At 44.9% G+C, this 122,247-nt stretch overlaps 6 protein-coding genes across 8 annotated transcripts; 2 read left to right on the forward strand and 4 right to left on the reverse strand.

The window, feature by feature from the left end:
* Positions 1-585: 585 nt before the first annotated feature.
* On the reverse strand, positions 586-12,557 carry LOC310692694 (UPF0764 protein C16orf89 homolog). Its single transcript, XM_083473851.1, has 8 exons — positions 10,622-12,557; positions 9,584-9,733; positions 8,386-8,533; positions 7,747-7,861; positions 6,000-6,135; positions 4,447-4,551; positions 3,653-3,727; positions 586-1,967 (listed from the first exon to the last, which is right to left on the reverse strand). Exons 1-8 carry the CDS (start codon positions 10,791-10,793, stop codon positions 1,897-1,899), a joined length of 972 nt encoding a protein of 323 aa, XP_083329977.1. The 5' UTR covers positions 10,794-12,557; the 3' UTR covers positions 586-1,896.
* Positions 12,558-15,185: 2,628 nt separating this feature from the next.
* On the forward strand, positions 15,186-27,849 carry ALG1 (ALG1 chitobiosyldiphosphodolichol beta-mannosyltransferase). The gene is made up of 13 exons (XM_083473791.1): positions 15,186-15,545; positions 16,236-16,313; positions 16,556-16,659; positions 17,433-17,581; positions 19,027-19,116; positions 19,981-20,097; positions 21,087-21,211; positions 23,025-23,063; positions 24,071-24,130; positions 24,678-24,788; positions 25,693-25,807; positions 26,704-26,779; positions 27,581-27,849. Exons 1-13 carry the CDS (start codon positions 15,332-15,334, stop codon positions 27,710-27,712), a joined length of 1,410 nt encoding a protein of 469 aa, XP_083329917.1. The 5' UTR covers positions 15,186-15,331; the 3' UTR covers positions 27,713-27,849.
* Positions 27,850-27,982: 133 nt separating this feature from the next.
* LOC310692699 (olfactory receptor 10A7-like) lies at positions 27,983-29,941 on the reverse strand. Its single transcript, XM_083473869.1, has one exon. It carries the CDS (start codon positions 29,398-29,400, stop codon positions 28,468-28,470), a length of 933 nt encoding a protein of 310 aa, XP_083329995.1. The 5' UTR covers positions 29,401-29,941; the 3' UTR covers positions 27,983-28,467.
* Positions 29,942-43,635: 13,694 nt separating this feature from the next.
* On the forward strand, positions 43,636-44,665 carry LOC310692697 (olfactory receptor 2K2-like). Its single transcript, XM_083473865.1, has one exon. It carries the CDS (start codon positions 43,708-43,710, stop codon positions 44,641-44,643), a length of 936 nt encoding a protein of 311 aa, XP_083329991.1. The 5' UTR covers positions 43,636-43,707; the 3' UTR covers positions 44,644-44,665.
* A 924-nt stretch (positions 44,666-45,589) lies between these two features.
* Positions 45,590-56,426, reverse strand: EEF2KMT (eukaryotic elongation factor 2 lysine methyltransferase). 2 transcript variants are annotated; one of them, XM_083473849.1, is made up of 8 exons: positions 56,025-56,389; positions 52,041-52,103; positions 51,035-51,115; positions 50,373-50,474; positions 49,391-49,524; positions 47,755-48,065; positions 46,477-46,626; positions 45,590-46,248 (listed from the first exon to the last, which is right to left on the reverse strand). In XM_083473849.1, exons 1-8 carry the CDS (start codon positions 56,151-56,153, stop codon positions 46,148-46,150), a joined length of 1,071 nt encoding a protein of 356 aa, XP_083329975.1. In that variant the 5' UTR covers positions 56,154-56,389; the 3' UTR covers positions 45,590-46,147. The 2 variants fall into 2 exon arrangements, with proteins under 2 accessions (XP_083329975.1, XP_083329974.1); XM_083473848.1 differs by lacking the exon at positions 51,035-51,115 and having other exon boundaries at positions 56,025-56,426.
* Positions 56,427-57,257: 831 nt separating this feature from the next.
* On the reverse strand, positions 57,258-119,269 carry LOC310692672 (ectonucleotide pyrophosphatase/phosphodiesterase family member 7-like). Of its 2 annotated transcripts, XM_083473790.1 has the most exons (7): positions 119,164-119,269; positions 107,853-108,037; positions 83,856-84,039; positions 78,949-79,094; positions 67,820-68,446; positions 62,714-63,045; positions 57,258-58,295 (listed from the first exon to the last, which is right to left on the reverse strand). In XM_083473790.1, exons 3-7 carry the CDS (start codon positions 83,947-83,949, stop codon positions 58,235-58,237), a joined length of 1,260 nt encoding a protein of 419 aa, XP_083329916.1. In that variant the 5' UTR covers positions 83,950-84,039; positions 107,853-108,037; positions 119,164-119,269; the 3' UTR covers positions 57,258-58,234. The 2 variants fall into 2 exon arrangements, with proteins under 2 accessions (XP_083329916.1, XP_083329915.1); XM_083473789.1 differs by lacking the exons at positions 107,853-108,037; positions 119,164-119,269 and having other exon boundaries at positions 83,856-84,129.
* Positions 119,270-122,247: the final 2,978 nt, after the last annotated feature.

A 122,247-nucleotide genomic window follows, 5' to 3' on the forward strand; every position in this document is an offset into this window, starting at 1 on the left:
CTCGTAAGAGATGCAAACGACTTAACTTCTTGCAGTGTTTATTTTTTAGCCTGTTCCTGGAGGAACTGTCCCTCAGCTACTGCTATGTAAAGCATAATGTGGGGTATCATTAAAAGTTAGCTGTAGTTTTTTTCTAGTAAAGGACCTGTTTAACTTTCAGATGTGGTGCCTGGGGCCTTATTATTGTCTCCCAGCTTTCTTTAAAGTGCTTCAGGGGGGAATTCCTTATTAAGATACGTTTGAGACTGATTTTCTAGTCTCCGGTGCATTCCAAACTCAAAACCATCCCTCTGGCTTTTGGTTAGCTCAAAATCAAAATAACTATATACATGGGAGACTTTGCTTTGTTTTTGTTTTAGTGTCAAGAAAAGCAACATTATGTCTTCTAAACATACATTTTCCCTCTGTGTTCTGAATAGCTGGTGGGGGGTGGGGGGAATCACACATGCACACTTTAGCGGGGGTTGTTTCATATTGTCATAAAGGTTGCACCACCCCCAACATCTACTGAGTGCTGAGTGGTAGCAAGATTCCAGGGGGTTCTTCGTGTTTCCATTAGGAATCAAAGCACAGCAGAGACTGTCATGTCTTTAAGAAATATGGTTTATTAACACACTTTTACAACTTGAGTGTAGATGCAATGCAGACTTAAACAATGCCTGTTGGGGTCTTGAACCAAAAATCGTAATCAACCATGGCAGAAACCTGAGCATCCAGGTGGAGAGACGACAAGTCAGATCTTAGGGTACTTGAAAATGCAGTTTATTGCAAAAATAGATAGAGTAAGTACATGGGTGGCACATTCAGATGGAAATGGCAATTATTTGGTTAAAACTATAGAGAAGGCAGAAGATATGGAAGACTGGGAGAAGCAGGATAGCACACGGTGCCAAAGGAGGGAACAATGCAAATGGAGCCAGATAGACAAGCGAGGAGCCTAATTAGATTGGATAAAAGAGATTAAAAGGTAAGTGATGCCTAGGCTAGGTGTGGATGAAGCTGTCCGTCTGAGGCCACATCTGCACCAGACATTTAGAACACAAACCTCTGTGCAGAAGCTGGAAGCATGTGGCTAGAATGCAGCCTACTGTACAAAAGTTAAGAGTCACATCTGTTGTGGAACTCACTTTTTGCCTCTGGCCCCACCCACACTACTGGTATGTGGTCCTTGGGTTGAAGAAATTGACTTAAGTTGTGCACAACAGAACCTGCACACCACTCATTCCCTTAAAACTGCAGCAGCTTGTGTTTTCAGTGTCCCTAAATGCTTAGCTTTGGAGCATGCCGTGGCTAAACAGCTCCCCTTTCGTGCTCATTGGGCGATTTCTAGGACAATGGAGACAGAGACCCTGCTGCAGAAATTGTCTTTGGCGATCACTCATACCTGAGTAAGATTATCTTCCATAAACACGGTTTTAACAATGAGTCTGTAAGTGACTGTGGAGGCCAATTCTGGATCCACACATCCTTCCACAGTGGGGACATTGGTTTCCGGGCGGGAGTTGATCACGGTGTGGATTTGCCAAGCGTGCCTTCCTCTTAGCACGTTTCTCCCTTGCTTCCTGAGTTTGAGTGTTCTTACAAAAGTGTAAGAGGTCTTCAACCCCAAAGATCCTGGGCCAGCACATCACTGCCCCTGCCCCATGCTAGGGAGACAGTTCAAGAAGACAGTGAGTCTCCTCCCCGTCCTAACGAGGTACCAGTACAGCACCCCACAATATGAATATGATTTTTCCAGTGCTTTAGTTGACCGGGATGTTGAGAGCACAGTCATGTTGACTAGCACCTAAAATGTACCTAGAGAGAAGAGCAATTGGTTTTTGAACAGGTCCTGCATTGCATAATAAAGCCAGAAAGTTAAGCTCAGTTGCATAAGAAGAAAGAAGGACGAAAGCATCAGAACCCGTAGTGGAGAAATCCTCCAATTGCTCCTACAGCCACGGCGGTATTGTGAGAAGCGCATTCACCTGCAAGGAAATGAGACTTTTGGTTATCAAAGGGAAGAGAGGATCGTAATTTAAACTGGGGGTGAGGAACTTTTGGCCCTCCTGTTGTTGCTTAACTACAGCTCCCATCAGCACCGAGAAGCATGGCCAAGGCCAAAGGATGCTTGGAGTTCTAGTTTAGCAAATTCTGGGAAGGTTCCCACAAACTATATAGTCTCAACAATGGGCTCTGTAATTTACAGGTTTCTTACAAACATGGAACGAGTGTTATGTGGCACTTGTAATGGTGCCAGTTTTGCAGCTCAAAGCCGTCAAGCGGACACATACAGGGTGATACGGAAGGAGAAAGGGGAGGGGTACCCTTCCTCTCCACCACTTCCTGAAAGGGGCCCGAGGCAATGACCTCGACTGTGCCCAGCTCTGCCCGGAACCCTCAGCCCCCACACTGTTGCACAAGCACCACACTATACCCCTGCCTTATAAATAAAAGGCTCTCTTTCCTATCTTCGTATGGGCAGAATAAGCCCTGTCCTTTTCTATGTCTTTCTCTCGCCCTATTTCTAACGTGAGTAGACCGTGCCATATTGTATCTCCATTCACTGAAACGGGACGCGCCTTAGCCAATCACAGCCTTGCATTTGCCCTGCAGGAGCTAGCTCACGGACCTTGCACGCCTCATTTAACCTCCTGACAAGCTACTGACGGCCCCCCGCGGCGAGAACAATGGAACCGAAACCCCGGACCTCGTAAAACTGTCAAAGCCTGGATACAATGTATCCACTTCGCTTCCGCTTTTGATCCTCAGTGCATATTTGTCCGGCAAAGCGGGAAACTTTGAAAATCTCTATAAAATCAACCACAACTCTGATTTTTTCCATCTTAGTGCCATTCAACTCAGTTGCCTCTAGACTCCATGATGCTCTCCCTACTTCCATAATCCCTGAGACGACAAGTCACGTACACAGGAACTTTCTAATCCCTTCAGATCGCACCTCCGGGCAATGCCAGGTGTCAGACCATGCATATCTCTGGACTATTGTCTTGTTACCACCGGTACTCAGAAAGTGTTTATCTATGCATATCTCCCACTCTGCATATTTCCCCCTCCCTTATCTGAAATGTTAATTAGTGCAACCCCACCTTTCTTAGATATATTCATGACGTGTGTAATGTATTCATGATGTAACCCGTGAAACCCAACCTTCACATAATGTATTCATGACGTTTCTTGCACTGTATTCTGGGACTTGGAGGGAACTTTTAAAAGTTCATGTCACCCCTTTCTCTGGGTTCAATCTCGCCTTGAACCTGTTGCGCAATAAACTTTGGATCTCCGCATCTTGCTCCTGCGTCCGGCTGAGCTTATTTTTCTCCGCTAGGACCCGCGGACTTTGTCCGACGTGCTGAGTGACAGGGCAACCCCGCACCCGGGATTTTTCCGTAACAAGGGTAAGGCAATCTCACAGATAAACTGTTCCCAAGTTGTTATGGTCTTCATATACTAATAGGAACAGCTTGAACTTTGCCTGGTAGCAAATTGGTAGCCAATGCAGGTCTCTGAGCAAAGACGTACTTTGTGGCATATCCATTGAAATTAATGGATCCGATGGGTCTACTCTGTGGGTGACTCTGTACATTATTTTTAAAATGTGTGATAGGTTGGGAAACAATTTTTATGCACCCACACCAGTTGCCATTATCTTTACCTTCAAGAATCTTCTCCGTTCTCTTTACTCTTCGTGCTTCCTTATGATGGTCTTCAGAAACTGGGCTGGAGGATTCTAACAGGGCACCGAGAAAGAAAGAGTCATTTGCTTGAAGGCAGAGGATGTGCTTTAGAATGTGGGCCCTCATTCACTCACAAACTTACAAGGCAAACTGTGCATGTTACTCAGTGGGATTTCCCACTCAGCTTGATGGGACTTACAGAGTAATCATAGACACATCTACTCCGAAGTAAGTCTTGTTATCTTCCATAGAGTTTACTCCAAGGTAAGAGGGTATAGGATCGTAGCCTTATCCTTTACTAACAGTGCAATCCAAACTCAAGATCTGCCAAGATGAGAGTTTGGATCTGGCAGTTCTTGGACTTTCCCAGCTTGGGTACCTTACGCCGGTTGAGCCAGAGATACACCAGGGTAAGTCCCTCAGCCAGTGCGACTTAAACCAGAGTAAGTTAAAAAATGGGAGGTTTTCGGAGGGCGTGAACAAAGCTAGACTCGCCCAGTGGCAGAGCTGCATGCTCTGGGAGCGGAGAGCAGGCGGGGGTGTGGCTCACCATCCACAGGGGTGTGGCGCCCGGTTCGGTTGGAGGGTGCATGGTGAGCAGGCGGGGGAGTGGCCACGATGGTACCCCCTTCCCCGAAATTTGCCTAATCCTATTGAATTTGTAGCAACTCTACTCAAATTGCATTCATTTTCTCCATAGATTTTTAAAAAAACACAAATTATGTAATTTGTACTCTAGCACTGGATGAATCAAGCAGCAGTGCTCACTCACCGAACATCCAGAAACATCCTCTTTCCCTTTTTTGCCAGTTGAGAATGATGTCCAGCCACCGTGGTTTATAGAAATCAGAGAATCCAGCCAGGCCACAAAACAAAACTGAGAGACAGAATGCAAACATGTTAAATGACAACTATCGTCTTCCATCCACCCTTCCTTCTTTCCATCCATCCTAGAACCCAGCAGTCAGTCTCTGACCCAAACACCAAGCAGACTTGGACCAGCTTAACTTCAGCAAAGATGGTAGCCTCACATGTCTTCATGGGGCCCTGCCCTTCTTATTGTGCATTTGTGATGCTTTGTGCTCATGGTGCTATTTGGATGGCCCAACACAATCCTGCCTCCAACCTTATTCATGCCCGCAAAAGTTTTGGGGTGGACATACTGCTTCATTTCCGTTCAGTGCTTATCCTGCATTTTTGTTGTTGAAATCCTTTAACTTGTCATACCACAAATGTTCTGAGGGTTTTTTGGTCCCATTTTTATGCAGTGGTACCTGTTAGGATTGTCCTACTTTCGTGTAGGATCCCGGCAGAGACACATGCCCGACTGGCATGTCCTCTCCCTCCTGGTCAATCGTTCACAAGCTTCAAAAGCTTTCTTCAGCCTGAACATCACAGCGACTGATGCCAAAAGGCATTAGCATGCTTAGCGATCCTGCAGAGCATTGCAGTTCACGTAACAGAACTCAGTAGCACAGCATTTTGGCTAATCTACTTTATTTACATATAATACACTCGGAGCATTCTGACTTAGCTCCTTCCTCTTTCCCATCAGACAACAAAGAAAGAAAGAAAGAAAGAAAGAAAGAAAGAAAGAAAGAAAGAAAGAAAGGACAAAGGACAATAGTCCTACATTCTGGAACACAGTGGTACAAAACATCCTGTCTCCGTCACTTCCCACACTGCGGAATGAAAACATATACCGTCATGTGACAGACAACAATCTCATGACTGCAAACATGGAGCAAGCATCCTAACAGTACCTTGGTTCTCAAACGCCTTGGTGCTCAAAGAACTTAGAACCCAAACACTGCAAACCTGGAAGTAATTGTTACAGGTTGCGAACTTTTTTCGGAAGCCGAATGTGCTCCGTTTTGAGTGTTATGCTTCCGTTTTGAGAGCCATACTTCAGTTTTGAGTGTTATGCTGAAGTCTGTCTGTTTTTTGCTATTTATTTTGCGTTTTTGCAGCTCTTTTTGTTTTGTTTTTGTGACTGTGTGGAACCCAGTTCAGCTACTGATTGATTGTGTGACTGCAGTACATTGTTTAGTGCTTTCATTTTGTGGATCAGTGATCTCATTAGATAGTAAAATTCATGTTAAATTGCTTTTTTTAGGGGTTGTTTTTAAAAGTTTGGAACGGGTTAATCCATTTTGCACTACTTTCTATGGGGAAGCATGCCTTGGTTTTGGAACGCTTTGGTTTTGAAATGGACTTCCAGAACAGATTAAGTTTGAGAACCAAGGCACCGCTGTAAAGTGGTTCCCTGAGTGAAGAACACTGCCTTGAACAGTGACACTATAACATAGCAGTAAGGCCACTTACTGTTTTCCGTAAAAAGGTCTCCCATGGTCCGTAGGAGTGCTTGCTTTTCAGCTTCGACATTGATTTGCATCATTAAGTGACAGAACACACTCTTGTAATATTGCGCATTGTGGAAGAGGGGATCCGAGCATCCTTTCTAGATGTAAACAAGAATCAGGGGAAGAAAGACTGTTTTTCATATACCATCTTGTAGCACAGTTTTGCTTGTCGAGAAAGCGATGGTGAAGAATGAAAGTATTCAGCTAATCAGAGAAAATGGCAGTGCTCTCCCTCCCAAATCACCATTAAATTACCTAGAGAGAACCAGTGTGAATATTCACAAATATTCAAAACTCTGAAGATTTCCAGTTTCGCCAGGACACATTTGAGTGGGAAAATCTAGAATGAGACTTTTGAACCTTAAAATATTCAAAATGAGTGTGCTTTCAACCCAATGACATTTTGTGATTGTTTTCGTAGGCAAAAAAACCCTATTCCCCTCACAGAGCTACAATACCCAGAGTGATTTAACAACCAGTCATTTTCCTTAGCAATTCCCAGGGAATTGTCACTCTGGAATGGGAATAGGGGGGTCTCTTAAGAAGTCTCAGGACCTGTAACAAAGTATGGTTCCCAGGATTCCTTGTGGGAAGCCATGACTGTTTAAAGTGGTATAATACTTCTTTAGATTTTCTATTGATAACTGAAGCACTGGAAGGGCAATTTCCACCAAGATAGTGGCTGCATTGTGGTCCTGCAAGAAACCACCCCCACTCCTAGCAAGCATTCTTTAAAAAACAAACAAACCCAAAACCCAATAACCCATAACCCATAACCCAACTGCAATTTACACAATTATGTAACGTGCAGTTAGCTCTAAATATAAGTGCTTTCCACCTAACAGGTGCTCTCAAGTACTAAATACCATTACATGTCAACCATTAGATACAACCGAGTACTAAACCAATGCATGTCAACTATCAATGCTGTCAAATATTGACACTGAATGTTAAAACCACATCAAATACAGACAGTACAACTTATTCTATGAATATTTGACTAATCTGTTCAAGCACACACATTTATGTACAATGTGCCTTAGAAGTCATTCACAAACATTAACCTGTTTTAACTGTTTTTAATTCTGAATTAAATTGTCACTGGTCCTGGGTCCTGCGAGTGAAAGGTGGGTAATAAATTACTCTACCACCACCACCACTAGAGTACAGTGGTGCCTCGCAAGACGAAATTAATTTGTTCCGCGAGTTTTGTCGTCTTGCGATTTTTTTCGTCTTGCGAAGCACGGTGTCGGGAAAGTTTTGGGAAAGCTTCAAAAATCACCAAAGTCTTTAAAAACCTCAGAAAAGGCTACCACACCGCGTTCTATGAGTTGCTCCTCAAAGTCAAGTCGCAACTGTATTAACGGTGTTAAGAAAAAGGAAACAAACTTGCAAGACGTTTCCGTCTTGCAAAGCAAGCCCATAGGGAAAATCGTCTTGTGAAGCAGCTCAAAAAACAAAAAACCCTTTCGTCTAGCGAGTTTTTTGTCTTGTGAGGCATTCGTCTTGCAAGGTACCACTGTGGTACTAATCTAGTAGTAGTAGTAGCAGTAGTAGTAGTATTCATGGTACTTTTCGTCCAAGGTTCTTGATTCTGGATGAAAGGTGATATTCTGAACACAATGCTAGGCTCATTCCCATTCCCTACCCCTGCCCGCCCCCCATTAATGTTTCTGCCCTGTTAGCAAAGCACATGGCCAACTCCTTACCATCTCTGCAAACAGGAAGTAGAAAAGCTGATGGGACAGACCGTATCCCGAGCAGTGTGTTTTTATCATGATGCTTCTGCAGTTATCTGGAACAAGGCAAGGTGTGCCACCAGCCCTTTTGTAGAAAAGCATGGCATTAGGCAATTTCAAGAGCCAGACAGGTGAGAGATTTGTGTAACAGGCAACCCATGCTTCGGGGGTACCTGGACTGCACGAGACACACCAGTATTGTGGTGTTAAACCAAGATACTGTTGCATGCACCCCAGTCTCTAGGTGGCGAGAGACTCCTCTCCTCTCCAGCCATTACCTAGCATTTGGTTTTCTTAAAATGAATGTCAACAGACACTGTGGCGTCTTTAGGATTTATGGTTTCATTTACATATATAAATCTAGAGCAGGGGTCAGCAACCTGCGGCCCATGACCCACAAGTGGCCTACAGGGGGTCATTTAAACAGCCCACAGGCCATCCCCGAACCAAGCCGCCCACTTGGCAAGTCCCCCCATGCTGCGCTAAACCAGCGCAGTGCGGAGCGGGGACTCACTTCTGCGGCACTGGGTGAGGTAAACCTTGCTGACCCCTGATCTAGAGTCACAATATTAACACTAGGTATGACAGAGAGGTAAGCAAAATTCCTACCCTGATCCTAGCAGGATGGATATGCAGGAATCGCTTGTATCCAAGTCCAGACATGAGCCATTGGTTGGGGAGAAAGAAACAGGAGGATCATTCTGAGCCCACTGATGGGGAATCTTCCAAAACCCTGGGCTTAAAGCTTGATGAAATGCTGCAAAGGGGGAGTGGGTGGCAAGGGGCAGAGATAATAGTTTGTTATTATTTTGCAATGACTTAGTTTGTAGGTAATAATACTGAGCTAGAGAGACCATTGTTATGACTTGGAATAGGGGAGCTTCCTATGTCCCAATAGGACAGGGGTAGGAATGGATGACAACAGTGAATCTGTGAACAACCCTTACATGGCTAAGAGGCAGGTACATCCTGGCGGGCCTCATTGCCCTGACTACATTCAAACATATTTCATACACATGTCAATTTTGTGTGGATACCTATTTGAACTTAGGGAGGGCTGGCATTATATGTTTCATTTAAGATTCATACATTGACGATCACTGTAACTGCAATGTGAACTGATGGTAGCCTATTGTTTTATCATATTTTATTTTCTCTCTTTTTCTTCTTCTTTTTTCTCTTTTCTTCTTATTTAATTTGCAAATAAAAAGCAATCATAATAATAAGACAGGGGAATCGTTTTCTGCCCACGGGCCACATTCCCTTTTTGGCAACCTCCTGGGGGCCATATGCCAGCGGTGGGTGGGGCCAGAAGTGAAAGTGGGTGGAGCAATGCCATTGTTTTTTACCGTTTTACCATTTTTTACCATTGTTCAGGAGGCTAATTTCTGCACACACTTGCACACCCCTTTCTGTATTCCACAGGGGTGGCCCAACCCCTTTTGCCGCCTGAGGTCTACCTCATGGGCAGGCTGGCCCTGATATTCCAACCAGTCCAACGTGAGGGATGATCAGAGTTCAGGGACACATTCCAGCCAGGCAGAAACATTTCTGGGTGGGTGGAGCAGGGCCATTGAGGGTTGTGGCCTGGGGAGAGTTCCAGGGGCCAGAAAGAGAGGCCTGGAGGGTGACATTTCCCCCCTGGGGTTGAGCCTTGCCACCCCTGTGATAAGTCACCTTGAAACATGGGGATAGCAGATATTTGGGGAACGTCTTTGCCCTGAAGACAGATTCCTGCCTGCCTACTGTCCTCTCTAGCTGCAGCCCACCCCCACCCCCATTCCACTATGGTGAGGTTTGATGCTACCTCTGTAAGAATCCGGCTCGTTCTTCTCTAGAGCACGCTTTGCTTTTTCGATCAAAGCTGACACCTTCGCATCCAAGCGTCGCACTCGCACTTGCTCCGACTCTAATCCAGACACCGAGGCCCATTTCTCCAATGTTCCATTCAGATACGCTGGATATTTGAAGAAGGGAAAGAATATTTTTGAATCCTGCCTCTAAAGGATGGAGAGTTGGGGTGGGTCAATCCCCCCCCCCCGTTATATCCAGCTAAGTTCTATTCAGTGTAGACCTATAGGCATTGGTGAACCTAAGTGAGTCATGCCTGTTAACTTCAATGGGTCTACTCTGGGTAGGACTAGCATTGGACACAGCCCACAGTTCAGTTCTTCACATTTCTGCATTAGTGTTCTCTCTCTCTCCCTCCCCACCACCCTAAATAAATTTACACTTATTTCTTTACTTTCTGGCCCCTCCATTCAGTGTTAGAACAAAGACAAATTTGCCTTTGTCTAGAAGAACCTGAAGGAAAAGCTGCTTGGTTTTTAATGCTCAGTGGGATGGGAAGGACTCCTCACCCAAGGAAGACGTTTGGAAAACGACTGTACGAAATAGTCACACCCAGACTTGACGAGTGAAGCTGGCAATTTTTAAGGTGAGAGAAAAGAAAGGAAGGAAGGAAGGTGGTGTAACAGGAAGAATTAGTCTAAAACACACTTAGCTAGGGAGGGAGCCCCATTGAACATAATGGGACTTAGGGCTCAGCCACACTTACCTTTTGCCTTACTCTTCGCAGACAAAGGCCCACATTTTGTAGGCCCTGAGCTTTCCCTACAAAAACCTGCTCGGTCAGAGCAAATGTCATTTTAGGTTTTCTAGGAATTGCTTCAGTTCAGCTTCAAAGAGCGAGTTTTCATGGGGAAAGCTCCGGAGCTAAAAAACCAAAAGCACACGGACCATGCCTCGAAAGAGGGGAGGAAAGGTGAGTGTGGATAAACCATTATTCCTGAGTAAACATGCCTAAGGGTTGTGCTATATGTCTCCAAAGTAGCTGGAACTGTACCTTGCAACAGACGATATCCAAACACTCCATCTATGTTGAGTTCATTATATTGCTCTTCCAGGAACAAAGTTGCTTTCTCCAGTGCGGAGATGATCAAATTCCTCTTATCCTCACATCTGGATAAATTCAGGTTAAGGAGGAAAATCAACAGCTGGAAACGGAGGAACAGCATGCTTTGCTAGAAGGCTCTGCCACTGAGGAATGCCAGTTGCTTCTGAGCGGTGCCTGAGAAGTGTCCTGCTCCACTCTTCCAAAGCAAAATATTATCTGTGCAAATACTTGTCAAAGGGAGGGACAAAGCACCACACTATGACTCCGTGGACACCTTCGGGAAACATTTGCATGGTATGTGAATGCCCAGGTGCTGTTCTTCTGATGAATCATTTGCACACATCCTTTCTATGATGCTATGAATTTCATCTTCCTCTTGATCCTTTAGTCAATCCATGTATTCTGGTTCTTCTCAGTGGCTGTTTCTTCTAGAATTTCAGCATGAGAGATACCTGAATCCAATCCTCTTCAGGGGACAAATCAAATCTACTCCAGTCCCCCTGAGTTAACCATTCTGAGCTTTCAGGTTGAACAACTTCAGTTGACAAGTTTACCTCCTCTTCTTTAAGAATTTCTCTTTTTAAATTAGTGTTTCAGGCTTCTTCCATAAATGTTCCACAGTTCAGTATAAGGTGTTTGTGTATAGAGTGGATGTTTTTATTGTTCTCCTTTTCTTTTCTTTTTTAAATTATATTTTTATTAAAGTTTTCTTGGTTTACAAAGGTATAAGCAATGTCTCTTTTTTCAAGTTACATTTTCCATAGGTCAGTTTCATTTGTTGAGACATTAGGGTTACATTAGGAAGAAAAGAGGGGAAGAGGTGGAGGGGGGAAAGGCGAGTGGGGGTGAGGTCAGGAGGCGATGTTTCTATTTTGCTTAATGTATGTGTGGGGTTTTGTGTCAGCATTGTTTGTGCAGATTCTCTTTGCTATTCACTTGTGTTCCTTTGGTGGTGAGAGAAATTGGGGTTGGCCTAGGGTACGGTCACCGGTTGCTTGTTTGTGATTGGCTGTGGTGAACTTTGTTTTTGTGTGTGAGTTGGGGTGTGTGTGTGTTTTTGAATCAGGTTAGCCATGTTGATTTGTATGCTGTCTTGTTGGGCTGTGTATGTGATAAAGGGGAGCCTTTTCTAACAGATAAATGGGTGAACGTCTTGTCTGCCTATTTCTTTGTGGTGATTCGTGCTCTGTGAGATGGGAGATCCCCATGGACTTAAAGCTCCAGGTCCCAGTTTTACAATTTAATGAGCAGAGTTGAATCTCCTTTGGTTGTTTTCTCTCAGTCTAGCTTTCCTGCAGAGTTTAAAGGCTTATACACATTAACTTTTCCCCTGCTCTTTCCAGGCACAGTCCATACTTTAAACCTCTGTGTCTGAGTGTCCTTTTTTCTTCTTTTGCCCTGGATCTTTCCCCACAAAAACTCACTCTTTAAAGCTGATTCGGAGGAAATGGCAATCTGCAGAAAACCCGAATCAATGTTTGCTCTGATTGAGTGTTAAAAGAGCAGCTTTTCATGGGGAAAGATCTGGGGGGAAAGAAAAAGAAAAGGAAGAAAGAAAAGCACTTGGACATGGAGCTTTAAAGTGTGGAGATGTGCCTGGAAAGAGTGGATCAAAAGATAAGTGTGGATAAGCCCTAACTGGAAACACAGGCTGCAAACCAGAAATTTGTATACGATCTTGGATACCTGTAGATCTCAGGGCAGTTCACAACGTAAAATCACAATGTAAAAAACACAAAACACGTAATAAAAATATGAACCAAAACAAGCACACATTTAAAAGGGTATTGGATATCAATCAGCACAAGACCAAGGGAAAGTGTTCTAAAAACTCTTTATGGCATGGTTGTAAACTTTTACAAAGTTGTAAGTCTTATCCTGTTGCCTTGTATTTTTTTTTTAAGATATTTTTATTACTTTTCTCAAATACAAAAATCAAGTCAAGTAGACGGCATTAATAAGAAAAAAGAAAAAGAAAGAAAAGAAAAAGAATCCATCTTTTCAAAACATTTTTTCATCACCAACCGGACTTCCCCATATCCCCCTCACCCTGCATTCTTTATAATAAAAATATCAGCAAATTATTATCTTGTTTCATGTATTGCTTTGTACTTGTTTTTATTTTCATTTTATAATACACAAAAAGCAATAACAAAGCAAGTGAGTTAAAGAAAAGAAAGCAAGGCAGTGAGGAGAGAGTGCTGGTATTCAAAAAACAGCATTATAATTCCTAACAATTGTCCTTCACAAATACATTACTATTCAATAATGTTTGTGCACAGCAGCCCATGAGAGGTGGGTGGTTGCGAGTCATGGTCCTTTTATCTTAATGTACCGTATTTTTCGCCCCATAAGACGCACCGGCCCATAAGACGCACCTAGATTTTAGGGGGGGGAAATAAAGGAAAAAAAATTTATTTCCCCCCCAGGTGCGCTGCGCTACACCAGGAGCTTGGGGTGTGCGGAGCTCAGCGCGCCCCAAGCTTCTGCGTGCCGGCAAGGTCTCCGCTAGTGTGGGAGAGCCGGGCGCCTCTCCCAGGGCTAGCGGACCCCTGCGCTAATCCAGAAGCTTGGGGCAAGCTGAGGTCAGCGCGCCCCAAGCTTCTGCGTGCCGGCAAGCAGTCCACTGCCGCCCCAAGCCTCCCGCACCCGGCAGGAGGTCCCGCCGGGTGCGCGAGGCTTGGGGCGGCAGCGGACTGCTTGCGCGCACCTAGAAGCTTGGGGCGTGCTGAGCACAGCGCGCGCCAAGCTTCTGCATGCCGGCAAGCAGTCCGCTGCCGCCCCAAGCCTCCCGCACCTGGCAGGAGGTCCCGCTGGGTGCGCGAGGCTTGGGGCGGCAGCGGACTGCTTGCGTGCACCTAGAAGCTTGGGGCGTGCTGAGCTCAGCGCGCGCCAAGCTTCTGCATGCCGGCAAGCAGTCCGCTGCCGCCCCAAGCCTCCCGCACCCGGCAGGAGGTCCCGCTGGGTGCGCGAGGCTTGGGGCGGCAGCGGACTGCTTGCGCGCACCTAGAAGCTTGGGGCGTGCTGAGCTCAGCGCGCGCCAAGCTTCTGCATGCCGGCAAGCAGTCCGCTGCCGCCCCAAGCCTCCCGCACCCGGCAGGAGGTCCCGCCGGGTGCGCGAGGCTTGGGGCGGCAGCGGACTGCTTGTGCGCACCTAGAAGCTTGGGGCGTGCTGATCTCAAGCTTCTAGGTGCGCGCAAGCAGTCCGCTGCCGCCCCTAGCCTCGCGCACCCGGTGGGACCTCCTGCCAGGTGCGCGAGGCTTGCAGACACTCGCCCGAAGCAGGGGGAGCCCTCCAGAGGGCTCCCCGTGCTTCGGGCAACAGGCTGCCGCCCCAAGCCTCGCGCACCCGGTGGGACCTCCTGCCGGGCGCGCGAGGCTTGCAGGCATTCGCCCCATAAGACGCACCCCGATTTCCCCTTCATTTTTGGAGGGGAAAAAGTGCGTCTTATGGGGCGAAAAATACGGTATTCAGTAAATGAATGCAAAACATTTGAAAAGTTGTTGTTCCTTTTCGGATAGTGTCCTTCTCCTGGCATTTCAGCTGCAACCTGGGAACACACTCAGAGTATAACCTACCGCACAGGGTTGTTGTGAGAATTGCTTTTTTCTGGGGGGGGGGGGGAGACTGGACGCAGGGATATACATACCCCTAAACATTATGTTAATCTAAGTTTGGCCTCATTGAGGAACAGTATTTCATATGGGTAGGAAAATGAGAGTAAAAAGGTAAAGGACCCCTGACAGTTAAGTCCAGTCGCGAACTACTCTGGGGTTGCGGCGCTCATCTCACTTTACTTGCTGAGGGAGCAGGCGTTTGTCCGCAGACAGTTTTTCCGGGTCATGTGGCCTGCATGACTAAGCCGCTTCTGGAGAACCAGAGCAGTGCACGGAAACTGTGTTTACCTTCCCGCCAGAGTGGTATCTATTTATATACTTGCACTTGATGTGCTTTCGAATTGCTAGGTTGGTAGGAGCAGGGACCGAGCAACGGGAGCTCACTCCGTCGCGGGGATTCGGACCGCTGACCTTCCGATCGGCAAGCCCAAGATGCTCAGTGGTTTAGACCACAGCGCCACCTGTGTCCCTAAACATGAGAGTACGTACCCCTAAACATTTTTTTAAAGAAAAAAAAGCACTGGTTGTGAACGATATAAGCTACCTTGAGCTCCTTGTAGGAAAGGTTAGAAGTCTAATAAGTTCGTAAGCAATTATTGGTAGCAGTGGGCTTCCGTGGTGGTGTGGGGCAAGGACTAGCTCACTGGGCTCCACCACTCGCATCACCCACACTTTCCGTGAGAGAGGATCAACCGAGTCGCGAGTTGCAAATAGACAACTTCAAAACTGAACTTTGTGCTTCCCTTGTCATAACCTGCATGCATTACATATTACGTAGTTCTCTTGGTATATTTTGATTTCCTTGCATGGGTTGGCTAAATGACCCATGCGATCCCTTCGAATTCTACAATGCTATGATTCATCCGCACAGGGAAGCAGAGAAGAATCCCGCCCATCCAGCCTCGATTTGGATCCAAGATGGCGACCGATCTGAAAGCGGCCTATCTCGGCAATGATTCCCCACCTACATAATGCAGGCGATACTTCCTTGGTCAGATTCAGCGGAAGGCGCTCTAGCCCTCCCACTCTATCTCTCACAAGATGGCGACCCTCCTTTGGCTGACGCTTTGCGGGTCGGCGACGTTAACGCTGCTGCTGCTTCTCCTGTTACTATGGCAACGGCAGCGGCCTGCTGGTTCCGAGGACCGCGTGGCGGTGGTGGTGCTGGGCGACCTGGGCCGCAGCCCCCGCATGCAGTACCACGCCCTGTCGCTGGCCCGCCGCGGCCGCCGCGTCGACTTTATCGGGTACCCGGGTGAGTCCGAGGTGCTGAGGCTCTTTCGAGCCTGGAAGCCACGCCTCCTACTGCCTTGCTACAACCCCTCGTTCCAAAAGATGTCCGAGGGCTTTTGCGCTTGCCTTTGGTTCGATGAAAGGCACTCTGTATAAGCTTAGAGGCACTCTTGCACTGCATTGTTATTTTTAACAGAATACCGCTAAGGTATGCAGCCGGGGATCTTGCTTCCTTGCAAACCCTCATTGCAGAGATGTGAGGGAGTTTGAGCGTTGTGAAAGGTACTCTGCATATGCTCAGATGCACTCTTGCACAGCAGTGTTGTTGTTATTAACAGAATGCTATTAATGTAGCCAGCCATGCATATTATTATTATTATTATTATGCTAACCCATGTTCCAGGTATGTGAGAGAGTTTAAGTGCTTGGGGAAGAAGGGGCACTCTTCATATGCTCAGATGCAACCATTTAGAGCTGGTCATCTGAAGGCCTACAGGTTCCCCAATCCTTCAGCAGTGGGTGTCCTTTTAAACTGCCATAGGTATACACTGAGTTACCCTAATATGTGTATTGGTTTTTGCTCCAAGAACACCCACATTGCTGGCTTATATACTGAATTCATATTTGCTGTTCCCACTTAATTTGCTTTCACATTCTGTTCTGTTTATGTATGTGCTGGATGGATTTTCTTAATTGTTTACTTTTCTCTCAGGCACAAAGCCACATAGCGAGATTATACGTAATGGAAACATACAGATTGTTCATATCTCTGAGCTCAAAATTTGGCAAGGTATGGTGAACATTGCAGTATTTGGAGGTGTTTTTTTTTTTTTTAAAGGATGCACCAGTTTTTAAATCAAGGCTCCTTTGACAGAAAAAAAACTGCTTTTTTTGCTTTTTTATATTTTAAACATATTGTGTAACTTGTGTTTAATGTTTGTTATTGGTATTTATAATGAACTTATTGTAAACAGCTTTATGTGTTTTATTATGTGTGTTGCAACTCTGATGACTGTTTATTTCCTCTTGTAGTTGGGCCAAAGATGTTCCAGTATATCGCAAAAGTCATTTTACAGAGCATCCAACTATTGTATACAATGCTGAGGATAGCTAAACCAAACTATGTACTTCTCCAGGTACATATGCGCCATGAGAACTATATACAGTATTTGTGTCTCCTAGGTCTGTTTAAAACATACCACTTTTAAAGCAGTGGCAGTAGGGAAATGTTTTATTTAAAGTGTGTTTTATTTGAATGCTATATTTGGAATATCAATACACGTATGCTTTGTCTGCAGTAGTCCAAGGTTTGTTTTTAGAGCAGATTTTTATGTTTTTGCCTTAACTTTTTAATTTGGGTAGCTGTCTGTTATTATATAATCACAAGCAAACATCATTAGGTGATGGTGAATACTGTAAGAACAGGTTGCTGGTCTAGATGGGTCTTTTGGTCTTAGCCTGCCAGCAGAAGGATAACAGTGAAGCAGCCAGCCTAACCTTTCTTGGGAGGGAATTCCACAATATGCTTTTGATGTTTATGGGACTGAGAGAAGATGCTCACCTGAGACTCTTAGCAACCATCCTAAAGAATCTTGGGAACTGAAATTTGTTAAAGGGACTGGTAATTCAATCTCTGTGGGTGTTAAACTACAGTTCTCAAGATTCTTAGGGGGAAGCCATGTGCTTAAAATGTGTGGTGTTGATATGATCTATGGCACTGAGATAAAGGCTTTGGGGAGAATTAGACTTAATGAGGAAATATTTAAAGGGTAGGGGAAGAGAGATGTGGCATGCTGGGTATGAGTTAAAGGCCCAGTCAGAAGAAGAAAGCAAGAGCTCTTATTCTCTGGTATTGCACTGTCTCTTGCTCTCTGAAACAGGCTCTCTTTCTCTTCATTTTTATGGCCAGAATCCTCCAGGTCTGCCCAGCATAGCTGTTACCTGGGTGGCTTGTCTTCTAAGAAGCAGTAAGCTCATCATCGATTGGCACAACTACGGTTATACCATAATGAGCCTCACACATGGAACAAGGCACCCTATTGTCCAGATTGCTAAGTGGTTTGTACAACAGCTGTTTATAGTTTATTAGACACCATTGGCCAAGTCATCAGTGAACCATGGGGATTATTCATTTTTTTATATGTGTGTGTGCGTGTGCACACGCGCGTGTATTTATGTAGGTTTATCTGTATAACCACCCTGGGAGGCAGTTTAGGCTGAGATTTGGTGATTGGCACAAGGTGACTTCATGACAGTGGGCATTTGAACCATGGCAGAGTGAGATCTTCCTCGTCCGATAGTAGCCACTGCACCACACTCCCTCGTAATGCTCCTTTGTGAGTATTTCAGAAGTGCTAGAAACTTGATGAAATATTTGTACATCCATTAGCAACTGGCCTCATACAGTGCATTGCTGAATGTGACTACAGTACGATCACATCTTACATGCGGTTAACTGGCAGCCATATACGTGGTTGAAGGCAGACTGGTTGAAAATGCACAAGTTAAATCCAAGCAAGGCAGAGAGCTTAAAAGCTCTTTTTGTGCCAGATCCACTTGGCTTACCTGGCATGAAAAGAGCTTTGTAAGCTCTCCACCTTGCTTGCTGGGCAAGGCTAGCTCAGCATGCGAACTCTGGGAGTATTGGAGATTCGCTCTCTCCCATGCTAGCCACAGGGGTGGCTCCAAGAGTTTGGATATACACTGTTGTTGTGTATACGTAGAACCCTTTGAACCAAACCCCTGCTTAAGATGCAGTTGTCCTGTATTTAGGTAAACAGGACAGGTTTGCTATATTTGAACATGTTATCATATTGATTTTGATTTTATTAGTCACATACTAGAATAGTCGCTGGCTTACATAGCATGTGGATAAAATTGTTGGTGTGTTATCTCTTGTGATAACAAATGTGGGCCACGCTCCGGGTAAAGCTAGTCAAGCCTATGGCTGCCATCTTATATGCAGTGGGCTGCATCTGGACTAAGTTAATTGAACATGGGTTCCATTGAAATCAATGTGAAAACTTCAGGCCACAGCAAGACTTAAATCTCAATTATTTCAGTGGGAATTTCATGCAGTTAATATAGTCTGGATCCAGCTCTCTCAGTGGAGTTTACTTCTGAGTAGTTAGTTATACATAGGGTAATAGCATAAAAGTTGCTGAAAATGGTTATCCCTGTTTTGAGATGTAGTTGGGCCATGACGTTATGTGTTGGACAACTTTTTAGGTTTGAAGTTATTCTTAGGATTTTTTTTTTAGTGTGTGAGACCACTGAATTCCCAGGTTCTGAGGAATTGTGTATAGGAAATATATGAACATATATTGCATTTTTATGGTTTAAATGGATTTGAGAAATGAAGGAAAGCATATGATTTTGCTTTATTTTTTATTTTTTAAAAAAGGCATTGCAACCGGGGAAGAAACTTATATTCCCATGAAAGCATCTGAGATGGGTTAGTGGAACCAGTATTTAGTAACTGATGGACATTCAATTTATTTCAGGTATGAAGAATTCTTTGGGCGTCTGTCTGACTATAACATTTGTGTGACTAACTCAATGAAAGAGGATCTTCTGGTGAACTGTAACATCAGGTAAATGAGTGGCTCACAATCGGCTCTACCAAATGAGTTGTGTGTGTTGCAAGGACCTTTACTAGACCATATAGAAATATCCAGCAGAGCCAGTGGAATATTAACAATATTGTTAATATTAAAAATTAACTAAAATGTAACTTATATATAATATTAATATATTGTTAATATTGGTATTTTTTGTCTTTGCAAATTGCTTTCAACCTTATTGTATTGGAAAACAGCATATGAAAGTATGCATATCATAAGAACAAATGGGAGAGCAGGGTCACTTCCTCCAGCACTTGGAATGATAGGTTTACTGAGGGGCCTACAGAGGTTTAGCCCAAAGTGCTTTGCCTCAACCCCTGGGATCTTGCACCACAAAATCACAGTGTGCAGATTGGTCCTAGCTGCATTCACCTACTCAGATGTGATGCCCAGTGTGTGAATATCAAGCATGGATGAAGCCTCAAGTGCTCTCACCACATGTACCCTTTCTCTTCTCTAACATAACATCTGCCCATAGTTTTCCTGCCTTAATTTTGTGTAAAAATATTTCCAGGGCACTTCTATAGTACCTTTTTACATTCACTGATTTTTTTATATATAGTAATATTTTATTAAGATAATTTCAGTTGGAAGAAATAAAGTGAAGAGAAAAACGAAGAAAGAAAGAAAGAAAGAAAGAAAGAAAGAAAGAAAGCAAAACATAAAAAAGACAATAAGCAAAAAAGATAAAATATGCTAAATATAGCGCAGTTACATTTCCATACATTATTATATAGATATATAAGTAATATTATTGTCCTTTTGGCTAAGATCAAGTATAGTATCTGATTTTTATCTTTATTGTTTTGACTCCTGGGCCCCTTTGCGTTGCAGAGCGACAACCCTCTATGACAAGCCAGCTTCTTTCTTCAAGGAAACGCCATTGATCGATCAGCATAAGTTGTTCATGAAACTAGCCAAAGAATATGCTCCGTTTAAAGGCCAACTTGTGTAAGTTAAAATGTGCTGTTGTATACACTCCTACCTAGTTTGGAACTGGCATGCTTAAGAACACAGGTGGAGCCTTCTGGATCAGGCCAGTGGCTCATCTAGTCCAGCATCCTGTTCTCAGAGTGGCCAACTAGATGCTTGTGGGCAAACCTCAAACAGAACCTGAGCACAAGATCCCTCTGCCTTCCTGTGTTTCCAGCAACTGGTATACAAAAGCATTACTGCCACCAAACTATAGAGGCAGAGCATAGCCATTGTGGCTGGTAGCCATGGATTGCCTTTTCCTCCATTAATATGCCAAACTCCTCTTTTAAAGCCTTCTAAGTTGGCCATCAATGGGACGTGGGTGGCGCTGTGGTCTAAACCACAGAGCCTAGGGCCGGCTGAAATCCCTGCGACGGGGTGAGCTCCCGTTGTTCAATCCCAGCTCCTGCCCACCTATCAGTTTGAAAGCACGTTAAGTGCAAGTAGATAAATAGGTACCGCTCTGGCGGGAAGGTAAATGGCATTTCCGTGCACTGCTCTTGTTCACCAGAAGCAGCTTAGTCATGCTGGCCACATGACCCAGAAGCTGTCTGTGGACAAAAGCCAGCTCCCTCGGCCTATAGAGCGAGATGAGTGCTGCAACCCCAGAGTCGTCCGCGACTGGACCTAACGGTCAGGGGTACCTTTACCTTTACATTAGCCATCACTGCCTGCCGTGGGAATGAGTTCCATAATTTAACTATGCTCTGCATGAGTTAGTAACAATGCTTTGTGTTCATTTGGTACCAAGGCAGCTTGGTTAAATACTAATGGGTTGAGGAGCTTAGTAGGGAACTTTGAGAAGGGATAAATATTGACAACATCTCCTGCCTAAATATGGAGCTGACCTTTATGGCTTCCATTAATCTGATTTTGGGAGCTATAATGTTTGGTTTGGCGCGTGTGCTTTTGCTGATCACGCATGTTCTTTGAAGGTTAGTCTTCAGAATCCTGTTTCTCCTCAGAGCAGAGTCCAGCCTCCCAGGTGATGTTGAGAAAACTGCCTTTACACAACTAGACACCAGGAGCGGAAACGTGATGTACTGCATGGGCCGGCCAGCTCTCCTCATCAGCAGCACCAGCTGGACAGGTCTTGGCTCTATACCATTGTCTGTGTATCTTTCCATACAGTGTGCTTGAGATGCTTGTACATGAAGCTGTAAAATAGGGATGCAGAACCTCAGGTCCAGGGCCAAATGCAACCCTCCAGGTCTCTTTGCCTGGCCCTTGGGACTCTCCATAGGCCACACCCCCTCCTAAGCCACACCTCTCACCAGCCCTACTACATATGCTTAGGTGTTTTGGCCTGGCTGGAATGTGCCCTTGAACCTCTGATAATGCTTCTTGCTTGTCTGGATGGAGAGGGGTTTGTGAGTAGAAACTAGCCTATCGTAGACAGTTAAAATTCACATTTGCAGTTCCCATCGCTTTTGCCTCTGGCTCTGCCTACCACTGCAGTGTTTCCTCCAGAAGGGAATGCTGCCTTTGGGCTGGAAAGGTGCCCCACTCCCGTTGTAAGACTTTGCAGTAACTGTGTACCAAGAGAAGTGGCAAATACTTGAGCAGAGAATACTTCAAGATTGCTTGGAATTCTTTTTTAAAAAATTAGTGGAAGTACAGGTGACCAATTAACAAATTGGCAACATAATCATGGTTGCTAACTACTGTTGGTTGCCTCCCACTTCCAAGGAGAGGATGATTTTCATGTCCCTCTTTCCTTGGATTTCTGATCATGTATGGCTGTGTTGAAAAATATAATCTCATCATGTGGGCAAGAACTGTGAACATAAATCTCCACATGAAGAGTGTAACATAAGCATTGTCTTGATTTGTACTAGAATTTCTCCAAAAAGTGTCAGGCCACTAACTTTTCAACAGCCTTTCTCTTTCCCTTCATCCCCCAATCGATGATGTTGCTTGGTTTTCACAGTCTACTTGCAAATGTTTGGAAAACATTTGTTTCATTAGCAATTATTAATTGAGTTTTAATTAATGTTTGAAGGTTATGAAGTGTTTTGAAATTGACAGGATGAAATAAGTGACCTGGAGCACTTGGCAGCCTAATATAAACTGGGTTTATTTTTTTATTTATATCAGAGCTCCATTCTTTTCCCTAGTAAAAGTAACAGAGCTGACCCTAGGTCTAGGCAGGGTAAGATGGAATATTTTGTGGGAGTACAATTTATTTAGGATTACAGTATATAGTTGGGAGACTCTTTGAATCTTCTCCCTTAGGCACCAAAATATATTGGGATCATCTGTGTGTATAAAGTTTGTAGACAGTCATTTTATGTATTTAAAGCATTTTTACTCTCAGTCAAAATGGCTCCCAGAGCTGCTTATAGATCAACAAAAAGCAAATGAATCCCTGCCCTCAGGTTTCCACTCAAGAAGACAAGACACAAAAGCTAAAAGGGATGGGGAGGGAAGATGAAAATGAGCAACCTCAGGCAGTGGTTTCTTAAAGGTTACAAAGTTCTTCTAATGGCAAAACAGTTCAGTTAGCTTCTGTTGGGAGACAGTTGTGGAAGAGCCAAAGGTTCTCAGCAGAGCCAGTGGAATAGTCAAAATGCCTTAAGGAATCCAGCAAATGCACAAGGCATTTGGAGTTGATTTCAGAGTTGGTCTCAGTGGGCTTAAGCATGTCTAATGCCAACACAGAATACATTGCTATTTGAATGAATGTGACAAATACGGAAGAGATTACTTTAGCTGCATGTCTTCTAGCTGCTGTAAGCCCCTTTGGCTGTACAAGAGAGAAGCACTGTGTTGATTGCCTCATTTGCTCTATGTTATACAGTTGCTACAGAGACAGCACTCAAAAGCCGAATTGCTTTAGGTGAAACCAGAGTTATTGCTGTGATTCTTGTATATTAACTGCAAACTTTTTCTCCCTTTTCTAGAAGATGAAGATTTTTCCATCCTATTAAGAGCTTTAGAAGGTGGGTTATTAAGGGAGCATTCTGTCTTTCTTAACAAGCAAACCTGGATCCACTGCTGTCACTGGAGGCACAGGCGGCCTCAGCAGTCTGGACTGCCCATAATTTGATTTGTTCTGGCCCTCCTGCCGAAAGTGATTCCCCATCCCTGCATTAGCAGAATTGGCAACTGGATCAGAGAGCAGGAACTGTGGTCTATCCTCTTCCTTTCTTCACTTGCTGGGAACAGGTGGCTAAGACTGAGAAGGGTATTTTGAGCAGCGGGGGAAAGACGTTTGCATAGGCGAACACACCTCCTTGAATGCTAATAAGCAGAACTCAGCTGTGGTTACCCCCTACTGCAACCAAAGCTATTGTTGCCTCAGTCCTGTGAACCTCAATCTCCCACTTCTCCTGCCCACAGCTGCAAAAAGAAAAGGTGGGACTGGAGAGAAAAGCAGTGGCAGCTGCAGGCTCTTCTACCCTGGCAGAGCATCTTTCTCAGCAGAGGACAGGGACCAGTAGGTCCAACATGTCTATCAGAAAAAGCGAGAGCTGTGAGAGCACCAAGGAAAAGGCCCCCATCAGAGAACAGGGGTGTTCTCTGATGGGGAACAGTTCTGTTTGCATTGCCACATGTGTTCTGTGAATATCTGGGATTCAGATGTTGGCTACAAAGTCTCCTTTTGCGTCATTCTTGACTTAAAATACTCTTTTATCAAGGCATCCTGAAAACTTGGTTATAGGGTGGCATCTAGATGCCTAAACTAAAAAATAGGTAGCAACTACAAGGGTGCTCACTCCCCCCCCCCCAAAAAAAAAATTTCTCCTATTGGTGCAGATTCACTTTGGGATCTGTCTACAAACAACCTTGGCTGTAAGACTCTAGCTCTTCCCACCTCAGTCTTCCTGCTTGCTGTAGAAATCCCAAACTTGTTAAAAATAAAAAAGTTGCCTTTTGTAGCCTGTCACTTTCCCCCAATGATGGTTTTGGGAAAGTCACAACTCTTACTGTTTGTTTTGTCGCACAGAATATGAACGCTATCTCAGCGATGGAGCAAAGCTTCCTCCTCTTGTGTGTGTGATAACAGGTAGCAGCTTTTAAATCATTTGTCTTCTTTTCATCTTACGTATTCATACTGGGAAACCCATTTTCCCCACCACCACTGAAGAAGCAAGGAAGCTTCTGTTTGCTCCAGAGCTCTCTGTGTGTTGAGTGCATTAGTGAGGACCCTGCTTTCATTTTTGTATTTGGTTTGTGCCTTAAGCTGCTTGCCCCAAGTTGGCATGGTGTCAGCCCCCCCCCCCCGGAGAACTATATAAGTGTTACATTTACATCCTACCTTTCCTCCAAGGAACTCCAGGTGGCATGTTTCTCCTCCCTCTGTGCTTTATCTTGGCTACAGTCCTGTGCTAGACTGAGAGACTGCGACTGGCTCAAAGTCACCCAGTGTGCTCCAGGGCTGAGCAGCGATTTTGACTCTGTTCTCCCAGCTCATAGCCTGACATTCTATAACCATGGCACCACGCTGGTTCTGGGCATTCAAATGAAATCTTTCCCAGAGGGTGATAACTCTCACAATGCGCCCTTTTGGATCAACAGCAAACCGTTTTGTTCATTCTCTTTCATTTAAAAAGGCAAAGGGCCTCTGAAGGAGTATTACAACAAGCTGATTGCAGAGCTGCATTTCAAGCATATCCAGATCTGCACTCCCTGGCTGGAAGCAGAGGATTACCCCCTTCTGCTCGGTAAGGAAGATCTTCGAATTTACCAGTGTGCTTCAATGTGGCATTTTGAAAATTTACAGGAGCAGACTCATGAGATCTTCGGGATATAGGATAGTGGTCCATTGCAGGACTGTGATAGCAGAACCTTCTATTGAATAATAGAATTCTCGAGTTGTAAGGGACCCCAAGGGTCATCTAGTCCAACCCCTTGCACTGCAGGAATCCTGCCCACAGCCATCCCTGGGTGGGCTTGAACCACCAACCTTCTGGTTAACAGCCAGATGCCCCGACCCACTTGAAATGGGTCATTTGAAGCAGGAGAGGAACTTGCACCCTTTCCTCCCTTTTCTTCTCCACAAGGGTGCTGACTGGCAGGGCAGAGGGAAAACAAGATGGCGGTGATATATACAAATTGGCTAAGGTAAAGAACTGTCTCTTCAGCATACAATGGAAGCTACATAATGGAAGGCACCAGAATTAACTCTGCAGTGGGGGGAGGTATCCCACAGCTTGGAGGCTGCCAGTGAGAATGGCTTCCCCCAGGTCACCACTCCTAGAAGCTCCAAGGGCAGTGGAACTACAAAGAAGGCCCCTCTCTGCTGATCTTGGTACTTGAGAGGATCTGGGGGGGAAGAGGAGGTCAGTAGAGAGGGTCTTGTATTCTGGCTCAGGTTCCTAAATGACCTGGGCTTGGGAATGTTTGAGCGACAGTGAAACAGTTTCAAGTGAGTACTATTCAAGAGCTGGTACATGCCTCATTTTAACTGCCCCACAAACTCCTCCTTGGCAGGCCTCATTACCACCTGATTTGTATACCTCATTTTTTTTTCAGTGGCAACAAGCCATCCATTACTTGAGCAGCTACAAAAAAACAAACAAACTCATTTGCAGAATGTACTCAATGGGGGTTTGGTTTCTCTTACAGGCTCAGCTGACTTGGGCGTCTGTCTCCATATGTCCTCTAGTGGCTTGGACCTACCCATGAAGGTCGTGGACATGTTTGGCTGCTGCTTGCCTGTGTGTGCAGTGCACTTCCAGTGGTAAGAGCACGCCTGTGTGTTTCAGCATCTCAAAAGAACCTGGCGTTAGACCATTGGTCCATCTAGTGCAGTACAGTCATACCTCGGGTTGAATACACTTCTAGTTGAGCACGTTCGAGTTGTGTTCCACAGCAACCCGGAAGTAACGGAGCGCGTTACTTCCGGGTTTCGCCACATGCGCATGCACAGACGCTCAAAATGACGTCACACGCATAAGTGGCGAAAAGCGACGTGCGTGTGCGCAGACGTGCCGTCACTAGTTACATTTGCTTCTATATGTGAACGGGGCTCCGGAACGGATCCCGTTCGTATTTAGAGGTACCCCTGTAATGTTTACACTGGCAGGCAGCACCTCTCAGGGGTTTCAGGCAGGGAGTCTTTCCCAGCCCTGCCTGGGGATAATGGGATTTGAAGCTGAGACCTTCTGCATGCAAAGCAGATGCTCTACCGATGAGTTACAGCTCTTCCCCCATCTTGTGTATCCCCTGTTGGTTAACCCATCTCTCTATTCTTTGAGATCTCCATTTGTTTATTATTATTGGTGGTGGTTGTTACTACAAATGGGCCCTGCAACAAAAAGTTGCAGAATGCTCTTGTTCAGGCTGCAGCCAGTCTGGAGCTCCCTGCAGATTCCTCTGTTTTTTTATACTCCCTAGCAGCTCCCAGGTCCTTGTCAGCTCCTTTTAGTTAGAAATAATTGGGAAACTATTGTTTTTATTTTAATTTGGAAATCTTGCTGTGCTTTTCTGTGCTGTGTTTGGGTCTGATATGGTCCAAAATACCTGGAAGGCACCAGGCTGGTGCATTAATGTGGTATGTTAACTGTTAACCCGCTCCCACACTGAAGAAAACAACTTTGAGATTCTTTCTAGTGCTGTTTTGCTTATTTTTTGCAGTATACATGAACTTGTGAAGCATGAAGTAAATGGTTTGGTGTTCCGGGACTCAAGCGAACTTGCAGAGCAACTGAAGGTAACTTAGAAAAAGAGAATTTTGACTTGCTGATGGGGCTCATTGAGCATTCATTGCTCTGGAAACATCAAGGAAGCTGGATGTTTTGGTGGCAGGAGGGAAGTTTCATCTTTGAATGCTGCTTCATAGTTTAAAAACAAAAACTTCCTGAACATAGAAAATTAGGAGAAGTATATAAGCTAACATTCTCCCTGAAGCACTAGCTTTCTATGTGCAGGGAGTTGCTTTTAAATAAGTGGAAAGGGACATTCATTCTCTCTCTCTTTTTATCTCTCTCTCTCTCTCTCTCGTGCATATGTTGTCCTTTTAACAATATATAGCTTTATTTTTTTATTAAGGATTTTCCAGTATATGGAATGCTAAACATATAATCAATTTTCTTAAAGGAAAAAAAAAATCAAGCACAACCAATTTAGTTAGGATGCATAGAGTATAGAATTGCAACCCCCCAAGCCCTTCATTATTTTCTCAGTAGGTCAGCAAGATTTCATAATGATCTGGCATGGGTTAGGTTATTGAATCTTGGAATACATAGTTCTGACTATAATTTACGTGCGTAAACAGTTCTTTGATAATCCCAGGGACTTGTCACATTATTACTGTTCATGTGCCAATTTTGAAGGTGATACTTTTCTAGTGAGACATCAGTTTGTTTGTTGAGGAAGCAATTGATTCAATGTAGTTTTATCTGGGAAAAATACCTGCATCTTTCCATAATTGCAGGTATAGAAAGTAGAATATTTTTTCCATTTTCCTGTATACTGCATTAATCTGTTTCACTCACTCTTTCTAACCTTGCAGATGCTTTTCTTGGATTATTCTTCTGTAGAAGGCAAGCTCAATTTATTCCGAAGGAATCTTTGCACAACCAAGCAGCTGCGGTGGGATGAAAGTTGGGAGCAGACAGTGCTTCCTCTTTTTAGCAGCAGTTAAGCTGATACGACTTCAAAGTTAATTTATAACTTGCACATTCTCAAAAACTGGAACACCACAAGCGTGTTTGTATATCAAAAATTCTTTTTACAAAAGAAAAAGTGATTTTATATGGTGAATAAAAAGTTTTATCTGGAGCTTCGTTATAGGCTTATGCAATTTTTCCACTTTTTCCTCTTAATTTCTATGCTGTGGATAGAGCCAATGTTGTTTTGTATCTACTTACTGCTTCACTGTTGTTTTTTTAAATGCAGTTACGAAGTAGTTTGTGGTGCCTTTGGTTATTGTTGCCTAAGTTGCAAGCTGGTAATTCCCTATTTGAAGTGGAAACATGTTACTGTGACACTTGAAAAGTACCTTTATAACATCTTCACCTTCAAAGGAGATATCAAACTGCGATGTGTGTTATGTGTTTCCTACCTCACTTTATAACTGGTATTTGAACATGAAATGGAGAATTTTACCCAGAACATGCAGGGTCTGAAACCTTAAACTCCAAGGTCTATGTTGTGTTACAAGTACATTTAGCATTTTCCTCCTCCCTCTGAAAAGGGGTCATGCTGGTATTTGGATTTCATGTTTAAAACAATGCCTTGAGTCTTCAATCATATTTCATTTTGGGATCTCTTTGTTCAGGGTAAACATTTGTATTGCAAGCAAAAGGACCAAACAGGCTTGGCTGATGAAATAGTAGGACTTGGAGATCTTGGCTCAAGGTGGAAAGAAGCTTTGCCTCTGTTCAAGCTTTGCCTTGTTTAAACCTTGGCCATTTTGCTTCGTCCTAAGACTCTCATCAAGGCTTCTTTGACATCTTTATTGCGCAGGCTGTATATGATCGGGTTTATCATGGGGTTGATGATAGTATAGAAGACCGAGATGGCCTTGTCCTCTTCTGGCGTGCGCTGCCCCTTCGACCTCATATACATGAGCATGGCAGTCGTGTAGAAGATAGTCACCACTGTCAGGTGCGCTGAGCAGGTGGAGAAAGCTTTCTGCCTGCTGTCGGCAGAGGCGAGTCGCAGTATGGCAATAATGATGCGTATGTAAGAGAGTACGATCAAGAGAAAGGGGATGATCTCCGTTGCTATGCCCCCCATGTACATTGCACTCTCGCTCACAGAGGTGTCAGCGCACACCAGCTGAAGCATGGCTGGGACTTCGCAGAAATAGTGGTCAATGACATTGGAGCCACAGAGAGGGAGCTTGAGGACGAAGAGTGGAACCACTGACCCCAGGAAGGTGCTGAGCCAAGACCCAGCAGCCATGCCAATACAAACCGATTTGTTCATTAGAACAGAGTAGCGCAACGGGTGGCAGATGGCGACGTACCGGTCGATCGCCATCACGGCAAGGAAGATGCATTCTGCCGCCCCTAGGAACAGCGTGATATACATCTGAGCCTCACACAACTCGGCTGAGATGGACTTCCTTGTCACCAAGAAGTTCATGAGCATTTTGGGGACAACGGCCGAAGTGCAAATGATATTCAAGACTGCCAGGTTGCAGAGGAAGAAGTACATGGGCATTTGAAGGTGGGGATCCAGGCTGGTCAAAGTGATTACAGCAATATTTCCAATCAGCGTTACGGTGTAGATCACAAGGAATATGATGAAGAGGAAGACTTGGGCCAGTGGGGAGAAAGGGAACCCCAAGAGAACAAATTCTGTGATGACGGTTATGTTTTTCATTTCTATACTTTTCTGTAGGAAGAACAATAGTGATTTAGTGGTCAAAAGTGCAAGAACTCATCTTGACAGCCCCTATAAGCTATGCCTATGAAGAGAGTCTACACACACTTGCATCCCAAAGCAGCAATACATAATACCCAGTTGATTAGGATTGGCACATCTGCAGTCCAATGCAAAGATACCTAGTAGTCATTTCCGTCAATCTCATTTCTGACTTCTCAAAACGCATTGCGATCTTAACCCTGCTGAAATGCCATCTTCAGCTTTCAATTAGAAATGGAAACTACTGTTGCAACTAAGTGCCTGCATTTAAACTGCTGTCAATGGGAAAAAGAAATAGAGAACCATACCACTTTATTTTCCTCATTCTCTGACTACCTCTCTGAGTTAAATCTGTTGCCCTTCAGATGTTGCTGAATTACTGTTTCCATCATCCCTGACCACTGGCCAGGCTGGCTGGGACTGATGGGAGTCGGAGTCCAACAACACCTAGGGGGCCACAAGTTGCCACAACCTGCCCTACATGCTGTGACAGACCAGCCAACCCTCAGCCAGCAGGGGCGCCGATTTGCGCTCCTCAGGGGGACACCCTCCACTTTTCTGATGTCCGGGCTGTGATTGGTCCAGACTCCAGCCTGGACCTATCACAGTAGGACATCATCTTCCGACTTCCTTCCCGACTGAACACAGTGTGCGCAGCAGCGGAGAGAAGAAGACGTCACGACTCGAGTCACCAGGAGGACCGGAGAAGTTGTCATTTTATTTCTTTTCAGTCTCCACTGAATGCCTTGACTGGGTTAGGGACCCTTATAGCTCAGCATCAGTTGGTGGAAAGGACATGACTTTACAGGAGCAGGAGGAACTAACTGAACTGAGACAAAATCGTGGTTTGAAGCTAAGATTTGCTGATCTACCTTTGGACAGTTTTTGGTTGGATACTGCCAAGGAGTTCCCCCTTCTGGCAAACAAAGCTATTTTGACATTGCTCCCATTTTCCACTACATATCTGTGTGAGATGAGCTTTTCAAGCATGATTGCTATAAAAACTAAATACAGAGACAGACTGAGAGCTGTTGACGAAGAGCTACGTGTGTGTCTTTCTTCGATTCCAGCCAGAATATCAGCTTTTTGTTCAGCCAAACAGGTCCAGGTTGCGCACTGAATAAAGTATTTTATAATTTTTCATATTTCTGTTTACTTACTATTTCATAATAAAGTAATTATAAAATACTTTCTTTGTGTTTATTTGATTCCTATTCAAGAGAATTACTTTATATATAGTCAATATAGGCACAGAGTTAAATTTTTTAACATTTTCTAATGGTGGTGTGCCTCGTGATTTTTTTCATGAAACAAGTGTGCCTTTGCCCAGAAAAGGTTGAAAAACACTGGCTTACAGAACTGTTTTGTCCCCCAATTGCTCACCTTTTTAATTTGTTTTAAAATAAATGTGTTTCTTATATATTTTTTAAAAAAACCTCTTGTATCTGTGCTGCTTTGGGAAACTGAAGTCGGTGTAAGGTAGCTGATTGGGATGTGGGGACCACCACGTGCACAAATCTAACTAGAGGAGCCTTGGAGGCTTTTCAACACAAGTAAACGCCTTATGGCAAGCATGAGCCTTGGCCCACTGATGTGTAGCACCTCTCCACAATTTCACACTGGGCTATTCCTCAGCCCTTTTTGGAAGCACTAGAGATTGAATTTTCATGCAGAACATGTTCTCTACCACAGAGTTGCAGCCCTCTTGAGTGCTGCTTCCACCACCGTTACTAATATATCCTGCTTAATGCCAAAATAGGATTTTAAGTGGTTCATGAAGTAGAAAAACCAAGTTACACAATTAAAATGTACAATAAGACAGCACATATCAGTTAACAACAAGGCACTCTGTTTGAGAAATAAACATAATGCCTGTGTAAACAGGCAAGTTGTCAAAAGCCGGTGGGATGCCAGTAGAGATGGGGGTCTTTTGTATTGATAGCAGGGAGTGCTTTTCCTAACACTGGAGATATTAGTGAAAAAAAGCCTGCTACTATGTTGCCACAGGCCAATAAATGTCAAGCTATGGCAATGGAACCAGCTGAAGACCTCTTTCATTTGCCTCAGTCTGTCATGATATTTAGACTTATTAGATCCAAGGATGCAAGTTTTCTAGAAAATTTTAAATTAGAACACTTTCCCCCCAAAATTATTTCGCATAGGGTAATTTGCACTGAAAAATCTTCCACCTGCATCAGAAAATGTTCTTTTTTAAAAAAAAATAATCAATTTTATTAAAGGTTTTCAACCTAATATACCATAAATTTCCAACTAAACTAAAAAGAATAATAACAAATATATCAAACAGAAATAAAGGGGGGAAATTAAAGTACATTAATAAATCTCACATGATCCTCATAAGACACCCTGCCTCCATACAGGCCCCTTCCTTTTCTCTCAGCTCCCTGCATAAGAATATGTTCTGCCAACCTTGCCTACAAGTGTATTTGCAATTGGCATCTATTCAGTGCTACTAATGAACTTACAAAACACATAATTTTTAAAAGGAAGGGGGAAAAGCAATGGGGGTTTTCTTGCTGCAGTTCACTGCTTTGATCAGGGCTAATTAACTCCTAACAGCCCCAATGGGGTAAAGAATGATGGGAGTTGTAGTCCAATAACATGTGCAGGGCACTGTGTTGACTACCCCTGGCTTAAATAGTAGTCTTTTGTCTTTCATGCTGTGTGGAGTATTGTGTTTTAATTTGCCTGATTTTTATTTAAATATTGCTGTTATGGGCAGCTAACATGCAGTTCTCCAGATGTCTTCCACCTTCAGTCTTTTAACAGGATCCACTGGAAAGAAACAACCAAAGAAAGGTGGTTCCAGGTGGAAAAACATGATTAGCTCTTTCCTCCCATCCACTACTTCAGAACCAATCCTTGCTTCATAGGGAATGGACACACGCTCCCATGTTTGGTCCTGCCAGTGTTTTAGCTTGTTGCATCCGAGGAAGCTACTTTATACCTAGTTGGATCATTGGTCTATTTGACTCAGGATTGTCTGCCCTGAATGGCAGCAGTTCTCCTGGTTTTGAGATGGAGGCTTTCCCAGCTCTACCTTATTAGTAGCTGCACGTATGACTATTGCCACTTTGTGGAAGGATCTTAAAGAAGCTAATTTAACAGCATGGTCTAAAAGGGTTTAGCAGATGGCGGTAGCAGAGAAACTAGCATGTAAGCTAAGAATAGCTAGCTACATGCTTGGGAGAGTCGGCGGAGGCTTGATTGCTTATGCAAAAAATTCCAACAATAGAAGGAAAGTCATAGCATCATAGAGTTGGAAGAGACTCTGAGGTTCATCTAGTCCAACCCCTGGAATGCAGGAATCTCAACTAGATCATCCATGTCTACCACCTCTTATGGGAGATTTCCACGATCAAACAGCTCTCGCTGTCAGAAAGTTCTTTCTGATGTTTAGTTGGAACCTCCTTTCTTGGAACTTGAATTCATTGGTTCGAGTCCTACCCTCCAGAGCAAGTAAAAACAAGCTTGCCCCGTCCTCCATGTGACAGCCCTTGAGATATTTGAAGATGGCTATCGTATTTCATCTCAATCTTGTCTTTTCCAGGCTGAACATACCCAACTCCCTCAATCGTTCATCATAAGGCTTGGTTTCAATACCCTTGATCATCTTGGTTGTCCTCTGCACACGTTCCAGCTTGTCAGCATCCCTCTTAAATTGTGGCACCCAGACCTGGACACAGTACTTCAGGTGTAATTTGACCAAGGCAGAATAGAGTGGCACTATTACCTCCCTTGATCTGGACACTACCTCTGTTGATGCAGCCTAGAATAGCATTAGCTTTTTCTGCTGCTGCTGCATCACACAGTTAACTCATGTTAAGTTTGTGGTCTACTAAGACCCCTAGATCCTTTTCACATGTACTACTTACTAGCAACCCAGGTGCTCCTCATCTTATATATGTGCAACTGGTGCAGAACTTTACATTTGTCCCTTTTGAAATTCATTATGTTAGCTTGCGCCCAGTTCTCCAATCTGTTAAAGTCATTTTGAATCCTGATTCTGTCTTCAGTGGCATTGGCGACCCTCCCAGTTTGGTATCACCAGCAAATCTGATGAGCATCTCCTCAACACCTTCATCTAAGTCACTGATAAAGATGTTGAACAACAATGGGCCCAGGACAGAATCCTGTGGCAGAATCCTACTTTGTCACTTTTTTCCAGGATGATGAGGAACCATTAATAAGCACTTTGTGGGTTTGGTCAGCCAGCCAGCTACAAATTCATCTAACAGTTACCTCACCCAAACCACATTTTACCAGTTTCTCTGCAAGAATATCATGGGGGACTTTGTCAAAAACCATACTGAAATCAATATATACTATGTCAAAAGACTGGCCGATATATAAATTTGTTAAACGTTTTCTCTTTTTATTACTTTAAATCCTGCATCTATGCATTATTTACTTGAAAACTTTCTGTGGGGTCTGCACATAGAAACCTCTTGGTTTTGTTGTTTCTTTTTTTTGTACAGTTGGTCATGGTTTAGATTTTGTAATGTAGTTTTTCTCTTTTGTAAAATCTTTGATCGGTTATGCTTGTTAAGCAACTTTGTAAAAAATGAACTGAGAGTGAAAAGGCAAATAGCCTATGGCAATCAGTATCCTCAAGCTATTTCCCACCCCAGGCCTGACCCTTTTTAGCTACTGAGATTACGGTAGTTAACATGGGGCATCTTCAGGGTAGCATAGCTGTAGGTCATTCTACCGAACTGGATAACCCTGGGTTGTAGTATTTTGAAAGAAAGAGAGAAATGACTTGTTATCTGCTTTCTCCACAACCATGCATCATTTTATACACCTTGATCATACCCCTCCCTTAACTCAACTTTTTCCAAAGTGGAACATTGTATTGTAGAATAATTTATTGTAGAATAATTCTTCTAGTCCCCTGATCATTTTGGTTGCCCCTTTCAGCACCTTTTGAGGCTTTCTCTTTCTCTTCTTTTCTTTTCTCTTTTTTCCCCTTTTGCTGCAGTGACCACAACCGTGCACACAATTCCAGCTGAGATCTTGTGGTATTCATATAGACATTATTGCAATGTTACACTGACAATTGCAGTCAGCATAATGGAATAGGAATCAGGTTTTAATTTTTTGGGGTCTCCCCTTCTGTCCCGTCCCCCCCCCCCATTTACCTGAAGGGATGGCTTTTTATGTCATCATCACATTCTCAGTACGGAGTCTGTATGCAGAAGCGGTTTCTCTTTTTCCTCTTGTAGACCTCCCTAATTCTGAACTTCAGAATCACGGGGAAGTGTCAGCCATATAAGACTGATGAAGCAAAACTTCCCTCTTGCTTAAGATGCTGTTGGACTCTCATGGTGTTCTGAAAGAAACAGTGGATTCAAACCATTTCATCTCTCCAAATCTAATACCAATCATGGGGAGAACTTCTTGGTGTTTTTCACCAAGAGAGAGGGAGAGAGAGAGACTCTGGAGGAAACAAATTTTCTAAAGGACCTTTGAAATAGGCTAACTCTTTTGGGGATACAGGGCTCGCAAACTCAACTGTGCAATTAAACTAGATTAGCACATAGTTAGATACGCAGGTATTTTGCATGCCCATCCAGATGGATCTATCACAGTTAAGTAGAAAACTCAATGTTGTATCTAATTGCGTAGAATAATAGAATTGTGTTGGAAGGGATCCTGAGGATCACCTAGTTCAACCCCCTGAAATGCAGGACTTTGCAGTTCTCCCATACGGGGATCAAACCTGCCACCTTGGCATTATCAGCACTGTGCTCTAACCAACTGAGCTATCCAGGCTGTCCATACTGAAATGTAGTGCTCATCCACCCAGTTGTTTAACATGGATAGTAAGTTTCCTGCACCTCCATTAATTCTCTGTTGCCCATGTGATGTTCTCCACCAAATGTGAGAATCATAGATCTTCCCACTCTCTCCCTTCCCACAGTCTTGTTTTTCTCATACCAAGGATAGTCCAAAAAGAAGGGATGAGAAAATATGGGTTAAGGGAGGGGAAAGTATGGGGAGGCGGTGATTTGAATATCATAGGGACTATGGGGAACTAGTGGAGGCACAGAAAGCTTTCTATCAACATTAAACAACAGGATGGACGAGAGCCCTTCATTTAAGCACTTCTGGTGGTGTGGAGTTGCTTTGCTGTGGGCTTCAGCTGTGTCAACAGGGTTTAGTGTTTCAGTGTGAATCCACACCACACATTCAAAGCATATGGTTTCCCCAAAAGGATCTTGAGAGCTGTAGTTTACCCCTCACAGAGTTGCATTTCCCAGCACCCTTAAGTTCCCATTCCCAAGATTCTTTGGGGGAAGCTGTGTGCTTTAAATGTGTTGCCTTGATGTGCCTGTGGGGTTCACTAGGTTCAGGGAAGGGTGAGGGGCTCAGTAGTCCAGCGTAGGCTGCAAGAGGCAGAGGTTCAATTCTCAGCATGTCCAGGTGAAGTTGTGGGGCTGTGGTGGTGGAATCTGCCTGTCATTCTGGAGAGACGCTACCAGTCAGTGTGTGCATGTTTATGTTTATGTATTTAAAGCATTACATTGCAGGGGGTTGGACTGGATGACCCAACTCTGATTCTGTGACCCATGAAACCATGGAATTCATTCTCACAGGAGGCAGTGATGGCTACTAACTTAGACGGCTTTAAAAGAAGATTTCGGACAAATTCATGGATGGAAGGGTTATTGGTGGCTACTAGCTGTGATGCCTATCTCCACTGTTGGAAGTGTTGTGCCTATGAATTCCAGTTGCTAGGAATTGCTAGCAGGCTTCCCACAAGCATCTGGTTCTGCCTGGACACTGAGGTCCAGTTGCAAGAGCCTTCTGGCAGTTCCCTCAATGTGAGAAATGAAGCTACAGGGAACCAGGCAGAGGGCCTTATTGGTAGTGGCACCCGCCCTGTAGATCGCCCTCCCACCAGATGTCAAAGAAATAAACAACTATCTGCCTTTTAGAAGACACCTGAAGGCAACCCTGTTTAGGGAAGTTTTTAATGTTTGATCTTTTATCGTGTTTTTAATATTCTGTTGGGAGCCACCCAGAGTGGCTGGAGAAACACAGCCAGATAGGTGGGGCATAAATAATAAGTGATGATGATGATTACCCCATCCTTCCTCCCCAAAAAGCCCAGGGTGGCAAACAGATGCACAACTTTAAAAAAACCCTATCTCTAGATTAAAATATTCCAAAAGCAATTACAATTACAAAGGTTCTTCCCTCCAACGATCTTGAGGTTTCCAGAAACAGTATTCTTCATCCACCAAAAGCCAGTGTCAACAGGAATGCTTAGATTCCTCCTGTTAATAGTGGTTAAGGCAGGCACACCTCACTGGTTCCACAACCAGGGAGCTACCACTGAAAAGGCCCTGTCAAGTTGTAGGGTCCAAGGTAGTTGGTATTAGAGAAGGCATTCTTTTAGGTACTTTTCATACAATTCTCATCACCACAAGAAGCAGTGATGGGCACCGACTTGGTTGACTTTTAGAGGGTTAGAAAAGTTTGTGGAACATAAGGCTGTTAATGACTACAACCAGGATTAGGTGTGCAATATAAAAATAATCTTCTTATCCCTAGCTGTTGACCATACTGGCTGGGGGCTCATGGGATTTGGAGTCCACCAAATTGGCAAGCCCTTTTGAAGGACAATCCTGTACTTTTAGATCTTGCATTGAACTGAAAGTTAAAGAAGATGACCCCCAGGTTCCCTCCTCTCCCCACCTAAATTATATGATTCCCCAGGCACTAGTCAAACACATACTGCAAAGTTTATTGTCTGAGTGGGATTTTGGCTTGGTGAGCCAAACAGGGAGAATTTCCATAAATGAACTTTGCTGCAATTTCTCCTGGGGCAGCCTCTCTCCTTAAGGAGAATGTGTCACCCCATAGAGCTGATTGGTCCCTTAGCACCCATTACCCCTCTTCTTAAGGTACCACATGGGGTTCTGGATGAAGCTGGCTCACGTTTTTCTCTTTGCAGATTTTTGGCAACTCATGTATTCAGCTCAGTTCAAATCAAATAAGTTCTCACTCATTTCTAGTGCTTGTACATCAAAAGTGCAGATATTTACACAGGCACAGAGGCTAAAGTGGGAGAGGTATTACCTTAAAAATGCCTTAACTGAAGCAGTGCGGATGTTCCTGCTCAGGGGTTATAGACAGCCATACCCTCCTCTGCCTATTCCATTCCATTTCCCATCTCTTTGATTTTCTGGTTTTCCCCTTTCAATTTTCTATACTCACTGAGCATACTCAATCCTTATTGGCCTGCAAATACTTATGCAAATCTTAGCTCCATTCACCCTTAGGCTGCTGCTATCTCCCTTGTGTGTTTGGGTTATTTTGGCTACATAGTACAGTTGCTCAGAAAACAGAGGGCAGATCCATGCCATACATTCAAAACATGTGACCCCCCAGAGAGTCCTGGGAACTGTAGTTTTCCCCTTACTGAACTGCTATTCACAGCATCCCAAAACTACAATTCCCAGAATTCTTTGGTGGAAACCATATGCTATAAATGAGCATCAAATGTGCTTTCAACCCATGGTGCAGATCTGCCCTGGGTTTGCTGATAGGATGTTACTGTGTGTAGTATGCCTGTTCAGCATTCTAGACATTGCATTCCATACCACCCTCCCCAGGTTTCTGTACCCCCCCCCATTCTGTACCCCCAACCTTAGTATAAAGGTCAATCTGCAATAGGGTTTCCCAGTAAAATCTACTTCTAGCCGTTGTTTATAGTCTATGTCAACCATAGCAAAGTTTTGCCAAACTTTTTAATAGGGCCCATTTGGACTTATTACCATTCTTATTGCAAACTTTAGAGTGATTGCTGCATTTGAAAACATTCAGTTTTAATTGCACCCATTGCTACCGGATTGCCCATTGCTAATGAGCTCAGCGTCTCTGTGCGTCTCATTGCATTCCTAGAAGATGCTGGATCTTGTGGGACAATGAGTCTAAGGGCTGAGCCATGCACTGCCGCAGGGAGTAGGCAGCCCAGGGCCTTCCAGATATCGTTGGGCTACACTTTCCATCGTAACCTGGCCATTGGCCATGCCATACCCTCTAACATTTCTCCAATTTAAATAGGGACACCCTATTCCATCATGTTTTTAATTTTTTTATACCCCACCCATCTGACTGGGTTGCCCAAGGCACTCTGGGTGGCTTCCAACATATATAAAAACGTAACGAAACTTTAAACATTAAAAAAACTTTTGCATACAGGGCTGCCTTCAGATGTCTTCCAAAGGTTGAATAATTACTTATCTCCTTGGCTTGAGGGTTGCATAACTCAACACTCCCCCAACAGTTCTCTGATGAAAATAGGAATGTCCTACCATATCCTCCAACATTTTTCCAATGAAAATAGGGATGTCCTAAGGAAAAATGAGACATTCCAGAATCAAGTCTGCCATGCTGGCTTAGACTGATGGGAGTCCAATGACATGGAGGGCCAGAGACAGGCAATGCTTTCCCAGAGTCTTGGACTTGACAAGGGAGCATTAATAGGTTGGGATGTCCAACTGATGTGCCTTCTCTCGTTGGACGCTAATGGTTAGATCAGGAGTAAAACAAGATGCCTTTCATATATTCTGAACTACATATGGTGCAGTTTTTTAGCGTGTCTGACTTGAACCTGGGAGACCAGGGTTCAAATCCCCATTTGGCCATGACCCCACTCCACCCATGAAGCTCACTGGGTGGCCATGAGCCAGTCACTCACTCTCAGCCTAACCTACCTCTCAGGGTTTTTATGAGGATAAAATAGGGAGAGCAATGTACACCAACTTGAGCTCTCTAGAGGAAAGGTAGGGTATCAATCAATCAATCAATCAATCAATCAATCCATCAATCAGTTTGTGAGCCAAACTTTAGAGTAACCTTATTCCAGGCAGGTTTATATAGGCAAAGATGGTTGTTCAAGTAACTTGGCCCCAAACTTTAAAGAATGACACCAACACTTTAAGTCCATATCATGGGGTGTGGGGTGGAGGTGTAAGAGATAAAAGAGGACACAGAGCAGTTTTCAATGGAGGCAGAGACAGCTGAATTTGAGGACTCTGAAAGCTCAGGGGAAAAACTTACTTGGAGATCTGTCCCACCCTCTTTAGAATTCTCTGAAAGTGCAGTTTGTTTATTTACTGATCTCTTTAAAGCACCTATACCCTACTTTTTAGCCCAGAAACAGCCAATGTGGTTCCCTCCAGTTGTTGCTGGAACCTAACTCCTATCAGCCCCTGACAGTATAACGATTGGGCTTGATTTGAAATGTAGTCCAGTGAAATCTGGAGGGAACCACATTGGCCACCCCTGCTTTAGGTAAAAGATCTGCAACTTCCAAGAACTGGCACTGAGCTTGCTTTTTTTTTTACTCCTCTCTCCCCATCCCCTTTTCATGGTGTGTCTTTTATTATTATTCTTATTCTTTGCCTCAGGCATTTTAAACCTTTCTGCTTTTTTCCTGTAAGCCACTCTGAGAGTCTTTTTAGCTAAAGAGCAGGGTAACAGGAAGTACGTAGCAAGGCTTGCAGTGCCCCAGGCTTACCGTCTGAAAGACATAAGTTTAAAAGGAGCCAGTTCTTAAAGTTACAATTCCTATAATGATCAGTGGCTGCTGACAGTGACAGTTGGGGGAGAGCCCAAAGCAGCTTTTCTCTCCACAGAGGGGATGTCCCAATAATGAGAGGTCTGGGTGCCAGGGAGTGAAGTCACAGCATGAGGTATTGAGTCATAGAGTCGGAAAGGACGACAAGGAGTATGGTTGATATATGGCCTCCAAGGCCCTTTGAGTTCAAATACTCCAGGGGTAAAAGGCTTCCCTGGAAGACCAGAACCAGATCAGTTCCCTTCACCATAGCCTAACCCTCTGGGGGGTAAGTAACAAAAAGGCACTGATGAAAGAAGTACCGGTAATTCCAGAGATGAGAAGGCACTCTCCCTACATTGCCAGGATTGCTAGTTGGTTAGAAAAACTCAAGTAACAAAAATTACTTGGAACTCTCTCCTCATTCTAGGAACAATATCTTCTTGCCATTTTTTTTTAAGCCTTAATGACAGTGAGCCCAAACTAAACCCTACTTAAATGGCATCAGATGCTGAAGGAAGTCAGTGATGCAATGTTGAGGGATTTTGGATTTCTATAGTTCCCTTCCATGAGATGTACCTTTAACTCCCCCACCCCAAATCCGAAAATATACCAAATTGTCATGCAGAAGTAAATGAGGCTTCCATGAAAAGCATTCTGCATAAGGAAGGCACTGCTGAATATTTGGAACGGACACCTTGAGTTCAGTCACCTTGTTCTGTTACCAAGAGATGATGGAGAAGGAAACACAAAGAGAATTAAAGGCATCAAACATGTATGTAAGTGTTGTTTATCATTGTTGGTTGGCCAGAATGTATTCCTAGCTCAAAGTTTTATTTGTGAAATAATGATTGTTTGGGTGTATTTATCTGGGAGCAATGGTTTAAGAAAAATGTCTTCCTTCAAGGAGCCTTTTGTCCTGTTGATGTTGCCAATGAACCCCCAAAATCCTGCTAAGGAACCGCTGCACAATTCAGAGGACCCCGGAGAATATGTTTAAGGGCTGGAGAGGGCAAATATTATGCTTGTAGGAGCTTCCTATTTTTTCCCTTTTTGCTAGAAATTCACCAACTGGACCCAGGTTCAAAAGACATACACTTAGAATGAAATTTTGAGCACAGGGATTTGTTTGGGACATCAGAACAAGATTGAGCTCACAGCCCTTCCACACAGAAATCCACTCCTGATTATATTTTATACATTTCAGCGGTATGATTTGAAGGGAGCGAGGAGTTGCTACGTTACTGCCATTAAACAACTGAGATCCAGAAATCCTTGTTGAACTGCTTGAAGTCATGATAACAAAATTGGGATCAAAAAATTGTTACACACTAACATAAATACAGATGGTATACAGGTATAATGTTTTTGTGTGGAATTTAATAACAATTTGAAGCAAGCAACAAACACATTTTTATCTAAATCAAAATAATAAAAACATAGTGTTTGCTGACCCAACAGCAGCAATCTGAGCAGATCTAACTCACTAAATACCACAAACCTGTTTTGACCTATATGTAGATACATACTTTTTTGTTTTTTTTAATTTTTGTTTTTTTAATATACTGTATGCATTTATGTTAGTATGAAACAAAATTTTGATCTCGATTTCTTTTTCATCGTATCTTCAGTTTGTGGGGACTTGTTTCCTTTTTTGTACCTCGATCTGCTTCAAGTCACTCACAAATAAATACCTGCCTGGGAATCTACAGTGCATCTACATGGGAATAGCTGTAGCTCAGAGATAAGAGCATCTGCCTTGCATGCAAAAGTCTCAAGTTCAACCCCCAGCATCTCCGGGTAGAGCCTGGAATGTTTCCAGCATGAAATTCTGGAGAGACATTGCCCGTCAGTGTGGACAGTACAGACCTGATGGACCAGTAATTATAAGGCAGCATCCCATGTACCTTCTATCTGCTCAGCTGTTTTAGGGCATACGCTCATCTGACCTGGGGTACCACTGATGCTGTTCTTCACATGAACTGGGAAGGCATTCCTTCACAGATGTGGTTTTGGAAGAGGGTTGGTTGTGGATTTGCAAATGTGGATTAGAAACTAAGACAGCTAGCTGTGAGCAAGCCATCTTCAGGGGTGCTATTTCACCACTACTAATCTTCAGATTGTGAAGATCCATCAATTAGCTTCCAGTGTACCTCAAAATTTGCTGTTTGAAAACCACTGCCTTTAAGAAAATGTGTTTCAGGAGGGAATTACAGATGCTCTATAACACTACCGTTCCATTGTCTAAGTAGATGGATGATCAGGAAACAAGAGAAGACAGTTTAATTTTGTTCTCAATATGCCAGATATCACATTATGTACCAACAATTTACAACTGATCCCACCTTGCCGGGAGACCACCTATTCCCAATACTAGAGAGGCAGAGACCAAGTAAATATACTTGGGGACCAAGTAAATATATTTATTCCTGCCTGCAAATCTTTCCAATGATGGTATTCTTTCATCCCTGAACCCAACAAATGTGTGCCGATGTCATCGTTACAACATCTGAAAATTTTCATTTTCATCTCAGTTCAGGGGTACTGCGTGCTGTGAACCAAATAACTTACGATCAAATGAAATGTTATCTTAGCTGCATCTCTCTCTCTCTCTCTCTCTCTCTCTCTCTCTCTCTCTCTCTCTGTGTGTGTGTGTGTGTGTGCTGGCAAAAATGCCAGCAAAAAGATGGGTGATCCAGATCTGTGGAATTGTGGCTGTTTCACAATTTCCATTTGCTGGAAAAAACAACAACACACCAGTGCTTAGCACCTATCTGAGTGTATCTTTTCTTTTGTTTACGGTGGCAAAATATCTTTGCTGTTTTCTTCAGCCACTGACTTTGTTTTTATCTCCCTGGCTTAGGGTGTTGTTTGGGTTGCAGCCTTAACTGATCATTTAACACCCATCAGCACCATTACGAGATTCCTTTAGCGTACACCCTGAGTACAGATGCACACTCACTTCTGCTCTCAAAGGTCAAGCTAAAAATTATTATTTGTTTAGAGCATTTGTATCCCGTTACTCAACCAAAAAGGCTCCCAGACTGGCTTACAGACAGTCAATTCAGACAAGACAGTCTGTGCTTGCAGGCTTACTACAGTCACACAAGGGAAAAGGACAGGGAGGGACGAGCAGGTGGGGAAATCAAACTCAACACTAATTCTTAAAACAGTCTCCCTTGTAATGACCAGCTGGCACACTTCAGGCATAGGAAGTGTCTGATGTGTGAATGTTACAGAAAAGCGTGCACAATTTTTAAATAAATAAATAAAAAGCACCTCCAAGAGGCTGCTAGTTTGACTGGAGTGGTAATGATGAAGAAGTATGGGGTCTTCAAGAATTTTTCCAGGTAGTGGACTGAGTAAAACATTGAACATAGGAAGCTGTTTTATACTGAGTCAGGCTATTGGTCCACCTAGTATTGTCTTCCCTGACTGGCAGCATTTCTTCAGGTTTTCAGGCAGGGGGATCTCTCCCAGACTTACTTGGAGGTGCCAAGGATTGAACCGGGGTATCAGCTGCCAGTCAGTGTAGACGATGCAGAGCTAGATGGAGCAATGATAGGTCCAATGAAGCAGCTTCTTATGTTCTTCTGGAATATCTAAGCTTGGTCCTATGGGAAATGTGACTTCTCCCTTCTTGCTTTTTAAGGTAGGTACTTGTGACCAGAATGGAAAGTAGGAACCTCACTATTTTCACCGAGTTCATCCTCCTTGGATTTCTGGGCCACCCCCAACTGGAGATCTTCCTTTTTGTGCTTGTGTCTGTGATGTACACGGTGACCCTCTTTGGAAACATCTCCATATTGGCTCTGACTTGTTTGGATTCTCGCCTCCACACTCCAATGTACTTCTTCCTCAGCAACCTGGCCTTCTTGAACATCTGCTACACATCTGCAGTGGTCCCCAAGATGCTGGCCAACTTCTTAGTGGCCAGGAAGACCATCTCGTACCAGCTGTGTGCTGCGCAAGTGTATATCACTCTCTTCTTGGGGGCGGCTGAGTGCCTCCTCCTCCTGGTGATGGCATTTGACCGGTACGTTGCCATCTGCAACCCTCTGCATTACACGATGGCAATGAATAAGGGTGCCTGCCTCACTCTGGCCATTGGGGCCTGGCTTGGCAGCTTCCTCATGTCCGTGGTCCCTTCCTTGACCATGAAGCAGTCTCTGTGCAATTCCGTCATTGACCACCTGTTCTGTGAAGTTCCTGTCCTCCTCCAGCTGGCTTGTCCCAGCGACGACACATCCCTCAATGAGACCATGATGGTGGCAGGGAGCACGTTCACCTTGCTCATGCCGTTTGTCTTAATCCTGCTGTCCTATGTCCGCATCATCTTCGCCATCCTCCAGATCTCCTCCACAGATGGGAAGCGGAAGGCCTTCTCCACATGCTCGGCTCACATCACCGTGGTGACCATCTACTACGGGAGTGGGATGTTCATGTACATGAGACCCAAGGCCAGCTACTCAGCTGAGAAGGACAAGCTGATCTCTCTCTTCTACTCGGTCATCAACCCCATGCTGAATCCCATCATCTACAGCCTGAGGAACAATGACGTCAAGGAGGCCCTCCTGAAACTGCTGAGGATAAGCAAAGCACCTTGAGCAAGAAGATAGGGGTGGAGCATCTCAGAACCCAGGGGCCAAATGTGGCCCTCCAGCTCTATCTCTCCCTGTCCCCAGATCATACCCCTACTTCACACCCTCCTTGAGTATTTTAGCCTGGCTGGAAACGCATCCTTGAATTCTGATGGTGCCTCTTGCTTGCCCGGATGGAGGATAGAAAGAGGCATGTGTGTAGAAACTAGGCTGCTCCAGGGGCTAGGATTCGAACCAATGGCTTCAAGTTACAAGAAAGGAGAATCCGACTAAACATCAGGAAGAACTTTCTGACAGTAAGAGCTGTTCAACAGAGGAGCGGACTCCCTCAAGAGGTGGTGGACTCTCCTTCCTTGGAGGTTTTTAAGCAGAGGTTGGATGGCCATCTGTCTAGGATGCTTTAGTTGAGATTCCTGCATTGCAGGGGGTTGGACTAGATGACCCTTGGGTCCCTTTGAAATCTATGATTCTATGATGCGGTGGAAAACAGCTTCCCGTGTGCCTTTGGAGGATATGGAACTCTTGCGTGAAGCCTATTTTGTCATGCTGTTTTATTGTCTTAATTATTTTACTAATTAGCTAGCATCCCTGAAACATAACTTTAATAAGTAGCTACAGTAATTGGTAGCATGATTTTGGCCTTCCTTCCTTCCAGGCACTTTTACAACTTCTACTTGGCTTTCTTTTCTCATTGAGGAAGAGTGGTGGTCAATGTGACAGGACACAAAGGCTGCAATAATATCAGACACTCAACTGCTGGGAGTAACTCCTCTGGGTGATCTGGATGCTGAGGGTAAGGTGGTAGCAACTGGGGAGAAGGCCTACATTAGGAGAAAGGAACCTTTATTCAGGTGAGGGCCACATTGCCTTCTGGGGAACCTTCTGGGGGTGCACGGTGGTGGGCAGAGCAATAAATTTAACTTTGACCTTTGCACGAAAACAGTTGTTGGGATTTTTTTAAAAAATCATTTTTATTAATTTTCCAAATTATTACAAATCAAACCAAATTAATCTAATACAATTTCTAAAAATCAGGTTTCCCGCTCCTGTTTCAAACGTATCATCATCATCATCATTTCCTTCCATTGCGGCATCATTTTTTATTTAGAGTCCAGTTGATATCCTTCACTTGCTGTTAAACAATTATTCCAGCAGGCCGCTTTTTTCACCTTACAAACAGCACCTCCATTATGTACAGTCACAGTTGCTGGATTTTTCACTCTGTTGCAAAGCTTAGTAAACCACTTTGTGAGTTCAAAAGTGTTTGACTTCTTCTCCTCTTTTTCATTTTTTATAAAATGCACCATATTTTTTTGACTCATATTCTGGTAGAATTTGCTTTTTCCTTCCCCAACAGATTTTATTAAAGTTTGAAAGAAAATACAAAAGTTAGTATGAGATATCAAACAGTTCTGGTAGAAACTGTATGAAGATATTTAACAGGTCTGTGATGGCATAATAAAATTTGATGGATTAACGATAAAATGAGTGTTTTAGAGAAAACAGAAATTTAAACATGCAATCTTAGAATTGTTATATTAGCATGTTGGTCATAAGAGAAAAGATTCTTCTGAGGGCTGGGGACAACTTGCCATCTGATCCCAACTTTACCTGGAATGAGAGACAGGAAGAAAAGGGGTTACACTCAGCGAGGCTGCCAAAATGTTCCCCATCCCAATTTATCTGCAGAACTTAGAGATTCAGATTACTTGGACCACATGCGCTCCATACATTTAAAGTACTACAATGCCAACTTAAACAATCACGGCTCCGCCCCCACCCAAAAATATATTCTGGGAGCTATAGCTGGTTCAAGATTCTGAGAGTAAGGACACCTACCAAGCTCTGTTTGGAACCGGCAGTAAGTATCTGGGTTTCGAATTGTGCAGGCGATGTAGACCTCTGGGGCCTCCCCATCACCGTTGCAGCTGGAAAGCTTTTGCAGAATGCCAATAAGGGACTGTGTCAGCTCCGGATCATATACCACATCTGCTTGGAAAGGGTGCATTCGAAAAACAGACACACAAAGAAAATGAAGAAAGCAGGAAGTACATGGGGGAAATCTGGGAGAAAGCTATTGGATAGAGTCTTTACTGGCTGGCAGGCTAAATTTTTATTTCCTCCACCCCTGGGCCCCCCAACTTTGAGAGGTGGGCAGGGTCATGCACCTGTAAGTCTCCTCGTGTCATAGTGACACCAGAGGATTCTGCTGTCTGAAACCCCAAATGGTCAGACCCTGGAGTCCAGTTCTGGGCACCACCGTTTTTAAGAAATATATTGCCAATGTGTGTGGAGGAGGGCAACTGAGATGATTTAAGTGTTTGGAAACTAAGCCCTATGAGGAAGAGATGAGGTTGCTGAGTATGTTTAGCCAGGAGAAGAGAACACTGAGAAGGGATACAAAAGCCATCTTCAAATATCTAAAGGCTTGCTGCATGAATGATGGAGCAAGATTATTTTCTGTTGCTCCAGAGTGTAGGATCTGAACGTATATAAAGTAGAAGACAGGAGACCCAAAGTTGGAAAAGGCTGATCTGGAGTGGAATGCTGTTGATTATATAAAAAGTATGGAGATAAAAAAATGAACTGCCTGGTCTTGCTGGAGGCACCACACTGGGGCCACTCGTAAAAAAGCCCACCTCTGCTTTACCGCAAGGCGATAACCATTAAGCTGTGGCAAAAACAGCAGAGTTCCATATATAATGCCCTTAATGGATAGTGAATACAGTCTTTCAGGTAATATGCTCAGAGATCTTCAGGACTCTCAATATAAAAAACAAGATCCAGAGGTTAATGGGCAGCCAATGCAGATCCCTGAGGACTGGCGAGATTTGCACCCGATAAGGAGAACCAGTCACCACTGGGCAGTGGCATTTTGCACCAGCTACAGCCTCCAGACTAGTCATAAGGGAAGCCCCACCCACAGCACATTACGGTAGTCTAAACCAGGCATAGGCAAACTCGGCCCTCCAGAAGTTTTGGGACTACAACTCCCATCATCCCTAGCTAACAGGACCAGTGGTCAGGGATGGTGGGAGTTGTAGTCCCAAAACATCTGGAGGGCCAAGTTTGCCTATGCCTGGTCTAAACATAACATTTGCATTCAGCGCACTGTACCTGCAGCAATGACGACGTCAGGGCTCTGAAGTTCTGCCAGCCGTTCTTTTGTAACTAGGTTCCAGTCAAGCTCTGCTACGATTATTTCAGGGCCCTGGGATCCAGGAAGCTCAGCCTCACAGATCTCTTGTTTTGCCACGCCATGACCACGAGTTTCAGATGGCAGAAATAGGCCGTTCAAGCGGATATTCTCTGACAGCTGTTGAAGAACACACTCGTGGTGATCACTGAACGTGTATGTCCTGGGACGGCAAGCTTTGGAAATTGCAATGCCTGTCAGTCCGGTCCCACTTCCTAGTTCCAAAACACTCCTAAGAAAAGAGAACAGCAGCAAATCATGTTAAAGAAGATGAGGATATGAGCAAAAAATGTAGGAAGCTAAAGGTTTCAGGGAGGTAGCTAAGCTGAAAGCAGGTTTTCCATATATTCAGATCCCACATTTTCAAATCATTTTTGGGTTTCAACATCTTTGGATCAAAATATACAACATACACACACACATATACAATTTTCTTATACAGTGGTACCTCAGGTTAAGTACTTAATTCGTTTCGGAGGTCCGTACTTAACCTGAAACTGTTCTTAACCTGAAGCACCACTTTAGCTAATGGGGCCTCCTGCTGCTGCCGCGCTGCCAGAGCACGATTTCTGTTCTCATCCTGAAGCGAAGTTCTTAACCTGAAGCACTATTTCTGGGTTAGCAGAGTATGTAACCTGAAGCGTATGTAACCTGAGGTACCACTGTATATATATAAACCTTGGGACGTATCCAATGCACTTATGCAAGGACTTTTGTGTGCACAACAGAACTCCACTCTTTTTCACTCCCTGTTTTCCTCTTCACCCTCCCCGAATTTGCTTTGGGGGGTTAGGGGACTTGGGAAGCAGGTGATGAGGGAGGGAGAGGAAGCCCTGTTGCACAGCTGAAAGTCCTTGCACTGAAAGAACAAATGCATTGAATATTACACCTTTTTGGGTTGACCACGCCTATCCAGACATGTACATTTTTATGTGTATTTAAAATGTAATTTTATCTAATAACATCCATTTTTTAAAATGCCTTGATTTTGAAAAAAAAAAGTTAGGCTAGTTTGTTTTTAAAGACCAATTTCATCAGCCATTTTAATGGATATTTTATATTTTAGGTATTTATTACATTTATATCCCACCTTTCCTCTAAGAAGCTCAAGGTGGTTCTCTTTCTCCCGATTTTATCCTCACAGCAACCCTGTGAGGTAGGTTAGGCTGAGAAAATGGCTGGCCTAAGAAAATTCCTTAAAGGCTTTGACATTTTAATTGGCATATAAATCCTGTTAAATAAAAATAAATAAACATACCGCCCAATACTATTTATTTAAGTCTAATCATAAATCTATTGATTTATCAATCTATCTAGACATGCACACACCACCTTTCCTTATCAGTTCCAAGGTGGTTGACAAGATATTGTAAAACAGCATTAGAAACAACAATGACTCAGAATGTCAATACCACCATGGAAAACAAATACGCAAAACTAAACTGCTATCTGGTTTGCCTTCCAATAGCTCCTCACAAACCTCTGCAGGGATCCCAAGGCTAAGCCCTGACCAGCACTGGGGTCTGCCTATGACTGAGCACAACAAGAAATAGCTACCTGTTGCAAAAAACTGCAGAATTCTCCAGCGCCCATTCAGCCAGGTAAAGTCCAGCATCCCACGTGACAAGGCCTGTGGTTCCCCGTGAAATAATTGCGACGCTCTCACAAAGTGTAATGGCATCTCCAGAGGGCTACCAAAAAAGAAAAGAGAGCAATATACCATAATATTTTAAGAAAACACTTAAATACCTGAGCATTCCAAATCATTTCCCCATGTATAATGCATAGAAAACAGTAGATCTAGCAGAAAGGTAACACATATAGAGTCCTGCCCTGATGGTTGCGATTCATCCCCAGTTATTCTTATTGTATAATTATGCAACAGTCTTATAAGGTTGCATAATCTTAGAAGGGGGGTTGACTGTTACTATCATGAAGGAACCCTGCACCTCTGACTTTGCCACTACTCCAGTCCTGGTTTCAAATGCCCACTTAAGATGCTGAGCAAGGATAAATGATAGAGGGTAAGGGCTTGCTGAATTAAATATCTGAACTGGAATACAAAAAGGGAGGTGTGAGGAGGTCAGGAAACTAGTAAATGAAGTATAAGATATGAAAATATTGATTTTTTTTCCTTTTTTTTCCTTTTTGCTAACTGCTTTCTATTTTGCATTTTTCATGTGTTTGGTTTTTGTATCTTTGTAGTTCTTTTTTCTTCTATTAGGGTTATTTTTTGTTCTTATTTTTTATGTTTAAACTTTGAAACTTTTTTATTGTTTGTAAAATTTCAATAAATAAATATTACTTTTTTAAAAAAAACAAAAAACAAATGCCCACTTAGTCATGCAGCTCACGGGTTGATCTTGGGCCAATTGCTGTCTCTCACCCTAACCAACCTTGCAGGGTTGTTGTGAGGACCAAAAGGGGGAGGAACCACATATTTCACCCAGAGCACTTTGGAGGAAAAGAGGGATATCAATGCAAATCAATAAAGAAAGGTCACCCACAGTACACACAGAATAAAGACGTTCTTATTTACCAATAAATAGCTTTTATAACACTGTGTGGTTTCTTCAGTGTTTAAGACGTCCCCAATCGCTTCGTATAGCTGTTCCAGAGGCTCGGCACCCATGGACTCATGCTGCATGAAAAAAAGAAAGAACCAGAAGTCCAATGAATATCTCACAGGCAGTAAACACAGTCGTGGGTTCATGTTGCAATTGCAGAGTGCAGCCGTTCTGGTTTCCAGCTGTTCTGTTCCATCCTCCCTCCCACATCTGGGCACCAGCATTCCATGCATACTGAGCATGCTCAATCCTCATTGAGCTGTTTTGGGGAGGTTCCAAGCCTCCCACCCCCAGAGTGAGGGTTCTTTCCCAGAAGTCACATAACCCATCTAGTCCAGCATCTTGCCATCACACCGGCCAACCAGGTGCCTATGGGAAACTGACAGGCAGGAAGCATTTTGGGCTGAAGAGTGGGTACAAAATTCTGCAAACAAAATAAAAAATATAGGATCAACTAGTTCCAACCAGTAGTCCGGCAGCTGCATTTAAAACCAGCTGAAGTTTCTGTACTGTCTTCAAGGGGCAGTCCCACGAAGAGCGCCTTAGAGTGGTCTAATCTCCAGGTGATGACACCATGAAGGACTGAACTATCACAACTTCAGTGGTATAAGCCATATTACTATCATATTTTTACCTTCTTAATAAGCTCTGATAAGAAGCATCTTCTATACTTCACTGAGAGAGGGTACTTCAAGCACAGCGGGTGAAAAACAGTCTGAAACAAATAAACGCAACAGCCGATAAATGCAACACACTGAAATAACTGTGTGCGTCAGCTAGAAAACTCCCAGGCCAAAGTAGGAGTAGCCAACCCGCTGCCTCTCCTGATGTTGTTGGCTCCAACTCCTATCAGCCGCAGATAGCTAATGGTCAGGGGTGATGGGAGTTGCAGTCGTAGAGGAGTTGGCTACCCTCGGGCCAAAGTAACACACACAACTATATGTTACAAAACATGTTGGAAAAGTGATGATGTAATCATTGTAATTTAAAGCAACAGGGAAACCTCTTTGGACATATAATTGGCAGGATTTAGCTGGCCAGCTAACGCTATTATATTATCCAACCAGTTCAGCTTCTTCTTCTATTAGAGTCTAAACCTCATAGATGTAGGATAACAGGCCTGGAACAGACCCATGGATATAATCCAGGCAGCCCCCCTCCCTCACTAACCTACACTATTATAATACGTGGGAGTTTGGGTGACTGACTTCTGCCTCACAATATGGATTCACTGCTCACTGAAAGCAAGCGTTTCAGAAAAATGATAATTTTGGACCCCCCTTTTCCACCCAACATGCTTATTTCCCATGTTGTTTTACAGAGAAAAACCCTCAAACGTTAAATTCCCCACCTGTTTTCTGGTGGCCCAGTCTTTGAAAGGCTCTGCCGCATGCCTTTTTCTGAAGATGTAGATCAGTGGGAAGATGCACTGTTGCTTGCAATATGAAACTGGTCACCCCTCCTCCCAAAGCCCCCGAAACAAAACCCAAAGAGAAAAACTCATCACTAGAAAAAGTGGTAGAGTGTCTGTGAGGGGCCAGATTCACCCACAGCTGCCCCACCACCTCAGTTTCTTCACAGTATCTAATTGCATATGGAGCATGAAGTACCGGTATATGCAGTTATCCACAGATGTTTACCTTCTGTAAAATAGTCAGCAGTGGTGAGGAGTCTTCTGAGTTCTTTAGTATCTGTTCAAGATCCTAGATCACAAGAAACATAAATGATCAGGTAAGGTGGGGGGGGGGAGGAGCAAAAAAGTATTGTGGCACCCCAACCACGAATTTTATTATGGCATAAGCTTTTGCAGACTAGAAAGTGGGTTAAGACTTTGTATAAGTTATGGACACAGTTGGACAACTTTTGAGAACTGTCCCTCTGCAAATGCGTGTGTGTGTGAGAGAGAGAGAGACCCCCTCAAAAACACCTCTGGGCTAATGCTGCCTTTTGCATACGGTGAATCTAGCCACTAGAATCTGCTCCACTTCCATCTGCAAAGCCCCAATCTTTCATTTGCATAGCTCTGCCTTAGATACCACTTCTTGGTCACACTGCTTGGAATGTTTGGAAGTTGCTTCATGGAACATAGGACGTTGCCTTATAATGAGTCAGATCATTGGTCCATCTTACACTGACTGGCAACGGCCTTCTAGGGTTTCAGGCAGGGAATCGTTCTCAGCCCTACCTGGGATTGAACCTGGGACCTTCCACATGCAAAGCAGAGGCTCTGCCACCGAGCTATGGCCTCTTGGTACCCAAAGCAGCTAGGAAATAATGGAACGCAACAGAAAAGGCAAATGTAGCAATTAGCAGAGTGATATTTAATTCTATTTATTGTGTGCATTTGTAACAGCAGTTGCTGCAATGCTGCTTTTCTGATCTACGCTGGAAATATTCTCTGGTGGTTTCAGTTGCTGAAATTAAACTCTTTTGTTGTTGCTGCTGCTTTAAATTACCAAATGCTGTTAACAGATGAATGAAAGCATCAGGCAAAGAACTTTCTGGGAAAGAAGAAATCGCCCCTATTTAATTTTACTTTGAGGGGAGAAACAACTTTATTAAAAAACTAAATTAAAGCAACACTCTCTGCTACTAGCATAGCGCACAAGAAATCCAGAGCTCCGTGCAGGCATAAGGAGCTCCGTGCAGGCATAAGGGGAATTTCTCAGCTGATGCAACAGTGCATTTTGTTGGTTAAGGTGTTTTTTTTAAAAAAAGAGTGAGATTGCAGGTTCAATCTGCAGCATCTCCAGGTTTGGCTGGTAGAGACTCCTTGCCTGAACTCCTGGAGAGCCTCTGCCAGTAAGCGCAGACAATATTGAGCTAGATGGACCAATGGCAACTACCTCAGTTCCTAGGATGCAAATCTGTGTCATGGGCCTGTGGCTCAAGTCTTTTTAAGTACCAAGTAATGGCCGTGAACGGGACGCGGGTGGTCCTGTGGGTTAAACCACAGAGCCTAGGACTTGCTGATCAGAAGGTAGGCAGTTCGAATCCCTGCGACGGGGTGAGCTCCCGTTGCTCGGTCCCTGCTCCTGCCCACCTAGCAGTTTGAAAGCACGTCAAAGTGCAAGTAGATAAATAGTAGAAGGAAGGTAAATGGCATTTCCGTGCGCTGCTCTGGTTCACCAAAAGCGGCTTAGTCATGCTGGCCACATGACCTGGAAGGTGTACGCCGGCTCCCTGGGTCAATAAAGTGAGATGAGCGCCGCAACCCCAGAGTTGGCCACGACTGGACCTAATGGTCAGGGGTCCCTTTACCTTTTAATGGCCCTGAACAGCACAATCTCATGCATTTTTACTTAGAAGGAAGGCCCACCGTGTTCAATGGGACTTATCCTTAGAGATGGTAGGTCCTCCCTAACTGGAAGTCTTCAAGGAATGTCAATCTGCTAACTATTGGGGATGTGCCAGCTGTACATTTCCAGCATGGAGCAAGTGGGTGGATTGCATTCAATACCCCCTCCAACACCAGGCTTCTCAGTGCAGGGATCCCTGGAGCGTTTTAAAGAAGTAGCGGTTGTGTTCAAGGTGGTCAGGATCTACTTTTGGCAGCTATTTTCATATCCGCTTATTTAGTGATAAAATAATACAGTGGTAAGCTGTCACATTCAATATTGCTGAGATGAGCTTGTTGCAAATCATATGAACGCTTGAACGAAGAAAGAATTTTTAGACCGATCATTGATCAAAAGCGACAAGGATGCTTACAGAACATTCATCAGCCTTAAATACGAGTCTTTTTTGTTTGTTGCCTGGTTATCCTAAAGAGGTGGGAGAAACCAGCAGTCCTCCCCCACACGGGTCAAACGCAGGAGCAGCTCTAGCACCCTCTGCCTCCCACTTCTGAGGTTCTTATGTTTAGGATTCCAGCCTAAAGGAAGGTCTGAGAGTATCACGTACTGCTTCGCAGAGAATGAGCTGAGCAAGCTATAAGTGGCCGAACACCTGCTTTTCATGCAGAAGATCCCAGGTCCAAGCCACAGCATCTCTAGTTAGGGCTGGGAAAGGTTCCTGGTCTGAAGAATCATAGAATTGTGAAGTTGGAAGGGACCACGAGGGTCATCTAGCCCAACTCCCTGCAATGCAAGAATCTTTTGCCCAACACAGAGCTCAAACCCAAGACCCCTAGATTAAGAGTCTCATGCTCTACTGACTGAGCTACTCTCACCCCGGAGTCCCCAGAGAGCCACTGACACACAGGGTAGGCAAATACTGAGCTTGATGGACTAATGGTCTTAACTGCCTTATACATTAGTCCATCAAACTCAGTGCTGTCTACCCTGACTGGCAGCGGCTCTCCAGGAACTGTTCAGATCAGGAATCTTTCACACCACTAACTGGCGATGCTGGAGCTTGACCTGAGATTTTTCTAGCCCTTCCCTTGGAAGTTCAAAAGTTTTTGCATTGGATTTGGCTGCAACTCAACCACCGTTGAGTTCATGTCCAGGTTAATTAAACCCCTGGGTAGACGGTCCAATTATGGATTAAGAATAGCTTTTCCATTTTAAGCCTTTCTTCCAGGAGCGGATTAGGTAGTGTATCTCACAAAACGGGAGAGACGCCAAGGCAGGTCACGCTCAGGTTAACCTAGGATCGAACGGGCACATTATCTATTTGTCAAAAAATTTCCTGCCTGACCTTCAACTAAAGTTCCAGGTGGAGGGTAGACAATTTATAATAAAGTGCAAAATGAAACTATCTGCAAAGAAGGTGTAAAGCTACAGCTATGCAAAGGTCACCACCACCAGTAGCCACATAGCAGTACGGAGAGTCTTGTTGACAACTGCAGGTGGGGAGAGATCTGCTTGCAGGCGTCCCAACCAGGGGATCTGTTCGGCCACTGTAAGAATAGAATGCTGGACCAGGTAGGCCACAGAAGTACAGTGGTACCTCGGGTTAAGAACTTAATTCGTTCTGGAGGTCCATTTTTAACCTGAAGCTGTTCTTAACCTGAGGTACCACTTTAGCTAATGGGGTCTCCTGCTGCCACTGCACGATTTCTGTTCTCATCCTGAAGCAAAGTTCTTAACCCGAGGTACTATTTCTGGGTTAGCGGAGTCTGTAACCTGAAGTGTCTGTAACCTGAAGCGTCTGTAACCCGAGGTGGCTACTAGCCATGATGGCTGCAACTTCCCGTATCAGGGGCAGTATGTATCTGAATAGCAGTTGCTGGAGAGTGTGCTCTTGTATACAGGGATTCTGGGATTCTGGTTGGCCACTGTGAGAATAGGATGCTGAACTAAAGAGGCCTTTGGCTTGATTCAGCAGTCAGGCTCTTAGCAGCAGATGCTGGCTGGGATTAAACTGTGGCCGGGGAAAACTACTCTGTGCATGCTCTCAGCCGTTGCTCTTTTTCTTTTTTAAAAAAACCACTTCTGCCCACGCGGCCGAATTCTTATTTCAGCCAGTAGCAGACCAAAGGCTCCGTCTGAGGCTTTTCTCCTAATGCAAAGGACTGCTCCTCTGCCCCCCAACAAAGCCCCTCTGGCGCCCCGCGAACAGAACCAGACTCCCCCGGTCCCATCCTTAGCCGATGGGGCTAGCTCGCCCAGTCCCCTGCTTCCGCGCAAGGCACGCCCAGGCCAGCGCCCGGCAGCGCGTCCTTCGCTCCGCCTCCTCACCTCCCAGGGCAAATCGCGCAGCCGCTTCCCGGCGAGGAAGTCGCGCTGGAAGCGGAGCGCCACGCTCTCTTCGGGGGCTTCTCTCGGCTCGCACGCGGCGCGTTCCTGCCGGGGCTGTTGCTCCTCCATCGGCGGCGGCCGCTCCTCCTCCCGCTCCTCCTCCGTGCGCGCCGGCGGGCGGGCTTCGTAGCCGCGCCTCCTGGGCTCCGGAGCCCGGCCTTCCGGAACAGAGGGAGGATCGCCGGGCAACCCCGGTTTGTGGGCTGGCTGGGTGTCTAAAGCGGCGTGTAAAACTCCCCAGGTTTTTGTTTTAGTTCCAGGTTTTTTTCCCCTTTTGCGAGCGGCTAGTAAATAGGGAAGAGAGTGCTTCGGGGCATGCGCAGAGTGGCATTTCGTGAATAATAATAATAGTTATACTTGCGCGGTGCAGACTACCCATCTCCAAAGTGCCAAATGTTTATGCACGTGTAGTCTCGTGTTTATACACGTGTAGTCTCGGGTGTCAGACCTCTACCCCAAAAGGTGTGCCCTGGCCCTTCTATTGGGTAACCCTGGGGGCGGGAGACACGGGCCCTCTGTACATTATTTTGACAGGTATGTGAATTTATGCACACCCACCCAATATGCGCATATGGTTCGTTGGACAACTGCATTGCAAAAATCAAAGAAGTGAGAGTTCCGTAGGCTTGCCATGTTTTGGTTCGCTTATTGCATTGGGTAGTGCAGATTAGGCAGGTTTGATGTGAAATGTGAACTAATGAGAAATTCTCTCCCGTTGCTGGCTTGATGCAAATATTTGCTTTCACCGCTGCTGTCAAAGGGAGCAACCAGTTGATAGCGCTCAATTGGTGTGTTGAAACAACAGACGGTTTATGAGTTTGCTTTCTTCTTCTTCTTCTTCGCTTCCTGTCCCGTTTCCCCTTGTGTGTTGTGTGTTTTAGATTGTAAGCCTGCAAGCAGGGACTACTTTGTTTTAATGGGTTGTATGTAAGCCACTCTGGGGGCATTTTTGGCTGAAGAGCAGGGTGCAAACGCACTAAATGCAATGCATACATACATACACACTGACAGTGCTTTTCTTCTGGGGGGGACGCAGGGGTACGCATACCCCTAAACATTTTGTGAATCTAAGTTTGGCCTCATTGAGGGGCAGTATTTCAATAGGAGTAGGAAAATGAGAGTTCCCCTAAACATTTTTTTAAAGAAAAAAAAGCACTGCGTACTGATTTTCAAATCTCTTTTATTCCAAGAGGCAGCAAGACATCCCTTATTGTGCGGTGCACTTAAATGTTAATATAACAATGTGGGTGCAGATGACACCTCCCTGTGTTCCCTTGTTAAATCAGCCCTTTATATAGAAACACAAATTTTGGTCTTGGATTGAACCAAGGCAAAGCAGGTGCTCTCCCACTGAGCCAAAGCCCTTCCCCAGTGGCTGAGATCTCACTTCACCCAGCTGCTCAGTAAGCAAAAAATGTATGGCTACCAAAAAGGGGGGGGAGGGGAGGCAAGAGGTTCCAGGGGGCCAGTGCCAAAGATTTCTGGACCAGCCCCTAACGACACCCCTGGAGCTTGTGTAGATAACTTTGGGGGTGTTTGTAAGTGCACCCCTACTTTTTCAGCAGCAAAATGTTGGTGGGTGTGAGGTCAAGTCTCAAGCAAAAGAATATCACTTTGGAGCACTGAATCACTGAGATGGTGGTTCTGCTGCTCCTGTTTTTGGTCAAGCATGTGGAACCAGGGTGCTTCTCTGGGAAAATTGATGTTGCAATTCCCCCCGAAAGGCAAATGGGTGTTTCCTGCCACCCTGTCCACCTTGCCAGATCACCTGGAGCCAAAGCCAATGATAGGCAGAGTCAACTAGTGCTTGTTTTGTGCCCATTCTCCCCACCCCCCAACTAAGTCTACAAAGGCACCACTGAGGCTAAGGACGATGGAGATGACAGCCAGGGCCACAGCCCCCCATGAACTGGCTGTAAGTAAGAAGGCAGGGCGGGTGGGGACTGATGGAAAGGGAGGGTGGAGCAGTGCCCCATTCTCTCTAATGGACAGTCTCTGTTGCCCTGCTGTGGTTTGACATGATACAGTCCATCCAACCTCTCAGAGAACTCCTTTAACACCTCATGAGCATCTCATTCTGCAGGGTGTGCAACCTAAGCCTTGGACAACGTCATTCCAAGAGTGCCTTCTTTGAACATGAAAGTGAGTCATCATAAGCCAGTTGACGGCGGCACTGTCTTTTTCATTTCTTCGGGATGCTCATCTTTCTTCCTGTAATGGATGGGAGCATTTGGAGAGAGAAAGAGAGAGAGAGAAAATCATATATGATTTGGAGAGCGTTTTTGGTATTCAAATAGAATTTAAAATTAACTTGCCTTTGGAGGGGAGTGTTTCATTGCACACAGCAGGGTTTCTAAATTTGAGAACTGTCATTTTAAGGTGACGCAGAACCTCTTAACAGCTCAGAGCAGGTAAGATTCCTCTAGGGGCACAGCAAAGACAGAACTGCGAGTGGGACCTGAAACTTTTACTGCTTGCTGCAAGTTGGGAGCCCCATCCAGACATCTCTTTTTATTGTGCATTCATGATTATTTGTGCTCATGGTATCGGGGTAGTTATATGGACCCTGCTTTTAATACTATTTGCACCTGCAAAAGTTTTGGGGCAGACATACTGCTTGGTTTCCAATCAATGCCCCTTACCTTCCTGCTGAAATCCCACAGCCTTTTATACATCAAATGTTCTGGTTGTTGTTTTTTTGTCCAGCCTTTGTCGGACAATGATGATAATGAGGTGACATTGGGGAAGCAGCACAGAGCAACTAATAAAGCAGAATGAAGTATGGGTGGCGTTGTATCAATTCATGTGCTATTATGGCATCAGTGGCATGCTGCAGAGCACACTTTCTCTGGAAACCTCATGGGGAAGCAAGCTGTTGCAGTGTTAATGCTGTGAAGCCTCTCCATCCTATGTTCAGGTTGTTTATAGGTGTACATAAAGGCATATATCCCAAAGACATTGCAGTGTCTATTGACCGTCATCCTAAGGAAATCGAACCCTGGGTATATGCTGGGACCCCCAGAATCTCTCGCTGCTTGGATATTGGGGTAATGAGCAACAGTACTAGGTAATAGATTTTTATACCTGAGCTAGAAGCATAACAATTGACAAAATTGGTTTTTTGTTTTTTTAAAAAAGAGACTTTATATTCCTCTGCTCTGGCAAAGCTGTTCACAAAAAGCTGATTGCTTTCCCATTTCACAGCCCACAAAACCAGCAAAAAAACATATGTGCAATCTTTGAAAATGCGTTTTGAATGGACGCGTTTTGCCGCTGTTTACGTAGAGCGTTCTGGCTTCTAACAGATTGCCGGAGTCGTTTCTAGATGCTTTTTATCCAGAGATAGATGATATGCTTAATAAAACATCTGCTATGCTATTGTTAATTAGGGATTGGAAATGGTGTCTATGCAAAGGGAGAGAAAGAAAAAGAAAAGAACCCACAACTGGAGATATATTTCAAGTTAGGGAGTAGTGGAATATCATTATTTAATGAGATGGCAACTAGCTGTAGTCTTGGTCAGATCCTGGCACACTCAGGAAGGCAGGAAGTATTCCAGCTAAAAGCACATGCCTATTAATGTGGACTTGTTCAGGGCTGACCACAAGCATTTCTTTCTCAAGATCCAAAGGCTGTTCCTATGTTTCTTGTTGCACCATGACCTGGGAGACTTGGGTTCAAATCCCTACTCAGCTATGAAGCTTACTGGGTGATCTCGGGCCAGTCACTGTCTCTCTGCCTGGCTTACCTCACAGGGTTGTTGTGAGGATAAAAGGAGGAGGGCAGAACCATGTACACCACCTTGAACTCCTTGCCACTGGGGAGGGGAAGGTGGTGTATAATTGATAATAAATTCCTGGGCGGCAAAGAGGCAGGGGTGCCAACTTGAATAAAAAATTAGGGATGCCCAGGTAAGCCCTGCCCCCCATAATCGATCACATGACACGGTGCATGCATACCATTTGAATGGCAATGGCCATCAACTTTTGGGGGCCCCAGTCCCCCTCAAATATTTTATTGAGGGGCCCAAAACCCCCTTAAGGGACACAGGTGGTGTTGTGGGTTAAATCACTGAGCCTAGGGCTTGCCGATCAGAAGGTCGGCGGTTCGAATCCCTGCGACGGGGTGAGCTCCTGTTATTGAGTCCCTGCTCCTGCCAACCTAGCAGTTTGAAAGCACGTCAAAGTGCAAGTAGATAAATAGGTACTGCTCCGACGGGAAGGTAAACAGTGTTTCTGTGTGCTGCTCTGGTTACCAGAAGTGGCTTAGTTATGCTGGCCACATGACCCGGAAGCTGTATGCCGGATCCCTCGGCTAATAAAGCAAGATGAGCGCTGCAACCCCAGAGTTGTTCGCGACTGGACCTAATGGTCATGGGTCCCTTTACCTTTACTAAAGACCTTTTGGCCCCTAGGAGTTGGCTCCTATGCAAGGAGGTATGGGCTGCATGGAGGCACTAAGGGTGCCAGTCTGATGGTGCATCCATAGAATCCTGACTCCGCTGCCACCTTATTGCATCCAAATAAGGTCCGGTGATGCCAGAGCTGGCAGGGTGGCTCTGTTGTGCCACACTGGCTCCCACTCATCTGCACATCTCAAGACGAATGTATGGACTGGGACGTAGCTATCCAGCAGGCAAAGCTCTCAGTATAGTCTGAAGGCACACAAGGCTACCCCCTTGCTAAAGCCCAGTGGGTCCTGGTTTGATTGGTGCCTGGAACAGAGAGCTGCCTTACTCTGAATCAGACCACTGGTCTATCAGTGTTTGTCGCAGTGCTTTGCTGGATGGATGTGTGTAGAAAATAGCCTAGGAACATAAGAAGAGCCTTTGGATCAGAACCAGTAGCCCATCTAGTCCAGCATCCTGTTCTTACAGTGGCCAGGCAGATACTGGTGGGAAATCTTGAAGCAGGATCAAAGCACAAGAGCCGGTTTTCAGCAAGTGGTACTTAGACGTGTTGGCCCTGATCATGGAGGCAGAGTATAGCCATCCTTGCTAGTAGCCATGAATAGTCTTATCCTCTAAGAACCTTATCCTTGGCACTACTTCTGCACAAAGGCAAAATTAGCCTTTGTTGTTCCACTCACTTTTGCCCCTGGCCCTTCCCATCACTGGTGTCTGGCCCCCAGAAGGTTGCCTAAAAGGTAATGTGGCCCCCCCCAGCCTGAAGAAGGATCCCTACCCCTCCAGTTAGGCCCCTCTGCTCTTTTGTATTGTGTTTCTGTGCTGCATCTGTGCAAGCGGGGGGTGGGGGGGTAGGGTAACGAAGCAGGCAAATTGCTGTATTTTCTACTGCATTCTCTATGAATGCGGGTTGCATTTTGCGATGTGACAATTGAGGACCCGAATTTTACTGAGCCGTAGTTTGCAGTGCAGATGTCTCTTTACGGGCCCAGCAATTTAGAAGGCGAAATGAACATTGCATGAGAGATGTTTTATAGTGTCGCAAGCAAAAATAAATAAATAAATGAAATAAATGGCCCTCATAATTGCCGGCTGATTGAATCCACGTGGAAGTTTTATACAGATACATGTTGTTTACTAGGATGTTTTCATAGGGTGTAATAAGGCTTGCATTGATATTTCATTGCAGAATAATCAATGTGTGAGTGAAACATGACAAAATTATGACCTGGGAAAAAGCATGCTAGTGTTTTATTGTGGTTTCAAAGTGCGGATGTGATTTGTGAAGATGCAGATTTTTATATTTATTTCTTACAGGAGTGAATAAAACAGGATTTGCAGTGAACGGCTTGCTAGCTGGCATTTGCTGATCTGCCTCTCAGGAATAAGAACACTCTTGTCCTTTGCCTTATGTAGTACATTATGAGTGGAAAGACCCTTTTTCGGCCTGAGGGACACATTGCCTCAGTGGTGGGTGGGGCCAGAGCCAAAAGTGGGCAGGGCAATTTATGTGATTCTTGCCTTTGCACCTTTGACTGACAGAGGTTCTCCTGGATTTCAAGTAGGGGAATCTTTGTCACCCCAACTGGGAGATGCTGGGGACTTTCTTCATTTAAAGCACTGCTATACCACTGAACTACGGCCCTTCCCCAAAGGGCGGATGAAGAAGAAGAAGAAGAGTTTGGATTTGATATCCCGCCTTTCACTCCCCTTCAGGAGTCTCAAAGCGGCTAACATTCTCCTTTCCCTTCCTCCCCCACAACAAACACTCTGTGAGGTGAGTGAGGCTGAGAGACTTCATAGAAGTGTGACTGGCCCAAGGTCACCCAGCAGCTGCATGTGGAGGAGCGGAGACGCGAACCCGGTTACCCAGATTACGTGACTACCGCTCTTAACCACTACACCACACTGGCTCTCGGATGGCCATAGCTCAGTGGTAGATTGTCTGTTTTGTCTGCAGAAGGTCCTAGGTTCAATCCCTGGCATCTCCAGACAGAGCTGAGAATGTCCCTTGCCTGAACTCCCAAAGAGTTGCTGTCAGTCATTGTGGACAATAGTGGACCCCATGGTCTGACTCCAAATAATTTATTTTCCTGTGTTCCTATGTAGCAATGGATCCTGTCAACTGCCTGAGGGTGCCGGGTGCCAACACTGGCCTTCTTTACCCCTGCTTCCTCCTTCCACAACATGCCATTCCAGAACTAGAGAAGGAAACACGGCTTACCCCTTCTGACGTTGACTAGCCCTGTAGGACACTATGGAGATGGGTATCAGAAGAAGCAGGACTCCCAGGATGCCTCCTACAAGGATGGGAATAAGGATGTTCCTGGATGGTGCTGAATGGAGCATGTTGCGAGTGAATGCCAAAGAGCCATTGTTGGGTTCGGGATGGACTCCCAGGAGCTCACACATCAACGGGTAAATGTGGATGGTGTCAAAGGGTTCTGCCAAATAGCCCTTCTTGAAATCTGGACCAAAAGCTCTGAAGATGGTCTTCATATCCATGTCTTCATTGTCAAATCCATGGTCACCTTTGTTGACGTAGAGGATGAACCTCTGAAAAGAGAACGTAAGCACATTTCCAATGGTTTGTGCACTTATATTTATTGCGTGCCTGAAGTGCTCTTAGGTTTCTGGAGGAAAGTGCTTCCTTAACGATTCCATCTGGGTGCATAGCTAAGCAACACAGAATTAAATTATGGAATTTGTAACTGCAAGCTGTAGCGATGGGTAGCAGCATAGATGTGGGGTTTTTTTTTGGGGGGGGGAATATTACACAGCAATCATAAAGTGGGTGTGGGAAGTGGAGGGAGAAATGAAGGTGGACAATCCGCCTTTTCCTATGCCCTGCTGTGTTTGCGCAGAAGCTATTGGTGGTGGAGGAGACATTTTTCTTTCAGTTCTCCCAGACCCTTTCTCCAATTTTGTTGGGGGGGGGAGACTTTTTTCTTCCCATTGATTTCAAAGGGAGAGAAATAAACTAGATCAGCTCCAGGACTAGTATAATCCCCCCCCCCCCCCCCGTTCTCATTAGCAGAACCAAAGAATCATAGAGTTGGAAGGGATCATAAGGGTCAATCTAGCCGAACCCCGTGCAGTGCAGGAATCTTATGCCCAACGTGGGGCTTGAACCCACAACCCTAAGATTAAGAGCCTCATGCTCTGCTGACTAGATGAACAGTTTGTGGGGGATTACACAGGGTTTGTTTTTTTTTAAGCACAGCACTATCCAAGGTAGCTGCCAAAAGGAAGGTTACCCTTTGGATGGATTCTTTGGGGATCTGCAAAACAGCCCCAGAAAGTGTACAATAGCAGTAGTAGTAGTAGCAGCAGCAGCAGCAGCAGCAGCAGCAGCAGCAGCAGCAGCAGGGGCCTATGATTGTAATACAGTATTGAAAATATGCACTTTGAGTGTTTTATACTGTATTTTTATTGGTTTTCATTGTAAGCCCTTTGAATATTTTAACAGGAAAAATGTATTATTAAATCTAGATCTAAAAATGTGCCATGAGCATGCCATATGTAACCCTCTGCAAACATGTCAGATAGACAGAAGATAGATAGAGAGACAGACAGACAGACAGGTAAATAGCTGTGCAATGTCAAAATGATTCATACAAAGCATGACCTCTCATAACCTCTCAGTTCTCATCACTGCCTGCCAAATGTTGGAAGCCTTAGGACTTGGTGCATCAGCCACTACATGTCACTATTGCTCCACTGGAAACTGGGCACCAAGATCACATCCATAGTTTACAGTTCTAGCCTTATGCTTTGAAAACTTCAGACATACACCTAAAGAAAAAAGTATGATGTGTGAAGAGGTCTTTCATGCTTCAGGATGCATGAAATGTGTTAACTTGGTCTGAAGATCAGTCTACATGTTTAGAAATAGCTTGTGGAACTGCAGATTGCACTGCTTGAGAACGCAGGCGGGCAACTGTATGACCGAAAACTAGCTTGTTTGGGAAAATGGCTCTTTATTTTTATTGATACTATTTTCACCGTGCTCTTCAGCTGAGAAAAAAAGGCCTGCAGAGCACAATTAGAGCTTGCTGGATCAGGCCAATGGTCCGTCTAGCCCAGAATCTTGTTCTCGCAGTGACCACCCAGATGCCCCATTGAGGGCAAGCAGGACCAGAGCTCAAGAGCAGTCTCTCCTCTTATGGAGTCCAGCAACTGGAATTCAGAAGCATTTCTGCCTCCAAGCAGATTTACGAATATAAATAATGACTTGCACTCTGAAAGGTGCAACATAAATGGCAAAGGGATGGGGAGAGAGGAGGAAAAAAGCAAACTCAGGCACTAATTCTTAGTTACAGAGTTCTTGTAAGGACTAACCAGAATGTGGGTGGATTGGGGCATGGAAGGAGAGGAGAAAGCAAACATTGATGAGCTCTCTGCTCAGTGGGGAATGGACCTGCTTCCTTTCCCTTCCTCAGTCTGCTGCAGGCTCATGCAGGGTCTCCTGCCAGGTGACAGCTGAGGGAGGAGAGACCCTGGAGTCCCATCTCCTCCTCTGCTATAGGCTGGTCACTTCCTTGACATGCTAGCGGGGAGTTTTTAAAACAGAGGTGCATCCATTCTCACCCCTTCTCACCCCTTCCATACAAGGAGGGCCATACTATGTACCGTGTTTTTCACTCCATAAGACCATAAGACGCACCTAGTTTTTGGAAGAGGAAAACAAGAAAAAAAAAATATTCTGAATCCCAGAAGCCAGGACAGCAAGTGGGATCGCTGCTCAGCGATCCCGCTTGTTGTCCTGGCTTATGGGATAGCCGCACGCAGCCTCTCCCGGGCAAGGGGATGAAGGCTCCCCTTGCCCGGAAGAGGCTGCGCCAGAAGCCAGGACAGCCAGCAGGATCCCGCTGACTGTCCTGGCTTATGGGGCACAGCCTCTCCCGGGCAAGGGGCTCCCCTCCCCTTCATCCCCTGCCCAGGACAGGCTGTGTGCGACTAAGGCTCCCCCAAGAGCCACGCTCCCTTTAAAGAGTGTGTGCGCGGCTCTTGGGGGCTTTTCCCTGAGGAGGGAGAAGGGCAGCCCTTCTCCCTCCTTGGGGAAAAGCCCTGAAGAGCTGCACACATGCTCCACGCGGCTCTTTAAAGGAGTGCTGAGCAGAGCCTCCCGCCTGCATTCGCTCCATAAGATGCACACACATTTCCCCTTAATTTTTAGGAGGGGGAAAGTGCGTCTTATAGAGCGAAAAATATGGTACTTTTCCTGAATATGTTTTTAGGTTCTATGCACATTTTCATTTTGGATACAACAAGCTCAGTGGAGCACACCATTTTGCAATGGAAACATTTCCATAGGATGCACGCCCAGGTGGTGAGCTTTGCCATGTATTCCGCTTTGCAGATCTTTGGAATTTCTTGGCTCTCCAGGTTGCAGCATGCCTGAGCGTTTGCCACATGGGGGCGCAATCAGAAGAAAAAGATCCCAAGGCGAAATTGAGAGTAAAAAGCCATGCTGTGCACTTACTGTCATTTCCCCACAAAAATTGTACTAGTCTTTACGATGTTTTGAATTTTAACCACTATTCTGAATAACAAACATTTAAGATCACAGCCAGTGGAGTGTGTATTTTGCATAGGGAGAATTCCATCAGAAATTGAAATGGGAGCATAAATTGGCTACGATTTGCATATTCAGGAATGGAAATCGCACAGTCAAATATGAGCAGTGTTCACTATTGTTTTTTTCCCTTTTAGTCCATAGGCTTTATGTTAAATAATATATTATTTCTTTATGTTGCATCTGATGTTTCCCTTCTACTGAAATTGAAATCGTTTCGGCCACAGAGAATAGTGGGATGTAGGTTTTAGTGGAAGCCGAAGTGCAGCAGAAGGTTAACAGTGCTGAGTGCAATGAACACAAGACGGGATGGAAATCTCTGCCTCCTGACATGTCTAACAGTGCACCTCAACATTTAAAGCTTCTGTCCAGCATTACTTTGGGCTGCCTGCATGGGCCAGGTATGGTGGGTGCTGCCGTTTATTTCCTTATTTCCTTCCATTTATGAATCATTTCCTATGAAACATCATAGAGGGATAGAACAATAAAACATCAGGAACAAAAACATACAACAAACCAAGTTCATATATAAAAACAATTAGTTCCACAACACTTGGAGGACCACAGGTTCCCTTCCCCTGAATTATGGCGATTGCAGGATGGATGGCGGCTAACAGATTGAGGTTGAATCCTGACAAGACAGAAGTACTCTTTTTGGGGGACATGGTGGGCAGGTGTGAGGGACTCCCTGGTCCTGAATGGGGCAACTGTGCCCCTGAAGGAGCAGGTGCGCAGCCTGGGAGTCATTTTGGACTCACAGCTGTCCATGGAGGCACAGGCCAATTCTGTGTCCAGGGCAGCTGTTTACCAGCTCCATCTGGTACGCAGGCTGAGACCCTATCTGCCTGCGGACTGTCTCGCCAGAGTGGTGCATGCTTTAGTTATCTCTCACTTGGACTACTGCAATGCGCTATATGTGGGGCTACCTTTGAAGGTGACCTGGAAATGACAACTAATCCAGAATGTGGCAGCGAGACTGGTGATTGGGAGTGGCCAACAAAACCATATAACACCAGTCCTTAAAGACCTACACTGGCTCCCAGTACGTTTCCGAGCACAATTCAAAGTGTTGGTGCTGACCTTTAAAGCCCTAAATGGCCTCAGCCTAGTATACCTGAAGGAGCGTCTCCACACCCATCGTTCAGCCTGGACACTGAGGTTCAGCGCTGAGAGCCTTCTGGTGGTTCCCTCACTGTGAGATGTGAGGTTACAGGGAACCAGGCAGAGGGCCTTCTTGGTAGTGGTGCCTGCCCTGTGGAATGCCCTGTCATCAGATGCTAACGAAATAACTATCTGACTTTTAGAAGACATCTGAAGGCAGCCCTGTTTAGAGAAGTTTTTAATGTTTGATGTTTTATTGTATTTTTAATATTCTGTTGTGAGCCGCCCAGCATGGCTGGGCAAACTCAGCCAGATGGGCGGGGTAGTAGTAGTAATAGTAGTAGTAGTAGTACTACTACTACTACTACTACTACTAATAATAATAATAATAATAAGATGTGCATGTGTTAATATGGCATTTTACTTTGAAAAGATCCAAGTGTTATTGCATGGAGTGGAAACCACATAAGGAGACCCCTCTTGGATCAGACCAGGGACCCATCTAGTTCAGTATCCTGTTCTCAGAGTGGACATCTGGATGCCCCAGTGGGAAGCCCATAGCCAGGACCTGAGTGCAATAGCACCTCTCCTCTCTTAGGATCCCCAGCAGAAGTATGGTATGCAGAAGCCATGATTTCATAATGAACTTACCCCATTGACACTGTAACCCGAATCTCCATAAACCAGGATTGGCAAAACCCGTTCATGTTGAGCGTAATGGAAATGCTCAGGAAACTCTCCCTTTTTATACACTTTGAGATGAGGGTGGGCATTTTTCAATGCCTGATAGATTTCCTCTTCTTTACCCGGTTTGGGGAGGATCATGCCAAAGCCACCATAGTCTACGATGTCAAATTTCACCAGGTCGCTGAATTTAATGTAGTTGCTCAGCATGATCTCAGTAACTTCCGGTTTCTTTTTGACCGTGGTCATTCCGTGATCAGACGTGATGATGACATTGAGGGTCTCCTTCAAGCCGTGTTTTTCAATCGCTTCAAGGAGGTAACCGATGGTCCGGTCAATTTGTCGGATGATCGTTTTCCTGTCTTCAGTCTCTGGGCCAACCATGTGCCCCACCTTGTCAGGTTCCCCATAATAAAGTGTGACAAAATCAAAATCTTCCTCGGTGAACCATTTCATGACGATATCAATGTTTTCCCTCCACTCTGTCTCGTTGCTGTCGGGGTGAGTAAAGGACTCAACCAAACTCCTTTGGACTCCCTGGCCACTGTAATTGGCACCTCCACCGGGATAGTGAAATGAAGCTGTTTTCTTCCCCTAGTGGAGGAAAAATGAGGGTTTTTTAAAATTAAAAAACAGGGAGTTCAGGGAATATTCTTAACTGTGTGAAGGACAAGAAAAATCAAGCCAAAGGGTCTGTTACACCTAGCATCTCTCTTCGTTGTTGCAACCCGAATGCAAACATACTTCCAACACACTCTGAAGCTGCTTCCAGACACTCTGTTTATTGAACATTTCCCCTGGTTTGTTAGCGCAAATGCCACCTCCAGACTATCAGTGTTTTGTGGAAGGGATTCAGCTGTAATACTGTAAATTTAGATCCACATAATTATAGTGAATTAAAGTGCTCTGGTGTAACAGTTCCACTTATTGTTTTTTTTAATTGGACTCCTGCGGTTAGGACAGTGATGGACATTCGCGTAGGCCTCATTGAGTTCCATGGGACTTCTGCTTAAACACGTTTGGATTTAAAGGAACAAGACAGGGATGTCCGTTGTCGCCACTATTATTCATAGCTGTCCTGGAGGTCTTGACAAAAAACCTGTGGGAATCTACAACATTGAAAGGTATAAGAATCGGTGTAAAAAAGTATAAGCCAAAAGCCTTTGGTCCTAACATTAGCACTGGGGAAAATTGAAGAATTTGGGCAGTTGGCAGGTTTTAGGTTGAATAAAGGAAAGACAAAAATGCTGATGAAAAATATGAATAAAGGAAAATTAGAAGAGATGCAACAGGAATTTGGAATTACAGCGGTCAAAAAAGCTAAATATTTAGGAATTTGATTAACCCCCCAAAATATTAATTTGTTTAATGACAATTATGTTTCAACATGGAGAGAAATTAAAAGAGATTTAGAAATATGGAACAGATTAAATATGTGGGGCAGAATATCCGCTATAAAGATGAATGTTCTACCCAAGATGTTATTTCTTTTTCAAATGATTCCGATAATTAAAGGAACAGGACAATTTAAGGATTGGCAAAAGATTCTATCGAGATTCATCTGGCAATGTGAAAAAACAAGGATAAAGTTTAAATTATTAATAGACAACTCCTTGCCAGATTTGAAGCTCTACTATGAGACGTCCTGCTTGTGTTGGCTGAAAGAGTGGATAACATTGGACAATACAGATTTATTGGATTTAGAAGGTTATGATAACAGATTTGGGTGGCATTCGTATTTGTGGTATGATAAAGTAAAAGTGCTTAAAGGATTTCTAAACCACATGATAAGAAAACTGACTGAATGGGCTTTAAACTGACTAATGTGGGGGAGGGAGACAGTGCTCCTGAAGGTAGGAGTCTATCAATTAATGAAGATGATCATCCAAATGTCATAGACCAAATGGAGCAAGCAGCACACGGACCTAGTGGTGGGAGGAAAAAATCCTTAAATAAGAGACACGGGGGAATAATTAATGGACTTCAATGTCTGTACACTAATGCGCAAAGCATGGGAAATAAACAAGATGAGCTTGAGCTCTTGGTACAGCAAACTAAATATGACATAATAGGCATCACTGAAACCTGGTGGGATAAGTCCCACGATTGGAATGTAATAATGGGGGGATACAATCTATTTCAGAGAAACAGACCAGACAAGAAAGGAGGAGGAGTGGCGTTATATGTCAGGGATGTGTATACCTGTGAAGAGATCCAAGATTTAGAACCTCAAAGCCAAAGTGAGAGCATTTGGGTCAAAATTAAGGGAGAGAAGAATAACAGAGACCTCATTGTGGGAGTTTACTATAGATCCCCAAGCCAAACGGAGGACATAGATGATGCCTTCCTGGAACAGATGGCCAAGCATGCAAAAGGAAGGGAGATAGTAGTAATGGGGGACTTCAGTTACCCGGATATTTGTTGGACGTCAAACTCAGCCAAGAGCATAAGGTCAAACAGATTCCTCACTGGCCTTGCAGACAACTTCATTGTCCAGAAAGTGGGAGAAGCAACAAGAGGAACAGCCATTTTAGATCTGGTCCTAACCAATGTTGATGACCTGGTTAGTGGGGTAGAAGTGGAAGGATCATTAGGCGCGAGTGATCATGCTCTTCTGAAGTTTACTATACAGCGGAAAGGAGCAGCCAAGCATACTAGGACTCAATTTCTTGACTTTAAGAAAGCCGACTTCATAAAACTTAGGGAAGTGCTGGGTGAGATCCCATGGACAGCAATACTAAAAGGAAAGGGAGTTCATGATGGCTGGGAGTTTGTTAAGAGGGAGATAGTAAAAGCACAACATCAGGCAATACCAATGAGACGGAAACATGGAAGATGCCTAAAGAAGCCAGGGTGGCTATCTAAAGAACTTTTAAATGAATTAAGATTAAAAAAGGATGTGTACAAAAAATGGAAAAGGGGGGAAACCACCAAAGAGGAATTCAAACAAATAGCCAGCACGTGTAGACACAAAGTCAGAAAAGCTAAAGCACAGAATGAACTCAGGCTTGCTAGAGAGGTTAAAAGCAACAAAAAAGGCTTTTATGGGTATGTTCGTAGCAAAAGGAAGAACAAAGAAACAGTGGGGTCACTCAGAGGAGAAGATGGTGAAATGCAAACAGGGGACACAGAAAGGGCTGAACTCCTCAATGCCTTCTTTGCCTCAGTCTTCTCCGATAAAGAAAACAATGCCCAACCTGAAGAATTTGGAGCAAATGATTCAGCAAAGGAAACACAGCCCAGAATAACTAAGGAGATAGTACAAGAATATTTGGCTAGTTTAGATGTATTCAAGTCTCCAGGGCCAGATGAACTGCATCCAAGAGTATTAAAAGAACTGGCAGATGTGATCTCAGAACCACTGGCAGTCATCTTTGAGAATTCCTGGAGAACAGGCGAAGTCCCGGCAGACTGGAGGAGGGCAAATGTTGTCCCTATTTTCAAAAAGGGGAAAAGAGAGGACCCAAATAATTACCGCCCAGTCAGTCTGACATCAATAGCAGGGAAGATTCTGGAACAGATCATTAAGCAAACAGTCTGTGAGCACCTAGAAAGGAATGCTGTGATCACCAATAGTCAGCATGGATTTCTGAAAAATAAGTCATGTCAGACTAACCTGATCTCGTTTTTTGACAGAATTACAAGCCTGGTAGATGAAGGGAACGCAGTGGATGTAGCCTACCTTGATTTCAGCAAGGCATTTGACAAGGTGCCCCATGATATTCTTGTAAAGAAGCTGGTAAAATGCGGTCTTGACTATGCTACCACTCAGTGGATTTGTAACTGGCTGACTGACCGAACCCAAAGGGTGCTCATCAATGGTTCCTCTTCATCCTGGAGAAGAGTGACTAGTGGGGTGCCACAGGGTTCTGTCTTGGGCCCAGTCTTATTCAACATCTTTATCAACGACTTGGATGATGGACTCAAGGGCATCCTGATCAAATTTGCAGATGACACCAAACTGGGAGGGGTGGCTAACACCCCAGAGGACAGGATCACACTTCAAAACGACCTTGACAGATTAGAGAACTGGGCAAAAACAAACAAGATGAATTTTAACAGGGAGAAATGTAAAGTATTGCACTTGGGCAAAAAGAATGAGAGGCACAAATACAAGATGGGTGACACCTGGCTTGAGAGCAGTACATGTGAAAAGGATCTAGGAGTCTTGGTTGACCACAAATTTGACATGAGCCAACAGTGTGACGCGGCAGCTAAAAAAGCCAATGCAATACTGGGCTGCATCAATAGGAGTATAGCATCTAGATCAAGGGAAGTAATCGTGCCACTGTATTCTGCTCTGGTCAGACCACACCTGGAGTACTGTGTCCAGTTCTGGGCACCACAATTCAAGAAGGACACTGACAAACTGGAACGTGTCCAGAGGAGGGCAACCAAAATGGTCAAAGGCCTGGAAACGATGCCTTATGAGGAACGGCTAAGGGAGCTGGGCATGTTTAGCCTGGAGAAGAGGAGGTTAAGGGGTGATATGATAGCCATGTTCAAATATATAAAAGGATGTCACATAGAGGAGGGAGAAAGGTTGTTTTCTGCTGCTCCAGAGAAGCGGACACGGAGCAATGGATCCAAACTACAAGAAAGAAGATTCCACCTAAACATTCGGAAGAACTTCCTGACAGTAAGAGCTGTTCGACAGTGGAATTTGCTGCCAAGGAGTGTGGTGGAGTCTCCTACTTTGGAGGTCTTTAAGCAGAGGCTTGACAACCATATGTCAGGAGTGCTCTGATGGTGTTTCCTGCTTGGCAGGGGGTTGGACTCGATGGCCCTTGTGGTCTCTTCCAACTCTATGATTCTATGATTCTATGATTCTATGATTCTATGATTCTATGATTCTATGAAAATCAATTTATGAAGTATGGGATAGATATAAAAATCTGTTAGAATGGAAAACACCTTGTGGCTACCTCCAATAGAAGCACTGACTGTTAAAAAATTAAATATGGAAGAGAAATGGGCTAGCTATGGTGAAATGTTGATAGAAACAGAGAAAGGGTGGAAACTCAAACCATATGAACAGATAGGGGAAATGTTTACTGGTTGGCTGCAATGTTACCAAGTAAATGATATATTTAGTGCTGACAAAAGGAATTGCGGATTTGAAAGTAAGAAATCTAAATTTCAAACCGAACTGCTGGAGGGTAAAGTTAAACTGTTGTCAAAGATGTACAACTTTTTGTTAAAATGGCATACTAAAGACAAAGAGGTGAAATAAGTAATGACGAAATGGGCTATAGACTTTGGGCATAATATCCAGTATGAATCTTGGTCAAAATTATGGAATCAGAATTTAAAATTTACAGCATGTATGGTTCATTGAAAGAAAATGTAATGAAAATGATGTATTGGTGGTATTTGACCCCAGTAAAACTGGCCAAAATGTATAGGATGAAAAATAAATTATGTTGGAAATGCAATGAAAAGGATGGAGACTTTTACCATATGTGGTGGACTTGTGATAAGGTGAAAACTTTTTGGGAAGTGGTCTATAATGAACTAAAAAAGATGTTAAAATATACGTTCCCCAAAAATCGGAAGCGTTTTTACTTGGGTTGATGGGAGAAGAGATTGCAAAAGTAGACCAAAGACTGTTTATGTATGCCACCACTGCAGCAAGAATTTTGTTAGCCCAAAGGTGGAAATCACAAGAATTACCAATGATTGAGGAGTGGCAGATGAAGATGATGGACTATGCGGAGCTAGCCAAACTGACTGTGAGGATCTGGAACCAAGGTGACGAAAAATTCCAGAGAGATTGGAGTAAATTTATTGAGTACTTGAGAGACCTTTGCAAAAATGTGAAGACACTAGCAGGATTAACATAAATCCTTCTACACAATATAAAAATAGTATTTGAACATGGTAGAAGGATTTGATATGTATTGAAGGACAGAAACTGACAACAGAAATGCGTATACAATTTTTTAGGAAATTGGAAACCAGTTGAAGGGAGGGAGGGAAGTCACGAGTTTGGCGGAGTAAATGCTTTTGAATAGCTATCATAATGTTATATTTTATGTTTCTGTTTTACATTAAAAAAAATAAACACGTATAGCATTACGCCATAAGGTAGAAATTTCCTCCACATATGAAATGCCTGTCAAATCAGAGGTAACCTCTGCCATAAATTTTAGAGTAATTTTATTAATTCAATTAATTTCAGAGTAGCACCAGCCAGATTATTATTATTATCATTATTATGCTTATCATAATGTTCTTACTGACATTTAATATGCCATTTTGGGGCTGAGAAAAGGTCAAAGCTGATTTAAAACCTAACTTCACAAAAACAGGCAAATCCTGCCAAGGAATGGAAAGATCAATCTGAGTTCATAATACTGTCCAGGTACAGTGGACGCTTGGGTCGCGAACGTGATCCGTGTGGGAGGCACGTTCGCAACCTACAGCGTTCACAACCCACAGCGCCGCATCTGCACATGTGCGGGTCATGATTTGGTGCTTCTGCGCATGACGTGATTTAGTGTGCCTGCGCATGCGCGAGCGCCGAAACCCGGAAGTAACCCGTTCCAGTACTTCCGGGTTCAGTGTGGTGCACAACCTAAAAACGCGCAACCTGAAGCGTCTGTAACCTGAGGTATGATTGTACTAAGGACAGAGTCCAGCTTGTAACATCAGAATCTCCATTGTGATATTTGGCACACTTTGGGATACCAGTTCCATATTTTTGTAGTTTCACAGTGCAATCCTGAGTATGTTTACTCAGAAGCACAGTGCTACCTTGGGTTACATATGCTTCAGGTTACATACGCTTCAGGTTACAGACTCTGCTGACCCAGAAATAGTGCTTCAGGTTAAGAACTTTGCTTCAGGATGAGAACAGAAATTGTCCTCCCGCGGTGTGGCAGCAGCAGGAGGCCCAATTAACTAAAGTGGTGTTTCAGGTTAAGAACAGTTTCAGGTTAAGTACAGACCCCTGGAATGAATTAAGTACTTAACCCGAGGTACCACTGTAAGTCCCACTGTTCCAATGAAGGCTAATTCCAGCTGAATACAAACAGGATTGTCATCTCAAAATGCAGCCCTATACATTTCTACTCAGAAGTAAGTGCCATAGCATTCAAGGTTGTCCCTCTGGGTTGTGGGATTACATTGAACATTACAGAGTTACAGGACCGGGGTGGGGGTGGGGTGGGAATAGACAGATCCCCATCCCCAAAGAGCTTACAATCTATACTTTCCCTGTATAAATTAAAACATGGCAAAGTGAAGGCTCGGCTGATGTGCTAAATTTCCATGCACAAGGAGTTTTATCTGCAAACTTGCTACCCATGCACTACCAGAACTGGCGGAGTCCTGAGAAAAGTTTACCCCTTGATCCCAACTATCACTGCATAAAATGGCTTATGGATTTCAGGCACTGGGGTGTACATACATTTATATTAGCGTGGGGCACCCTTTTCTGCTAGAGGGCCACATTCCCATCTAGGGAAGCTTCTGGGGGCCACATGCAAAAGTGGGTGGAGCAACAAATGTTAATTTACTCATATATCTCTGTCCTCCATGCAGACAAGCCAGAAGCATCACCAGAGTTCAATGATGTTTTCCAGCCTGCCAAAAACTATCAAGAGGGTGCGAACCAGGGTTGGTGGGGGGTTTGACATGGGGAAATGGGTGTGGCTGGTGAGGGACCATCTCTGAGGGAGAGTTCTGCGTGTGAACTAGAGAAACCTGGAGTCTGAGGCTCATCTCCCTCCAACCTATATGCATAAACAGGCCCAATGGAGGGCAGTGACTATGCTCTCTTCCTCCCCCTCTTTATCCCCAGAATTGTACCTTGGAGAGCTTTGATGTCTGGCTCCAGATCTTTTTAACCCAAGTAGCTGAATTCACATTGAGTCAAAACCTGGCAGGGGAATTCCTCCTGTTCTTATTTCCAACAAAACAATTTAATAAAGCTCAATAAAAATATAATTATGTAGAAACAAGAGGGTATTTACTGTTCTTGCCTCCCCATTTTATTAACATAATCAACTTTACTAGCAGCTATAAAATTTGCGATTATTACCAGTTTTACTGGGAATGTTATTTTCTGTTAATATTGCTGCTTTCTTTTATTGCAGAGCGTCACAGACATTCTTATTATTCCTCAAAGTTGTGAATTGAGGCAGCTGGCAGGTTTGCGGGGCTGTTTCCACCCACCCCCTTTCCTGATCGTACCCTTTGCTTAAACTAAAGTGCTTTGTAATTTTGGTTTCTCCTGCTTTTCACTTTGAAGGCTGCTTTCAATTTGACATAAGCTAGATTTAACCTTTAGCTGCACAAGCTCTTTAAAATTCCTGTTCCATGTGTCATTCGAATTAGCATCACTCTTCCCCGCACCCCCCCCCCCATGCGAGGGCAAAGAAACTGTAGCTACATTTTCCTTCGCTAAGAGAAAGAGTGGAAGTAGTGGAAATACAGAAAAAGAAAAGAAAGGGAGTTATATTGTTTGGCTGGAGATTTACAAGGTCACTGTTTCTCTTGACATTCTATTTAGTCTTCTGCTAAACAGCGTAACATATCTTTAGAGAAATACTTCAAGGCTCTCATATATCAATGCATTTTCAAAAAAGAAGAAGAAAGAAATTAGATGTATTATGTTTAATCTCTGAGTTGCTAGAGTGACGTTTGCTGAGACCAAATTCCTTTGCCTTGAATTCAAGACACATTTTGTCTTTTCCAAAGCAATCAGTACATGGGCTTTCAACGGACTAAGGGATGTTCAGCCATTTCATTGTCTCCCTCTGAACTTATCAACCAACCAACCAGTCGATCAAGAGGTAAATAGTATGTGGTCAGGAAATTCTGGCAACCAAACCTGGGTTCTTGACTCTCTGTGTAGGTTTAGGTACAAAAGAACTACCTGCCTGGATCAGGCCAGTAACCCATCTAGTTCTGCATCTTGTTCTCAGAGTGATGAATCAGATCTCCACAACGATAAGGGCCCAGTACATTTTGGCACCTGAGGCAAACCGCAAAATAGCATCCTAATGGCAAGTGCTATTTGACAGTGGAAGGGGCCGCCTCTGGTGTGGCTGTGACTATTATGAAAGAACTCTGCACTTCTGATTTGGCCACTACATGACTAGTTGTCAGTTAAGAAAGAAGGTAGGAAGGTGAGGACTGGCTGAGGGCAGGCACATTTACCCTAACGGACCACCATCTTTGGGTTAACTTAGCCCTTCATTACATGAGTCTACACCAGCCTATTTCTTTTCCAGTGTTTCCCATGGAATCCTCGCAACATGGATTCTGTCAAAGAAAAACCGTTAGACTTGGCCAGAGGTTAACACATTTATCTCCACAGAAACACGCCCAAATTGGAGCAGAGTGGGAGGGACTGGTATCTTGATGATTAATAAACCCAGTTTTGTCCAAATCGCATGCGGAGTCAACATTTCTCTGAAAATGATGTAGGTGATGCCACATAAGGTGAATTGCTTTGCTGATCTTCAGCTATCAGCAGGCTGTAACCTCTTGGGATTCCTAAAATGGGCATTGCCTAGTCATTGTTAATGTGATTAAGAAGTACAGTGGTACCTCAGGTTACATATGCTTCAGGTTACATACGCTTCAGGTTACAGACTCCGCTAACCCAGAAATAGTGCTACAGGTTAAGAACTTTGCTTCAGGATGAAAACAGAAATGGTGCTCCGGCGGTGCGGCAGCAGCAGGAGGCCCCATTAGCTAAAGTGGTGCTTCAGGTTAAGAACAGTTTCAGGTTAAGAACAGACCTCCAGAACGAATTAAGTTCTTAACCCGAGGTACCACTGTAATGACAATCTTTTGGACTACTGAATGATGAGAGATGGTTCCAGAAAGCTGGATTTGCCCAGAATTAAGTGTGCTTTCTGTACAAGTGTTGACAAGCTCAGCAGTGAAGAACAGGAGGGATTCAGGTGGTAAGCAATAAAGGAAATATGAAGCTCAGCTGTGTCAGAGGCAAGGAATTGGCCAAAAACCTGAGAGCAGAGATGGGAGAGAAATTCAGTTCACAAGAACATAACATGCTGGATCTGGCCAGTGGCCTGCCTAGCCCAGGATCCTGTTCTCACAGTTGCCACCCTAATGCCTGAGCACACAATCACTCTCCTCTCCTGTGATTTCCAGCAACTGGAAGTGTTACTGCATCTGACCACATCCACATAAAGATTCTTTCAGGCCATCTGTATGTACAGGTTCTTCTTATAGGATAAGGAACACAAGAGTTTTTCATTAAAAAACAAAGACACGCCACAATGATGCTGATTCAGTCGTGCTGTTTGCAGATCCCTGGGTTTCTCTGTATAGAAAGGTGTGAACACCATCCACAGTGGTGGAGGAAGGGAGGCGGTCTGCCCCATGTGCCATCTCTGAGGGGGTGACAAGAAGGCACCCAGCGGGAGACTCGCCCTGCTGCCCTGGGAGCGCCGGTGCGAGCTGCCGCCACTGCACCACCACAGCCATGTGCAGAGGATCCCTTCGCCACCGCTACAGCCGCAAGCGGAGAACCCCTCCACCGCCACCGCAAGCAGAGGATCCCACCGCAGCGCTGTCGGCAAACCACCTGGCAGCGCATGTGCAGTGCTGCTACGTACGGCGCATGCACACGCACTGTATGTAGTGCAGCCGCACATGCGCTGTATGTATGGCGCATGCGCATGAGCTGCCGGGCGGTTTGCCCCGCCCCCAACACCCTGCCCCGGGTGCTGGTTACCCTTTGATCGCCCCTGACCATCCATCAGAGTAAACGGCTTTGCTGATTTAACCTTGATCATCCTTCAGTCTGCATCCACTTGTTCATCACGTGAACCTATGACGATCCTGCTGGATCAGGTCAAAAGCCTATCTGGTCCAAATTCTTGTTCAAACAGTCAGATGCCTGTGAGATACCCTCAAGCAGGACCTGAGCACAGGAGCCCTCTCCCCTCCAGCAGCTCATATTGAGAAGCATTAATGCCTCTGCTGGTGGAGGCAGAGCATAGCTAGTTGCTACTAATCGCCTTCCCCCTGAAAATGCAACCCTTGATCCAGAGAAACTCGAGGGTGCCCTCGGACAATTCATTATAGCAATATAATCCTTGCTCTGGATCCAGTACCTGGTTTTGAGCTGTGATCCACAGTGGCAGAACTCCATTGTCCCACCATTCGGTCTTGTTCTGTGTTTCTTTGTGGCCATACTTTCTCAGAGTCTCCGTGTTGAACATCATATTGTGGATGACACCATGGTCTTCGATCCAGCGGCCTAGGTTTGGAAAAGAAAAAAGGATGAAACGTGGTAAGAAAGGTGGGTGTTCTCTTGTGACTGTGGACTCACTGCCCCATAGGTGACTGGGGCTCCTGATAGTATCTCCCCCGCTTCTGCAGTAGTATGACACTTGACTCACTTACTTGAGTGTTCTAGACCTATCTGTTCTGCTGCCATCTTGAATATAGAACAATTTTTGATGCTGAGCCAGTGAGAGAGACTTCAGGCTCTGAACATTTCACCACTTCTGCACTTTATTAGTGCACACTATATAGCATCCTAGAATGAATTTCTGGCAAAGATAATCTTTTTTAACCAATCACATTCAGATACTAATTAAATCATTATCTGAGTAATGTATTTACTTTACGGGAAGTTCTTTTTAATGAGAAATATTAATTAAAACCTGTTGGATGGCTGGTAAGCATATAAGCATATCTGCCTGTCTGTTTTAATTAATTCCCAGTAAATAATGAGACCATATAAACATGTAATTGCATTACAGATTTTTAGAGCTGTGTTGAACATAGCAATATATATATATATATATGAGAGAAACCTTTCTGTTTCTGAGTTTTAAACCTCAAGGGTGGAACATCTGCCTTGCAGGCAGAAAGTCCCAGGTTCAGTTTCCAGCATCTTCAGATATGACAAGGGAAGACTCCTGCCTGAAACCCTGGAGAGCTGCTGCCAGTCAGTGTAGACAATACTGAGCCAGAGGGACCAATGACCTGACTTGGTATAAGGCAGCTTCCTGTGCTCTTCTGTTATCCCTGTGTAATCACTCTTCCATATCATAATCCTGGATGTTTCCTGGAAATATCAACATACATGTATAAGGCAGGTTGGCCATCACTTGGTCACACCGGACTTCTTTTATGACAATAGGATGGGTGCTTTCAGCCATGACTTCGTGGAGAAAGGCAACTTCCAAAGATACTCTCCCTGGAACCACAGCTGCCTGCCTGCCTGCCTTGAGTTCAGACCTGGGTGGTCATGCGATCTACTTTATAGACGGTAGTCCTCTATTGGAAGGTACCTCAGAGGACAGTCCCCCTGCTGGTAGGACTTTCAGGACCATGCCTTGTTTAATAATAAAGAACTATAAGGATAGAGACCGGAGAGCGCTCTCTCTCTCTCTCTCTCTCTCTCTCTCTCTCTCTCTCTGTGTGTGTGTAATTTCTGTGTCATGGTGGCCACCAATTTGGATGGCTTTAAAAGAGAATCAGAAAAATTCATGGAGGAAAAGCTATCAGTGGCTACCAGCCACTAAGGCTATGTTCTGCTTCCATGGTTGGAAGCAGCAATGCTTCTGAAGACCAGTTGCTGGAAGCCACAGGAGGGGAGAGTTGCTCTTGTGCTTGGGTCCTGCTTCTGGGTTTCTCACAGGGACATCTGGGTGGCCACTGTGAGAACAGGATGGTGGCCTTGATAGGCCATTTGCCAGATCTAGTAGGACTCTTATTGTGTTCTTACAAGTAGCAGCAAGGGGAGGGCTATTGCCTGTGGTCTTCCTGGAGGAATCTGATTGGCCACTGTGAGAAGAGGATGCTGGACTAGGTGGGCCTTTGGTCTGATCCAGCGGGGCTCCTCTTCTCTCACAGATTAGCATGCTCAACTCTATATGCCACTCTCTATCCCTAGCGATGGAGTCTATTTTGGGAGATGAATAAGTGGGCACCCTCGATTTGGGCTTTGAACAGGGTGAGAGAAGCTCTGTCTGAAATAACAGAAAAGGCTAAAAACAGAGAGAGAGAGGAGCATGAAGAAAGTGGTGGTGGCCTGGGACCAGCCTTGGCAGAAATCAGCAGAGGGAAGTGAGAGTTCAGATTCATTGTGGGCACAGGGCACTGCCTCTGCTAAATTAACTGCTGAGCGATAGACTTCTTAGCAAAAGGCCAAAGCTTATAGTATTCAGCTGCACTATAAATAATGATCTACCCAGAGAATGAGTCACAGGATCTGGCAGGGAAGAGAGAAAACAACAGCTTTGGTCTTGGAGAATAAAGTTCTAAGCAACAAATATTGAAGCTGGAAATAGACATCCCATGATATTGGGCCGTTGGCCAGCCAAACGGCACAGGCAATAGAGGCGAATGTTTGCCAGTTTTGAATCGAGAGCCAGAACAGTGGCAGTGTAGTGTAGTGGTTAGGGTGCTGTACAAGGTCCCAGGAGACCAGGGTTAAAATCCACACACAGTCATGCGTCTGGGCAGGGTTCTGAGCTTTGTAGGCACAGAGGAAATGCCTCATGGGCTCCATTGACTGCTCCCCACCCCACACATAAAGTTTTTAGCCTTGAATGCTTTCATTTAATTAGGATTGACTTCCAGCATATCTGTTTGCAATAAAAATTATCAATTTTCCTCAGCTTTCAAAGCTATTTGTTGGCAATGATTGATTAATTAATTAATCAAAGCACCCACCTTCCCGTCCTGGAAATGGACCTTATAAGGTGGCTGACTACTGTGATGGAACATCTAACAATAACGTAATATAAACACTAATTAAACAAGGTGACAACTTAAACTTCTTTCCCAAAGGATTTTTCAGAAAGACTATACAATTTCCCCATTGATAATTCTGTAAGATGTTCGACTGCAGCAAGGTCAGTCAAAGCTGATGCCAAAACAAAGTTGAATTGGGGGCCTCTGCAACGACTGCAACATCCCCCTTTGTAAGAGATGCCCCTTTTCTTAACATTTTTTTTTTCCTTTTTGCAAAGAGCAGAAGGATCATTACAAGGTAGTTGCTTAATTGGTCCCTGAACTTGAAGATAAGATTTTATCTTGAGTTATGTAAGGTTTATCTCTTGGTATCTGATAAGGGCTTTGATTAACATGCACACCTACACACACCCTTTACAGATTATTCTTTCCTGGGAGGCAGTCACAGGAGTCATATACCAGAAGCATTATTCCCCCCCATCCACTCTTGTTTTATTGGTGAAATCAGTTCATTATTGGCTCATTGGAATGGTGAAGCTATGTGAACAGATCTACTAGTAAATAAAAAATTGTCCAGTAGCACCTTAGAGACCAACTAAGTTTGTTCTGGGTATAAGCTTTTGTGTGCATGCACACTTCTTCAGAAAGCATGCAAGCTTTTGTGTGCATGCACATAAAAGCTTATACCCAGAACAAACTTAGTTGGTCTCTAAGGTGCTACTGGACAATTTTTTATTTATTTCGACTGCATCAGACCAACACGACTACCTACCTGAATCTAGATCTCCTAGTAGAAGAAGCAGTGTTTTGTCTACCTGCACCAAACCCCTGCTTCTATTACCTGTTCTGTTCACATAGCTTTACTCTAACAATGACTTCTCCCTGTTAGATAAGTTATGCTGGAGAACGGACAGCAGGATTGTGATCCTGTTAGCTCTTCTAGACCCCTTGGTTGTTTTTGATGCCATGTCATTGATTCTGGTATCCTTTTGGACCACTTGTCTAGCATTGATTATATGATGGTTCAGTTCTTCCTGGACGAGCATTTCCAGAAGATGGAGCTCTTGCTGAACCCCATAGCAATTGCCTATGTGGCCCCACAGCAGTTGATATAAATCTCTGATACCAGTATGCTGTAGTGCCTAGGGTGTCAGACTAGGACCTGGGAGACCAGGGTTCAAATCCCAAGTCAGCCATGAGCTCACTGAATGACCTTGAGCCAGTCACTGCCTCTCAGCCTAGCCTACCTCACAGGGTTGTTGTGAGGATGAAATGAATGTGGGAGGGAACAATTTACACCACCTTGAGCTCCTTTGAGGAAAGGTGAACTATAAATGCAAGAACAATGCTATTTTAGCATCTATGTCAGGGTTGGGGAACTCAAGCTGTTTTGGCCTGGCTGGAATGTGCCCTTGAACTCTGATAATGTCTCTCGCTTGCCTGGTCCCAGCAAATGGAATTCCTCAACTTGCAATTCCCAGCAATTGGCATTCAGAGGCATACTGCCAGGTGGCGGAGGAAACAACCCCCGCAGCAGGTTGCCAGGAACGGACGAGACAAGGAAAAGTCTGTTTTTATTCAATATTCACAGAGAGAGGCTTGGGAATGCAGCCTCTCAGAATAATGGCATTGTCCTGAGTGACTCTCCACCCCCCTTTCCTCCCAATTCCTCATTCATCATCTCTTCTAGGGGTGGTGTTAAGGACTCTTTGCTTCTGAGCCCTTTGCTCTACTACTTTCAAGGCTTGCCAGTTTCTAGGAGGGGTGGTGGTGTCTGGAATGATTTCTGAGGACACTGTGTCCATCAGTTGTTGTCCTCCTGGTGGTTCCTTTTCCTTTCCCATTATTTCCCAGCTTTCCCCCTCATCTGCCTCTGAGCTGTGACCTCTCTCAAACCCCTGTTGTAATTCTGAACTGTCTTCTTCTCCTCTGGAAGGGTCAGGCTGGGGAGGCGGTCTCCACCATTTCTCCTCTGCCCTTGTCTCTGACACATACTCAGTTAAAAACACAAGAAGAGCCTAATGGCTCTTCTATTCCAGCATCCTGTTCTCACAGTGGTCACCCAGATGTGAAGCACCCAGATGTGAAGCTACGGGAAGCAGACAAGCAAGATATGAGTGCAACAGCTTTCGACAGCCGAGAAAGAACATAGCCATTGTGGTTAGTAGCAACTGATAGCCTTTTGTCAGACCCTCTATGAAAGCCACCCAAGCTGGTTGCCATCACTACATAAATAAAACAATACATAAATGGAATAGACCTTTTACCAAGGATGAATGCCAGATAGCTGGGGAATATGGGATGGGCTTACCTGAGATGGTTGTGAAATGGGATGGTGAAGTCATGGTCACAAAGGGAGGAGTTACATATTCCGCTTTCACCCCTTCTTTGACCAAGTGGTCCATGTTTGGAGTGTCGACATCCTGGTCATAATTCCACCGGAATCCATCGAAGGAGATCAGGAGGAGTTTATGGGCATTTGCTTTGACCTTGCTCTGTGTAACAGGGTAACAAGCAGTGGCTGTCAAGAGGGCAAACACCAGAGCAAGGAAGTTTGTGATCTTCATCTTGAGATGTCCAGCAGTCAAAAGAAAGTTCTCTATCTTACTGTCTGCTTTTCTAGCATGGTTGAAAAACACATACCTATTTACATATATCTAGAGCTGATCAGAGTAAAGTTCAGCACAGATAAGACTATTCATAGCTGCATGCTCATCTTCTTACTATCACCAGTTTTTATGAAATGAAAACCACGCCAAATGCAAATGAGATAAAAAAGTATCTTTTGAAATCTGAAAAGATACTAGCAAGCTGCTAGTAAGGATGGATTCTTGACCATTGGCCATGCAGGGTGTGGCTGATAGTGAGGGCCACCAGCTTGGATGGCTTTAGAAGAGGATTGGGCAAATTAATGGAGGAGAAGGCTATATTGATACCTGCCATGATTTGCCTGCATAGTCAGAGGCAGTAATCCTTCTGAATACCAGTTGCTAGAAATCACAGTCTTCTCACCCCTTGCCTTTTCCTTTAAGACCTATTGCAGTTGTTAAGAGTCGTCAACAGGCTCATCTCAGCTATCTGCCAATCACCCATTCCCACCACCCTTCTGAGTAATACCCCTCCCCACCTTCTCACTATATAGAAGGATCTGGCAACTTCTGTTTCAGTGTATCTGAAGAAGTGTGCATGCACATGAAAGCTCATACCAAGAACTAACTTAGTTGGTCTTTAAGGTGCTACTGGAAGAAATTTTTTTTATTTTGACTATGGCAGACCAACACGGCTACTTATCTGTAACAGTGGGGGAGAGTACTCTTGTACCCGGGTCCTGCTTGCCAGTGTCCCACAGGCATCTGGGGGTGGAGCATTGTTGTACAAGATGAGTCACTGGTCTGATCCAGCAGGCTCTTCTGATGTTCTTAAGTGTTGCCCAACAGCTTCTGGAGGCCACCATGTTGGTGAAGGCTGGGTGACCTGATTAATTGGGCAGCATTTTTAAAAAGCTTTATTTCGTGCAATGCTCTCCCCAGGGAAGCTCGCCCTTCAGTGTATCTGAAGAAGTGTGCATGCACACGAAAGCTTATACCCAGAACAAACTTAGTTGGTCTCTAAGGTGCTACTGGACAATTTTTTAAATTTTTTAATTTATTTCGACTGCGTCAGACCAACACGGCTACCTACATGTATATTAAGTGCATTTAAAGCCCATGCCTTCCTCCAAAGAATCCCGGGGAGTATAGTTTAGTACCTTATACAGATTGAAGCTTCCAGGATTTTTAGGGGAACCCATTGGCTTCAAATGTATGGTGTGCACAGTATCTAGAAGACAGCAGGTTATTGAAGATTGGCATAAACCATTTGGGAGAAATTAGATTTGCAGTTGATTTTCAGTTATCCAAAATTAAGCTTGGCCTTTTGAGAATGCACACTCTTATTGCCATGACCTCTCTTAGCTCTCCAGATCTCTCTAGATTCTGGAACTCTGACCCTCCCAGGCTTTCATCTCTGATTCTTGATGCCTTAGCCAGTCACCACAGTCCATCACTGACTGGCTACACCAGTTGCATGCCAAATGGGCCTTCCAGGGGAGCAGGGGAGAGTCTCCCACGTTTGGAAGATGGGAAGGTCAGTAATTCAGGCAATCACTTGTTCTAGGGAAGGAGAGTGAAGAAAATTAAACTGCCAACAATGAATAATGAGAAATCTTTGATGGAATTAGTGATGCTGAACAGGGGCTTAATGCTTCCTTATTTCCTCTGAAGCCTAAAGTTTTAACAGAGAAAGAACAAGAGGAGAGAGAGAGAGAGAGAGAGAGAGAGAGAGAGAGAGAGAAGAACAAGTGTGCCAAGAATCCAGCTCTGAAGATGAAGAACCATGGGTTGGGCAGAGATACTTTTTGGGGAAGACAATATGGACAGTTGAATTGATAGGTTAGCCACTTTAGCATGGAAGAAGAAGAAGAAGAAGAAGAAGAAGAAGAAGAAGAAGAAGAAGAAGAAGAAGAAGAAGAAGACCAACAACAGGCAAATGAAGTCTGCTGTGGTCCATCTTTCCCAGCATCCTGCTCTAATACTGGCCACCAAGATGCCTCTGGTAAACTGGCAAGCAGGACCCTAGCATAAGAGCCCTCTCCCCTTCTGGGGTTTCCAGCAACTGCTATTCAGAAGCATTACAACTTCCAACCATGAAGACAGAGCATAGCCATCATCACTGGTAGCCATCGATAGCCTTGAAATAGTGGACAAAAGAGGACATAGGATTTGCACAAATTTGCACATACTAATGGATTTATGGATGCACATTTAGAAAGAATTACTATGCTCAGTGGGCCCCCATCTGCCATCTTCCTTACTTCCAATGGGCCCTGGGGGCTGGTGGCAGTGCCTGTCAGAATCCTCCTCTTAAGTCTCAGTGTTGCCCTTGTAGAAGTCAGCAGCGAGGAGGAAGACAATATTAGAATTAGTTGGCCCTGCCTGTCATTGGCTCTGGCTCCACCTACTGTTTTGGCTCTCTGTCTTACACCCATCACTGACCATACTTTCAAAAGAAATAGACTCCATTTCACCCTAGTGAGGAAGACTGCAGCCAGGTGACCTGAGAGCTTCTTTGTTCTGCTGTCCGGCTGCTCACTGTTGATAGGCAACTTCAAAGCCCTCTTGGTTTTCCGTTCTTAGCGTTCTTTATTTTTAAACTGGGCTTATACTAGGCAGTCCTTGAAAGAGATTACTCCTTCAGATAGATAGAAGGGCTGCTCCTCTGGCAGCCCTTCAAATACATCAACCTTGAATTCCCCAGATGTTGTTGGACTACTATCCCCATCATCCCCGGCCACCTTAGCCAGCAGAGTTGTGCTATGTATCCATCACTGTCAGACCAAACTGAAAACACACTATCGCTTTGCCAGTGGGAACAGGATGGAAGACCAAGATGAAGCATCCATGTAGATTATGGATTGCTTTTCCCAGATGCATTTGGTATGGGTTGCCAAAAGTGAATACGTACCATCCTTTGTAATCTGTGTAATGTTTTCCTTGGCTATATGTACCAAGAAGGCATGAGCATTTTGAATTAGCTTGCTGATCACAGTGAGAATATTAGGGGCTAATCAAATGACTTATCATATAGCATAACCCTGCCCTTCCAACCCATAAAGAAGGGTTGACTAAATGCCCAATAAGATGTGATGTTCATTGCATGAATACAATTAACATTGTGCTATGTAAATATCAGCTGCTGAGAAGCCTACCCATCCAAACAGGAGAAGCAAATCCCAATGATGTATTGCTAAAACCTGCTCTCGATGTGGAATTGAAGTCAGTCATCAAAGACAACATCTTACCGTAGCCTAGCTTTTAGCTAGCAAAAAGGTTCAGTTTGGGATTGTGGTTGGACTAGGACCAGGGAGACTAAGTTCTAACTTCCCACTGAGCCATGAAGGTCTAATCCAGAATGTGTCTTTGAATATCAGTTTCTGGGGTGCAAAAAGGGAGAGAGGGGCGTTGCACTCATGTCCTGCTTGTGAACTTCCCAGAGGCACCTCATGAGTGTTGAATTAGGGGTGTTGAATTAGGGCTTTGACCAGCAGGCTTCAAATCATCACACAGTCATTCATGAAGCTCTCTCAGTGACCAGCTACTGTCTCTCAGCCTAACCTACCTTCCTGGGTTGTTGTGAGAATAAAATGGAAGCAGGGTGAGAAAGAACCATGTGCACTGCCTTGAAGTATTTGGAGGAAAGCTGGGATATACATGTTACAAATAATATTTTTTTTGTGGTCTTTATCAATTGATCACATCAATAAGTCAGCACAGTTATTGCGGCCCCCATAACACATGTATCTCTATGGAGAGGACTAATTAATCAGTGAACCTATTATGCATGTTCCTTACTGTCACGTTTTGTAACTGACAATCCAATAACATGTACTCCATGTGTCGTCTTTGTTTTTATGTTATGTTTATGGTGTTACTGTTGAGAACCAATAAAACACACACAGAGATATGAAATAAAAAATAAAATATTAGTTTAACAGAATGCTGGGTGAGACAGGCTCTTTCGATGGCCATATATTCATATGAAAGCAGCTTCTACAGTAAAGTGTTTTGCAAACTGTCCTAAGTGGTCCACCAAGGATTCCTCCTTTCCTCCTTAGGGGCTGAGATGTAACCAGCCCCTCTGAACCCAGGGCTGCACCAGCAATGCCCAAATGGTCATCACTGGGATGTTGAAACTGACCTTAATTAAACTTAAAATACAGCCTGTTCTCTCTCTCAAGGTTCTCTTCAAGGAGCCTGCTAATTTACTTAGCGACGGGAAACAAATGCAGCTTTAACTTTACTTTGATGGTGCTTGGATTTTCCAGAGGCAAAAGTGTCACTTTTCAGAGATTATCGATCTGTTTCGAAATAGCCTTCCTCATGGTTAATCATTAATGAAAGGGTCACACTTTTGTCCCCTCCGGAAAGATATAGTAGGCAGACAGAGACTTCTCCCTGCCCCATCTCTATCCATGACAATAAGCCTGACATCAATAGAGATGGGCCTGTCCATCCCGATTGCATTTTGCATAGATCAAGGCATTTAACCTGTCACTCTTTGTTATGCCACCCCTGTTCCAGGGGAGGAGGAGAGCTACCTCTGTATTCAGTGCGTGCCCAGCTGAATTCAGAGGGAGTGGGGAGGTGAACGTGGGCCAGAGAGAACTTCCAAGCTGGATTGGGGAGTCTGAGGCCAACTCAAAGTTTCGTTGGTGAATTTGCAGGTATGCCTCTGGGAAGGAATGAAGAGTAACAGCTCGGTAGTGGAGCATCTGGGTGTCAGGTTCATTCTCTGGCATCTCCAGGTAGGGCTGGAAAAGACTCTGAAATCCTGGAGAGCTGCTTCAAATCAGTGTAGGCACTGCTGTCCCAGCATCCTTTCCCCCACTGAGTTTGAAAGAGACCAGAACATCCAGAAAAGGCAGAGACTCCTCTTCTTGCTATCCCAGTTGTGGGAATCGTTTCAGCCTGAGTGTTGCATACCTGAAGGAGAATCTCCACCCCCTTCATTCAGCTTAGACATGAGGTCCGAGGACCTTCTGGCGGTTCCCTCACTGCAAGAAGTGAAGTTACAGGGAACCAGGCAGCGGGCCTTCTTGGCAGTGGCACCCTCCCTGTGGAACGCCCTCCCATCAGATGTCAAGGAGAGAAAGAACTACCCAACCCAGCCAGATGGGACGAGTATAATAATAATAGTAATAATAATAGTAACAACAACAACAATCTCCTAGGCAAGCTTCTGTGTGCCATCTTCTATGAAGAGTAGGGTCAAAAGTCAAAGTGGGCAGGGCAATAAGTGCAAATTTTACCTTTGTACCGTAAGTTTGTTCAGAAGCAGGTTGCTGGGTGGGGCATAGCCACTACACCAGTTTCACGTCAGGCTTACTGGAAAGCAGAGAATCAAGGTGGAAGAGAAGCCAGCGCAGCCCCAAAACATCAGCAGAGCTAAGACAGTGTTCCTGCTAGTGTGTTTGCACCACGCTGAACTTACCTGCACCCTCCTCCTCTCGTATCCAGCAAGCAACTTGCTAGGAAGCTAGTACAGCATCCACTTCTAGGCTTGTTTCTACACGTGCTCCCACACTCCTCTCTATCCTCCATCCAGGCATGCAAGAAGCATCATCTGAGTTTAGGGACACAGGTCAGCCAGGTAAAAACACTCCAGGGGTTGGGAGGCTGGTAAAGGGCGTGGTCTGGGGAGAGCTCTGAGGGCCAGATGAAGAGGCCTGGGGGGGCTGCATTTGACCCCACCTAGGGCTGTGGTTCTCCATCCCAACACTATCCCCAAATCCCTTTGAGCTGACTCCTGGAAGATCACATCAGCTATTAACTTTGCAAAACATTTTGCACCCCTGCTTAAGATGACCGGTGCTGACAGCCACACATCCAGACAGCAGAAACAACACATTGCCTTTGATCTGTCCCCCCCACCCCCACCCCAAACCCCCTTTCTTTGCAAAGAACTGAAACAAGCTTTTGAAGATTTCTTGGAGATGCTTTCTCCAGTTGTCACGGGGATGAGGGGAACCAGCCTTTGCCGCTGCTTAAAGCCTACTGAAATTCCTGGATGTGGAAAAGGACCTTCAGAGCATATGCGCAGCCCTCCACCTTCTTCACCAAAAGCATCCCTTTAATGTTTTTGACTCTAATCCATTATCCAAGGCCTTCATGTGCACACTACATCATCAAAGCGATATCCTTTGATGGCTATGGAGCTCTTTTTATAAATTATTCATCCCTCCTTTTATATCACCTACTGTGGCACCAGGGGACAAACAAATATTACAGACATGGCACCAATAATAATAATAATAAAAGTATGTATAATAAGTCTTTAAAAACCCTTCCTCCCCTGCCAAGGTTTGCATCTTGCAATAGAATACTAACCGCTGCCACCAGGTCCTTCCTATTCCAAAAGCTCCCTTGTCACACACACTCTTGTTGATTTTAATGCTGTTTTGCCAAATTGCCGCTCATTCCCAGATTTCATAAATGTGATTGATTCCTTCTGAGGACAAGCCAGCTCCCCCACCCCACCTGCCACAATTCCCTTCTCTCTTTAAATATTAGACTTGTAAATCTTAAAACAGGGTTCTGGGTCTAATTTGACGATTGGGGGGTGGGGGGGAGGAAAGAAAGATGTAACTCAGGCTGAGACATTGGAAGAAGCTTCTGAATGAGACTGCTTCAATTAGTTTCTGGACTTGATGGTCTTGTGCAGCAAGAGGGGGGAAGAATATTTCCCAGCTTGAGGGCCACATTCCCTTCTGGGCAACCTTCCAGAGGCCACATGCCAGTCGTGGGCAGGATCAGAGGGAAAAGTGGGCAGAGCAATGGATGCAAACCTAATAATAATAATAATAATAATAATAATAATAATAATAATTTGTTTCTTGCTTATTCAAATATTGCCCATCTGACTGGCTTTCCCTAGCCATTCCGGGTGGCTTCCAGCAAATTAAAACTTCAAACACAGTAAAACATCAAACATTTAAAACTTCCCTTTATAGGATGTCTTCTAAAAGTCAGATAGTTGTTTATTTCCTTGACATCTGTATTCATTCTTTTTTTTTTTTACTTCGCAACATTTTTATATATCACTTGCCTATAATAAAACCTCAAGGCAGTTATAGAGTAGGCTAGTTTTTATGCGTGCTTATGCACCCCTCTGAATCCTGCACTGGATGCTCAGGGCGTGATGCTCAGGGTGCAAGGCAAGGCTGGTGAGGGATGTGGCATGAGAAGAGTCCCAGGGGCCCAGATAGAGAGGCTTGGAGGGCCACCTATGGCCCCCTAGCCTGAGGTTCCCCATCTATAAGAACCTGCAAGCTCAGGTCCTGCTGGCGGGTTCCTATAGGTATCTGGTTGTCCACTGTGGGAATGCTGAACTAGATGGGCGATTGGCCTGATCCTGCAGGATCTTTGCATGTTCTTATCTCAGTTCATTGGAGATGTGAAGTTTGACCCAGCAAATTTGTGTTGGTTGTTGATCCTCAGCTCTCGGTTTGATAAAGAGCCAGACTTTGATCTTCTCATTATCATGGAGATAAAGGATATCTGCTTAGCCTTCAAATCCAATCCAGAAGATTGCTATTATTCCAAGCACATTCTCACTCAGCATTGTTGAAAGAGGGATCTTCTGCCAGGGCTGCCCTCTCCCATTCCAAACCCAAGAAGGCTGCCAGCTGAGTCTCCAACATTGCGGGTGAGACAACATCCTCTACTGCAAGGGGTGGAGAATACCTGTGGCCCCCCAGGTGCTGCTTGATAACAACTCTCACCAGCCCCTGCCAGCACAGCCAATGGGAAAGGATGATGGGGGTTGTAGTCCAGTAACACTGGGGTGGTGGGGAGGGACACTACTCATTGCCACCCCTGCTCTACAGCAATAAAGGGCAGCAAGTTCATTGTGTGCCTGGCAATGGAAGTGCCAGTTTTGTAGCCTGCTTAATCTCAGCTGCCTTCTGTGACAGGAGTGATAAGAGGAACCCTTTAGGAGGTGCCCTAGAAATGTCTGATACCACAGAAGCGGGATGCCCTGCTTGAACTTTCCCCAGGATCCAACTTTTGACACTCTCAATCACTGGCCCCCTCCACCAGCTCTTTCTTTTATAACACAGTATTTCCAACATTACATTAACAAACAGTATACTCTTCAAATTTTTCTTCTTCTTAAGCAATGCAGCCAGTTTTGCTCCTGAAAGCAGTGCCCGGGAGTTCCAGAACTTGCACAAGGGCTTTCCGCCCAGTGCCCCCACCCCCACCTTCTTTCGAACTCGGGGGTGGTTTATGTGCAAACCACGGGCGAGGCAGCATTTTCCCATCCCCTGGGGAAATGAGGGAGACTGATATACTACCCATAAGCAGCCTCTAATTACCTTGTGCGAGCCGGAGAGATGGTATTGTCGGCCATCTTCCAAGGTGCCCCTAGTGGTCCCTGTTAACAAACAGTATACTCTTGGTAGCCATGTTGGTCTGATGCAGTAGAAACATTATATAGGACTCTCTCTCTCTCTCCCCTTCAGTGTGCATGCACACAAAAGCTCATATCAAGAACAAACTTAGGTGGTCTCTAAGGTGCTACTGGACATTATATAGATAGATAGATAGATAGATAGATAGATAGATAGATAGATAGATAGATAGTATACTCTTTGCTTTGCCAGGCTTGTGACTTCATCCCTTCAACTGGTGTTTTGTTTTCAGATAATTATACTCACACTTTACAGCTCCTACATTTCTTGAGGTCTCCATTTACCTCCCTGATCCTGCTTGGGCCCTCCCCCAGGCAATCTAGTTCCAAGTTGTTTAGAGTGTGGTGCTGATAACATCAAGGTTGCAGAATCGATCCCTGTAAGGGATAGCTGCACATTCCTGCATTGCAGGGGGTTGACTAGATGAGCCTTAGAGTTCCTTCTGACTTTATGATTCTACGTCTATATCTATCTTACCCTCCTCCTCAGAATCCATACCCTTCATGACATTTCCACAGGGGCTATGACATCAACTCTCCCCAATACTCAACCTCAAAAGAACATAAGGAGAGCCCTGCTGTGAAAGTAAATGGGTATGAGCATGCCTGACTAGCAAAATGATAGCATACCCTCTAACATCCTGCTGATAAAAAATGGGAGGCTCATATTTTGGTCCCAAGCTCTTGTGGGAGCCAGGTGACTTGTTCTTATTTTGGTCTGACACTCTGTTGTGAGCCAGGTGACTCATGCCAGAGCGATGAAACAAAAAAACCCCAACAACAAACGCGACATCCAATCAGAAGCTGGGATGGCTTCTGTAATTCCAGAATGTCCTGCTTAAATTTGGATGGTTGAGGGGTAGGTGATAGCCAACAGACAACCTCTTCGCCAGTCCTCTGCACCTGTGTGTGTGTGCGCGCGCCTGCTGGTTGCTAGAGAAGGAAAGGGCAAGGTTAATCCCCCCACAAGCTAAAGTTTTATAGTTTAGGTTGGGGGAGGGAAACCTGAAGGCTGAATGTGGCCCTCAAGGCCTCCTTTTCTGGCCCTTGGAACTCTCACCAAGCCACACCCCTTCTCTGGCCTTGTTTTGTACCTCAGGTGTTCCTGCTTGGCTGGGATGCATTCTTGAACAACAGCTGGTCCTCTTTCTTCCCTGGATGTAGGATAGCATGTCAGGAGTGCATGCAGGAGCCAGGCCCTGTGACCAGTAGGACTTGCAGGACTGGAGCCTTCCTAAGTTTGTTCTGAAGAGGCAAGGCGTGGCCGAACAGGTGAGGCCGATTGGTAACTCACAGTACCTGGTGGCAAGAGCTGGGAAGGGATATAAGGTCAGCATTTCCCTTTGGCTCTTTGCTGCAGCAACATGTTCCCTGTCTCGCTGAGTTTGGCTCTTGGACTCCTTGCTTCTTGACCTTGGATCCTTGACATGTACTCCTTGCTTCCTGACATTCAGACCCTTGGCTTCTTGACTCCTGGCTTCTGGACTCACATTCCTGCTCCCACCCCACCATCTTGCCCCCGGTCCTGACTTCCCCAGCCAGGACTTTGATCGCCCGTGAACCGGACCGTGACATAGAGAGGGCCGTGCATGATTGTGCACAGTCTGCTGTATGTACAAAGACAAAATCAACTTTAATTGTTCTGCTCACTTTTGCTTTTGGATCTGCCCACCAGTGGCCTGTGACCTGTGGAAGGTTGCCCAGAGGGGATTGTACCCCTCAGGCAATAAAGCTTCCCAACCCTTGCTTTACTTGAAGACACAGATTTTGTGCTGGGCTCTAAGCTTTTGAAGAAGGTCCATAGCCCACTGGTGACCTCGCCAAAGGGGCCTAGGTTCAATCTGCAACATCTCCAGGAAAGGCTGGGAGTGACACTAGCTTTAAATCTTGGGTGGCTGCTGCCAGTCAGTGCAGGCAATACTAGACCCAACCTGGTACCAGACAGAGTCCTCAGAGGATGAACTGGGCACCACACAAGTAAAAATCTTAAGGAGTAGGCATGGCCCCCCAAATAGAATGCTGAGATACCATTGATCTTTGGGTTGGTACTTAATGAAGAAGCCCTGGAGGAAGACACTTTTCAGGTGTGCTGCCACTAAAACCTCAGATCCAGGTGAAAGAGCAATCCCTGATACTCCTTAACTGCCAGAAGCTGTGATCAGGGTGTTTAGGAGGCCAGAGTATATAAGACCTCCCTCTAGAGCTTTCTGCTTGTTGGAACTAAAACAAATCCCTGGCTTCTTGGTGCTTAGCCCTTTGATTTTGACCATGGACTGTTGCCTGCCTTTGCCTCTGGATCATGTTTGGACCTAGACTGCTTCTCTCTTTAGATTTGACCTTGGTTTGTTTGTGCTGTGTTGCATCTACAGCGCTCCTCTTATTGGTGGGCACTTCATTCAGGTTTATAGTTTCTGCAATGGATAACCGGAGCCTCTGGAGTTTGATGGCTGGATGCACTCACCTGAGCATAAGAAGAGCTTGCTGGATCAGGCCAATGGCCCATGTAGTCCAGTATCCTGTTCTCACAGCAGCCAGCCAGATGCCCTCAAGCAGAACCCAAGCACAATGTATTCCTCCTCCTGCACCAACTGGTATTCAAAAGCCTGACTCCCTCCAACCTTGGAAACGGAATAACCCTAAAGGTTAGTAGCCATTGACAACCATATCCTCCATGAATTTAACCAATGCTCTTTTAGTAAAGGTAAAGGGACCCCTGACCATTAGGTCCAGTCTTGGCCGACTCTGGGGTTGCGGCGCTCATCTCGCTTTATTGGCCGAGGGAACCGGCGTACAGCTTCCGGGTCATGTGGCCAGCATGACTAAGCTGCTTCTGGAGGACCAGAGCAGCGCACGGAAACACCATTTATCTTCCCTCTGGAGCGGTACCTATTTATCTACTTGCACTTTGACGTGCTTTCGAACTGCTAGGTGGGCAGGAGCAGGGACCAAGCAACGGGAACTCACCCCGTCGTGGGGATTCGAACCGCCGACCTTCTGATCGGCAAGTCCTGGGCTCTGTGGTTTAACCCACAGCGCCACCTGTGCCATCCAAATTGGTGGTCCTCACTGCTTCCTATGGGAGCAAGTTTCTTACTTTTATCCTGAATCTTCCAACATTGAGCTTCTCTGGGTATCCCTGAGTTCTAGTGTTAAGGGAGAGGGTGAAAAACCTTTCTCTGTCAACTTTCTTCATTCCATGCATGCCTGGTATAAGATTGTTGCCAATGTTCCCAGTTGTTGGGTGTTGTGCTGGAGCACAGAAGCTTGAATTGCCCCAACCTGATACGGATGAGTGTTTGCTATTCCAGTCTTCCCTGCTCTTGACCCTCTCCCTCCTGTTCAATTTTATATAACTATTGTCAGAGCCTTTTATTATTATCTTTATTAATTTACTACCAGGATGAAACTTCTAACCATTAAGATGCAGATAATGTAATTCTGAGTACACTTTAGCTGATTTTGGACTATAAAGTCCCTCTTCGGTGAAGATTTCTGACTGGCTTGCACAAATGGCCTCTTTTTCTTTTAATGCTAATGATGTAAAAAGTGAAATTTATTGAATCCGAGCTCGTGCTAATGTTCAATAAATCACGCCTTTGGAGATTTTAGGTGAAGCTGGCGATAAATACTAGGTTTAAATTACCGTTTATGTGAGTCTGGCAAATTGGAGGAATCTTTTCCTTTCCCAAGGTTACATGCTCAGGATGTGACCCGATCACCCCCAGATTGCATTGTTTCAAATATGCCCCCCTCCACTTTGACTGCTCATAAGAACCAGTATCTCTGGAGTGTGTAGGCTAGAGGGTGTGTGTTGTTAACAGATGGGGGAACTGAATAAGTGGAAGAAATAGAGAAATGTTCAATAGCCTCTTCTGTTTTAGCTATTGGGGGCTCATGTGCAGGGATGAATATTATTGGAAGTCCGGGGTTGCAATAATGTCTCCTCTCACCTACACCTTAATTTGGGGAATGTGTTTTGTGAGTTGTGAAATTTTGGGGCAGGGTAGACCTTGGCCATTAATTATATATGTTTACCAGTCACCTTGGATGATAAACCTCTAGGCTAGAAGTAGCCAATGCAGTACCATCTATAAGTTGTTGGTATATAACTCCCCCCGTGGGAATACAACTTTCCCCTGGGTCTGAAGTTCCACATCCCTGATTGCTGGAGATCATTCTTGGGTGGGTTGTGTGTGGTTACTTTGTTGCCGAGTAATTTTTGTGGATGAACAAATTTTAAAGATGTTTTATTTTAATGGGTTTTTTTTTTTACTATATAATTTGTACCCTGCTGTCCCTGTAAATTGTTCTGGGACTTTCCTTGGGCACTTAAAGCTGTCAGGAGTAAAGCAATGGTGCTTGCAAAAAGTTACCTGAACCAGTGTGTATGTGTGTTGGGGGGGGGGGGGTGATAGACAAGAAGTATATCTGAAGGAGCGTCTCCATCCCCATCATTCTACCTGGACACTGAGGTCCAGCACTGAGGGCCGGTGGTTCCCTCACTGTCAGAAGCCAAGTTACAGGGAACCAGGCAGAAGGCCTTCTCAATAGTGGCGCCCGCCCTGTGGAATGCCCTCCCACCAGCTGTCAAAGAGAATAACAACTACCAAACTTTTAGAAGACATCTGAAGGCAGCCCTGCTTAGGGAAGCTTTTAATGTTTGATGCATTACTAATTTTTAATATTTGGTTGGAAGCCGCCTAGAGTGGCTGGGGAAGCCCAGCCAGATGGGCGGGGTATTAACAACAACAACAACAACATCATTATTATTATGATGATTCCTCTTCACTGACTCCTTCCCTTTTAGCAACTGCTGGTTGGCACTTACTTTCATATTTTACTTCCTTCCTGCATCTTCTCCAAGTCTGGTATGGTATTGGTATGAGCTGGCATATGCTAGCGTTAACTTTCCTCTTGGCCATTTGTAAAACCTATGCGCAAAATGACTTCATAGAATCATTGAATTGTAGAGTTGGAAGGGGCCACAAGGATCACCTAGTTCAACCCTCTGCAATGCAGGAATCTTTTGCCCAAAGTGAGACTCGAACCCACAACCCTGAGATTGAGTCATTCTCTACCAACAGAGCTATCGTTGGCCACAAGTAATAAATGTTGTTTATTTTATCCTTCCAGCCAGCAGTCTTATCAGACTATTTCATTCTGCACATGGTTGCAACCACTCTGAGGTCTACAGATGAAGGGCAGAATACAAACTTAATAATAATAATAATAATAATAATAATAATAATAATAATAATAATAATAATAACCTTTACCAAACTCCATTGAAAGCAATACATGAAGGCATTGGCGCTGCATTGAATTGGCCCTGTTAACTAGTCTGTGCTGTGAAATTCCTGTATGTGGAGGACTCTTAACTGAAAACAAAGCACACCCATTGGAGGAAATTCCCTTTGTAGCATTAGCTCATTTCTTAATGAGCCTAAGAAATCAGGGAGGGGGGGAAGCAGGTCTAGCTTCCCACCCCCCAGCAATTATTACCTCCTCCGCAGAGTTGACACGCACAATGATCATCATTACTGCGTCATGTTTTATTCACTGCTCTGGCTTTAATGATATTGCTTAAAAATTGAAGTTGCTAGCATGTGCCTTCATCTCTAGGCTAATAATGCCTGTTCAATGTCTGCTCCATGCTTGATGTTTCTGGTCGGGATTATAGTGGTGGGAGTGGTACCAGGATATTCAAAGAGCACTCCACACTCCCAGGGATGCAAACAGCCCCAGGCAAAATTTAACCTTTTCTGCGCCAGAAGTAAACATTCTGCCGGGAAAGGAGAGTTCAGGTTACCCACCAGTGGGGCTGGGAGGTAGGATGGGGATGCTTTCCTGCCCTCCTGGCAGGTGAATTTCTGTGGCTTATGGCAGTGGTGGGGAAGAGACCAGCATGATGTAAACAGACACCCTCCAAGTTTCCCTATTTTCTAGGGACGTCCCTGATTTAGAGAAGCTGCCCTGGTTTCTGATATGATCCTGGAATGTCCCGCTTTTCCTTAGGATATCCCTATTTTCATTGAAGAAATGTTGGAGGTTATGAAGTTATCCAACCCCTGAGCCGTCTGAAGCCAATACTGTATAGGAAAGGTTTTTTTTTATTGTTTAATGTTTTATTTAAAGCCCTAAACGGCCTTGGTCCAGTATATCTGAAGGAGCATCTCCACCCCCATCATTCTGCCCGTACACTGAGGTCCAGCACCGAAGGCCTTCTGGCAGTTCCCTCACTGCGAGAAGCTAAGTTACAGGGAACTAGGCAGAGGGCCTTCTCGGTAGTGGCACCCGCCCTGTGGAACGCCCTCCCACCAGCTGTCAAAGAGAACAACAACTACCAGACTTTTAGAAGACACCTGAAGGCAGCCTGTTTAGGGAAGCTTTTAATGTTTGATGCGTTACTGTGTTTTGATATTTTGTTGGGGGCCACCCAGGATGGGTGGGGTATAAATAATAATAATAATAATAATAATAATAATAATAATAATAATAATAATAATTATTATTATTATTATTATTATTATTATGTTTTTATATATGTTGGAAGCTGCCCAGAGTGGCTGGGACAACCCAATAAGATGTGTGGAGTATAAATAGTAAAATTATCATTATAGGATGGGACACCCCTATTTTCATTGGAGAAATGTTGGAGGGTATGCAAAGACACCGAGGGATGCGGGTGGCGCTGTGGGTAAAACCACAGTGCCTAGAACTTGCCGATCGTATGGTCGGCGGTTCGAATCCCCGCGGCGGGGTGAGCTCCCGTCTTTCGGTCCCAGCTCCTGCCCACCTAGCAGTTTGAAAGCACCTTTAAGTGCAAGTAGATAAATAGGTATCGCTTTATAGCGGGAAGGTAAATGGCGTTCTGTGTGCTGCTCTGGTGCAGGCTCGCCAGAGCAGCTTCGTCACACTGGCCACGTGACCCGGAAGTGTCTGCGGACAGCGCCGGCTCCCGGCCTCTAGAGTGAGATGAGCGCACAACCCTAGAGTCTGTCAAGACTGGCCCATATGGGCAGGGGTACCTTTACCTTTACCTTTATACAAAGACACCAACAGACCCAATCCAATACTCCTACCTTGTCCCCACCCCCTAATGCTGTTCTCCCTACAACCTTTCCTTTCTCCCTGCTGGTAAGTAGTAGTGACTCAGCTGCTGGGAGATTCGCTAAGTGTCTCCACCTCACCAGGTCAGCAGGTCCTGTTACCCACTTCAGCCTCAGGTCAACAATGTCTTTCTTCCAAACATTTCTATTAGCTGCCTTTTACTGAATGCCTTCTTACAGGCTGACCTGGTCATCATCGTGGATTTTGTATGGTGGACCCCCAACCAAGCTGGTCTCTAAGGTTCCAGCCTTGAGTCTTGCCTTTGTGGCCTTAGGAACGTGCCTGATTTGTTACAGGGGTCAGATCCTGCTGCTGATGTCAGACAACAATGCCATTGGCTTCTAACAAAGGTGGTTGGTAGGTATCCATCCACCTGTCTGGCTCCTGCACAACTCACTGGCTACACTGAGGTCCACCTCCCTTATACTGTAAGGCTCTGTGGCACAATGCGTTGGTGCGTTTTGCTCTTAACCAGAAGGTGGGTGATTTGAGCGCACGCAGGGAGGGCTGTGGGCAAGATTCCTGCATTGCAGGGGCCTAGATGATCCTCGTGGTCCCTTCCAACTCCACAATTATATGGCTGGGCACATGCTGCCCCCTCCCAAGACTGGCAAAGGAGCCAGCACCTCTAGATTACCACTGCTCTCATTTTGCATGGAACATCCAAGTAGACTGTAAGCAGCATGCAAGAATTCTTCGTTTGCACTGGCCCTATATGCATCCCACAGGATGAGCTCCTAGCTTGATCAAACTGGCCTAACAGGAGTGGTCCCCTAAGCAGGTTTATCTGGCGGTGGCAGGAGCAGCAGATCACAACAGTTGCAATTTCTCACAGTGCCTCTGATGAAGCCTCATTCTGAGGCACCATGAGATGGCAGCTCCCAGACCCAGGGGCCTGGTGCTTGTTCAAGGTGAGGTGGATTCTTACCTCAGGCTCAGGAGTGAAATGCAACCCTCTCTATCTGGCCCTTGGGACTTTCTCCAGGCCACACTCCTCACTGGTCCTGCTCTGCCCCTTCCTTGTATTGTTAACCATGACAATGCCTCTTGCTTGCCTGAATAAAGGCTTCTGAGATGGGTATGTGTGGATGTAGAAATCTGACTTTTGTGTGACTGGAATGTAGCCTATTGTATCCAGCAGGTGTGGGGAACCTTTTCTGGTCAGAGTGCTGCATTCTCTTCTGGCGATCTTTTGAAGGCCACATGCCAGTGGTGGGCAGGACCAGAGGCAAAAGTGGGCGGAGCAATGAATGCAAATATTACAGTCGACTAGTTTTTACATGGACACTTGCACACCCTTCTCTATCCTCCATCTCACCCAGCCTTGGGTCCCCAGCTGTTGTTGGACTACAACTTCCATCACTAGCCAGCAGGCCCAGTGCTCAGGGATGATGGGAGTTGTAGTCTAACAACAGCTGAGCGCCCGAGATTGGAAAAGGCTGATGCAGACAAGTAAGAGGCAATATCAGAGTCTAAGGACACATGTTCTGTCCAATTGGAAACTCTTGAGGGGAATGAGGAGGACCAATGAGGGGTATGGCTGGAGAGAGTTATATGGCTGGGCAGAGTTATGTGGGCCAGAGAGAGAGGGCATGAGGTTCTCCCACTCCTTGTCTAAAGGTCTCATCAATTACTCCATCCATTTTTGCCTCTGGCCACACCTTCCTCTAGCATGTGGCCCTTGCAAGGTTGCCCATGAGATAATGTGGCCCTTAGGCTGTCCAAGGCAGGCATTGGTAAGGGCCCCAACTGGGGCCAAGGAAATGCTGCCAGCTGGTACCAAGCATATGATAGGTCTGAATAGAACAGCTACAAACAAACAAACAAACAAACAAACACGCCCCCCCTGCTGGCTTCACCCTGCAAGGTCTTCTCTTTCCCAGACTGTCTTCAGCTTCTGCCAAGGACCAGTCCCCTGACTTTGCCCAGTAGATATTGGCTGCGGAGTAGTTTATAGCTCTTCCTTAACATTGCTGAACAGCAATATCATTATCTGGCACACGAGTTAACCTTGTGTTATCTGAAATGTCGCTGACTGGTAGGGTGGATTGAAACAGTTGACAATACAGCCTCCCCCCCCCCAAATTTATGGCCAGATAAATGTTAAGTAGTCAGCTTTCCAAGGTTTGTAAGAGGCTATTGCTTTTTAAATCCGATCAGCATTAATTGGCGTTACGTAACTGTATCCCGTAGGTGGGGTAATCAATCAGTAGAGGGCAAGAGAACAATTTGTGCTCAAGAGCACAGGTAGGGAACCTGCACCCCACGGTTTCATTTTATGGTGAATTCACAAGTGGGGAATATTGCCTTAGTTTTCCTGATTGTAAAATGGAACAGAAGTGCTAGCTTTATAATGTCCCTTTCACACTGCAGTACCTGTTGTATATTTAACGGTGGCTTTTTGACCAATATACTGGTATGTTGTGCTAAATTTCATTCACATGGGTGGGCGTGGTGTGGCACAACAACAACAGCAACAACAAACATCATTGGACAACTTCCCTACGCCCACCACCCTTTCCTCACATGCCTGCTTCTGTTTCCCCATGACTGTAAATAAGTGTATGCTGTTAGACCTCCTCAGATTTAATCACTTTACTCCCACAATTTCCTGGGTTAAGGGGGATGCAAACTGGGTTTCTCCCCTGTAATGAAATAACACAGAAATGAGCACTAAACATGCACTGTGTTCCATTAGTGGAATAATATGGAATATAAGATTTAAGGAAATAGAATAAACCCATGTAAATGCTGCCTAGGTAGACTTCTCCTTTGATCCAAGAGGATTTTCATATGTGCTCACAAACCACTGAACATTTCATACTAAAGTTTGCAATTTCATACTCAGGGTAGTTAAAAAATATTGTGTCAACATCCTATTGTTTGAATTTGGGAAGGGAGGCGGGGGAGACCCCTCTAAAAGTGCTAATGAATTTGACAAACCTCTTCCCATCTCCTCCACAATTGCTTGTAACTTTTATTTATGACAACTTTAATGTCTCCCCATGTGGCAAGAATAAAAATAAATGGGAAAGAACATCTGGCAGATTTATTTCTGGTATTATATTTTCTTGCATGCAAAGATTCGAGGCATAGGCATTCCTCTTGCAATACTGCTGTCCTCCAAGAAAGCAAGCACTTTATTAGGTTGAGGGCACTAGCAGGGAGTGGGGACTGTGGAAAGGGGGACAGCTTGGGCCTGAGAGTATTATTTTTAGCCTGCCCTTGGTGCAAGGCACTCATGACACCATACACTGGGAACATGATCCCATTTGATCCTGACAATCCCCCTGAGATAGGTTGAGTTGAGGGGAAAATTAGATGTTGCATGAAATGAATCCAGCTCCACTGCTATCAGTGGTGGCTGGTCATCCTTAGGACTTGTAGGGCAAAAGGCAGGGAGACCAACAGTAGGTGGCGATATAAACCAATGACGGGCAGAGCCACCCCCTAGACTCGTAAGGAAGAAGGTTGGTTGAGGGCAGACTGAAGTTGCAGGGGCAGTGTCCTATTGGCCCTAATAGACAAGCCTCCACTGCCTACTGTAATGTATAATACAGGAGTTGGCAGCCTCTAATCTTCCTGATGCTGTTGGACTCCAAATCCCAACAGCCCCTAGTCAACTTGGCCACAGGTTTCCCACCCCTGATCTAGCAGGTCAGCCTTATTTTGACATCATGTCCTTCTGGGCCACTGATTCATTTCATTGGCTCCCTCTGAAACACAGGACAGAGAGGGCTTAAATACACAGTACTGCCGTTTTTGATAGGGCCATTTCCTTGCTGTTCATCCATGTGTATAACCAGCTACACCCCCCCAAAAAAGTTCAAGTATTGCAAAAAAGAGGGAGAAAAGCACCACTCTTTCACTAGTGAAAGCCCAGATGAGTTTACCTGACCATCTTAGAGTCATAGATGGAAGGGATCCTGTGCATCATCTAGTCCATATTTTGGAATTCCATATTTGAATTCAAAATATTTTGAATTCCAATATTTGAGAGCACCCACTCTCCTTGTTTCATCAGGAAGCTCTGGGCTCCATGGTTTGAAGGCACATTACATGACAAGTCTGCCAAAGCTGAGCAGATCCGAGTCTGGTCAGTTCTTGGATGGGAGATCACATAGGACTCCTGCACACACTGTTTTGAGTTCCATCATGGATGAAACTGGTGTTTGGATGGGAGATAAGGTAAAAAAGGGTAGTGTTGGTGCCACAATGTTGGGGGTCCTCAAGCAGGACTGTTTCCCTTCGGTTGTTTCCCTTAAGCATCAAGAGGTAAGGTACACAACCCTCAAATCATATCCTGCTACCTCCGTTTTTCTTGGGTGCACAGCAAAATCGGCATGGCGGCTTTTGTGGAGCTTCAGATCCTTTCCCAATCTTTGGTCCCCTTGCAAATGTCAGCCTCTGGAGTGTACATTTTATATTACATCTTTCTTCCAAGGAGCCCAACATGGTGTGCGTGGTTCTTTCCCCTCCCTAGTTTATCTTTACAACAACCTTGGGAGGGACAGTGATTGGCCCTAAGTCACTTTGTGAGTTTCATGGCTGAATAGGAATTTGCACCCTGGTCTCCTAACCACTGCACCACAGTACAGGCCCTGGGCATGCAACTCTCTCTCTCTCTCTCTCTCTCTCTCTCTCTCTCTCTCTCTCACACACACACACACACACACACACACACACACACACTCTGCCGCAACCTTTAATTCAGCTCAACTCCTTCTTCAGCATGGGAAATCTTTCTAGATGTTGTCAACTTGATGGGGCACCATGCTGTGAAGATAATAGAAGGCCTTCATTGGGTTGACCATGAAATTGACCCAAATAAGGACCCGAGGGCTGGATGGTTATCTGTGAACAAAAACCACAAGCAGAACATTGCTCTTGCTGTTAATAGGTATTGCTCCCCCCTCCTCCCCCCCACCTTTCTCCAAAGGTGACTCTTTAATGAGTTTTGATGACTGCACGCTGAGTTTATGGCATTGCATGGGGAGAGCGGAGAGCTTTCTCCCCCTGTTGATGTATTTAAAGATTTGTAAGGGCCAGGAGGAGGGAAATCGTCTGTTTGGTGGCGTTGATGGGCACCTGCAGTGTGAATTAATGTACGGTTCAAAAACTCAGCAACCCTCCCCCCTTTCCCAGCTCTGCTAAGGTGGTCTGGATAGTGCTTCATGGGGATGGGGAGCAACCGCATTTCATATCATGCGTGCAATATAAAAAGAATGCAATAGCAGCACCGTGCGGGAAGTACGAGGTGACTGGCAGAGAGGGGGTCAACAGTGTAGACTTTAAAATTGGGATGTACCGTGAGCAGAAACTGTTGTAGGACTGGAGCTGAAAACTGCTGCCTCCAGTTCCCCCACCTCATTAACTGGCTGCGTAATTTGTGTGATTTGTACATATTCTAAGTGGGGCTGCAGAAGGGGCAGTATGGAAAAGATCTCTCCTGCCCCACCCCCCTGCCCGGTGGGGAAGACTCATTGAGAAGCCCTTACAGAGTTTGGGTTTACAGAGTCATGAAGCACTTTGCCTCAGGTACCGAAACGTCTCAGACTGCTCCTGAGGAGTTGACTTAGTATCTGCCAACTTTTTGAGCTATCGGGTATGTGTTTGGTAGTTTGGGAAAATGTGAGCGCCAGCCATAAAATGGAAGCTGCAGGGTGTGTGGCATAGCACACAATGACTGCTACATCTAAAAAAGACAGAATGGTGTGGGCATTTTCCTCTATCTCATGCATTGTGGATCTGGATATTTACTGATACCTTTTGCAGGCACTTTAAGAGGGACTGGTGGTTGCCCACAGGTAGCCTGCTGGCAACTCCTGACCTAGGTTAGTCTGCTATGCCTCAGACTTTCTTACTGTCCTTAACCATTATGATGTCTGCTACACAGGGCAGGTGATGGAACAAGCAAGGTGGGGACCAAGAGGTCTGCGGTTCTGGAATAGACCGGTAGCTAAGGCCAAGCCAGGTAGTTAGGGTAGACTGCAAAAGTGTGTGTTTTGCCCAAGGTTACCCGGTGAGTTAATTAGAATCCTTCTGACAGCCATTAGCATTATGTGCGCTTCACCTTTACTTGACAAATCACCAGTGACAAAAGCTGTTTGCTGCTGTGGGCGCTCAAGCAATGAGACCTTGTACTTATTTTAAGATTTGCACTTTTGGAGGTAGGGTGGGATAATGTGCAAACAATTTGTGCTTTGGAAGCAATTGGCTGGACAGGGCAAAACCAACTGGTGAGCTTATTTATTTGTTCCATCTATAGGAACATTGGGCACTGCCTTGATCTGATCATTGGTTCATCTAGTTCAATATTGCCCACACTGACTGGCAGCAACTCTACAGGGTTCGGGGAGGTGACATTCCCAGTCTTACTTGGAGATGCCAGGGATTGAACCTGGGACCTTCTGAATGCAAAGCAGACACTCTACCCCTTTGTCTCCTGTTGATCCATCTTGTTCAGTATTGTCTCCACTGTGGTCTTTCCCCTAAGCAGAGGTCCAAATGTTCCCAGACTTTTGACTGCTGCTGTGTAGGACCCCTTCTTGCATGCACCAAACGTGTGGGTGTCAGGAGAGGGTGTATGGCTGCAGGTCCTGACTTCTCTCCACCTCTAAACCCACGAGGGACTTTGCAACACACCAGTCATGGTTTCTGCAAAGAATTCTGGGGACTGTGGTTTGTTAAGGGTGCTGAGAGTTGTTAGGAGACTCTTATTCCCCTCTCAAGGCTACAATTTGCAGAGTTCCCCATGAAGCAGGATTGACTGTTAAACCACTCTGGGAACTTTCTGATGGTAAGAATTGTTCAATAGTAGAATGGACTACCTTTGGCTAAATTAAACTACAGTGGTACCTCAGGTTAAGTACTTAATTCATTCCGGAGGTCCGTTCTTAACCTGAAACTGTTCTTAACCTGAAGCACCACTTTAACTAATGGGGCCTCTTGCTGCCGCCATGTCGCCAGACCACTGCATGGTCTTTTAAACTGTATATGTGTGTGTGGGAAAGGGTTATTGTTTTTGTTTGTTACTCTGCTATGCTTTTTGTGTTTTTATATTGTAAACCACCCTGAGATCCTTGGATAAAGGGTGGTATAGAAATTTAATAAATATATAAATAATGAAGTACACTGGAAGGCGGTGGACTCTCCTTTGGAGGTTTTCAAACAGATTGGATGGCCAACTGTCCGGGATTCTTTAGCTGCTATTCCTGCATTGCAGAGGTTGTACTGGGTAGTCCTTTTGGTTCCTTCCAGCTTGGCAATTCTATGATTCTATGACAGCCCTTGAGATACTTGAAGATGGCTGCCATATCACCCCTCAGTCTTTTCCAAGCTAAACATACCCAACTCTCTCTCAAACGTTCCTCATAAGGCTTGCTTTCCAGACCCTTGATCATCTTGGTCACCCTCCTCCTCTGCACATGTTCTAGCTTGTCGATATCATTCATAAACATTGGTGCCCAGAACTGGACACAATCCCTTGGGTCAGATCTGATCAGATTGATTCAGACTATTCCGTTGAAAGAGTTGGACGGCCAGTCCTGGGTTCAGAGTCTGGCAGTGTAACATATCCTCTATGGGGAGCTTCCCCAACTCCCAGACTATATCTGGCTGCTTTTGGACATCGGAAACCTTAGGCTTTGCATTCCGCCTCTGGTTCTTTGCCCCCTTTACAGCACTCTCTGAAATATGCTTACTCAGAAATGGGCTTCCTCCCAAGGAAGTGTGTCTTTCTGTAGGAGGCTCCAAGCAGGCAGGCAGTGTGAGAAGATTCAAAGGGTTTTCACTCTGCCTGGCCATCTCCTCATAGCGAGACTTCTCACTTCTCTCTGGCTTCAAATATATCACCTTGGAAACATTCCTAATTACTGCAGATCAGAAGCCAAACATCACATAATAGACATGATTTCAGTAAGTGTAAATGCATTACGGTCTAGGGTTCATTTCTTTGCACCTCTGGCCAAGTTGTGTCTTGGGTTGCTGGCTCGCTTGCTGCACCCATCACTCTGCTAGTGAAGTTTCTAGATCTGTGTGCAAATGGGCCCCACCCTATTTGCAGGCACAGAAATTTGGTGGACTGTGTTTGCATGTGTTCTGGCAAATTTATCCAGTGGGAGGAGAAATTCACCCATAGTTCCTTAGGGTGGGACTTGCAGGAACAGGAACACAGTTTGTACTTTACCTAAGAGAAGTTCTTTGCTGATGCCATCTCCAGTAAGAGCAATATCAGTCACTGTGTGACAGTCTGGCCAGCATTCTTTCAGCAGTGCCCTGCCCCCCTAGCGCCATTCTGGGTGGGTGGTGAAAACAGGGGCTGCTATGCCAAAAATGGAGAATATTTGCAGAAAATTCTGCAAGCGTTCCTTTCTGGGAAGAAAAAGAAAAACCTCAATATACCCCCCCTCCAAAAACACACACACACACAAAACCCCCGAGAAATTTCAGCTTAACTCTAGAAATTTCAGTTAAATTCCCTGTTAATTGGCACACATTCATTCTACTAATTATATCAGAGTCCAAGCTCAAAACTATCTAGAATCCCTCCTTTTCCTCCCCCTAGATGTTTTCATCATCCATAGATTTATGGAATGCTGTGTTGTTCCCCATAGGCATCCATCAGGCACATTATTACTGTTGCTCTGTCCTTTTAATTGCTTTTTTCAGAGAACTCCCTTCAGCCCAATTATACTCGGGGTGTTTTTGTTTATTAACCAAAACGCATCTGCAAATTGATGCCGTTACCACTAGTTAAACAGGCTGTAAATCAACTGACTATCTCTACTGAGGGGGTGCCAAAAGATCATTGTGGCTTAGCTTCACTGCTCAGCCTATGGGCTGTATTCAGAGTTCAGGGTTTGTCATGATAGGCCAATCATACGGATATTTGATAGGTCGAGCAGCCAATAACCACTCTGGGTGTAATGAAGTTACTTGGGGGTGGGGCTTCTTTAGAAAGGAATTTGTCTGACTTCTCAGAGTTCCCTTGGAAAGAAGGATTGATTGTTAAACCATTCTGGGAATTGTAGCTCAGTGAGAGGAGTGAGGATCTCCTGACAATTCTCAGCACCCTTAAACTATAGTTCCCAGGATTCTTTGGAGGAAGCCACAACTGTTTTAAAGTGGTATGTTACTGCTTTAAATTTATAGTGCAGATATGGCTATGCTTACCTTAAAAAAGATGGGGGTCTCATGTGCCTTATGATCAAACCCTGGGAGCCTCTATTACAATATTTTTTGTACCATTGCATAAAATAGTTTCTTTTATACAAAACCACCCATCTTGCCCAAACATGTAATATAAATACCAAGTTAGATGGATTTTTAAATATATATGATAAATGTTTCTATATTAAAAAGAGATCACCAAGAATGATGACCCTAAATACCAGCTCCACATTATCAAAGTCAACTTAAGCAAATGTTCCTGGCTCCCATTTCAGAGAATAAATCTCTTCACCATTTCATATGACTCACATGGTTATAACAGCCAAGGGAGCTACAATCAAAAGATTGGCATTAACTCTGATGAACATCCACTCTTCATCTCCAGAGTAGAAAGGCAATTAAAGACAAAAAGAATTCTTTACAACTGAGTATTGGAAAAGTGGGTTTATCACAAGAAGGAAGCCAAGAAGTTTCCTTCAATTTTGGCAATGGGGAAGACTTGCTTCCATCATGGGCTGAGCCAACTCTCACACCCCAGAGGGCTTCCATGGGAGCTGTTGCCTGGCAACTGGCCACTTCCAGAAGGGGAAAGTGTGCCTCCATTATGGTCTGAGCAATGGTTAGCTGCTCAGCCTTAAGAGCAGTGGACTTGTAATCTGGTGAACCGGGTTCGCTTCCCCGCTCCTCCACATGCAGCTGCTGGGTGACCTTGGGCCAGTCACACTTCTCTGAAGTCTCTCAGCCCCACTCACCTCACAGAGTGTTTGTTGTGGGGGAGGAAGGGAAAGGAGAATGTTAGCTGCTTTGAGACTCCTTAGGGTAGTGATAAAGCGGGATATCAAATCCAAACTCTTCTCTTCTTCGTGCTTGGAAGAGGTACCATCTCATTCATAGAACACTTTACAATTTCCACTGGGGTATGGCGTTGAACTTAACCTCATCATTGCAAGGCCATAGCTGTCAACTTTTCCCTTTTCTTGTGAGGAATCCTATTCGGAATAAGGGAATGTCCCTTAAAAAATGGGAAAAGTTGACTGCTATGTGCAAGGGTGACGTGTGATTTTATTTTGTATCAAACGTTTTTCCATCACTTGACGGCCTCCTCACTGCCCAAGTTTACTTGGTCTAACTAATAAACTTTTGGCAAGTTGCAATGGCAACTTCCTCAGTTCAAGCCCCAGATCCCCTTAAGAAGACTCATTTCTTGGACCTCACTTCCTGATCTAAGCAAGACACTTGTGGCACAGCATCACATTGGGACTGAAACTTAATCCAACCCTCCAGTTTCTTAAAGAAGCTGGCATTTGGCCCACTGCTTCTTGCTGGTAATCCACATGGAAGATCTCAGCCTGATATCTGCTGCACACATACTGTGAATATAGGAGCAGCTGAACCACGGCTCCTGAATCGGTTCCTTCACACATTTCTCAGACGTTGCAGTTTGCAGCACACTGTCAACTTTTCCAAGGGGGATGGGGAGGGGAAAGTCAGCTCCTAGAGAACAAACTTTACTCCTGCAGTCTCCGAATCAGCAAGTCACACAGAACCAGAAAATGGAAACAAAGAGGCTTTCCTTGAAATAAGAAAGTAAGCACTTTGGAAAGAGCTGGGGCAGCAGAACTCTGTGGAGCCGAAGTATCGCTTCACTGAAGCCATTTTTTTTGCCAGGCTTTCTTGTGGTTCTGTTTGCTTACTGCTTATGAAAAGCAATTTATAATTGTCATGGACTCATTGATTTAGGAACACCTGTGGTTTGAGGGCACATCACGGCTGCGGAACTCGACGGAACTAATTTAACATAAAACACACACCATCTTGTAGCTGCTGGGCTGGGAGCCTCTAGCACAGCAACCAACACAGAGTCTGATTCTTCACTTGAGCTGGGCACATCTTGACATGTAGATTCTATGAAGCCAAGTGCTAACTGTGCTCTGCCTGCTCCCATGCAGAGAGGAGGTGCAGATGAATCAATCGATTTCTGGCCCGTGTCCCTTTTACACGTATTTAGGAAAGGGGGAGGAATTTGGCCTGGTAATCTGCAGTCCCTGAAACAACAACGTGTGAACCAAAACACAGCTACCCTTCAAAATGTGATGGTCACCAAATTTTGTGACAGAGTTCTCCAGTGAAAAAATGTGCATGTTAGGGGAAAGACTGTATAAAAAGGCAAATATTAATGAAAATGGTGTCTAACAATGCATTATATTCTTCTCTCTCTCTCTCTCTCTCTCTCTCTCTCTTAGACATGCACATAAATGCTGGTGATTTTTATGCGGGCTTTCAAAATTAAAAAATCTCCAAGTTGATGACTGGAAATGCAGCAAGCTGATGATTAGGAGAATGAGAAACTGAAATGTCTATCCTGAAATCATCTGCAGTTTATTACAAAGAGAGCTGTATGGAAATATGAATTTTAAAACTTATTTATCTCTTCCATTCCTAAATAAATATTTTCTAATAAATGTTTCTAAGTATGCATTTTAAAATTCATATTGGAAAAGCACAACTTAGTAACTATTTTGAGCCAAGCACTGTGCTGGGACATGCAGGAAGCATGCACACTGGTAGCTACCTAAATCCCAATTCACTTACTAGTCTTGGGAATCATGGATTACCGTATTTTTCGCTCTATAACATGCACCCGACCATAACACGCACGTAGTTTTTAGAGGAGGAAAAAAATATTCTAAACGAAACAGTGGATGTATGATTTTTTGTGGTTCATGCTGTGGCCCACAGACATGTGATCTGACAGTGAGTTTAGAGTAGCCCAAAGCAAAAATCCTGAGGATCCATGTGGATCCATGCTTTGTAACCACGTTTTTGCACCACTGTGGCCCCAGGCAACAGTGGGTGCATGATTTTTTTGGTGCAAGATGTAGCCATGGACATGCTATGTGATCTGATGGTGAATTTGGGGTGACCCAGTGCAAAAATCCTGAGGATCCATGTGGATCCGTGCTTTGTAACCATGTTTTAAGTGGGCAGGGAAGGAAAAGCACTCAAGGGACAAGGAGCATGCGTGGGGTGTGTGGAGAAGGATGTTGCTAATAATGCAGGAGAGGGGTTTAAGGGGAGAAGGCTCCTCTCCTCTCCCACTTTGCTCCTTTAAAGCAAGCAGGCTCTGCTTTTCTCCCTCCTCCCCACTCATCCCCAGCTTAGCGAGCTGAAAAACTTTGCTGCTATTTAGCGAGCTGAGTGGGGAGGAGAGAGGGACAGAGAGCCTGCTTGCTTTAAAGGAACCAACCGGACAGGAGAAGAGATAAATAAGTTTTAAAATTCATATTTCCATACAGCCATCTTTGTAATAAACTGCAGATGATTTCAGGATAGACATTTCAGTTTCTCATTCTCCTCTCCCCTCCCCTCCCCTCCCCTCCCCTCTCCTCTCCGCTCCTCTCCTCTCCTCTCCTGCTTTGCTCCTTTAAAGAAGCAGGCTCTTTGTCCCTCTCTCCTCCCCACTCAGCGGCAATTCTCCCGCTTTGCTGTTTCAAAGCGAGCCACGGAGGAGGGAAGGAAGGGGAACCATGGATCCTCTGCTCACGACTGCAGCAGATCCCCCCCCCCGCCATCTGCAGGCATTCCCTCCATAACACGCACAGACATTTCCCCTTACCTTCTAGGAGGAAAAAAGTGAGTGTTATGGTGCAAAAAATACAGTATATTCGAATTATATGCAAATTTTGTAGAGATGGTTTATCTCAAGCATTTTTGCCTCCAGGATTGGTCTACACTTGCAAGTCCTGGAACCAAATGCATAGCCTTTATTATTCTTTTCCCTCCAGGAGTGAGGGAACTTTGAAATGAGTCTTTTTCACAGCAGGCTTGGGTTTTAAACAGGAACACTGCAAGACTGCTGATCAAACACTTCAACAGTCAGAATCTACTAGGGACAGTTCTAATTCTCTGATATTTGTCCCTGATAAATAAACATGCAGTTGGGAGGGAAAAGGAGATGCATGTGCCCACCCCCTTGTTGTCAAACCAGCCCCTACCCTGACAGCCCCAGATCACTCAGGGTAATCAGAAACTGCTGCAACCTGCTCTGGTCAAATCCTGCGCCAACCCCAATGGGCTCAGTTCAGGATCCAGCCAGAACTGCTGCATAATCCTTTGCTTGTTTGTGTGTTCATGGGCTGAAGAACCTCTGGTCTTTAGGTCTCATGTGACCCCCAGCCTAATTTTATGCAGATAAGTGGAAGGCTTGAAAAAAAGAAAGGGCTTTTCTGGGAGGTGGGAAGCTGAAATGGATAGTACAATGGAAGGAAGGTGGAACTTCTTTGTAAGCAGAGAGACTAAGCAGTGTCAAAAATAGAAATTGAAAGCGGGATGGAGGAGTGTCAGAAAGTGTGTGTGTGTGTGTGTGTGTGTGTGTGAGAGAGAGAGAGAGAGAGAGGGACAGACAGACAGACAGACAGACAGACAGACAGACAAATGGTGGCAGGCTGTCCACATTTTGGCTTTAGCTCTGCTCACTGCCAGCATGCAGCCCTGACAGATCACAGCAGAGGGAATGAGACCTTCAAGGGACAAAAGTTTCCCCAACCTTCGCACAATTTCACCCATTGAGTTTTATAGCAGGCAGGGACTGAGGCCCACATGTCCCAGTTCTAAGGCCAACACACCAGCCACTGCCCCACACTGGTACCCCCCCTCCTGTCCTAGGTACAGTGCCATGGGCAAGTCAGGAGATACAGGCTCTCTCTGCCTTGCCCCTGCTAGAGAGTTTTAAAATAGGGATGCAAACACCCACATGGGAAGCAGCCACCTGTCAGCGGTCCCAATGGTAGAGAGCAGGAATGCGACAAACCACACTATCAAGAAGTGGAAAGATGTGGGTTTTTTGGGTAGATGCAGGATGATCAGGTGCATCATGGGGCTGGAGCAATTGGACCACTCAAGCATTCAAGTTCACACTTCAGCAGGCCAAGGGGATTTCAAGCTAAGCAAGGGAGTGCTTAATTTTATGGAGCAAAACACTGCTAAGGAGGGCGGTGAGTCAGAGGATGAGTTCAGAAGGCAGCTGATAGTAAATAGATGTTTTAATACAGGGCTGGCGAGCCTCAGTCCCAGGGCCAAATGTGGCCCTCCAGGCCTCCCTGTTTGGCTCTCAAGACTTTGCCCAGGCCACACCCCTTACTAGAGCTGTTTTTCACTCTCCCTAAGTGCTTTCTGTACTACTAAGACGCTCATGCCCAGAGGTGGGCATATGAGGTGGGACCTCAGGATATAGAAGCATGATTAGTTGCACCAACAGGCTGTTAGGCTGCTGAATGAAAAGATAACAACAGGGCAACTGACTTTTGGGTTTGGTGGGTGTGCATCAGTAAATGATGGGAATTAAGACTTAGAGAGCTGAGTTGGGGGTGCTCATGTAATCTCACTATATATAAGTTGTACAAGTGACAAAGTATTTCAGTTTTTCCCATGCTGAACCTTGTATTCCCTCCCTCTCTCCATCTCCTTCCTCATTCAGGGGGCTGGCAGGGGAAGGACAGTTCTCTTTCCCCAGCAGTTTGGATGGTCCACTTGCAGAAGGTTTTGGCTGCTGTGCCACAGGGCTGCAAGCTGACCACCTTTTTCATATGTGGTTCCCCCTCCTCTCCTCTCCTTGTATCCTCACAACAACCCTGTGAAGTTGGCAGTGCACAGGCCGGCTCCCCGCCTGACATCATTGGTCCTCCCTGCTGCCTCGAGGATGCTGCGTTTGTGGGTACAGCTGGCTCCTTCTGTTAGACGATGAGAAAGTGTGACATTTTGGGAGCACTTCCAGAGAACAGCTTTCTCAAAATAGCAATCCAAAAGGCCCCCATTTCCACTTGAAAGCCATATGCTTTTTTTCCCCCCGAAGGAGCTTTGCTTCAATCCCCCTCATCCTTAACCCTGCATGGCGCTTTAGGAAATCAGATGGATGCAAATTCCCCATCCGGCAAGTCCCATTCAGATCTGGCTCTATTAGCTCATATTCCATCCTGCAGACTTGTCAGGCCTGTCTGAGGCAACCTGACAACTCTCTGGAGTTCACATCCTTTGGATGGAAGGGGATAAACTGCAGTTAAAACCCTGCCAGCCATTTTTCATTCACAAACTGATGGTGCAAATTCGTTTCTCTTAAGAAGTAACTCTGATTCAACCGATGCAGCAATGAATTGCAGATATAGCAAAATCTTTCAGTATAGGTGGGCAACTGACAGCCACCACCCAGGCCCTCACCACAATTTCAGGTTGTAGGGATATTGCGGAGTGGGGCAGTGGGGTCCGGAGGGAGCACACTTCCCCACCAGCAGGCAGCCACGGTCGGCCTGCACGTGTGACCTTGGGGTGCAGGGAACCCCCCCCCGACAAGCCACAGCTGTCTGTACATCGTTCCACCTCTGCCTGACCTTTCGCGATCTCAGCAGTTTGCGGTGTCCTGTCTGTAACCCTTTTCCATGAGACCTTTGTCTCCATACGTCATACATTGAGCAAGGGGAAAATGACGCTGTGGAACAGGTGCCAGAATAGCTTTGTACCACCCCACGATTTCGGGACGGAAGATGTGTAAAGGTCACAGCCCAAAAATGTATTTGCCTGGCTTGCATGTTTGTCTCAATAAAAAGAGGCTCCACAGGAATGGTGGTAGCTCGCTCGCTTCAGACCACCTGTGCGCAGCTCACATGATGATCAACACCTGTCTTGGGCCTTCACTTCACAGGTGAATGGCAAGGAGAACTTAAATGGGAAAAGGAGAAGAAGAGAAAAGGGGTGCAAGAAAAAAAGGTGTTTGTGAGTAAGGTGGTACTACTCACGTTTGGTTCTGGCACATCACTGGCTTGAACTATTGCTTTTTTTTCTCCCAGCATGCCTTGGGACAACTTGCCAGCATCTAATCTAATTAGGCAGCAGTCCTAACACTGCATATCTGGGCAAAAGCCCAATTGAACTCAATAGGACTGACTTTTGAGTGGACAAAGTTAAGATTGCTTTGCTTGTTTTGCAGAGCTTCCTGGATTATTATCTGAAGACTGTAACAGACTGCAGATTGAGCAACTTCTTCCCTCTCATCCTTGTGCTTGTTTTCTGACATCAAAGCCCAATGAAAAGTTCTGTGAAATGCTAAAGCTTGCTCAGTGTTCTTGATTATTCATTGTCTTGAAGAAATGTGCTGAATATTCAGTTTGCTGCCTTGAATGCATGCATACATAGCTTCACTTTGCCTGTTTAGCTTTTTTTTAAATTCTGTTTTTATTTATTAGGATTCATATGCCACAAAATCTTCAAAATCTCTAAGGGGTTTACATAACATAAAATTACCAATATAATCAGATTTTAAAAAACAAGTTAGCCCTTTTTGGAATGAAAGCAGCAGTTTTATTTAAAATGCATTATAATGCACATACTAAAATACACATCAAATGTACATTTGTGGGCAGGCCTGCTGAAACATAGTTTTTCAGTAGGCACTGTGAAGTTTGGTGAAGGCACCTGCCTAGTATCAAGAGATAGAAAGTTCCAAAATGTTGGTGCTAGCTATACCCTTTCTGGTGTAAACTGTCATTGGTAACCTAAATCCACTCCTCCCAATCTAAATTGAAATGTTAGTCCTGCAGAAGATGCAGTTTCTCCTGGGGGTGGGGTGGGAGGGCTGTCATCTTTGTAGTCAAAGCACTTTGCAAAGTATATCTGTGCAACCCCCACCCGGGTTCAATCCCTAAGTGACCTGCAGAAACTAGAGCTGATGAATAACTTGAGCACAAGCCCCTGCTTCTTCCTAAAACCTAACCCCTGTTGATTTGAAATTCCTTCCCCATCCCTTTCATCCCTCCATCCTGAAATTCCCTGTGGCTGTTCTACCTACTACCCAAAATAAGCAGGCATGCTTTCAGTTGTGTTCCATTTAATAAAGACCATTAGGCTGTTCTGTTCAAATCAAGGCATGTTAGCAACCATAGAAAGTGTTGCAGTTAAGGACTTATAACTCTGCTTCCTGGCAAAAGCAGGCTGACCAGTGTGGACATTAACTGATAAATGCTTACCCATTACACAACCAAAAGCAGGAAATGGAGAAGAAGGAGCAGGGCATTTAAATGAGCCTTTTATCTTTGCCTTGTTTGTAAAGCAAGCATGGGGAACCTTTTGCAGCTCCAAGACCATATTCTCTTGGGAGCAACTTTCTGCAGGTTGCATACCAGTAGTGGGTGTGGCCAAAGTGGGTGTGGCCACACCTCCCACTCTCCATCCTCTGGGCAAGCAAGAGGAAGCACCATAGTTTAAGGACACATTCCAGCCATGTAAAATCACTAGAGGAAGGTGCACTGTAAAGACTCCTCAAAGGATTCCCAAACTGGAAACTGGTCCTGTTTGGTTTGGCTTTTTTTTTTTTTGCCTTGCTGCAGAAACTGTGGCAGGTGGACCAAGAAAGAGCTCGGCAAGGATTTCCTTCAGACAAGTTGATTTCAATGCACAGCAGCTGTTGCTGACACAAGCTTTGAAGTTTGTTCCTAGCATGAAATCTAATGATGAATGAAACTGGAGATCTGGAACAGCCAGTACATTATTTGGAGGTGGTAGACGCAGATGGCAAGATAGAGGAATGCGGCAGGCATATGGTTAGGAGAACAGACCAAGAAAGTGAAACCGAAGGGAAGGAAATAAACAGGCAACCACTGACTGGTTTTGGCTGGATTTGTAGGGTTCTGGCTCCTGAGAAATTGTTTGCGAGCCAGAAGAGGGACATAGATCATAGTGGGTAGTGGATTGGGGGAGAAAATTATTCAGTTTGCCTTTTAGTGGACACTTCCCAAATTTGCACTCCCCAAACCAGTGTGGACTGATATGTAACTGTACTTCAAAATTCTCACTTCTCTGAATTTTGCAAGGCAGTTCTAAAAAACCCCATACAAAACTGCATGTCTTAGGGAAAGTATACTAAAAAATGCATATGGTAGTGAACGCAACATACAAAAAAAAAAGACATTATATTATTGAAATTACTTGCAGAAGTTTATTTGTTTAGAGAAATGTATGCAAAAATGAGTACACATGTCTGTGTTTATACATACATGCATACATGAAAACTGATGCAGAAATGGGATGAATTGAATTGAGATAAACCAAAACTGAGATTTGTCGATCTCTAGTGGTAGATTTCAGTCTTAATGCCAAGTCCTGTAGCCCAAGGCAGGATTTCAGCTCAGTTCTACTTGGTGGTGCTGTGGATTGAAGCTGTTACCTTTTGCATGCAAAGCTGATGCTCTGCAACTGAAGGGCTCTCCTTATATTCTTGTGTTCCATTTCTGGTGTGATGTCATTCTGAGTTTCTCCATTTCCATCAAACTTCATGGGCCGCTGTTCACAACTGAAGCACTGTGTGGTACAGCGATGCCTTATAACACTTTTCATTCTACAGCACATAACTGTGGGAAAGAGGAAGAGATGCCCAGTTGCTTTGCACTCGTTTCACTGGGGGTGTCAGGAGCAGGTGAACAATAACTCACACAGTGCCAGTGAAAGAAACAAAACAGTTCAGGAGGGCAGGCCTAGTGAGCCCAGCAATTCTTCCTGGTATATCTTGTTCCTGTGAGGCAGTTGCCAGGACCAAAGATCCCCGCCTTCCCACAGCTCCCTAAGTTGTCTCTTCACCTGGTTCCTTCCCAAGTAATTTGAGTCTCCATCATCTTGCCTGTTTTTGCTCTGCCCTCTGCATACCTCTTCGAGTTCTGGGAGGCCAAGAGGGAGGGAAGCTGCCAATCACAGCCTGCCTCATCTCTGCCTCTCCTCTCCTTCCTCCGCCTCTGCCTCTGATTCTGAACTGCTCTCTGCCATAGCCTTTTCCTGCTCACTAAACCCTGTTACCTCTTCAGTAATAATAAAAAGACACAGGAAAAAGTAAAATATAAAGAAAGGTACAAAATCCATAAAACAGGTCCAGTAAATAATGAACCACCCAACAGATCCATCACGAAGCAAACAAAGCTAAGCTGCAAGGAGGAAAACAATTAGAATTTTCAATATTAGCAAGAACATGGATAAAGAAAACAGGACATTGAACTGACCGAACAACAAAATTGTCTTGGCAACATTTCCCAACTTATCTTTTTCCTGGGGCAGTCCATTTATTCCTCCCCTCGGTCTTCCACACTAGGGAGGCTCCATTGTCTGTCCAGCGCTCTCAGGAGGCAGCTTTTGCACCCTTTTCTACCCCTCTGCAATTCACCCAGGCTCTCACCCTGCATTGTATGATGAATTGTTGCTCATCCACAGCAAGAACTGCTCACTTCTTTTCCATGCTAGTAACAGAACAAAAATCAGAGACGAGAAAGAGGGTGCCAGTGGGCCTTGCTTCTTACCATGTTTTGGCCTGATGGCAAAGCTCACAGGGAAAGCAGCAAGGCTGGATGAAAGTTACTGGACCACAGAAAGTGCTGAGTGATCAATTTGCTCCAACAACGGTTGGGAGGAGACTGAGATCTTTGATGCATCTGTCTCCCCACAACCTCCTCCAGGCTCCACCCTCTGAGAGAACTTTAGAGTTCTCTGAAGAGCCAACCCTCAGCCTTAAGATGGACCACACCTCCTTAATTCCAGAGCCTCCCTCTTGCTGCTCTCTTGGACTGGTGATGTGTAGTGGGAGGCATCTGGTTCCTTGGGCTCAGTGGAAGGTGCCTGTGAGGGTTCAGGCTTTGGCCCTATAGGCTCCAGTGGTCTGGGAGTCCTTGTCCAACCGCCTCAGGCAGAGTGGTCTCCTTATCTTCTGCAGTCAGCTCTGAGCCATGACCCAGTTCCAGCTCCTCATTCAGTGCCCCTGCAGCCTCCAACTCTGTCCAGATCCCTGCTGGATACATGGTTCATGATACTTCTTCACAATTCTAACAAGACTCAGTAAACATTCACACTATACATTTAAATCACTATACTACTTTAAACTACCACTGTAGTTTTTTTAAGCTTAGGAGACACCCCCCCTTTTTCCTCACAGAGCTACAATTCTGTGTTGAACATCCTTAGATCCCTCCAGAGAAGAGATGCATTTCCGAGGGGAGAAGGAATGACCATTGAACCATTTTGAAGTCTGTAATATAGGCAGACCTTAATAAATGCAGTACAAATGAGTATTAATATAGAGGGATTTCCTACACATTTTTGCCTGGGTTTCCATTCACTATGGCCGGCATCTCTCCCCTTGTAGACCATGGAACATAAAGTAATCCAATAAGAGCTAATGAAATATTTACTGGCTTTTAAGAAGTAATTAGGCCCATGCATTGTAGAGCTTAAGTGCGGGAGGTAATGTAAGTAAAATGAAAACCTGGAAATGAATTTTTCATTTCTGTGAACTCATCTGGATAATCGATCCCCCCCTTTGGACAATCAGGTGTAAAAGCAGCAGATTAGATTAATCAGCAGAACTCATCTCTTGTGACTTCGTTGGTTCTTTGGGGTTTAGGGTTGCCAACTTTCCAATTGGCCCTGGTGGCTGCGCCTTTCTAAGCTGCTGAATGTGCTTCTGTGCTTTAGGACAAGGGTCATCATTCGGCCACAGGAAAATAATCTCCATCTGATTTACCTGCAGAAAGTTGCCATGAAAGGTGCAACATCAGGGCAGGTTAGTCAGTTGGCAGCTTAGCTTGGGATGGATGTCCAAGGATGCAAAGGCTGACTTTTTTTAAAGCCGTATTTTAGAACCAATAACATTATACCTTTGCTGAGAACATCTCAGCAACCCAGACAGCGCATTGCTGCTGTATATATAACATTGGCATTGACTTGAGGAAACTCCACCCATAGCTCAGTGGTGGAGCATCTGCTTTGCAGGCAGAAGGTCCCAAGTTCAACCCCCAACATCTCCAAGAACAGCTGGAAGAGACCTCTGCTTTGAAACACTGGAGAGTTGCAGACAATACAGTACTGAGCTGGATGGACCAATGGTCCATCGGGAAAAGCATGTCTTTTGCAGGCTATATCTACAGTGCAGTCTTACTCATGCCCATTGAAAATAAAGTCCCATTGAGTTCAATAGATCTTACTCCCAGGTATCAGCGTAGGTTGAAAGTCATCCCTTCACCATGAGCAACACTGGGAATCACGGTTATTTCTCTGTATTGGTGTATCAAAGAATTCTTACTACAAAAGCAATACATTTTTTAGGAGGTGGAGGCACTGTAGCACTTGCAGAGGTGTAGTTAGGCAATTGCTAACTTTGACTTAAAGATCTTATAGTCTTTCCCCTATATCTTTAGATGCTTATTCTTCTAAGGGGGGGTCCATGGGCATTTGCCCTGAAGTTCTGCCAAGACAGGACCAGTGAAATTCCAGTTTACAAAGGGCCAATGTAAGCCTGTAACAACAGAACAAGCTCTTTCTGCAAATGCCATCATAGTGTGTACCACTGCTATGCTATGTCCTATTCTCATGCTGAAGTCTTCCAAGGCCACATTCACACCAGACAATTAAAGCACTATGATGCCACTTTAAACAGTCATGGCTTCCACAAAAGAATTATGGGACCTGCAGTTGGTAGAGCCTCGGGTACAACTCCCATCAACACAGTTGTGCTGGGCGTCAGGGTGTGATAGGGGTGTAATACAAGACAACTGCAAGCCACCAGGTTGGGAGAGGCTGGCTTCTCTCCTCAGTGCCATTATCAGCAACTGCTACTACTACCTCTCAATAACAGCTAGCTGTAGATGCTGGCAAGCTGTTTCCCAGAGAAAGATCTCATGAATGGGCTTTCCAAAGGAGAATAATAGACAAGGTATCTCATAAGACTGGGACTCATGGACACCCAATAAAGCTGAATGTTGGAAGATTTAGGATCTCTCCAGGTTCTTCAGGGGGAGACTTCAGAAACCTCTCTCCTTCAGTCATGAATTAGTTCCTTTAAAAAAGAGAGCAGTGCAGTCTTGGGCTTTTCAAATGAACCAAGGATGCCTGACACCCTGAGAAACCTCCTCCCCAATGAGCCTGTCTGCCTCTGGTGGGTAATGGGGAAGGAAACAGTGAACATTTCCCTAGCTCCACAGACAGCCAGACAATTCACTAAATCCCACAGCACTTGGGTGTACAAAAAATCCCAATGCTTGAGTTCTGGCATAGTTAGGTGATCAAGCGCTGTGGGTTAAACCACAGAGCCTAGGACTTGCTGATCAGAAGGTCGGTGGTTCGAATCCCCACAACGGGGTGAGCTCCCGTTGCTCGGTTCCTGCTCCTGCCAACCTAGCAGTTCGAAAGCACGTCAAAGTGCAAGTAGATAAATAGCTACCGCTCCAGCGGGAAGGTAAACAGCGTTTCCGTGCGCTGCTCTGGTTTGCCAGAAGCGGCTTAGTCATGCTGGCCACATGACCTGGAAGCTGTACGCTGGCTCCCTCGGCCAATAAAGTGAGATGAGCACTGCAACCCCAGAGTCGGCCATGACTGAACCTAATGCTCAGTGG

The sequence above is a fragment of the Podarcis liolepis genome (assembly GCF_965112155.1).
Source record: "Podarcis liolepis genome assembly, chromosome: 14".
Lineage (NCBI taxonomy): Eukaryota > Metazoa > Chordata > Lepidosauria > Squamata > Lacertidae > Podarcis > Podarcis liolepis.

Bases quoted from the DNA above. Each gene is read 5' to 3' on its own strand.
- LOC310692694 (XM_083473851.1), bottom strand. From the start codon at position 10,793: ATGCTGTTCCTCCGTTTCCAGCTGTTGATTTTCCTCCTTAACCTGAAT. The intron at 9,734-10,621 runs GTACAGTTCCAG...TCAAATATCCAG, and splicing joins TGGATATCGTCTGTTGCAAG to CGTATCTGAATGGAACATTG. The intron at 6,136-7,746 runs GTAAGGAGTTGG...GTTTACATCTAG, and splicing joins ACTTCCTGTTTGCAGAGATG to AAAGGATGCTCGGATCCCCT.
- ALG1 (XM_083473791.1), top strand. From the start codon at position 15,332: ATGGCGACCCTCCTTTGGCTGACGCTTTGCGGGTCGGCGACGTTAACG. The intron at 16,660-17,432 runs GTACATATGCGC...TTTTATGGCCAG, and splicing joins CAAACTATGTACTTCTCCAG to AATCCTCCAGGTCTGCCCAG. The intron at 23,064-24,070 runs GTGGGTTATTAA...TTTGTCGCACAG, and splicing joins CCTATTAAGAGCTTTAGAAG to AATATGAACGCTATCTCAGC.
- LOC310692699 (XM_083473869.1), bottom strand. From the start codon at position 29,400: ATGAAAAACATAACCGTCATCACAGAATTTGTTCTCTTGGGGTTCCCT.
- LOC310692697 (XM_083473865.1), top strand. From the start codon at position 43,708: ATGGAAAGTAGGAACCTCACTATTTTCACCGAGTTCATCCTCCTTGGA.
- EEF2KMT (XM_083473849.1), bottom strand. From the start codon at position 56,153: ATGGAGGAGCAACAGCCCCGGCAGGAACGCGCCGCGTGCGAGCCGAGA. The intron at 52,104-56,024 runs GTGAGGAGGCGG...CTTGTGATCTAG, and splicing joins TGCGCGATTTGCCCTGGGAG to GATCTTGAACAGATACTAAA. The intron at 48,066-49,390 runs GTAGCTATTTCT...CTCTTTTCTTAG, and splicing joins TCTGCAGTTTTTTGCAACAG to GAGTGTTTTGGAACTAGGAA.
- LOC310692672 (XM_083473789.1), bottom strand. From the start codon at position 84,111: ATGAAGATCACAAACTTCCTTGCTCTGGTGTTTGCCCTCTTGACAGCC. The intron at 79,095-83,855 runs GTAAGCCCATCC...TTCCAAACCTAG, and splicing joins CCATTTCACAACCATCTCAG to GCCGCTGGATCGAAGACCAT. The intron at 63,046-67,819 runs GTAAGTTCATTA...TTCTCTTTTCAG, and splicing joins CGGGTTACAGTGTCAATGGG to AGGTTCATCCTCTACGTCAA.